The sequence below is a fragment of the Tympanuchus pallidicinctus genome, unplaced genomic scaffold (assembly GCF_026119805.1).
Source record: "Tympanuchus pallidicinctus isolate F22 unplaced genomic scaffold, pur_lepc_1.0 scaffold4, whole genome shotgun sequence".
NCBI lineage: Eukaryota > Metazoa > Chordata > Aves > Galliformes > Phasianidae > Tympanuchus > Tympanuchus pallidicinctus.
The window spans coordinates 20,584,906-20,729,084 of NW_026294758.1; the positions used below are offsets into that span (position 1 = coordinate 20,584,906).

Sequence of the window (144,179 nt, forward strand, 5' to 3'; positions counted from 1 at the left end):
GAGAAAGTACCTAAAATAATTGGTAAAGATTATTGATTAAATTAGTTTCAAGAATGAGCCAAGCAGAGGTTTGAATTAACAGTATATCCACTGAAATCAAAGAAGACAACCAAAACTAGTTGAGGATTTGGCTGATCATGTGGAGTTGTGGCATGGAAAAAAAAAGTGCCATAAATACGAAGAATTAGAACAAATTCAGTCTTTGAACAGACAGAAATAGAAAGCAGACAGTTGAGGAAGACCTTCATCTTCTCCAAGACCCAAACTGAAGATCATGATAAAAGTCTTCTACTGTTTTTATTGAAACGTTTCCAAATTAACAATAGCAATAACAAGCTCTTGAATAGGAAGGGTGTGCCGAACACAAATGCTGTGTTTAGTGGAATAAGATAGAGTGTTGGTATGTACTTCAGCAGTGTTCAATTTTCTGCAATGTGCATCCCTATACTCACAGGGAAAATGAATTGCAATTGACCCACACATACAACTGGGACTTCAGCAAAATCTGAGGAAGAAATAACTTCATTAGGAAATAAACTGTAAGCTGGAGTAGTTCAAAAGTAGGAGATAAAATGTATTGTTTCCTTTCTGTACCTTGAGAAGCATGCAAGATGGGAAATATTCTATGCCTGAAATGCTTCCATGGGAAATGAAAATACCTACTGGGCTTGCTTCAAAAAATGAAACTTGGGCTAAATTTGTAATGTATCAATAAAAATGTCATCAAACTGCATATCCTAGACAGATTATTCAGTGCTACCAAGCACTTCCCTACAAAGCAAGAGATGGCCTTGCTCAATTTTATAGTGGGTCTACAAAAATTAGATATTGGAGATACTGTCTAGGAAGTGGAACTCTAATCTATTGCAAGCTGTATATTACATGGGTTGAATAGGACATATGGAATAAAAATTATTTGACTGGCACTTGAGAGATGAAGTTTTAAATACATTGAAGTGTTAGAAAGAAAAATCAAGAGATGCTAGAATTGTGTTTAGATCTTAAAATACATATATATAATGAAAAGAAGGAAAAAGAAAATCTGACATTTTTCAAGCATATGCAAGTAGGAATAGCTTTGTACTGAATTGCATACACCTAATACATGTAGGGAGCGCATTGGAAAATGACCAGTAAACATACCCAGAGACCATTTATACCAGATGGGCAAATTCAAAACTATTGCACAAATTTTTCAGTCTCTATCTCTTCTGAAGACAAAAACTGTATCTTTCGTGAAGTCTTGTCACCAGACAGCACAATATAATGTTGGGATATAATGTAGCTATAGTAAGCACCAGGCAGTTGTCATCCAGAAGATCAAATGTGGTAAAGTGACTGCAGTTTCAATCTCATTGACTCCCTCTAAAATCATGCAGAAGTTGAATGAAATCCAGCTGTGTCTCTGGAAGGGCCAAATTTCATAGAATTTGATCTGCATTTATAGCAAAAAATATTTTGCTTCTAAAGATTCTAAAAGTGCCAAGTGACTTTATTTCACCTTCATGCTCATTTTATTTTATATTTTAGTAAGTAAGAAATAAAACAGGTCAGAATACACCTTCAGTGTCTTAGGAAAGTTTTATCACTGCAATTATGTGAAATTTTTTTTACCTCAGATCAGTGTGTTGCCTATTGTCTGGTGGTATCCAGAACAAGATTCTGATTGACTTCTTTTTATTCTTCTTCTTCTGCTAGATCAAGTTGATCATTTCAAAGAGAATACACACCACCAAAATTCTAAACATCTGGGGCCATTTGTGATTCATGTTTCAGTTGCTAAGGATGTGCTTTGTTTGGTTCCAAATCTTAATACTTTTTTTTTTTTTTTTTTTTTTGCTAACTCCAATGGGAATTTGACTGGGCTCTAAAAACAAGGATTTCTGCTGCCTGCACTCTAGGCATGTTCTGAGACTGGAGAAGCAATGTTCTGTAGTACTCAACAGATTCACCTGGATGTTTGCTGTAGCTATCCAGCACCATATGCCCATTTCTCTTGGCTCGTACCTAATCAAAAGGTTTTCAAGCAAGAGTGGTTCTCTTTGTAAAGCATCTTATTGGCACTTTGTCCTGGTGTAGTTATTAAAAGAAGTTGACAGTAGACACAAAAAATGTCCATAAATTTGCACCTGACAACTGAATATTCTGCCATTGCAGTTTACACATCTGTTAGATAATAAAGTTCCAAAACCCAATGAAACAAGTTCTCACCAGCACACTTCTCTGAACTTTCCTGCCAACAAAAGGTCTATCTTTCTACAGGTCTGCAGTGTACAGTTTTCTGAGTTGGGCTTGCAGATAACAAAGTGATCTTATAGTGGGCAGCTTGCTCTTGGAGATTTCAGTCTGAAATCTGACAAAAATAAAATGCTTCACATTTTATTAGTAGGCTGAAAGTTTTAGGTTTTAATATAAGAGTCTTCTGATGGGTTCAAGGTAGCTTGGTATTGGATTATTTGCCTGTAAACCCTCTCAAATGCACTGTCCTCTAAAAGACTGCTGGCTAAAAGAAAATTCACTGAGTAGATATCTCTTGTCTTTCATAGATCGGAGTAGGATTTCTCTGCTTTCAACCAAGCCATTTCTCCTTGAAGTTCTTCACAATAAGGAAACCTTTAGAGGTTAAAAGAAGTAAGTGAGTTGCCAAGCTAAAGGTCAGAATGGCACATTTCTAATCTTCTTAGATAGGAGAGAAAAATTCCCTCAATAGCTGCAGAACATAATATTCTAGAGAGTGATATTCAGTTCTCCAGTGAGTTGATACAATGCTCACTTCTTACATAAGGACTGCCTTGGTCTGGTAGCGTAAAATAGCCATGAAGAAGTGAAGAATAAATAGGAAGTTCACTCAAACTCGTTGCAGGAAAAGGAAGAAAATCTTCCAAATCTGGGGAGAAAGAAAACAGCCACTTTCAGTTCTGTGAGAGGACACGAACAACAGTGCCTCACTGTTGATTATGTATAAAGAAGTGTCCTTTCAGAGTCTTATTTTCCACATTGCTTTCCCAATGTCTCCTGCTCACTGAGACTGTGTTCACTGTCCATGCTAAATGTACCACCTCCCCACTCTGAGGAACTAATTAGAGCCTATGGATAAATGCGCTTTGCAAAAAAAAGATAAAAATTTTTAAAAATAAATAAATAAAAAGGAAAGCAGAAAGGCATCATCTAGAGGTCTGCTTGCCACTGTGCCAGCAGCCTTCCTTTTGCAGGGCAGCCCCCATAGGCTTCCATAGCTGCGGAACTGAGATGAGGGTGTCAGCCAACCTGAACCGTTGGAGGGATCTGGCCTGGGGATGAAGCACTTGGACCCAGGTCGGTCAGATTTCCTGGGTAGGCATGTGAAGTCCGAGAAGCTGGAAACCGCTTCCTCCCCTCCTTTCCCTGACCACACGGTGGAACACCATCTACAACCCCAGGTCGGGGGAGGACAGAGGGACTTCATTGCTTTGTACTACTGTTGTTTCCCAGAACATGTCTTCCTGAGTCCTCAGCCAAAACGGCCCTGGGACATCAAGGCGGGCAGAGGCCAACATCCTCTCTCGCCCCCCCTCCACTCTTCCCCCCCTCCCCCCCCCCCCCCCCCCCTCCCCACCCCGCCACGAGCTCCGTCCCGGCTTTCCCACCGTTTCCCGCAGCGGGAGCCACCGCCGCCTTTGTCCTCACCCCGATGTCCCCGGCCCCGCACATCGGCACCGGCAGAGAGGCGAACCGTCCGCGCGCCCCCGAGCGGGACTTCTGGCTCGCAAAGGTCATCAGGGCACCGGGGCGAGCCGGGGATCTGCCCCGCAGCACAACCCCCGTCCGGCGAGGGTCCCGCGCCCCCGTACGTGCCCTCCCCACCGCTCCAAGACCCGGCGGTCAGTAGCCCACAAAACCCAAAAGTCCGTGGGCGCGGAGGGCTTTCCCCGCTCTTTCCTTTTTAATTTGGTGGGCTTTCCCAGCCTAAGCGTGTCCACCTCGGGCAGCGCTCGGAGAACGGGGAGGGGGGAGGCTGAAAGTCGGCGGGAGGAAGTTATGGACCAGCAGACCCCTGGGGAGGAGCCCCCCGCCCCCTTCTCCCCGCCGCTGCCCTCCTGCGCCGGGGTTCCTCGGGCCGCTGTGGCCTCCTCCCCAGCTCTCTCCCGCGTGGGTGGCCCCGAGTGGGCGCCCCGGCACCCGTGCTGCCCGCCGGGCACGGAGCTCCCCGCGGGACCGGCGCAGCGGGGGACCGGCCGCCGCCAAAGGACGGGGGGAGAGCTCAGGGTATCGTTTGCAAGCTGCCTCCGCGAAGATACATTTATTTACTCGTTTATTGTTTACTTATCTTATTTTTATTCTTTGTTTTATCTCATTTCATTTAACTCTCTTCTGTTTTACAGTTCTTTTTTTTTTTTTTTTTTTCTTTCTTTCTTTTCTTTTTTTAAAATCTTTTATTTATTTATTTATTTATTTATTTTTCTCCCCAAGGTTTGATACCCACTGTTCCCAAAGAATCCTCATTTTGGAATGAGATTGTTGTTTCCTGTGGTGGCTGGTCAGAAGTCAGGTGTTTTGGGGTTTGTGGTTGTGGGGTTGTTCTATTTCCTTTTTTTCTTTTTTTTTTCTTTTTTTTTTTTTTTTTTCTTTTTAATTTAAAACGTAATGCTGAGAGACAAAGGTAAATTATCTGCCTCGGCGTTGATGGTACGTCAAAGATTGCAAAGCCCAGGCGCTTTCTTCCTGCGAAGACGATGATTTATAGAAAATTGCAGGCAGAACACATGCACATTCTGGCAGCCGTAAAGACAGTCCCTCCCTTTTCCTTAATGTTCTTTTATCAGCTTCTTAGGAGGTGTCCGCTTCATTTGTCTGCATGAAACCAGTAGTCTTACTAGGAATCTCCAGTTCTGATGGTTTTTTTTTTTCCCCTTTTCCTTAAGAAGGATTCTCTAAATCCAACAGTGCTCCTTCTGCCCAGATATTATCCTTCCTCCAATTTCTCACAGCACTTGTTTGGGGCGAGGGGGGAGCGGGGGGGGAGCGAAAGAGGAGAGGAGGAGGGAGAAGATCTTTCTCGTGTTTAGTGATTAACTTGCACGGCTCAAAGAAAGAGAAGGTTTAATGGGAGAGATCCTGCTTGTGTGCTTTGTGCTCACAGCGGTCTTGTGGATGGAAAGAACGGAGAGAGCATGAGTTTAATGTTTGACTAGTACCTGGGCGACCGATTTTTGTTATTTTATTTTATTGCTATCGTTAGCTTTTCTGCATTTGGTCTTCAGCTGAGCTGGGAGAGTTCAGACAATGAAGTTCTAACATGCCTGACCTCTCCCAGAGCCAGTAAAATCTGGACTCCTTTAAGAAGATCATCTCGGCTTCACCACTCTCATAAAACTTCCTCGGAGCAGGGGAGGGATCTCCCCCTCCATCTGAACCGGAGCTCTGTGGTTCTAGTCTCTCTTCCACCCATGCAAATTGCAGTGCTTGAGGGCTCGAGAAATCCCAGTGATGTTCCAATACCAGCCATGCCCTTGCACTCAAATTGATTTTGCCTCACTCCCGTGCATTGATTTTCTGAGTCTGCACATAACTCCTAATCCCCCCCACCCCTCTACCCCCCTCCATGGTAGGCATAACCCTAGAAAGAATCTGACCTGGTGTGGTGGAGCTTGGAGGGCTGGGGGGGGGGGGGGGAGGGGGGTCGCGCAAAAGAAGGAGTTAAGCACAATGCTTAATAGAACCAGGCTAAATATAAATGCAGACTACAGCAGCTTTGTCTTTGCTGGCTTGCCTTCATCACCAAGATACCTTCCTTTGTGAGCCTTGATCGTTTCTTTCCTCCGCTTTAAATAATCTGTCACAAAAGAGCAGACGACTAGGTGTTGGAAGGAACAAAACTTATTTTAAGTGGGATTATTTATTTTATTTTGCACGTCTCACCAATGTAGGAAGTGATTTGGTGCTCGGTAGTACAAGCTCTCTTTTCTCCTAGATGCTTGTGAGAAATAAAAAACCTGGAGATGACTGTCTTTATTTCCGGGAGTAGACTTCAAAATACGTGCCAGAAATGGACAATTCGAGTCTCCTTTCTCCACATCAAATGCGAGCTGGAAGGGGGATTAAAAACCAACCACGTGGTAGATCTGGTTTTATACTTTGCAACCTCCAGCTCCATTTATGTTCTTTACCCTGCTCAGGGAAGATTAGTCTCTAGATGGATGTGTCTGAGGGATCACCTCAGGGGCAGATCTGCATGCAGAAACCGGTTTTTGCCATGGCTGGAAGAAAGCTATGACCCAGCAGAGCGCTCCATCCCAGCGGCTCCCCCAGCATCGCAGGAGCTGCTGAGCGCTCCTGGGCAGGAAGCTTTGTGAAGGCAACAGCTTGGAAGGGGAAGCTCTTCAGATCTTTCCCCCTCCTTCTCCTCCTCCCTGGCCCGTGAGTGATTCAGTGTCCCAAACCTTAACTTTTTGTTACCACCTTCCTCCTCTTAATCTCCTTCATCTTCAACACCGCCTCCTCTATCACTACCATCTTCTCCTCCATCTGTCTGCCTCCTGGATCTCTCTTGTTTGCTCGCTCTCCCCCCTCCTCTTCCACCTCCCTCCTTCTCTTTCTTCTTGCCTTTTCCTCCTCTCTTTTCTTCTCGTTTCTTTCTCCTTTTCCTCCTCTTCCCCTACACGTTGTTGTTGTTGTTAGAAAGGATTCTTGCACCCCCTGGTGCTCTTGCGTTTTGTGTGGTAGGAGAGGAGATTGTCTTCTTTCTCTCTCTCCCTCTGGTTGCTCATTATTCAGAGAGAGACACAGAGGGTGAGTGAGAGAGAGAGAGAGAGACGGATATCTCAGGTCATCTGCAGCTGCAGCAAACCAGTGAAGGAGAGAGAGAGAGGGAGAGAGAGGGGGGGAAAGCAGGGAAAGATGGCGATCCTCCATTGCTGAGACCTGGCAAGGAGCACATGAGACTCACAAAACAACTTCCACAACAATAACAAGAAGAAGAGCTAGGCAGAGAGGAAGAGGAGAGGAGACAGCAGCAAGAGCAGCAGTGCCGGGACGCTCCTGTAAGTTCTCGCAATTAAAACCCATCTCCGGTTTGGCATTGGAGAGATGATCTCTCATGTGTGTATCTATATACCTCTTTTTGTTTGGTCTTCTCTCTCTTTCTTTCTCTCCACCACCTTCCTCTGAAACCCATTCATTCGGCCAACGGAGGAAGGAGGAGGAAAGAAAGGAAGAAAAAAAAAGAGGAGAGGGAGCGAGAGAGCGGGGTGTTTTGTTTGAGAGAAGTCTCTTGCATGGAGGAGGAGAAGAGGAGGAGGTGCTGGTGGTGGTGGTGGTGGTGGTGGTGGTGGGAGGAGGAGGAAGGCGGTTAATTAATTTTTTGTTGTTGCATTAAAGGGGGGGTATGGGGAGATAAGTGAGATATCAACCGAGCTTTCGGGGCGGGGGGTGCCCGTGTGGCTATGTGTGTGTGTGCGAGGTCTGGATGGTGCTGTGCGTGTGGACTTGGATCAGAGACGGGAGAGACACGGAGGAGAGAAAAGCTCCGTGCTGGCACGACCCAGGCAATCGGGTGACCTCTTTCTTCCTTTCTTTCTTTCTCTCCCTCTCTCCCCCTCTCCCCCTCTCCCTCTCCCCGTCCCCTCGCTGCCCCCATCTCGCCGCTGGTCCCTCACCGGCGGTGCTGCCCCCGTCGCCGCGCTCCTGGAGTTGGGATGCGGGGGTCCCCGGCGGCGCGGGGCTGGGGGGCTGCTGTGCCCGCAGGAGGCTGCTCGCAGGAGGACAGCGTTCGGCTGGAGAGCAGGAGCCATTACACACGCTTCTGCTCTCCTTTGAGAGAAAGAGAGCGAGAAGGGAAGAAAGGAATGGGAAGGAGCCCACTTCTTCTCGCTCACTTCTCCGACGTCCCTACCTTTTATCCAGGCAAGGGAGAAGGAGCTTTCTCCCCTGTCCCTTTCTCCACCACCCGGAGCAGCTTTCTCCCTATCTCTCCCCCTCTTTCCCTTTCTTTATCTCCCTGTCCTCCATTTGCAAGCTGTCTGCTTTGGTTCCAGTCCAGGCTCCACAACACAAAGCTTCTCCTCGCTCTCGCTCACATGCAGACACACAGTCCACAGGGCTCTTTATGTCTTCTGGAGTAACCTTCTTCTTACCCCCCCCCCCCTCCTCAGCCCCCCTCCTGTCCTCCTGGCTTTGTGGTTTCTATTCTCCACATAGAGAGATCCTCCTGGAGCTTCATGTGGTTGCGATCTGATAGGATTCCTCCCCCCCTCACATCCCTCTTTTGGGGGAGAAACGGGAAAAGTTTCATTCGTTTTTCTGGTGTTTGGAAGGAGAAAGACCTTCAAGTTTGAGAGCTTTCTGCAGCTGCTTTTGTGTGTGTGTCTGTGGGGGTCTGTTTGTCTCATGAAGCTGCTTGCATGTCTAAGAGGAAGTGACTAGTTTGGCAGAGAGCTGTGATCTGAGTCAGGTAAGCCATGTCATGTTCTCTAGCTCCACCAGAAAATGGAGGAGAGAGAGAGTAGACAAAGCTGAGATGGGAACTGCTCCTAACATCGTGGATGCCTCTCCATGTTTTGAAGCTTTGCTGGCAGAAGCTGGCTTAATCATGATTTTTTCCCCTAGGGTTTCTTCAGTTTTTTCAATGTACAACATTGTGATGGGTCTTCTCTCTGACTTCATGCTATCAGGAAATGAGGATTGGAGGAAATTGTTCAGATTCTCCTTCACACAGAGAAACACATCCTTAGGCTTTTTTGCTCTTATGCTTTCATGTGGAGGTCACCTTTCTAGACATTTTTCTTTGGTTAAAGACCACAGAATTTAGGAGGTTGATCGGTTGACCAAAGAAATCGTGTATATGTGCATGTATTTATAGATTTCTGAAAGCATTTGGAGGTAAGTGCACGCAGCTTGAGGCTGCTCAGGTTCTTCCAGAGAATGTCATGAAATGTCATTTTTTTTTTTCTAGGTGATGCTGTTGATGCCTGATTTATGGGATTTTTAACTTCTGATTTTCAAGAGAATTCCTTCTTTTAGGTGTATTTTAAGTTAAGATGGAATATTTCTCCCCACTCACTAGGTTGCATTAAAATGATATTGGCAAGATTTTAGTAGGTTCCTCAGAGCATCATAAAATACATAATTTCTCTTGGAAAATATGAAACAGTTTTCACAGCTGTCTTTTTTGGTGTCTTAAAATCTTTTTTTTTCTTTTTTTCTTTTTTTCTTTTATTTTATTTTATTTTATTTTATTTTCTCCTGAAAAGTTATGGCAGCATTTTTTTTACAGTTTTAATGTAATTATGGAAACCTAAGATCTTTAAAGAGTGATAGCAATTGAAAATGAATTTGTCTGATTTTCTTAAGCCACCTATTTAACTGAAATCATTTTGGGTAGTCTCAGACCAGGCCTCGCTCTTTTTCCACCAGCCTCGATTTGCACAACAGTTGCATAGTAGATGCAGCTGCATATAAAATTCAAGCTACAATACTGAAATGCATGAAGGGGATACCAGGATGAAGCGTGCCCAGTTTGAAGGCACAGCTCCATAGAAAGGTAACATTCGTATATAGAGTGTCCTGATGCATTTATGAAGGAATGTGCAACATATAGGAGGTACAAGTGACAGAACAGGAAATTGGTGAATCTGAATCAATGCACACCCCAACATGGGCACCAAGAACAGAAAGATTTGATAATTGTTATGACTAGAGTTGGAGTTGGGATGCGCCTCCCACAAGGTTAAAATCAATAATTTTTTATTATTTGTTTTCCCCCCTGTGGAATAAATGCCTCAGTACATAACTTAATACATCTGGAAAGTATACTGCCTGATCAGCTGCGCATTATGTTACTTCTGGTAGCTTATAGGTCACCCAAGGTACTGAGACATCTTTCTGAAACAGTTTCAGAAGTGGCCTGTGAAACATATTTCAGGTCTGCTTCACCTTACACTTCAACAAAGTAAGGAGTTGGGTCAAGTACTTAATTTTCTTTCTCTCTTTGAGATGATGTCCATTGATGCATTTCACAGTTTTTGCGCAGGTCTAATTCAGCAGCAACAGAAGATGATGAGAAAGTCCTCACTGACCTCTGGTGGTCTGGTCAGATCCTAAGTATCCACCTCCTCTACTAGAGATACAGTCTCATTATTGTGCTACATAGTTCAAAACGAATTCCCTGTAACTTGAGGGAGGTCCTCTCATCGTCTGCCTGCAGACGCCTTGCTCTTGAATGTGGCAATACAAGAGCAAGTTTGAGTAAGTTAAATTGGGCATCTTCATGGGAAGGCATCTGGGCTCTCTCCTGCAGTGGCAGGCACCCTGCAGGTAGGGAAACGTCACTGCAGCAGTTTATGTTGGAGTGCGGCATTACTCCTGTGGGAGTTTTCTTTAGAATGAGTCTGAATTGTTGTTAGAGTATAATATCTTAATGATGGTCCTTGCTGCAGTCTTCCCAGAGTGAAATCCACCTTGCTTTTAGAAGACTAGCTGAGTGACTTCTATTTTTCAAACCCAAATAAATATACAAGTAAGAATTAGATCTAGAAAAATAATTTCAATTCATGAACTAGTGATGACTAGCATGTATCATGTCATAAGGCACAAATTTTCTTCATTCAGTTAGTGGCATTCAGTTGCTTTTGATTTATGAGAAACGAGCACCAAGCGCTTGTCTACGGTGCAGGCTCTAACAGAAACTGCATTCTTAGGTTGTTCTTAAGTATGCAGACTTGCTTTTCTTAATTGCTTTTCTTAACCCCATTAGACATAACCTATGGACTACTGCTTTAAAAATATTTAAACAATGAATCAATTTCCTTTTACATTTTTATTAGGTTGATAATGAACTACGTTCAGGAGAAACTTAAAATATCGTATTTCTTTCTTTCTTTTTTCTTTTGAAATTTTAATTCCAGAAAGTACTCCAAACATGAATGTGTTAAAACACACTTTTGGTTTACTTGTATGTGCTCAGGCAGTGAAGATATGAATACATAGCTGGACAGTGGAAATGGAAAGTAGAGCAACAGCAAGCATAAGTAAGGGGAAAAAAAAGATGGCCAATTCAATCTAGCAAATTTATAACCATTTTTGGAGTGCTGTGATTGACTTTTATGAAGATGTGAATAATTGAAAAGATAGTTGATAAGTATTGAAGGAGAACTATGTTCAACATAGATGTCTGGACATCTGGCAGATGTTACTCTGGGCCCCAAGGAATGGACAAGTTTAATTTTAGTCTTAGAAAGGAAATGGGAAGAACCAAAGCCTTATAATAGTACGAGTTACAGTGTAAGGAAGGTTACTTCAAAAAAAAGCTCAAAGACGTCTCTTGAAATTTGGAGCTCCCAGAAACAAATGTGAATGATTTTGTTCTGTGAATTTTCTGATAATTCCAAACAACATGTGGAGGGACAGTATAAACTGAGATTGCTCCAGTTTGCTCTAACACTTTCTCTGTGTGTTGTTGTGGATAATTACTTAAATTGAGCAGAAGAACATTGCTTTGTAGTAGGAAATTGCAGAAAAGGAACTTCTATCCATGAAATTAGTGAAAAGATATATAGTATTCATTAATTAACATCGCCCTGTTACGAAGCTATCACTAACCAAACATAGTGACAAAAGTCATAGAAGGATAATTATCCAAAAACACCCAGTGAGATGCTGAACTGAGTGACTGGAAGAAGCATGCTGGTAGAGAAAAGAGATGCTCTTCTGACAGACAGGAAAGATGGTCCATGGAGACCCATCTTTGACTCTTTTCAGGTATTATACTTCTCTGTATTTTGCTGAATTTTCTGTGCATTGTAGTAGAAAACCATATATATGTGTGTGTGTGTGTATACACGTACATATTTGTGGATATTTCTCTATTTTGAATTGAAATGATGTTTCTGGTGAACTTGTTTCAGTTGAAAAAGGTCATCATCTACTATGATATCCTTAAAGGATATGATCAAGCATGAATTTCTAATTGGCAAAATGTCTTAACTTCATCAACATAAATGCTTGCTGTCTTTTCAAACAGTTGTTCACTTCTAGAGTAGTAACTAATCGAGCAGTCCATCTGAAAGAGTTTGTTTAAAGGAAATCCTTCAGGTAGGAGTAAAATATAACATGAACCAATAGGATGTAATCAGCAGTCACTGAAATAGGAATTGAGGAGGACTGCCAACCTTACTCTACTAGGAGTAGAAAATTTGAGGGGAGAGAGGAGAACAGTAAGAATTAACGTGGCTTAAATATCTGCTAAACTGTGGATACTTAAGTTCCTCAGTGAGAGCAACTCAAAATTTTTAGTGAAAGAAGTGCTGGATTAGTTGGTGTTGGTGCAAGTCTTCAGCTGCTGGCAGAGACACAGTTAACATTGTAAACGGTTGAACTTCAGCATGGCACTTCTCCAAATGATTTGACTGTTGAAAATAAAATGTTCCAGAAGAACTGGGAGAACAGGAAAGAAGTTAAAATAGCATGGCTTGTATGCCAGTGCTGAAAGAAGAAAAGAGGGGAGGAAGGGAGATAGCTCAACTTATGATAATTATCTTGTTGGCTGTAGTGAAAAGGCTGTAGCAGAAGATTCCAAATGAGGGGACCAGATTTAATACAATCTGAATTATTGTGCTGAGTTTTGGAAATATTCTTCTACTTTCAAATTGTGTTTGGGAAGTTGAAAATATGGGTAAATAAAAAGTCACATGAGATTGTTTTGAGTTCTGTTCCATTTTTGTTGGGTTTTTTTGTGTTGGTTTTTTTTTTTTTGTTTTTTTTTTTTTTTTTTTTTTTTGTTGTTGTTGTTGGTTTGTTTTGTTTTTTTGCTTTTTGTTTTTTTTTCTTCCCCGCTTCTGGAAGAATACAAAGATGTAAAGTGTGCCACTTATCTCTTGAGCTTCATGAAGCTGTGCCATATGTTGCAGTCCAAACGCAACCCCGGAAGGGTTTGAAAGAGGGGTTTTGTGATGGGGTAAGAGGAATCTTTATTTCTGGTTTGTCTAATAGTTGAAATACGTGGGCTTATGTACAAACATCTACTCTTTCTCCCGAGTTCTCTTCTGCTGTTCAACAGTTGCATGGAGTTGTACAGTTGCTTTGTTCAGCTTGAGTCAGTCTCTGTTACTGCTCTCATCTTAAAATATCCTTGGTTAATCACTGCTTGAAGGAGCTTCCCTCCACCATTGGTTATGCTTGCTCTGTAGTATTTTCTGAGACATACTCGTTATTAGAACATCAGTCCTAGACTGAACAGTGATGCTGTGCCTTTTATTTCTCCTTCATCTTCACTTCTTTGTTTCTGGCTTAGTCTTTCTGATGCCGTTATGGACCTTCATAGCTGCTGTCTACAGTGTTTTTTTGTCTGTGGCTTGAAACAGTTTACTGGTTAGAAGATGGTAAAGATCCCTCAAGAAAAACAATGCTTGTTTGATAATTTAAAGAAGATGGAAATGAGACATTTCAGGATGTGCTGTCATTGTTCTTGAGTGGAGTCAAATACAGTCTCTTTAAGAATACATGTTTAATAATGTCAGCATAGAGCTGTAGGCACAGCGTCAATGTCATGAGTGATTAGGAAGGACTTACTGAGAGCTTATCAGGGCAGCAATCATTGCAAGGCCACTGTGTTGAGGACAAATAATTCTGAGAAAGCCCTGGATTCACTGGACTACTGTTAGTTTTCAGTGGTTAAATTCAAGAATGCAGTTGAAGTGAGTAGCTTGTTTTTTCATGGTGGAAGATAAAACAGTCTAATTGGGAATGTGCAGGAAATTGAGGAGTTATTTTACATCTAGCTTCTTCTCTCCCTAGGATGCCTATGTTTTATGCTTGTGTTTTGCCTTCTTCCAATGCCAGGGAAATGTAATTAACAACTTGCTGTTCAGTTAAATAATGGGTAGTCAGCAGAACTGAACAGTGTATTTGTGGCACCCTTTTTTTTTTTTTTTTTTTTTTTTTACAGGTACAGCCTCTATGCTGACCTGAAGATTAAGAAGTAGGGTGTTCAGCACTGGCATTGTTGCTATTAAAAAGCTCTGGGAAGGGGCCTGAGAACCCCAGCTGCTGCTGTGGTAGAGGAAGTTAGGCCTTCAAAGGATACAAGGATTAGAGTGTCAGGAAAAGTAAGTGGTAGCATCAGCACTAGTAGAAAATAGGCATAGCTATTCAGCAAACAGAAAAGTAGGCTAAGGCATGCCATAATTATGTGTAGTGGAAATTTGCTGCTAATAGAGAAATTGCGTGGGGTAGAGAGGCAGGAGAATGATTTTTCAAGACAAAACAAAGCAGACATTGCAGAGAATGATATAGGAAGACTGAGGATTCAGTGTGCTCGTGATAATGTGAAAGAGAAGACTTTGTTTTGAAAGATGCTAAAAATGGAATCTTCTGATGTACATGTGGTCACTGTTTCCGTGGCCTTATAGGACAATAGGGGCTTTGCACTGCCTGAGTGAGCAAACTCTTCCTTCTCACTTTCAGCTCTTAAGGTTCAAACAGTGCTGCTTCAGGGTGGTACCATTAGTTATGGAAAGAAGGCATCACAGGATATTCCTTTTGGGAAGAAGATGGGTCATACTGGATTGGTTTGTTGTCATGCAAATATTTCAAAATAAGATAGCTACTTATCACAAGAATCAGGCAAACACATACCTCCCACACATTGTCCCTAGATCTCTCATTGCTGGCAAGGAAGAGAGAATACTGGGCGAATGTGACACTCAGAACCTGTGCTCCAACAGCCCATATTTGGAGTTTTCTCCTGCCTTACAAATAAACAGAGTAGATAAAGACTACATGTGCAGGAAAATTAGGATTCAACATGAGTTTGATATGCAGGGCAGTGCATTTACCTTCTTAACAAACTTGACAGTTGGTTGACTTGCTGAAGACTTCAGTGTCTCTCTGGAAAAGTGATCATTACTAAAATATTCCCTGTAGTCCAAAAGCCAGAATTCAGATATTTTATGATCCTAAAAAGTATTTTTTTTTTTTTTTTTGCTCTCTATTTTCCTTTGCTTGATATTAAAGTGACAGTTCAGATAAGTCCACAATTCTTAGCTCAGGTTGGGAGCAGGATTGGTGGAGGCATCTTGCTTGCATCATTGGTAGTTACCCAACAACTCCCTTTTCCTCCCTCTTTTCCTCCCCCTTTTCCTCCTCCTTTCATCCCCCTTTCGTCCCCTCTTGGATTTAGCAGTGATATTTGAAATTAAGACCTTGGTGATGGATTCTGGTGATATGTTGAAACAAAACCATGTGTAGATAAGAAAATTCTCCTTTTGGGAGCGGTTCTGGTGTGAGACTGGAGCAGATCTGCAAACACATGGAGAAGGCAACTGGAGATACCTTCCATTTTGCTATTGTGTCACTGCTCTCATTCTGACCGATCATTTTTTCTTAGGTATGTTGCTGCTTATGGTGAGTATGGAAGAAGGAATTAATTATATATATAATTACATATATAATATTTATATATTATTATATAGTATCTGCTTAGTTAAGTTGCTAATGCACTAAAGTCTGAGAAGGAAATGGACATAAGAAGTCATCACAGTTTCTTCTGTGTTGTGTGACAAACAGTGTTGTCAGAAACATAAATAAATGTCAACATGAACAAATTGGAAATGATTTATCTTTTTATTTGATTGGAAGCTCTGATCATACATTTCAGTTTTTCCCTTTCTTGTATGCACCTGGGTAGCTTTGGCTGCAGGAAACAGGACTTTGCAGCACCCGTAGGCCCTGAAGCTGTGCTTCTATCATGCCCAGCTAAGTAACTTGACAAGTGTAAAAATGTTAACAAATGGCTGATGGAAAACTGGAGCTGCCAGACAGCTCTCAGCCCTGTTAATTAGCTTCCTGACTGCTGAATTGTCTCTGCCCTCTCATATGGCCATAGCTTACAGCTTTACAAGAAAGGGTTTGGGGTCCTGGCCAGGAGCGCATCCTTAAAGCTGAATTCATGTAACTTGAAGTCAGTCCGGACTGGTACTTTTTGGTCTAAATGACCTTTTATCTTCAATGGGGGAGGGAAGTAGAGAGAAAGCGTATCAGCTTTCAACTATGTCAGGTCGTATAGAGGTCAAGTTCTCTTGTCTGTGATCGAGCATATGGTGTAAAACTGCCCTGTGCACAAGAGCACCAAGACTTGGGGAGAGGAGGAACTTATCAGGCCTTCAGCAGTAAATACGACTGAAGGCTACTGTGTGAATCAGCATATATGATGGCTCTCTATTTTAGGATTGCAGGATTCACATTTGAAACTTTGGTGGTGCTGGCCAATGGTGCATTTCCACCGTTAGGCTGAGGAGAAGCAATTGTTTCTCAAGAGCATGCAGGTTTCTCCTGCCAGGTTATCCACACCCTATAAGACTGTATGAAATCCTTGGCTCCAAGGGCATAACTGTGTTACTCACTGGAGCTGCTGAAAAAGTGAGTCAATGTATTTGGGTCTCCCAGCTGTGTGAACGTATGAGTAAACCTGAGTTATATTTAAATGATCAGATTACAAAGATGATAACATACTACAATGAATTTTCCATTCCACATCCACTCTGCAAATACACTGCTCTCTTTTTGTGGTGGAGGAGGTTAGAATACAAGAACTTCTGCGTGTTACGCTCGTGAAGAGCCACATTTAAAAAATGCTGAAGTCACACTCAGAAAATGTCTTTGAGATCAAAAGCCTTGAGTCAGAAGTTGGTTGGCAGGGTGACAGGCAGGTTGACCAAAGGTTGAATGTGGTGTTCTCTTGCAAAACGAGCATGAAACGCTTGTTGCCCCCCATGGTTCTTGAGTGCTTCCACAGGTCCACCCATGTTACTTCAGCGGTTCACAGGAACATAATTTGCTTACTGGTGTTATGTCCATATCTCTGAAGATATTTATTTTAAGAATTTATGTCTACATACGTTTGTTAATACTGTACTGTAATATCAGATGGGCTGCTGAGACCTCAAGGGGGTGAGCAATCTATTTTTAGTGTGTTTGAAGGGTAGATGATGTTTCAGGTTGTGGAATGACTTTCTGGGGGGCCTGTTACCATACACTGAAGTTTTGTATGTCATGGCAGTGGAGAGCAGTCATATGATGATGAGGTAGTAACTTAAATGGGATATTAAAGAAATCCTCTCTTTGGGGAAATTTTAAAGATAGATGGAGCTAAAATGCTGCATATACACTTGTTTCCTTGATATACTGAAGACATCTAATCCTCTTTACAGGTGAAATGAGCAGTCTGCTTATGAGCTGAAGGCAGTGCTTGCTGATCTGTTGACATCCAGATTGGAGAGTTATTCATGTCTAAATAAGAATTTCAGTATTAAATGACCAAAATACTGTTTAGTTGCCCAAGTGGTATGAAAGAAGACGGTTTGTCATCTCCTTCCTTCCACATCAGAAGTTAGTGAAATGTAGGAAGTTTGATAGTAGTAGTGCTGCCCTATTTAAATGTATTTGAGATCCCAGCCCTACAGAGACTGGAGCTTTGGGTTGAGAGGACTGCCTCTTGCTCACAGCAACCTGAGCTATGACTCCAGCCTTGCTTTGGAAGAACTGCACTGTAGTGGTAGCCCTGGAGAACCATTTGTAATGATTTATTATGGTTAGATTTTATGTGAATTGGCTTCCTATTTTCTTTGGAAGGCAGTAAAACTGTAGCTTCTACAAGATTCTTCTTACATTCCTGGAATTTTGTTTTGTGTGCAAGCATGTGCATTTTATTAATTAATTTATTTATTTAATAATGCCTATCATTATTAGGAATGTTAACAAAAGCTTTATTAATAGGTCAGACTTCATCTAGCATTGCATTCTCTTGTTAATGCACTAAATTTGGCAGATAAGAGAAGATGGGGGCTAAAGCCCTTTTCCTGTAATAGCCTATTCATTAGAATAGTGCCTGTGATCTGATTTTGAATTTCACTGCGGTTACTCCTATGAATAAACATCCGAAGATTAAATCTTCAGCAACATAGACTAATTCTTTAGGAGTTCTGAGGAAAGCACTTGGAAATCGCATCTTGCACAGGAGATGCCCTCAGCTTTCAACAACTACCTCCTACTTAGACAAGATGTTCATTTATTGTTGTTCGTGATGGCATGGTTGTAGCTGATTTGCAAGCATTAATGGGAGCTAATTCAGTAGGTAATTATTTAACTTTCATTTATTTGCTCCTTTTCTTTCATTCTCAATTTTTAATATATTGACAAGGAGAAAATTTGCCATAAAAACTTAAGTTTGACTTCAGCTAACGCTGGCATGTCCCTGAAGAATGGTTACATATGAAGTTCAGGGTTCTTTACTGAGAACAGTTGGGTTGCTGTGCTGCCTCTAGATGATTCTCAAGCATTTTGGATCCTCATCACTAACTCCGGTGTTTTTGGAAGCCATGACCTTCCACATATTTTTGCCATTAAGGGAAGCTTTTTAATAAATACTAATATGGTAATTACTTGTTCAAGACAGAGGTGCTTTGGATCAGGGAAAATGTAACCTAGACCCTTTTACTATGACAGGAGTGGGTACATTTGCATATGTGTATATAATGCAAGTTGCTATCTACTACGGTACCTTGGTACTTTATCTGGCAGATCATTTAAATATTTACTCCAAAAGGTCTTGTTCTCTGTTGGTTTGAAGCAGCGCTTCCAGTTATTTTTAGGTCATTTTCATCTTAGCAACCCTGCTGGAGATAAACCAGACACAAGTGCAATAAACTGTTCCTGCATTTTGGTAGAAATTAATAAAATAAAGTTTAATGGTTTGGTCCCAAGGGAGGAACAGACCATCTGGTTAGCAGAAGGTTCAGCCAAGTAATACAGTGCTGAGAATGCCACAAACCAATCTAGAATATCTAGTAATGTGTCCAGTTGCTGCATGTATTAAGCATTGAAATGGTGCTTTCAGATCTGCAGAGCCAGCAGTTCTGTTACCACTGCTGTGACGCAGGAGATAATTCTGTTGGGCAAGCATCAGCATGGGGGTGGATCTACAGTACAGGATGTGTAATGTCAACATGAAGCATGGGAGCTGGCAGTAAGAAGGAAAGCAGCCATTTCATGCCAGTGCAGGAAGCCTAAATAGATTTTTTCCCCGTGCATCTTGTCTCTTTATGCTGTTTTCATACTTGGTGCTAAATGATTATCTTCTACTTTGTCATCTGAAAACTCCAGCCCAGTAGGGTTTCATTTCATTCTCTTTTTGAAGCTATTTGTTGTTTGTTTGTTTGTTTTAGACAGGCAAAGTGCTCTCCAAAAGCATGTCTGATGGATTTTAAAAGGGGTTGGGGAGGAGCTGAAGGGCTGAGCAGATCTGGAGGAAGAGTTCAGTCATGTGAAAGTCCCAAGCTTCAGATGAAGTTTCATTGTAGATCCTTTAGGCTCTAGGCAGACAAAGTGTGTTCAAAAGCTGTAAGCATTTCAGAACACTGTACTGCAGCTGAGAAACACACAAAGGTATGAAATACTGCAAGTGACAAAGCATAGTCTTCGAAACTGCAATGACCATGAAATGATTAGAAATCTATTATAATTGTTTCTGCTTTCTTTTTTAGCAGGAATATCTTTCTAGAATTTCTTTTTCCCCATTTGGTTAAAACTAGTGATAAATTACTATGACACCATTTTTAAGTGCCAAACAGTTAAATTACTGTCCAGGAAGAGAATTTACACATATGTTTGCCAGGCATTCTATGGACTTTTGAATCTTAAACATCTAGTGATTTGTCTTCGGTCAGCTCAGTCACAGACTGATGGTTTTTTTCCTTGTTTCTTTTTGGTGGTGGTGGTTGTTGTTATTTTTGTGCCCCCCCACCCAAATGTTTGTAGACATCTTCCTGTAACCTGGCAATATCTAGAAGACCAGAGCTTGTTTCCTGACAGGCATGGGAGAGCTGTACTTTGTAATCAGAGCTCTCATGATTTCTATTGCGTGTTCAGCAGGGTTTTCAAAGAATAATATTACAGTGTCCCTTGAATGAATCCTTGTCTTAGATGCTGTTCTGTGGTAGCCCTGCAAAGGTATGATTTTCTTCATATGTTCTTAAGAACTGGAGTGGTAGTCTGGGAGTAGTCAGCCCACAGGTATGTTTTCCCAGTTGCAAATTGGTGATGGGAGGAGGGGATGGATATAAAACAAGTCTTGTGTGTGAAGACTGTTCTGTTATACAGTAACTTCACCCTTGAGTGGTATTCCTTGCTCCGTTGGCCCCATTCAGCACATTTTTTGATTGAAGCTATGCAGGTCTAGTGCTTCTCCATGGTGTTCTTGCAAGAAAATGCAACTGAAGAATTATGTAAAAGTTGAGCATCATTTCTTAGGCAGAAATTTTTTTTGATTGCATAGAAAACTCCATGTTGTAGTAGCTCTTTAAGCATCAGAAATATTAAGGATGCAGTTAAAGTAATAAAATTCTTCAAAGACGTAGTTACTCTGCATGTGTAAATTCTCTTACAGGTTTCATTTTATGGACGCTGAAAATTATTTGGCTTCTCCAGTGATGATGAACAATTTCTAGAGCATGTTGGAGAATGCTCATTAGAAGTGTTTTTGCACAGACAAAAGAAAATACTGCTAAATTTTGTCTACACCTTTTCTCACTACAACTAGAACATCTCTATAGTGTAAAGAAAATACAGTGTCCTTGACTTTTTCATACCCCAAAAGGTGCTACTTGCTGAAGATAGTTTATTATAAATAACTACTAAGATGATAATCTCACCACAGCATGCTTGGCAGTCGTCCACTGAGTTAGCCTGTTTCAGCAAGGAGCTGTCGCCGAAGATACAAAGCAATCTGCAGGGACATATGATCACACACACTGACTGTTTTCTCTGTCATCATGGATGCCTCATCATTTCCTGTGTCTTATAACTAGGAAATGGAATTATTGCCTGATTCTAGCAAGCTCTAGCACCAGAAAGATGGATTTGAGGTCCTCTCTCATAAATATCATGTAACAGAGAAGTTATCAATTTTGGAGACACTGGTAGGATAATATTTGTTGAACTTGGCTGTGGTGTTGTTTTTGTTTGTTTGTTTGTTTGTTTGTTTCTGTAGTTTTAGTTTGGTTTTTTTTTTTTTTTTTTGTTGGTGTCACAGGGATGGACAAAAGCTTCTGGAGAAACTCTAGATTTACGTGTACGTGATGTATGTAAGATGTACGTGACACATCTTCCCGTTACAAGAGGTGGAGAAACATGCCTACAACAGCCAATGAAAATGGGTAGAGATGGGGTGGTTTTTTGGGGCTTTGACTAACTGCCTTCAAAATCTGGTGTTTTTTTAATTTTTTTTTTAAACCTCACGGACTATGGAGAAAGACGTAAGTCAACCATATGTATTTATTATTTCTGAGAGTATCAGAAGATTAATATTAATACCCTGAGACAGCAGTCATAAGCTTGATGGTAACTGATTTTGAGTTTAAAGAGTCGATAGTGCTTTGCGGTTATGTGAGTGTGGACTTACAGCAAGAGTTGTTCAATGAGTATCACTGACTGTTCTAAGCAAAAATCTTTTCAAGTAGAGTGCTGGCAATTTCTGTGTTTTATTTGTTTAGAAATAATTTGATCAGACCATCTCTTCTGCTTTATCAATATAAAAATAAGAATCAGAACTTCATCTAACCTCCATGTTGAGGTTAGTCTGTTGTTGATACCTCATGCTGTTCAGGGGCATTGTAACTTATATCTCAGACCTATACCTTTTTGGTTCTTCAAAGATGTAGAAATTGGTCTTTAAAAAAAAACTGGTAAGACTGAGAACAAATGAAGATACAATTATGGTAATTTTTTTCTCCTTGATTTGGCAGATGATGTTAAATACTATGTGTATCTCATCAAGAACAAGGGAAAAACAGAACATGAAGAACTTAGTTAGATGTTGAGTTGCAAGCCTTAGTAATAGTCCTTTTTTGCAAAACTAATATGTGTTTGGATTTAACTCTCATGTGGAAAGTAATTTGCTCTCCTCAGCTGAGAAAACATGGAAGAGGTGGACAGATGTTACCATTCTTTACCTTACGATGATATTGTACCCCATAAACCCTACAAAGGCAAATTCCTGCATTCTTACTTGACACTGTGGGAGATGGGTTCTGCTCGCTCATAAGACGAAGAAAGCACTGGAACTGATGTCCAGTGATTATGGAGTGTTCTTCATCTCTGAACATCTGACATAGATAGCTGCCTTTATACTTAGAGATGTGTGCTCTGAATAGGCCATGTCTAGGAACTGCCTAACCTGGATGACCTTGTGACTTTAAAGAAAATCCTGTGGAACTGTTAGTTGCAACCTTATTGAAGGACACATTCTGAAGAGCTAGTTCATTAAGCAAGCTTTGAAGGGTGTGCTCTGCAGAGTAGCTTCCTGTTATTTGGTTAATGGTTGACCTAGTTCTACTGCCATATGCTTCCTGGAACGCATTCTAATATAAAATATGTGCTAAAGCAAGACTGGGATAATAAAAGGAATGTCAAAGCCTTTATGAAACAAATAATATAGTGCTGTTGGATTTTGGGTTATTGTACTTACTAAAAATGGCAGTTGCAATGATACTGATGAATCAGTATTGAATCTGATCGCAAATGCAGCACTGTTAATCAGACCTGTTTAGGTATTTTTTCAGATTTGTAAAGAAGGCTTATATCAGTAATTCTCTTTGCTTTGTGTGTGAAGCTGAAGTCGGGGAGTGAAGGGAGTGAAGCACTTGGAGTGGTATTATAGTTGTGAGAAAAGATTAGATGAGATTTAGTTAAAGGCAGGAGGACTGCTTCATCCCTCCCCCCTCTTTTAATTGCAAACCATGGAACCATGGAACAACTTTTTTTTTTTTTTTTGCCCTGCTTAAATCCTAGCTAGGACAGAAACAGAGATTCAACCTTTTACCTCGCGTATCGTACACCATATAGCATCCATAGTTGCACCTATGCATAAAAACGAGATTTGGAAGTATTAGGCAAAAGTTGAGTCTGCAACCTGACAAACTGACATCCTGAAAAATCCACAGGCGAAACCTACTGATCTTATGCCCTACGGGGAAAAAAAAAGAAAAAAAAGTGCGGTAACGATTTTATATGTAGTGTACATAATGGTAACAGAGGGGGAAGGGAAAATAAAAGCCGTGCTTTGTAACCTTTTGACAGTTCATGACTGTATGAATAGATGTGGTGATTAATTATTCTTTGTCAATCTGGGAATCTGAACTGCTTACCAGACGTGTTGCTCTGTTTATTCATACAACCTGACAGTGGCAAACCTGTGTCTTCAGTTGCAGATGGCTTGCGAGCAGTTCAGGTGCGAATGTCAGGCAAAGGTATGTCATAGCAGTAGTGGGAATTGCTGTGGCCAGCCTAGAAAGTCAATGTAGGAAGAATTAAGGCATCGGAACCTGTAAAGGCTGCTGTTGCTTATCAGCATGGGAAACAACAAACCTGCAGAGAAGTGGTGGGATGTCTTGGAATACATAATTGTCTTCTATGTCATTTTTAAGGATATGAATATTTTGGCTTATTTGATTTGTATACATGGAGTGACAATGTTGCATAGTCTCCCTTCCTTAGTGTATAAGGCTGAATGGTATTTCTGTAGAACCTACTGCATCTAGACAAAAACAAACCACAACATTTTTAGATGGACACAATGTGATGTGTGAGATGTAATCATACTGGTCATGAAAAAAATATCTGCTCCAGGGACTGACACAAGCGCAGCTTTTTATGCAACCTGACCAGAACAAAGGATAATGCTTCTGAAAGATCAGATGGATCTGATGCTTCAGCAGGCTGAGCAAATGAATGGAGGGAGGTCTTCTCTTATCCATTGTCTCAAAGATGTGGGCTGGTAGCAAAGAGAGGGAGGTTGAATAGAGCTTCTGAAGGGATATGCTGCTTTGTGTTCTGTGGGAAGAGAGCAAGCAGGAGTTCTGGAAGTTCTCTGCATTGGCAGGCTGACAAGCTTGAAATAGAAAAATGTGGCAATGGACTATTGGTATTTTCTCTTTGGTAGCCTACTTATAACATTTTCATTATTAGGAAGCTGAGGAAATGTATCAGGGTTCAAATATGGGAACAAATCTAATGTAAAAGAGTTATGTAAAAGACTACTTAAATCCTGGCCTGCTAGTGAAAAATGATAAAAGATATTTTCTGTATATGAAGGAATTCAGAGTTTTCTGTCATTCCTCTTCCCCTTTTTCTCTTTTCCTTTTCTCTCTTTCCATGAACAACTCATCTACATGTTCTGGAATACCTCAGTTGTGTTCCTGATAGGATTTTTATATAGGGAGAGCTTGGCTGATCAAATTAATGGGACAGTCAGAATCATCTTATGCTTGGAAGAATCCTTCTGCTTCTCTTGCTCCAGCTGTCAAGCTGTCATAGCCAAATTAACCCAAGTCGGATTTTAGTACCAAGCTCCCATTTTAAAGGCATAATGAGGCCAAGGAAATGTGAGAAGAGAGGGAACAGAACAGGAATTTTTGATAAGTGAGTAGAATTGAGGGTTACGTCATGTTCCAGTGCTATAATATTTGACTTCCAGCGTCAAGGGGGGATTTCAGTTGAGAAATGAATCCTTTAAAGGGAGGAGAGTAGGAATTACATCAGTGTTATGGTTAGATCTGTGCATGTTACCTTTCTGTTTGGTCACTGGAACTAGGAATTACTAGTAGTTATGTTTCTGGTTATTTGGAGATTTCATATGTAATCAGGTTGTGTTTGTTTTTTTTTTAAACTAGGCATTTCTTTAAACAGGGGCCCATAGCACTGTATTTTTTAGCAAGCATGCCATTTTTTCTTTAAGTTCATGGACCTGAGACTTGTATGTGTAGTAACAGTATCTGTCTTGGTGATTCATGATGTGTCTTCCATCCTTTGTTCTTCAACATACTGTCTAGAAGGTTATATGAATTCTGAAGAGTTGTATACAGTCCATCACTACTAAGCACTGGAGGTGAAGATGATGCTTTACAAGCCCACTTAGAAAAGCACATCAGAAAGTCATCTGACTCCTTGAGAGGAAGCCTGTGTTGATATTTTTAAATATGTGGTATCTAGGCCACAATGATCACCTAGTATGGAATCCAAAAGCAATTGTGAAAGTTCTCTTATTCTAAGGAAGGACTTAAATGCAGTCCCAATGGATGAGCCATGATGGATTTGACCCAACATGCCATTCAGTATGGGTTTCCAGCTGCTTTAACACAGAGGAATTTCTACTGAAGAGAGGAAGCGATGACACTGGTTGCACAGTGGCTGAGCTTATATGCCTCTGTTATTGAGGCACTGCTACACCACAACTAAACTAAAGTGATATTGGGCACGGTGACCAAGAATGCACACAGCATGTTGGCAAAGAGTTAAATGAAGTTTCAGATAATATCTGGATGTGAGAACAAGACAAAAAATTTCCTGGGTGGACACAACTCTCAACAAATAAATCAAGGAGTATTCTCCCAAATGAGTCTGAAAGTCAGCACTTTCTGAACAGCATCAGCTTGGTGTTTAGCAAGGACAAAAAGCCATCTTATCAGTGAAGGCTGCAAAAGAATTTCTTATTATCTTCTTACCTCTTCCAGATCTCTTTTTTTTTTACTGTTTTCTTAACAATAGAATTCCTTAAGATACAAGACAGTTGGATCATCAACGGTTCCTAGAAAGTAAGGACACTATTCTAGTCATAATAATGATAACGTTTTCACAAAATATAATCTACATTATGACTTAGATAACAGAGGAGATATGAAGGGTTGGATTGTATGGGACTTTGAACTGTGCAATAGCAAGAACAATGTGTCATCCATTACTTTAAGGAAGGCAAACTTATTACGTTACCATTGCCAATGGTGATTTTTGGAATGTATTTATTATTTTTAAAAGACCACAGGAATTTCTGGGGGGCTTCCTCAAATATTGAAACAGGATCAAGCTGAAGAGGGGAAATTATCAGAACATTTATTTGAACAATCATTACATTCTCAGTCTAATATCTTTTGTGTCCCTTCAAGTAAGAGGGATAGAGAACTGAGTAACGTCCTCGGGGTTATCTAGACAGAAGAATCTGCTTTTGCATCTCTAGAAGAAGGAGACACCAGGATAAGAAAACCCCATGCAGATAGCATGAAGAAATCATAGGTCTCATTGACCATTGGCTTTATAGTGTATTTAAAAAAGATTTCGGAGGCTTTTCATGAACAAAGTGAATACCAAACTTGCTTTAATAGGTCAAACAGATAAAACCAGCATCATGCCTTTGCAGAGCTCTTGATCACAGAGAGAAAAGAAAGGGTCTCCTTTTTTTTTTTTTTTTTTCTCTTAGAACTATTCCACTGCAAACAAAAGCATCCCATAGGGGAGACAAGAAGAGTATCTGACAGGATTTAAACAGACTTTTCATATTTCCTTCTGTTCTCAACACTGTTAATAGGCTGGATATCAAGAAAGGATTATTCATGGAGAGGGTGGTCAGGCAGCAGAATAGCCTCCCCAGGGAAACCAGCCATGGCACTGAGATTGCCAAGTTCAAGCACTGTCATCTGGACAATGCTCTCAGATACATGATCTGACTTTTGGGTGATCCTGTGTGAAGGCAGGAGTTGGACATCATGATCATTATGGGTCTCTTCCAACTTGGGATATTCTAGAATTCTAATTTATATTTAACAATAAAACACCTAAAATCTCCTAATTCAGTTTATATCTGTAATATAGTAGTATATATAGTATGTATATGTTAGTAGTATATTACTACAGTAGCAATATAGAAGTCAGTGTGGGCTTCAAGAGTCTTGTCTTTTTCTTGAATTGTAACACAGCAATCCTGTAAAGTAAGAGGTGCCATTCATAATGGTTAGAACAGTTAACCAGACCATAGCAGCACTCAGATGCACACATAGGATATACTGTTATCCTGCTACTGCTCTGTGCAAGTACTACTCTTGGAATACTAAATTCACTCCTGAAGTTGGCCTGTGTTTAAAAATAAGGGTGGAAATGCTGAGGATAGCAGTGACCGGAAGTCTGGAAAATTGTTCTTTACAGCAAAAATTTTCAGATAGTCTATTCTCGCCTTTCAGAGGTTTTCAGAAGTGACATTTACAGGGCTAAAAGCAGCTAATTTGCCAGGCTATGCCCGTTATTATAGGAATCTGGACTCTGTACCAAACTGTAACAAGATGCAGAGGATGGAATCTAAGACTAGAAAATGTTTGCTATATAAATAGTTCTTTATTTCTAATTTAATAGTGGAAAAAGATTAGGTGCTATTGGAATAACTAATGGACTCAGTAGAAAGTCCTAAAGTGTCAAGACTGTGGTCTCTCCAGATGCTGTGCTGAGAGACAAGCTTTAGACTGTTAACCACTGAGTTGGACAGGAACGACTGTCTAGTTGTACAAGGTGAACTCTGAAGATGACTGCCCTTATCTCATGCCAAGGCAGGGGTAAGTTGTCTTAAAGAACAGCTGGTGAGAATTCTGGAACTTTGCAATGTAGTTTATCTCAAAGTGTTTTGAGATTTTCTAGAACACACAATGAGAATCTTTCACCCAGCATAGCAGAGAAGCAAATATCCAAGTCAAGTGGATAATAAAGCAGACTGCAGGTCTGTAGTGTGAACTGATGCTTGGTTACCTGCCTCCCAGTTTTTTCCTCCATTTCCCTGCTTTAGGCTTAAAAATACAAGAGTGATTTGTGCTTAGTTCTCAAAGTGGAATCTGTGCACAAGGCTGAGGGAAGCTGCCTTACTCTCATGAATTTTCCTGTTGTCTTGATAGAGGAAAAGAAGAAACAAAACAGGTTTTTGTAGTCCTTGGCAGACTTTGTACGTCTGTTGTCCTGCTACAGACTTGCACATTGTGATTTCCAAAGGACAGTAAATCTCCCACACCAGAAGACCTCTAGTTTCCTCTGGACACTACAACCCAACACTTTGGTCACCCAGAATTTTAGTCCTGGTTTTACAGACAGGAACTAGATACTTCAGCCTTGCAGTTACCACAGAAGCGGTTGTGGCATAAGAAACAGAATTTGTGAGCATGTCCATTTCCTAGAGCAACCTAACTTTGTGTTAAAAATATATCACAATTATATTATGATTCCACAATAACCAGTTTTTGTATTAATAATAATTTCACAATAACTAATTCGCTATAGCTTTCAGTAGTAATCTATCAGACATTTGTTAGACAACTCTCAAAATCATAGACTTCCATTAAAGGTGATACATCTAGAAAACTTAAGAGATTAACTCTTCTGTCCTTGTGCTAATCGAAAGGTTTTAACAATGAGCACTGTCATTATTTCTTCTGAGTTTCTTGGTAACTAATACACAAACAAGTCAATATTTGGGAAAAAAAATGGTACATTAGCTTGGCTTTGAAGGTCACGTTACACAAAAGGCCTCCCTGTAAAGGCTTTTCCTTCTAACATTTATAAATGATATACTTTAAGGGGATGAAGGAGTTTTGATTCTCTAATAGACAAAATATTTTCAGTCCTTAATTTGTACTTTCAATTTTGGAAGACTGCTTTCAAGATTCATTGTATTGCAGCAATCTAATTTGAGGAGTTAGAAGACAGTGGCAGAACAAAGGAGCTCAGGAATGAAGAAAGGGGAAGAGGTCTGAACAGTTCTTTCTGCATTACTTTGTTCTGGGATGGGTGATTGTTTTGACTTGCCAGTAACAGCTATCTTCCATCATGAAATGCAAGAGAAATTCATATAGAAGGTGACTTCCTTTCTTCTAACTGCTCCCACTCTATTTCTCTCCCATATTCTTTGTCAAATCTTTATTTCTAGCCTGGAAAGGAGTCTTCTCGTCTTCATACTGAACATTTCCTTTTTTCTACTAATGAAGTCTACAGATATAGACCCTGTGTGCTCAGCTAAAAAGGAAACCACTTTTTTTTTTTTTTTTTTTTAGACAGTGAAGCTTCACTGCCAAAATGATCTTGTACTGCAGGTGGCTAGAGGTATATGATACAAGTTAGACTGTCAGCTTTGGAACATATCTGAAGGGCAAGCTCTTCAGGAAGGGTGAACTGTAGCACCAATCCTGTAATTAGCAAGTCTAGTTCTGCCTCCTTCAGCTTCTGAGATCTTGAAGATCCACTGCATGCTCTGCTTTCAGGTAAGGAGAAACATATTCCTATTTTGACCTCTTCTTCATAATGAAAGGTAGCAGTAAGTTCTGATCCACATAAAGATCTGGTTCTCAGCTGGGGAACACTGGCAGAACTCCAGCAAATTTCTAGAAATAAAAAATTGGTGAAATTTCTGAAAGCCCAGTAGGTACTGGGACTGGCATAATTTTCTGTAGGTTGTAAGAATATGAGAATTGGAAATTGGAATAATGCCTTAATCTTTCCATGATCTCTCTCTCTTTTTTTTTTTTTTTTTGGTCAGAGGGAAAGAAAATCTTTGGGAAGAACTCTGCTCCTTTGCTATTGGTGGTATTGGCTTGCATGGCTTTGTTTTTCTTTGAAAACTGATATCAGAGGAGTATCCAACCTTCAGGAGTGGAGCCATTATATGTGGCGCTGCGGAACAGGAGCCAAAGTATAAAAATAAAATACCAGGCTGCCTTTCTCAGGATCCAGACATAGCATGCACACACACACACATACGCAATATCTTGACTGACCATAGTTGTATAAGTTACTGAGTTCAGAACAACGGACAACGAGAACCAAAAAATGAGTCCTGTTCCTTAAAAAGAAAGAGGAAGAAATGTCAGACTTCTGCAGTCTCAGATACCAAACTGTGGAGTGCATGAGAGGCCCCTTATCACAAACAGGTTTGAGACAGTAAAACCAGATGAGTCTTGGTCACTCCTGGTGGTGTTTGCTGCAGCCCCCTCCCCACTCTCATTCGTCTGTCTCATTTTCTTTGCCTCACAGAGTAATGGTTCAGAGCAAACCAGTCTTCTTTTGAAAACACATTCCTTTCTTAAAACAAGAAAGCAGTGTCTTTTGTTTCATCCTGTGTGCTGAAGGATCTGCACACAGTTTTATTCAGAAGAAATCAAAGACCAACTCTTCTAAATTCAGGAGTACCCTGAAGTTGTATGTCACCACTACTAGGCTGTGGAAATAGCAGTGGTAGATACCTTGTTTGCCTTTTGGAAAGACCTGAAGTGGCCTAAAGAGAAGGCAGTAAGTAGGTCAGAAAAAATTATGTGTGAAAAGCAGAAATTCAAGATCTAATGTCCAGATTGCAGATAGGAAGCTGGACACATTATGTTAAATGGAATGATCTTTAGGAAAAGATGACACTACTCAGAAAGAAAAGAAAGCTGGCAGGGGTAATTCTTGATCTTGTATGAAGCTAGGCAAAAAAAGATTTAGCTTTTTTTTGTCTGCTTTGTTGAAATGCTGATGTCATCTCTACTTCTGGACTTTTCCTGATGAAAGTGAACTGAATTGATAGAGTTGGGAAGCTGGGGCTCTTCCAGTGCTTGATGAGAAGTGCAGAACCCCTGCTACATCACTGCTGATGATCAGAGGGATGGAACATCTCTACTATGAGAACAGGCTGAGAGATCTGGGACAGTTCAGGATCAGGAACAGAAGGCTTCAGGGGGACCTTATAGTGGCCTTCCAGTACTTGGAGGGTACAGGAAAGCTGGGGAGGAACTTTTTAAGGATGTAGTGACAGGACAAGGGGAAATGGCCTTAAACTAGAAGAGGGTAGATTTGGACTAGATATTAGGAAGACACTGGTGAGACATTGGAACAGGTTGCCCAGAGAAGTTGTGAATGCTGCCTCCCTGGAAGCATTCAAGGCCAGACTGGATGGGGCTTGGTTTAGTGTGAAGTTTCTCTACCTATGGCAGAGGGGTTGGAACTAGGTGATCTTAAAGGTCCCTTCCAACCCAAACCATTCTATATTTCTATGAACCAACATTACAGAAGAAGTGTACAAAGTTCACATGCCTGTATGCTGCCCAAAGCTTGGGTACCTACTTTTTTGACTGCGTGGATAGGGCAGGTGAAGCTTCTAGAAAAATCCCTGTTTCTGAGATGCCCCCTAGCCAAGAATTACACTGGATTTTTAGTTAGGCTTTTTTCCAGCTGCAGTAAGCATGTTTGTATGTCTTGGTTGACAACTATAGGAGAAAAAAAAAACAACAAAGAAGAGGTGTTAGCACTATCTATCTCTGCCTGGGCTAAGTATGTCACAGCTGCCCATGACACAGTTGGCTTTTTGCAGAGCTCAGGCTGTTTGTGCTCTACAGAAGTAGGAGGAGGTATACTCAGCATGCTTCCTTCAGTAGGAATACCAGCAGTATCTTGGATTACTACAGGGAATGTTCTGCATCTTTAAGCCCCTTGTGCAGAATTTAGGCACTTGCTGAACGGAAACAGGAGTTGTTGGTAGTTTGTAGATGTGCCATATATAGGCTAATTGCCATTTTTGGAAATACGTTATAGCTTAGATATCCAGACCTACAAAGTTAATAAAAGATAATTATTTTATTGAAGTTTTCCAGGAAGAATGTATTAATGGAGTATACAGTGAAGGAGATGCTGTAGACTAAAGATTTGAATAACTTGATAACTTGATTGTCTTATGACCTGAACTTAAAAAAAAAAAAAATCATAACATATTGTGGGGTTTTTTTTTGGGGGGGGGAAAGGGGGGTGTAGTGATATCCTAACAGTGAAGGGTAGGTGTAACTGTCAGTATGTGAAAACTAATTGCTTGGGTTGTTCTCATAAATTTTATTAGCCAGAGTGGAGTGGTGGAAGTGTGCACGAGTTTTGTGGCTCCAACTAGCATGTGTCTGATTAAATCATACTTCCTCTTCTTTGGTCATGAATATCTCCTGCTCACAGAAGACATAGAGGAAGACCTAGAGTGTTCCTCTTAGAGTATTTTTATCAAGGTGCTATAAAGAATATTCCCTCTGTTGACTTTTACTAGGTTGGTTTTTGTTGTTGTTGTTGTTGTACTTTCTCTGCTGCATTTGCTAGAACAGAAGAATTATGAATATGTTGTCCTATATTTAGAAGAGTCTGGGAAGAGAGCAGAAGGATTTGGTGGTTTGGGTAAATTCATGTCAAGAGAAATGCCTCACAGATGCTACAAGAATTTGACTTTTTTCAGCTGTCAGACCTTAGGAACCAGTCTCCTTTCCTACCCTCTGTGAAGTTCACTTGTTGAACTGCTCCCTTTTTTCTGTCTCCTTTCTTGAAATAAGTAATTTCAAATCTCAAGTAATATAAGGGCTAGACCATGACCACCATCCCTAATCTCTGCCTTCTGTGGCATTCTGTTCCTCATCTCACATGGCATTTTGCTGAGTAGGCCTAAATACTTCAGCAAAAGACTTGGACTCTGTACAGAGAGCTAGAAATGGCAACTCAGTGATAAAAAGTAAATACAAAATGATTAATAAAGGGAGCCAGATATATCCTTGTGTGTGGTATTTGATTTACCTCTGCTACCAAAATTTTTCATTTCCAATGTTCTGGCGAACTTTCTAGTTATTGTGGAAAGTTAGCACTGGTATTCCAAAGCCAGTGGCACAGAAAGGCAGCATGGTGTAGCAGGAAGGAGCTGGAATCTGGCAACCCACTTTCTTTCAGATCAACTGTGCAATTTGGAGCCAGGCCACTTCACCTTCCTGTGTTTCACCACCCTAAGGTTAAAATGGAAGGCTCTTTATTTTGAAGACTTACTCATCCTGCTCTTCACAGAGGCAGAACCTACCACAGTGTGGCCTGAAATTGAACAACTCAAATAAATACACAGCAACTGTGTGTGGATCACAGTATGGGTACCACTGCTACTTGATAATTTCATTCCACCTTTTTGTCCCTTACATATTACTTTCAAACTGTGAATCTTCAGCAAGTGTCTACTAATTTGCAACTGCTTGAAAACCAAAGAACTACGTCAGCCTTTAGTATCTTTGAGGGAAAGTCTTATATTTAACATATATTTTAATAATATTATATTGTCTTCTGTCACTTTGGTGTTTCAAAAACAGATGAAGAAAAAATGAAAGTTCTGCAGGGATGACTATACTTCTGGCATGGATTCTTTTGTCAATGAAGTCCTAAATGAATGCAAAACTTTCACTCTGCATACATTCTTGCAAACAAGAGCCCACGCTTGAATGAATGCTTGCTGCAAGAAACAAATAAACACGTACAAGTGGCTTTTATTTAAATAAGTTTTAAAAAAAAAAAAAAAAAGAAGCCTGGAATGGACTTCAAAATACATCACTTTCTTTTCTTTCCCGTAGTATTAAAGGATGTCGGCTAACATAAATTAAGTTCCTCAAAGTATTCATTATATTTTAATGTCACATCATTTGCGTGCATTGGATCATATAGCTCTGTTTATATTTCATTAGTTTGAAAATTCTGTTGGATACTTATATATCATCTTATGGCCTGGATCTTCTGGGTTCTTTTAGGTATTTCTTTATAATACTTTTGCCATTTTTGTTAACTTAAAATGTATTTTGACTATCTTTTCCATTTTGCATGCAGAATAAATGACACTGTTCATATATACATGGAGTTATTTTGACGGAATGAATGCAGTTTTGATTAACTCTTAAGTCCAAAAGTGTGTTCTCAAAGGCATGGTTTGCCATAATACATCAATGAGAGAAGTGCTGTGCAGACTGTTTTTCTAGAGCAATGGGTGAATGGCCTTCTAACTGTAGCCAAAAGCAGAGTACCCGTCCTGTACAACCATCATCCCATGTAATTTCAGTAGTGTATCTGAAAATTTGCATCGAAGTAAGAAAGATTTTATGAGGATAGAGTTTAGAAGACCTGAGAAGGCCATTTCTTGGCTGATAGACTAGCACTTCTCTCCAGAGTTCTCTTTGTTGCTTCTTAGTACTTATGTGCAAAACCTAAATCCTGGTGAAATCTTGGGTTCTCCACTGTTGAGGTCTTTGCATTTTCTTGAATTTATCTAAATATCTTGTGAGAGCTTTTTTTTTTTTTTTTTTTTTTTTGATCAGGGTGTGTTTTCCTCTTCAATTATGCATTCATGAGAGCTGTCCAAAAAGTCCTTCTTCCTTAAAATTGAACCAGCATTCTCTTTTTCTCTTAAAACAGGGAAACTGAAAATCCCTTCCATCCCTTATCTCGCCTTAGACATTGTTCTCTAATGACCTTTACAAAGTTTTCTACATTCTTCCTTACAAAAAATTAATAATTTGAATTCAGATTACAAGTTACACAGATTTTCAAAGGTTATGGAATCTAAACGATCTCAAGCTTTCTCTGAATTTGATTGTTCTATGTCTCTCTTTTCAGTGATGAAAACATACTATCCTCTGACAGAACGTTTGAATAAAGCATGATGGCAAGTTTCAAATTGGTGGAGGCCTGAAGTAGATAAAATCATTAATGATCTATTTGTAAATTATGAGAAGCTATTGCTTTAATTCATTGCATTCAATGGAAAGAGTGAGTGACTGGAAAATATAAGAACAGGGTGTTCATGGTCTAATTTCATTTCAAAGGGATACTTTTTATGTGCATAAACTAGCCTTATCTGAACTCGCAGAGTGGTCCCACTTTTTCCACAAAGAAGGTACTATTATGACAATGGAAGCTAATATTTTTTTGTTGCTCTAAAACAAGATTTTGTTACCATACTATTTAAAATGCTTGAGATTTTGCCAGCTTTAAATTCCTCAAGGTAATGTTTACAACAGTAGAAAGAAACAATATGTGTACTGGACTTACAGAAGAGAAAAAAGCCACAGAAGTTCTGTAATGTCTACATACTTGCAAGGATTGTAGCTTTTGAAGGATGCAGTTGGTTATAATCTCAGCTCCCCTTTGCTGTGGGCCATATTACAGAGTCTTAATTAATTCTTTGTGGTCCATTTCCTGTTTGGGTTTTTCTTAGGATAAAGAAAAATTAAACAGATTTTAGTAGTTGAGCATGAAACAACCTATTTAAAGAAAAAGAGAACAGACTAGAATAGAAAAATTTCATTAGAAGTTTCAACATCTTATGCTTTCAATGCAACTTAGCTTTAATAATAGTTTTCTTCTTGATTTGAACATGTTCAGAATAGCTAGTACAAAGGACTGCTTATTATTGGAAAGATGAAAAATAGGGCTATCTCTCTTCTTTCTGTGAGAGATTGTTCTTAATTATTACCTGTGTAACAAAGTATGCATCTTTTGCAGACAAGGAATAACAACTTTTTTTCTTCAGTATTTTTTCATACCTGTTTGATCCAAATACCATCAGGCTGGGCAGGTTCCATTAACCTTGGTTAATTCATAGATATTGTGAACCAGAATTCTGGGATTGCTCAGAATAATGCTTTTTCCCCTTGAAATAAATTGTAGATATTCCTACTTTGTTCCTTCCAGACACCGATATCCACAGATAACTTATTTAAAATACTTTGTACTTCATATTCTGGCTGTATGTATTACATGACCTGCAAAAACTTGTTTCCTGGAAGGACCAAGTGGGTGGAGGTGGAAGTTGAAGAGGCAGTAAAAGCAAAGTTCTCATTTGGAATTAGGATATTGCATTCCAGTGTGTATATACTGCATCTCAACATGTAATCCAGTGGAATATGTATATGGTTGAGAGGGTAAAGCATTCTGGACAGTATATAAACATTAACTGCATCTTACTCCTTTTTTTCAGTGGTATCACTTTTCAGCAAATTCAGTGATGGGACCAGCATCTTGCTGCTACCATCCTAAGCAGAGGATCTTCACTTGCACAGGTAGAAAAGATTTCCTAAGAAGGATGGCAGGGACAAGGGTGGCAGACTAGTAACCAGTAGTCTTAGATCTATCAAATACTGGAGAAGTGTATATTCTACCTGTGGCAAAGATGCTGGCTGCCATACTGCGAGTGAGTCAGTGGGCAAATAAAACTATGAATTCTGTCTGGCATTATGAATGGGTCACTGATGGATTTGTATTACCTAAGGAAATGAACTGGCTGACAGAGGTTTCTGATGGCTGCCCAGCAAATGTCAGATATAGCAGGAAACTTAGGAGGAGGAAATGGATAGCTGGAGACTCAGGCAGTGCTAAAGTAGCTACAATGCTGTTGGAGCTCCTCAAATGAGCACATTTCTGAGGAGTACAGTGGGAATGCAAAGCAATATTTCAGCTCTGCTAAATAGTGTTTTCTTGTCCTCCAGTAGAATTTCAGCCATGGACACTACTTTATAATTACAGAGTAATTCTTGAGATAGGTTTGGGTCCGCGTGAGGTGATGTGCTGTTATTCTCAGCTTTGTTTGCTGGTAAACATCAAGACATCTGGTGCTTTGGTTTTGTAAAAAACATTCTTCTGACTGCCCTTTTTCATCCTGTCCACACACTGCCTGCACAAGGTTAACCCTTTGAAGGAGGGCTGGTAAGATGCAGTAACAACAGAGCTTGTAATATCTTGGGACAGCTGAAGAGAATGAGCTGCATCATCCCCAAGGTCCTTGCTAAGATGAACCCATTTTAGTGATGAAAGCAGGCACTGGCTTCCTTTCCCTGTCTTAGATCTGATCCATGCAGCTTTTCCTTGGTTCCCAACTGCTCTGTGAAATTTTCTTAGAGAGTCTTGTATTTCTACCAATTTGGGTGCTGGATTTTGGAAATGAACCAGTGGCAGCAAGGTTACTCTTCCCATCAATCCAATTTGGTCTCAGTCACCACTGCTATCACAGAGGACCAGTTTGCCCTCTAAGCAAAGCAGCTTTTCATATCTGTCTTTTACGATGATGTCTCCTCATTTCAGTTTCTTGAAAGCAGTTTTCTGTAGCAGTCCCACAACAGAGATATACTCACTTTAGTGGTACTTTCTGAGTGCTTGTGGCTTGGTGTCCACTTCTGCGACTTTGCTGAGAATTCCCCACTTGTGTTTTAAACCAACTGTATTGGCTGGTCTAATTTCAGAGCTCTAGGATTAAAATTCTGTGACCCCTAAAATAATCTAGCAGTTAATGTTTTCACATGGTTTAGCTCTGTCACCAGCTTTTAAGCTGTATTTAGCCTTCGTAAAAACACTGTGCTCCTTGCAAACTAAGATCAGTCCTCTCTAGAGCACGTTTATAACTCACCAGCCATAGCACTGTAAGTCATCAGGCCATGCAGTGGAGTATGTATTTTGGGTGAATGGTAAGACTGCTTTTAAAGGCACAAAAGGATTGGAAATCTGAGGGTTCAGTTAAGGGCAAATGGCCATCAGGTAATGATCTTTCTGTATTCAGCCACAGCTATGCTTTTTCCCTCTTCAATCACTTTGTAGCAGGGTATGTGGTTGAATTTATCACTCACTATTGTCAGGATCCCATTTCTAACAGGTTTGACTTTCCTTGGCAAGAAAGAGAACTTTGCTGGAGTTATGCCAAGCTGAGTAGTCTGCTCCTCCCCTTGCTCCCACCAGGATGAGGATAGTAATGCACCCTTTGTGTGAAGGGCTGCAAGATGTTATTTCCAATGCATTAGAAGGAATTGGATTGTCTTTAGAGTACCCAGGCAGTGCGCTGCTGTGTTCTTCAGCACCACCTACTGACATCTTCCTCTCCCAAGTCCATGCACTCTGGGGAATGCACTTATCTTCAGTCACAGGAACTGGATTTCTTGAGATAATTGACTGTACACTCTTAGCTGAAAATTAGTAACCCCAGATCCAGTGCCTTCAGTTGCATTATGCAGTATGAGGACCAATAAGAAATGGCACAAAAGCAAAGTTGCTTTATTTTGACATCTTGTTTTCCTAGTGGACCAGTCCAGTTTCCTCTTGAACATACATCTGTATAGAAGAGTGTTGAGAGTTTGGGTTGTGTCACTGAGGTGAGTATCTTTACTTATTTCCTGTGATCACTCAGTAAGGAAACCAAGTGGCAGATATAATTTCTACTTTGCTCTGCTGTTCATATTCCCTTCTTTATCTTATCAGGTTAACTTCAGAATTTAAACATATAGTCTCTTCAAAGGTTTTAACTGGAAAAAATGGCTTAATGCCTTTTTGTGTATGCATGTAGTCTTTCATTTTCTTCTTCTATTCCTAAAAAAGGAAACGTAAAAAAGGAAGCGAAGTTTATCTGTGGAAAAGAAGGATCCTATCTGATCAGAATTACCCACCTTCCCTAGTACAGTTGCTGCATCTTCTTATAACACACAGCCAAAGCAGTGCTCTGTTTATTGAGTCTGGTGGTCTAAAGGAAAAGCTGACAAAACTGTGTATTTGCACCTCCACAACTACTTTCACACATTAAATGAAGCAGCATACTTAATAAGAAAAAGGTCCTACTCTTGACTGTTTAGCTGTTCGATCTCTAAAGAGCCTTGATTTCTACAAAAATTAATTATTTGCCATAAAGATAATTTAGAAAACAAGAAAAAACACATCCTAGTTTTGTTTACTGCAAAAGCACTTGATATTTGATAACCTTCTCACAGGCCTGAAGTTCTTGCTACAACTCAATTGCTCATGCTGACTGATAACCTTCACAAAGGGAACATACACAATCGTAAGATGCTATCTTCATTTGCCTTTCAATTAAGTAGTACCATCACATTTGAATCTTTTTTTTTTTTTTTTTTAAGTTTGAAAGTATCCTTCAGGAATTTAAATTTCACTTTTTCAAGAACAAATAGGTATTTATAGTCTAAGATACTGAAAACCAACAAACAAAAATCAAAACAAACAAATTCTTTGTGAGAACTGAAAATTAAGCCACAAGTATTTAGGTACCTTGCAACAATAATGCTCCTCCCTACCTCATGGATCTTTGTATTTAAGTTACTTATATAATAGTTCAAATTTACTTTAAATAACACTCGAGTTTAAGTATTCCATCTTTGACCTTCTTTCTAGGAAAGTTTTCTTTTTTGCAGTGGGATAATCTTCACTTGCTATGTCTTCTTGAGGTTAGGGACTACAGTCTTTTTCCTCTAGATATTGCTTAAAATGATATAGTGTTCCTGTATTTGATTTTATTTTTCTAAAACCATAGGCTCAAGGAATCAGTAAAACTGGTAGTGATGTTATTTATCATTTAAACCTGTTTCTGGTTGTTTTATGTATTTATTAATATCTCAAAGAAAAAATAACCAGAGGTTCTGTAATTTATTTATTTATTTATTTATTTTTCCCTGGAACTGAAAAAGCCATCTATGTTTCTGGGCAGCTACCAGCACTTTTTAGCTGCCTTCTACAAGCTGAAAGACTAATGTGTTTATATTCTGTTCAGTGCAGATCGTTTTGAAAGCTATGCTGTAGCTTTGCAATGACCCAACCCCTAGTATGGTATCAGATATGTGAATACATGCACTGAAGTATGGAGATGTAACAAAATGAAATTATGACTGAAATACAGAGGGATGAAGGAAGTTGATCATCAGGGTTTTCTGTGACAGCAAGATTTCTGACAAGTATTATGTATGAAGAAAGTATAGCAGGAAGATTTCTTCTTGTGTGGAATCCAACCTGGAGCTCACTTGAGCTTCAGCATTCTGGGTATATATTTTGGGGAAAGTAAATAAATAATATTTAGATCAGTTTATGTAATTGTTTTCATCACTCAGTTGTAATGTATCTCTAAAAGAAGTTTATTTCCTGAAGTGTCAATACCTTGTGTTCTAATATGCTATGAATGACATTGTAGGTCAACAGAAATGAGAATGCACTGGTAAAATATTTACTGGAAGAAAGGGGCAGCAGCTTAAAAACCACATATCTCAGCTAACATATTACTTTCATAGGCATAAATGTTGATAATAACCATAAATGGCCCTAAACTGGACATAAGAATGGAAATTTTGACAGCAAAACCTATACCCAATGATAACATCTTACTGTAAATACTTACATGAAAATAAGAAAATTTACCATATATATGAGTGAACAGTTGCAACCAACCCATGGGGTCTCATCAGTGTTAAGTTCTGTCAGATTCCTTCCTCCTCTTCCCCGTCTGCCCCGGTAAAAAAAAGGGTGGAAAAGAAACAGTATTAAAGTTCAGCGTATATGAGTTTGAACAAGTGACTCCAAAGTCAACCATCAGAGGACCAGGAATCTTCAAAACTTGACGGGTGCAGAGTCATAGAGTTATTCTTATAAATTAAAGATGAAGCTGTCTTCCTGCTGTTGGAATAGCCTTCAGGTTTCCAATTCCTCAAAGTCTGCACTGTTCCTATGTTTTGCCTATTTCCTCCATTGCTATCTTGTGTTATGAAAAGAGTCTCACCTTAAATAAATAAATGAGGCAAAAGCAAATTAGTGAGACCATCAGACTAGCAGCCCCTCGATACATGAGTTGAACCAGGCACTGAGAGAAGCGCGGGTGGTACTGCTGGCAGAGGCCATCACTGCTGTAGTCAGAGGCGCCTCCTGAAACCCATGCTTCTGCAGGAGGAGGAATGCCTGTTCTGCGGCGTTGCCCGTGGGATTTCTCAAAAGCTTTTGTCTCTGGTGAGCTGCTGGTAAGCTGCCTGTGAGTCACTTTTCTGTAGTGTTTTGGTAGTTTCTTTCTGGTGGCTTAGTTTCCAACAACAAAAAGAAAAGTAAAATAAAAAAAAAAGATAAGACCAGCAGTGAAGTTTCCAGTGAGTTCAGTGTGATCTGTGACTCCAATCTCGATGAGTACACTTTGTTCAGACACTGATAGATGAGGGGCAAATGGGACTCTCCCAAGACACAGCACAGGGCCCAGGCACTGGGGCATCTCCTTGGGGACAGGGCTGTGGGTAGCTGTAGACCAGACCCACAGCCCCTGGACATGACTGAGGACCTAACAGTCAATCCTGTGCCTTGGGCAGGACGATAAAGGCCTCAGTGGGGCTGGAATGGGTCTCTAGTACATGGGAGAGCTTAGCAGAGGCACAGATCGCTGGGCAGCAAAGCTAGTGAGTGCCTTCAGGGCCCTGACACATGCTGTGTCTCCCTGGGAGCCCTGTCAGGTGAAAGCAGGCTTGGCGATGTTCCTGCTTCCGTAGCCATGTGAGTAGTGCCAGGATCTCAGCGTTTTTTTTTCAGCTCCTCCTCAGCAGTACGTTAAAAACTGTGCAATGTGCCTGTATGAGGTAGGGATGAAGAGGTGTCTGATCATCTGCCTGTAGGAAGGCTTGGAATTCTGGTGATTATTTTAAATGTAGCGTTACCAATACTGAGCTGGATTCACACAGCGTGTGTGGTCTGAGTGACCTTTTCAGTTGTGGTTGTGCATGTGCATATTCTTAACTTCTAGAAGCACTGCTGACTCCTTCTCAAAATACAACGGGTGGGTAGTCAACCACAGAAGCTCAATTTTGAGGTCAGCGCCTTAGGCGTCACAATTAATTTTGTATTTTGAAGCTTTAAAACCAAACTTAAACATAATGATTTGTACTACTTTGGCTGCTGCCAAATTCTGTAATGACTGTTGTTCAACAAGCACAATTATCTTTTGTTTTGGATTTTCAAAAACCTAGAAATCTAATGCAACTGTCTCTCTGATGTTCTCCTCGCATGTTTAGGAGCCTAGAGAAGGATGTCGAAAACAACTTGACACCTCGACTTTGGGTTTTAAAACTACATGGCTTTCAGAATCTCTAGCACTCAATGTTTTGGGAGCTTTTTGCTCCTGAGGGAAATGAGTATACCTCTTCTCCACATTAAACATTAAAGCCATACATTTTATCAAGAGGTTCTAAATGCAAATTAAGTCAGACAATGGCATTTTAATAATCTGGTGAGGTTAGCATCACGTTAGTAAGAGTATTTTAGAAATCACATTATCTTTGGGCAATGTGGTTCTCAAGAGATTGTCTGTGAATGTGTTAGAGGGATTGTAGGATTTATGGATTCATTTCATGGTGGTTGTGTTTGTTTGTTGTTGTTTAGTCTGTCTGTTTTCTTTCCAGGCTTCCTCTTCTGCTTTTGAGCTAATGGTTTTGATAACTCCCTTCTCACCTATGCCTTCATTCCCCCTCTTTTTTTTTTTTTTTTTAAAGTGTTATGTGAAAATTTAAGGGATTATGGAATGTGTTTTTTATTAAGCAAACTAAAAATAGAAGGTAGTGTTGCTTGATGTATGGAAAGTATTGTTTTAGCTGGTAATGACTGAAAAACAGGCAAATCTTGCTTTATCTCCTTTGCTTGGGTTGTACATCTTCCCAGTGTATTAACATCTGCACTGACAATGCTCTTCCCTGGTGGGTAGGTGGATCTTTCTGTTCCGTGTTCCATGCAGACAGTGAAGAAGAAAGGCACACATTGTGTTTCAGTTTCTTTTGATATATGAGCTCAGACTGCCAGTTTCTGATTTTCCTCATCTTTGTAAAATGCTCAAATTTTAAAGAAAAAATGTGGGAACGGTAGGGCAGAATTCCTCGCCACATTGGTTCATCTTGCTTTCAGCACGATACCCAGCAAAAAACATAAAATAGAAATCCATGGAGCTTTGCCTGATGTTTGTTCCTCGTAACAGCATAAGATTAACCTTGTCTATGACTTGGTGCTACCTTTGTGAGATAGCTCCTGCTGACATTACAAGCTAGAACCCATTAGAAAGTCCTCATTAGATTTTAATCAGCAGCAATTAGTGATTTCTCAACTGCTCCTTCTGATTTGTAGCAGAAAGGTAGTGTTATTGCTCTAAGATTGTCCAGACGAAAGCCAGCATCGAGGATGCCTTCTCCAAGCATCAGCGTATGAAAGAATTGTGGCTGCTGCAGGTGGGATGGTGATGTTTTTTTATCTCTTGAAGCTCCCAGCATTCTATTTTCAGAACTTCAGGTTTGCTCTCCTGGTTTTCCATTTTGTAAGCTGTCCTGAAGCTTCTAAAAGAGACACTGAGCTGAAAGCACTTTGTGATGGTGTTTCTAAAGGGTCTGAAGTTTTTCGGGGGCTGGAGACGGGGGGGAAGAGAGATTTGTGTGTGTGTGTTGTTTTTCTTCTCTTCCACACAATGGAGCTTTCAGAGAACCTCTCTTAAAAGGCATAGCTACAGCCTTTGTGTTGAAGGGTGTGTCTGCTGGCAGGGTTTGCTGATGCAGACGGGCTGGCTGGTGATTAACAAAGGTCATTAGACTTTGGAATCTGACAGGGGAGCGGGGTGGTGTGTCTTCTGCGCCGGGCTGGAGGGCTCCCTAGGGACTGGAGGCCCCCCGGCCATCTCAACCCCCCCACCCCCCGCCCCGAGCCCTCCTCCTGCTGGGAGGCTCGGCTCTGCCTTGCCTTTGCCTGTAGGACAGCTTGGACCAGAGTCTTGATGCTGTAATGCCGTGTTTTTTTTGATTGAACTGTCACATTTGTCATCCATGGGACAGGGAACCAACCGTGGGAGATACTTGCTAGCGGTCTGCTCAGGGAGAGAAGGTGCTGCTTGGGCAGAGCAGGGGGACGGCAGCGACATGGTTTGGGGTGCAAGGCGTGCAGGAGAAGTGCAGCTGTGTCTTGGGGATGCTGATTTTTCAAGCATCACTCAAGGAAGAGGAGGAAAAAAGGGGAAAAAAAGAAGAAAAACAGACGTGGTGTGCTTGAGATGAAGCTGAGATAAGTGAGGCCATGTTGTGCACGGGCGAGAAGCTATGAGCCTCTCAGTGCTGGAGTTGTCTGAGCTAAAATGGCTGCTTCCAAAGCTCAGAGGACTAGGGCAGCTTAGTGAGTCTTAAAGCTTCAGTGACGCAGGGGCTCATATCTCTTGAAAGTGTGATAAACACATTCAGCAGAGCTGTGGCTTGTTTGGCTGAGATGAAAGGACTAAGCTTGGGGGGATGGGTAGTGAAAACTGGATGATCTGCTTTTCTGTGAAGTGCTCTAAATGCAGGAGTCGTCTGCTCCATGGAAAAATTTGTTTTCAGGTCTAATGGACTGTGCTAAAGGAGACGTGGGGTGGGGCTTCACTCACTGCTGTAATTTGATCCAGAGCAGATAGCAACCTCTTCCACACAATTTGGTCTGGTGCTTGCACATAAAGGCTCGAGTATCTCGATTATTGTAACTTTGTTATCCGAATAGAAGCTGGTACAGCGTTCATTTTCTATATTGGTGGTGGGAGGGAGGGTAGTGGGGAGGGAGGAACACAGTGCAGCCTGCAAAGAACCGTAGGTAAATATGTGGAGAGCCTGTGTGCTCAGACTCTCCAGAATTTGACTTACTAGAAGTTTACTTTAGCAGGCTATCAGAAGAAACATTCTTTCATATAAAATCCTGATGCAATATCCTCTCTTATTTCAGTGCATTAATGTTTTGGAGCCTTCTCACTGTAGAAGTAGCTCTGTACTCTGTACATGAAATAGACATGAAATTTTTAGAGTTTTGGGCTACTCTTGTACCTTGGACCTCTGGAATGACCGGATTATCCCCAGCCCAGCAGAGCATGTGGAAACTGAAGAAGTAATTATTTTGTTAACATAGAGTATTTAGACACCCATTGCTCTGGTGCTTAAGTATTGTGTGAAGTAGGAGAGTCTAAGGCTTTTGTGTTGCTTGTGCTTTGTGTTTCCTCACCCTTATGGCAGTGCTTAGATATACAACTCTTGACACAGGATTAACTGTTTTACAAACTGAACCTCTGTACTTCGTGTTGCCATGGCTTATGTTACTTGGTACTTCAAGGTACCCATGGCATATGGATAAATCAAGAAAGCCATAGTCTTTCTGGGATAAGTCTTTGTTACATGTTTCCATTGTATTTCAGCAATATCCCTATTCCTATTGCCTTCCCTTATCTTCCTACAGTCCTCACCTTCTCCCAAATATCTCACAAAGGTGATGTCTCCAGAATATGCTCAAATGAAGCAGTATACATTTTACCAAAGAACAGAGATCACAGAATGGTAGGGATTGGAAAGGACCTCTGGAGATCATCAAGTCAAACCCTTTCCTAAAGCATGTTCCCTACAACAGTAAGTTACACAGGAAAGTGTCCAGATGGATCTTGAGTGTCTACAAGGAAGGAGACTCCACAGTTCCTCTGGCAGTTTGTTTCAGTGCTCTGTCACCTACACAGCAGAAGTTTTTGTTCACTTTCAGATTGGGATCTCCCATGATCCAGTTCCTACCTATTGCCTCTTGCCCCATCGCTGAACGCCACTGAAAAGAGCCTGGCTTTGTCCACTTGACTTTCACTCATTAGACATCTATATACATTTATGAAATTCCCTGTCATCTCTCACAAAGCCTCGGTGGAGTTGAGGCAGAACAAACCATTCTACCTTGAGTTCACAGAGTAGCTGTATCTCACCTTGCATTTGTGTCTAGATTTTCCACCAACATCAGTACTATCAGAGTGTTGAGCAGAAACGCAGTTTTCTTTCTCTGGAGGCTTTTAATCTTTTGAAAGTAAAGCAGACGGTGCTTTTTCATCTTCCAAGATGTGTTAGAGTGGGACATAGATGCAGAAGCCATTGTTTTCTGAATGTAATTTTGAATGTGTGATTGCTTAGAAGTAATTTGCTTTTTCTGTAGTGTACAAGTTCTGGTCTTTGAACAAAACAGACTTCTGTCTAGTGTAATGGAAAAGCCAAGGGAACAAAGTCCATTGAATCAACAGTTATTTGTCAGAAACTTGACTGTAGTGTTTAGTCAGCAACTTGTGAGCTACTTAGGTAGGACTTCATGTGAATCCTAACTGATTCCTTTTCTCGTAGTAAGTACTGATTGAGTTTTACACTGAAGTAGTTATGGAATCTCTGGAAACTACTGTCTTTACAAACATGACCTTACCTATTCTTAGAACTCCTTTAAATGGCACTATTGTAAAACATTTCTTCTTCACATCTTCTCTCTCCTGTAGAATTTTCTCATGTAAAAGATCATTCTTGAATCATGGAGGTGCTGCAGTGTGATGGCTGTGATTTTCGAGCTCCATCTTATGAAGACCTAAAAGCTCACATCCAGGATGTTCACACTGCTTTTCTGCAGCCAACTGATGTCTCTGAGGAAAGTCCTAGCCAGCCAAGGTCTGGTTCCATGAATGCTAGCAACCAGACTGAAGTTGAATTTTCTTCTGTAAAGGATGAATTTACAATTGCAGATGAAATAGCAGGTAAATCTCAATTCTAACCTCCTATTTCACATGTGGCTTACTTCAGTGTATATTTAGCTAATACTTTTAATTTGACTGTAAAAAGTACATTATCCTTCCTGCTGTGGCAACAAAACAGGTATTTAGCTTCAGGCATGTTGGTTCTGACCACAGCTTTTTCTGCAAGTACAAATATGGAGGATAGTTTTATTTCTTAGCTGATCTTCATCTGTTGCTTCAAAATGCTTTTGTTCATCAGTTTTTCATTGCTCTTCATCACCATGAAGCTCCTTAGAGTTTTCAATTTTATTAGTATACTAGATTTTTTTTTTCCCCCATAGAAGGTGATTTTGGAAATGGCCTATCCCAGCCTGCGCACAGTATCATATGTGTGTACATTTTCTGCACAGTCATCATTTTTCTGAACATTGCCAGATACATAGATCTCACCATAAATCAATGAGAGAATCCTGGTGTGATTATTACCTGTACAGGGTGCAGTTGTATTCTTAACCATACAGGGTGGGTGGAGAAAAAGCCTCTGTTTTTTTTTTATAATTTATTTATATATTCACCTTGATTCTCATTTTAGGGCAAAATGCAACAAGTCAGATGGGAACTGGAAGTTACTATAGCCAGAGCCAGACTTTCTATGGTCAGCATATGGCTCCAAATCCTAAACCAACCAACAAATTTTTCCAGTGCAAGTTCTGTGTGCGTTACTTCCGTTCCAAAAACCTCCTTATAGAGCATACACGCAAGGTTCATGGAGCACAGGCTGGGGGGAGCTCAGTGGGGCCACCCTCCGCTAGTTCCTTAAATTACAACATCATGATGCATGAAGGGTTTGGCAAAGTTTTCAGTTGCCAGTTCTGCACCTACAAGTCACCCAGGCGTGCAAGGATTATTAAGCACCAGAAAATGTATCACAAAAACAACCTGAAAGAGAGTTCAACTCCCCCTGCAGCTTCCACTGCTATATCTGAATCGACATCTGCTTCTGTGCCAGTGCAGGAACCCTGCAAGGAGCTGCCTGCAGAGGTGGTGGAGCGGAGCATTTTGGAGTCCATGGTCAAGCCCCTGACAAAGTCTAGGGGCAACTTTTGCTGTGAATGGTGCAGCTACCAGACACCTCGAAGGGAGCGCTGGTGTGACCACATGATGAAGAAGCACCGCAGCATGGTGAAAATACTGTCAAGCCTGAGGCAGCAACAAGAAGGAACCAGTGCACCTGATGTACAGAATAAGAGTGCCCAGAATGCCTCCCCAAACTCTAATTATATTTCCATGAACACAACGGGACGTGAGATGTCTAATGCTAATGTCTCAAACTTCAGGAGCTCTATGGGCAATTCCCTTATCAGGCCCAACTCTTCTACATCTTCCAAGTTTTCTTCTGTGTCTTACCCTCAAATGAAGCCTAAGTCACCTCACAACTCGAGCATAGTTAATTTGTCTGACAGATCCCGCTATGGAATTGCTGATATGACAAATTCTTCTGCTGACCTGGAAACAAACAGTATGCTAAATGACTCCAGCTCAGATGAAGAGCTAAATGAAATGGACAGCGAGAATGGCTTGAACTCCATGGATCACCAGACCACAGGAATGTCCGCAGAGCAGCTGATGGGATCCGATGGCAACAAACTATTGGAGACAAAGGGAATTCCCTTTAGAAGGTATATGAACAGGTTCCAGTGCCCTTTTTGCCCTTTCCTGACGATGCACCGCAGAAGCATTTCCCGTCACATTGAGAACATCCACCTGTCAGGGAAGACGGCTGTATACAAGTGTGATGAATGCCCTTTTACTTGTAAGAGTTCATTAAAACTTGGTGCCCACAAGCAATGCCATACAGGTGCAACATCAGACTGGGACACTGTGAATTCTCAGGCTGAAAGCATTGCCTCTTCTTTGAATGACAGCACAGTGTCATACGAGAGTGGAAATGTAAATGGTAGGAAGTCTGCTGGGATGATGGAACCAGTGCAGCAGCAGCAACAGCAACAACAGCAATCACCCCAGCCCCACTCACAGCATCCATACAAGTGTACAATGTGCAACTATTCCACCACAACTTTAAAAGGCCTGAGAGTTCATCAGCAGCACAAGCACTCATTCTGTGACAACTTGCCAAAATACGATGGACCACCATCCAACGCACCGCAAGAGAGTGAGGCAGATGCTCACACATCTGCCAGCACAGTGAAAAAGAGCCAGACCTCAATCCTTGGGCTCTCATCTAAAAATAATTTTGTTGCAAAGGCCCCTCGGAAGGTGTCAAACGATTTCCCTTTAGATCTCTCGCCAGTGAAAAAGAGAACTAGAATTGATGAAATAGCGAGTAATCTGCAGAGCAAAATCAGCCAAAATAAACAGCAAGAAGATGCTGTGATTAATGTAGAGGATGATGAGGAAGAGGAGGAAGACAATGAGGTGGAGATAGAAGTGGAGTTAGACAGAGAAGAAGAGCAAACAGAACCAATGATAGAAGTTTCCAGTTCTTATGCTCCACAGCAAATGTGGGGAAGAGAGGCTAATGATTCCCAGAAGGAGACAAACTTCAGAAGCTTGCAGCATGATTACAATTCTGCTAATGGAGCAGAGATTGAGCTCACTCTATCAGAAGATGAGGAGGATTATTATTCTTCCGTCAGCATGAAGGAACATCAGAGTCCTAATGCCTCTGTTCTGGGGGGCCAGTCAAACATGTATGGTACTGATCAGAACAACGAGAATGCAGAGTTCAATGACTCTGGCAGGCTTTACTATTGTAAACACTGTGATTTCAGCAACAAATCTGCCCGGAGTGTTAGCACCCACTACCAGCGAATGCATCCTTATATTAAATTCAGCTTTAGGTATATTTTGGATCCCAATGATCATAGTGCAGTATACCGATGTCTTGAGTGCTATATTGACTACACAAACTTTGAAGACTTGCAGCAGCATTATGGAGAGCATCACCCTGAAGCTATGAATGTACTGAACTTTGATCATTCTGATTTGATCTATCGCTGTCGCTTCTGCTCTTACACAAGCCCAAATGTTAGAAGCCTGATGCCACATTACCAAAGAATGCATCCCACAGTGAAAATTAACAATGCAATGATATTTTCAAGTTATGTTGTTGAGCAGCAAGAAGGACTAAATACAGAGTCTCAAACACTAAGAGAGATCTTGAATTCTGCTCCAAAAACTATGGCAACTTCTACCCCTGTGGCTCGCGGGGCTGGTGTGCCAGCTGGCTTTAACAAAAGTGCTGCCAAGAGTTTTAGCCCTGAATGTGAAAATCAAAAGGAACCTTCAGTCAATAGTGTGGTTGTTTATGACTGCGATGTGTGTTCATTTGCAAGCCCTAATATGCATTCAGTTTTGGTTCATTACCAGAAGAAGCACCCCGAAGAAAAAGCATCGTATTTCAGAATTCAGAAGACAATGCGTGTAGTCTCTGTTGATAGGGGCTCTGCTCTGGCCCAGATGTCTTTTGAGATGGGAACACCCGTCTCCCCAAAATTGTCCAACTTGGCTTCTCCACCTCCCCCACCACCACCCCCAGACCTTGCTACTGAACTTTACTATTGCAAACACTGTTCATACAGCAACCGCTCAGTTGTGGGAGTGCTTGTCCACTACCAGAAAAGGCACCCGGAGATAAAGGTCACTGCCAAATATATCAGACAGGCACCTCCCACTGCAGCAATGATGAGGGCTGGTGAGCTGCCACCTGGTATACAGAGGCCACCAGTGTCAATGCAACAGTTGAGCCGAGGTGGTTCTGAAACCTCTGTGAATCCTCCCGAGAATGAAATGTTTTTCTGCCAACACTGTGATTATGGAAACCGAACCGTGAAAGGAGTGCTTATTCATTATCAAAAGAAGCATCGTGACTTCAAAGCTAATGCAGATGTGATTAGACAGCATACAGCCACCATTAGAAGCCTTTGTGATCGCAGCCAGAAGAAATCATCTGGCGGCGTGTCTGCTCATACCTCTAGCACTGAACGGGACAAGTCCAAGCTGAGAGCCCTCAAGTGCAGGCAGTGCAGCTATACATCACCTTACTTCTATGCATTGAGGAAGCATATTAAGAAAGATCACCCAAATCTGAAGGCCACGGTTACATCTATTCTGAGATGGGCATTTTTGGATGGCTTGATAGAGGCTGGTTATCACTGTGAGTGGTGCATTTATTCACACACAGAGCCAAGTGGTTTGCTTGTGCATTACCAAAGGAGACATCCTGAGCATTATGTTGACTATACTTACATGGCCACTAAACTCTGGGCAGGTCCCGATCCCTCCCCTCCTGCCCTAGTGTTGCCAGCAGAAGCAAAGACCTATAAATGCAGAGACTGCATTTTTGAAGCATCTTCCATTTGGGATATTACTAATCACTACCAAGCTTTTCACCCTTGGGCTATGAATGGGGATGAATCTGTGCTGCTAGATATCATCAAGGAGAAAGATGCTGCTGAGAAATCTGGCACGCAGTCTGATGAAGCTGGGGTCAGGATGGATTCTGAAGACCAGATAACAACCTCACAGATGGACCAGGAAGCAGAGTGTGCAGAGGATCCCAGCCTTTCCCAGGAAAAAACTGTGCAGCTGGCTTCTGCAAACCCCGCCATCTCCTCTACTCCTTATCAGTGTACAGTTTGCCAGTCTGAATACAACAACTTGCATGGACTTCTTACACATTATGGCAAAAAACATCCTGGCATGAAAGTGAAAGCTGCAGACTTTGCTCAGGATATAGACATTAACCCAGGGGCCGTGTACAAGTGTAGACACTGCCCATACATCAACACACGCATTCATGGCGTTCTCACACACTACCAGAAGCGGCACCCGTCAATAAAGGTCACTGCTGAAGATTTTGTGCATGATGTGGAGCAGTCAACTGATATTACTCAGAATGATGTGGAAGAGACGAGTAGGATTTTTAAGCAAGGCTATGGTGCTTATCGATGCAAACTGTGCCCTTACACTCATGGAACACTGGAGAAGCTCAAAATTCACTATGAGAAATATCACAATCAGCCTGAATTTGATGTTTTTGCCCAGTCACCACCAAAAGTATCTGCTTCCCTGGAGCCAGACATGGTGACTGAAATCAAGGCCTCTCCAGAAATTGCTGCTGAGGATGTTGGAGAAATCTCTGTTGCAGCGCCTCATTTCTCCAGTTCTCATTTAGTGTCTCACACAGTTTTCCGGTGTCAGCTCTGCAAATATTTTTGCTCTACCCGGAAGGGGATAGCCAGGCACTACCGCATCAAACATAACAATGTCCGGGCACAGCCAGAGGGCAAGAACAACCTCTTCAAATGTGCTTTGTGTTCCTACACCAACCCTATTCGCAAAGGGCTTGCGGCACACTACCAGAAAAGACATGACATTGATGCTTACTACACTCATTGCTTAGCAGCCTCCAGGACAGTAAGCGACAAACCCAATAAAGTGATCATTCCATCTCCTCCCAAAGATGACACTCCTCAGTTAAGTGAGGAACTGAGGAGAGCTGTAGAGAAGAAGAAATGCTCGCTTTGTTCCTTCCAGTCCTTCAGCAAAAAGGGCATTGTGTCCCACTACATGAAGCGTCACCCTGGTGTTTTCCCGAAGAAGCAGCATGCAAGCAAGCTTGGGGGTTACTTCACTGCCGTGTATGCTGATGAGCATGAAAAGCTGACTCCAGCTGAAGAGAGGAATGAGTTTGAGAAGCCTGAAGTGGAGAGTGAGACTCAGGAAATTGAGTGGCTTCCCTTCAGGTGCATAAAATGTTTCAAGCTGTCCTTCAGCACAGCGGAGCTGCTGTGCATGCATTACACTGACCACCACAGCAAGGATTTGAAGAGAGACTTTACCATACTGGGAAGTGGCACCCGCTCTCAGAATGCTGTCTACCAGTGCAAGCACTGCGATATGAAATTGCATAGCACAGCAGAGCTGACTGCACACTTGAATGGTCACAATGAGGAGTTCCAGAAACGTGCCAAACGTCAGGAGAGGAGGAAGCAGCTTCTAAGCAAGCAAAAATACGCAGATGGTGCTTTTGCAGATTTCAAACAAGAGAGGGTAAGGATCTGTGTCTGGTCTCTTTCCCTGTTCTCCCTTCCCTGCTGAGAGAGAAAAACAAAAACACTACCCTTCTGCACCCCAAGAGGCTGCCTGTTACTAATGCCCACTTGCATGTTCTGTTTGACAGCCAAATGACCACAGGCTAATGAATGACTCAGCTTGCCAGTTGAGCTCCATAAGTCAATTACACATTCTGCTTTAATTTTCTCATCCTTTCCTTCGTTTTCCACCCCTCCCTAGGTTCCGTGGGAGGCCCTGAGCTTTCTAACTGCTTCCTTCAATATTCTCCTTATCTTACTTTCCTCCTACCCTTCTGGAAGGCCATCTGGATCTCACAGTTCCTTGTTCTTTTGTTGCAAGGCAGCCATGTATTAGATTTTTTATAAAATGTCCCATTCCCATTTTAAGTGTATCACTGGATAACACTTTAGTTTACTTCACAATCATGTTTATTATAGTAACTTTCTTTTATAAATGACTAAATGCTAGTAGGACAGAAATCTGTCTGATTACTGAAGCTTTGGACAAGTGTCCCATAATCAGAAAAACAAATTGTGCTCTTTTATCCTGCTCACACACTCCATTCTTTCTGCTTTATTGAGGAATACAGTTGCTGCAGAAAATATCTTCGCAGCTGCTGGGGAAGTAGAGGTGTCATGAAAGAGCACAATTTCAGGTCAAATTGCATTGTCTTCTGGAGTACTACTGTTATGCTGAAACTGAAAGTTTCAGTTGCGCAGATGTCCAGCCCTGTTATTATGGAGGCATTAATAGACATCAGCAAAAATTGACCTTGCTGTTTCTCAAGACTTGATTTGTACATTAAGCATAATTTCTCTCTAGCTGTAAAATCTAGTCTGTATTCGTAAAAATGAGATAGCAAAGCACTTCAGTGTATGAATTGATCTGTGCTTGTGTACTCATAGGCTTTTGGACACCTGGAAGATGTTTCAAAACTTAAAGAGCGGAAAGTGGTTGGTTACAAGTGTAAATTTTGTGTGGAAGTCCATCCAACACTTCGAGCCATTTGTAATCACCTCCGCAAACATGTCCAGTATGGGAATGTCTCTTCTGTGTCAGCTACGGTAAAGGTGAGAATTTTAAAACTGTGACAGCAACTTTTTGTATTGTTTAAAATTAAGGACTCATTGAAAAGTTGTGGAGGCCTCTCGAGTAGTTGACTGTTATTCCAATTCATTGCAGTTATTCCAGTTCAGAATGATTTTTTAATCTAATTCTTGCAGTGCATGCTGTTTATTTTAAGATGTTTTAACTTTTTTCCACTCTTGATCTAGGGGCACGAAGACTATTTAATTCTCATTTCTTCTCAGCCGCAAAGGAGTTGATGTCGCTGATGACCGAAAGACTTGGTTTATGAGCAGGAGGCTTTCTCTCAGCTATTGTGGGCTACTTTGCTACTTAGTTAAACAGTAAAGGAGCTGTTTTTTTTTTTGTTTTTTTTTTTTTAAAGAAGAGTAAGTGTGCACATTCAGACGGATGAAGTTACTTATGGTATGCCTTTCTACAGGAAATTTCCTTGCTGGCTCCAAACAAAACGTTCAGCTGGCCAGCTGACCCAGTGGTACCATTCAGGCTATTAGCTGTAAGAATGTCATTCCTTTCTCCCTGTGAAAAAAAGTTGTCTTCTGGAACATCTCCAAGGATATGCTTTGCATCACAGCCTGATTTCTATATATCAGCAGAGACAGAGCAAGTACAATAAGGCTGTAGGAAATAGCTGTGTATTCCTTCTCCTTGTGCTGCAGTTTGGTAAAGATTCCTGCTGCAAGTCTCAATGACTTAGGATGCTTTTTTCATGACACCAGCTATGATTTGTAAGGAAGCAGAATCCTTCAAGGCCTAGCTTATGCTTCCACGAGAGAGCTTTCTTTGCCCTACAGCTGCCCTTCCTTTACTTTACCTGACAGTATTGACAGACTGGGAGGCTTCTCTCCTTTCAGACAATTTCCTCTCTTCCCTGCTTCTCATATGAATTTGATGTGGGATCAATGACATCTTTTGAATGAAAAGATACTATGCAGCTGGGAACAAAATCTGAAATTCAAGGCTAAAAGAACATAATACATACTCTTACAGGTTTTTTAAAGTTGCTGTAAAAGTATGTGCTTTGTTCAGAGGAATGAAAGGACAGAAGAGTTAAGAAAGTGAATAAGAAAATACTTAGGTTTATTTTTTTAAGAAGATTTCTAGAATCTTAGAGCACTTTCTTGTGAATTTGACTCTAATGGGCAACTACGTAGTAAAGCAGAGTAGACTTAGTTTGTAGAGTAGCTATACTGTAAAGTTATGTGAAAATGAGCTGAAGTGAACTTACTCTATATATCTTAGCAAGTTTTCACTGATCAGGTCTAGAAGATTCATGTAGAGATTATTGAAAGTTGATTCAGTTTCTTGTCTTTTTGCTTCATTTGACTATCAGGAGACTTTTATTTTCCCTCCAAGAGTAGGCCCATATTTCAGGAAGCCATTAATAGGGATATATTTAGAGAAATAGCGTAGTGGGAAAGCTAGGTATTAAAATGAGCACATGGGAAAGCCTGAGGGGCAGAAGGGAGAGAGAATTGATGGCTTTGGGGTGGTATGTGTTTTTTAGCAGGAAGCTGAAGATTCTTCAAACACAACTTTGGAGGGTTTTGAGGGAGCCAAAGACCCTGGCATTCTGGAATTTGCAGAAGCTGAATCTGGAGCATTCTTGGAAGATGAAACCAGACCTGGGGGCTACTACTGCAGCCAGTGTGACCGGGTTTTGATGTCTATGCAGGGTCTGCGATCTCACGAGAGGAGTCACTTGGCTTTGGCCATGTTTACCCGGGAAGACAAGTACAGCTGCCAGTATTGCTCCTTTGTCTCTGCTTTCAGGCACAAGTAAGTTGTGGCTTTTTGTTTTGTTTTCAAAAGAAGCACTGACTAGAACTACTGTTTCATAGGTTGACACTGAAAAGCACCCTCAAGCTGATTTTGAGCAACACTTGTCTCAGCATTTGGGTGTCTTCTGCACTATCTTTGTGTGCATTTGCTTATAAAAGGACACATCTATATAGCCTGATTTTTTTTTTTTAAGCCCCTTTCTGCTGCATGCAAGCAAATAACACAGCTGCTTTCAGCAGGTAAACTGTGAATCCCACCACTTATGAAACCCTGCCAAATGCATGCGACTTGGCAAGTGAATAAGAGTAAAGTATATTTCTTTTTAATCCTTAATATATAATGAACTTCCGATGTGCACAACTATATTGTTCACAATGACTACAACTTTCTGACAATTGAGTTATCATTTCTCATGTTAAATAGCTATCATAAACTTTCCTTTAAAAATTGATATTTTTCTTCCTTAAGCATGATGTGCAGTTTTCACTCTACAAACATTTCAGTTTCATACCAGCATGGCATATGTGACTTCATCAGCCTGTTTCCTTGTCTCATTTTGCATAATGAAAATATGAAGTCATAATAAATAGGCAGGTTCCTTCTGATTTTCTTCCTAGCAATTGACTTTGCCATCAGCTTTATAATTGTATATAAATATAATATATATATATTATGTATAATTATAAAGCTCATATATATATATATATATAAACACTCATATATATATATATATATATATATATATATATATATGAGAATTCAAAAAAATACACGTATATGCCAAAAAGGAGGTAAAAGGGTCTTTTCTGAAGACATTTAGAACTGACAATGTTTCCTCTGTGACACATCATACATGTGACAAACATTCTCTAGATTCTGGGAAGAGAGCTGCTTCCTTACTATCTTAACAGAAGTACTCCACGTGGTCATTCGCTATAGGCATTCATAACACCATCAGATACATTCTAAAATTTGGTGAATACTGCAATTAAATGCATGTGGAAGGGAAAGCACAGTAAAATGCATTTTTATACACCTTACATTAAAAACCGAGATTTCTTTTGGTATGCCATGGCAAGCTGATGACACAGGTCGAAAAGATCCATGGGATTGAGCAGTCAAGAGTGACAAAGGGGATGGGGGGGGAAGGGAGAAAGAGTGGATACTACTGAGCATATTTCACCTTGCTTAGCCCAGGCTGACACTGAGAACGACCTCAGTAGGCCTACTATTTGCCTAATCAGCTGGTTTGCTTTCAAAAATCAGACTTGTTTTTAGAGTTTTTAGGAATGAATACCTACCTTAGGAATGAATAAACTATTGTCCTATGAGTAGAAGTGTTGGTAAGCCAGGAAATGGTTGTCATCTTCATTTGATAATAAGTGTTGCTGCTGTTGTATAGGTGGTCTTCATCTTTTATTTCTGATGCAATTACTCTCTTGGGAAATAAAGTTTATGAAAGAAACCAAATCAGTATTTAATTAATTAATTAATCAGTATTTAATTAATCTACTGTTCTTCTAAATCTTACCAAATCTTAACCTGCCTTTGGAAGAATGGTGCTGGCAATGTGTGTGATCATGAATACAGTTTTAAGTATTACTATGTAAAACTCTTGAACGTATGTATTACAGAATAGTTTGAATATATATTGTACACATCTTTGTCAGATTGTTTAACTGTTCAGTAAGATCATTGGCTACTTAAAACATGCTTTTGATTTAATCAATAGCAGGTAATAAAGAAAAACTGGCTTACCCCTTCCAACAACCAGTACCAGCTCAAGAGGAGCGTAGTTTTCATCCAAAGAGATACTGCGAGGCTCCACCCCTTCTGGTCACTCATGTGCACTACTTGCACCTGAGCACCCTGGATTAGCCACACCTTCCCACCTGTTGCTCAACCATTGGTTCAGTCTGTGACCTGGAAATTCTGCAACTTCAGCTGTTCAAGTGTCTTAGTGTCTGGGACATTTATTTCCCCATTTGCCTAGAAAAGCTGTACATTTTGTCTTCCCACAAACTTCATCCTCAATTTTTTTAAAAAACTTATATTTGTATAAACTGGCCCTGAAAGGAGACACAAATTTATTTCTTTTTTTTTTTTTTTACTGCCATCAAATTTTTGAATATAGAGACTTTAGCGCTCTCGTAAACAGGGATTTTCTGTCTCAAGTGCTACAGTGTGGTACTAAAGATCCAATGACAATCTGTAGTGAGAGTAGGCTGGAACAGCCTACACTTGACTTGCATGTTGATCCTCCATAAAAACATGATGATCGAAGTAAAGCAGAAGGAAATAAGCCTGAAGTGTGTCTAGAATTAAATTGGTAAATGGGGGGATAGTTTTTTCAAATGATCAGTTCTCCAATCTGCACTACCTTTTCATTCCATCACCACACGTAAGGAGACTGAAATTAACCATAATAACAAAACAGTAGTGTTTTCAAGGAAGAGGCTTTACTAGAAAAGTTTACAAAACAAGCTGAGGCTAGCTGCCTACCACCTTGAGATTGTGAACTGAGGACTATGATCCAAAATGTGGGAGCTGAAGAGCTCTGCAGGACTTACAATGAATTTGCTCTTTTTTTACAAACTATGGAAAGTGCCCTTTTTCCTTTCAAAATTTCTCTAAGCTGTTACAAGAAGCTGTGGAGAGACTAAGTTGCGATCATACCCCTATATTCAGGCTGTCGATTTCTGTGAAGAAAGTTGAGGCTGCTCATAGTCACCCCTTCTTCTCTTGTTGAGCTTTGTTCAGGATCTCCCTCACTGTTATTCCTGAAACTCTGTTGCCTTTTAATCCCGGAACTCATCAACTGCAGCCTGCTGGCATCCTCCCCAGAGTAGGATCGCTAATCTGCTTTTGCTGTAACCAAAAGAAGACTTCCTCATTAAAGCTGGTCAAAAATATCTTTTTTTTTTTTTAATCTATATACCATCAAGAGGACAGAAAAGAGGTGTATTTTCACAAAAATGTCTGCCAGGACAATAAATCTCTGTAGTGATAATTCTACTGTTCTTGTACATTTCTTGTTTCTATCAGCTGGTCTCTCAAGTCTGGATCAGGTATAATTTAATTTATACTAATCTTGTCCTAGAAGTTTATTTAAGTGGCTTGCTCTCTGCATAACAGAATTGGTGTTAGCTCTGCTTCTTTTCTTCAGATTAGATTCTGCTTTATTCTGTAGGCAGACCTTTGAGTTTAAAGAGATTGCAGAAGAGCTTCATATTCCTCTTATTTAACTTATTATTGCTAAGTTTTACTTTGCATTTAGAGGAATAGCTTGAATGTTTTGCTCTTTTATGATTCCCTTTTCTGTCTTTCTCTTTTTCAAGTCTGGATCGTCATATGCAGACCCATCATGGACACCATAAACCGTTCCGTTGCAAATTGTGCCCATTCAAGTCCTCTTACAATAGCCGCCTGAAAACCCATATACTCAAGGCTCATGCTGGTAAGTTTTCTCTCTTAGTTTAGCAGTCCAGCAACAGAAATGGCCAGTGTATTCTTGTTGCTCATCAGAGATGCTGGTTTGAATCCCGTGTTTTGTCACCAAATTTGGGTAAGATTTTTATGGCAAATCAGGATTGGCCAACCTATGCACTTACTGGAATTGGTGAAAGTTTGAATGTTTTTGGAAAGACAAGAATTTTAAACAAGACGAATAGTTCATAAATGGCCCATTCTATTTTCATTGTTGTAAATGATAAATGAACTTATTCAGTCTGCTTACTCTAGTGTCTTAACTTTGCTCTTTTATATTTATGTTTGTGCTTTACTTGGGAAAAGGCTTGTGAACTGAATGTTTTTTGGGGAGACTCTCGCTTGGCTTTCATAGTAAAGCCAAAGACTGCAGACGTCAGGTCTATATACAGCAGAACATCATCATTCTTTTAACACACATGGTAGTTCTCTGTATTGTGTTGTAGAATACATGAATGCAAACATGGTGCTGATTAACCAGAATCGGGAAGGGGATGTGTCATGCAGGATAGATCATCACAGAGTATTGCACCTTTGATTATTAAAAAGCTTGAGACTCAAAATTTCCTGGTAGATGTCTTGTCTCCTGTCCTTGGCCCTACACTCTTGACATCATCATACATCATGTGCTGAAGGCTTATTAGAACATTGGAGTCAAGAACTGCTGTCTGTGTTCCCTATTGTTGCATCTTTCTGGTTAAAAAAGATGAAAAAACATTTCCCAAACTGCAGTCCAAACATGCACTTCAATACAAATAATAGGATACTGACTGATCTAAAAAGAACACGAACTAGACCAGTTGTCTCCGGTTACTCAGACATAGAAACTACTGGAACAGATGACACATGAGTAGAAGTATGTTCCTTGTCTTATTATTTGTCACACTATACTCTATACTCACTATAGTTGGAGTGGAGGAGGAAGGTGTGAAAAGGGGTAGAAAAGGCAGGAAGAGTTCATAACTGTCTACTGATTATTTCTTTTTAAAGAAAACTATCACCCCCTGATTCAAGGCATTTTTTGTTGACAAAATGTAGTGGAGATTGATGATCTTGGTTGCACTCAATTTCTGATACTGGTTTCAAATGTCGCAGAGTTAGTGCCAGGACCCTTTTCTGTACTTCAATGGGTGTTGCTGATTAGCTAGTCTGTTACCAGCCTCATTATGTATGGGACTGCGGCGTTCTGTACTTTCTAGGTAGTCCAACGATATGCAGCAGTTCTTGTTTATAAAATCCCACATCCTGTATGAAGATGACACAGATCTTCATCTTCACCAAACAGAATGTTTCCTTTATGCTGTTGTAAAGTTGGACTCTTTGCGTTACCTTGTTTGAACCTGCCTGAATTTTGGAGCCAAAGTTTGCGCGCAACTGGTACTTATTTCATACTCCTCTTCATATATTGTTTTATTTATTATGAATTCATGCTATTGAACTTGACTAGTGGACAGTCCTTGAAGGACCATATTTTGTATCATATGAGAACACAATTTCATGGTTGCTTGGATAGTGTTTTGCACAATGACTTGTGTAATAGGGTTTTCAAAGACTTATGATCTGTTTCTGCCTCAGTCCATTTCTACCAAACAAATATTCGCATCACAGAAAATTACTTGGATGTTTTTCACTCAGTTTTGCTTTGTTGTGTTTTGAGAGTTAGTCCTTCAGAAATACATACTACTGAATAACACACAATGAAGAATATTCTTCAGATTCCCCAGTTTTTCAGTGATGCAGGGGTTTTCAAAACCTCTTTTGTTGCCATTTTTTCTCTTGTCAATCATCTTACTATCAGTTTATTTAGAAATAGAAATTTCTATATCCCTTCATTTATTTGTCTAGAGTCTCCTGGAGATCTTTAAAGTTCTTTAACTTTTTTAAAGTTTTTTAAAGAAAAATACTAAAGGCCAGAGTATTGTGGCTCTGCTCACATTCTGTGAAATCTGGAACATAATACTCCAAATATATATCAGGTGTTGATACTGTTCTCTCCCCTCAAATTTCTACATGCATTTATTTGTGTGTATATTATTATGATTATTTTTTAAGTGCAAAACTAGCAGTTGAAAATGCACTCTAATGAGCAAAACTATAGTCTTGCCTCTAGAATAAAATACATCCTTTCATGCTGATATTCTGCTGAGCTGTTTTTGATAAGTAGTGGATACATGTATTAATTGTGTCCAGACTTCTTAATATATAATCATCCTGTATTCCTTTTGATGTCTTCTGATGCTTTTAAGCTAATGGTTGGTGCTCACTGTTGTCCCACAGTTTCTTATTCTGACAAACTGTATTTCACTAACCATATATACTTTGGGAATTTTTTGTGGCCTTGTATTATGCTGTTCCATTAAGTAAGTTTTTATATGTGGTATGTAAAATGTGTTGTTTTTTTTTTCCTGTTTGTATAAAACTGATACGTAACTCTGATGTGATATGCAGATGAGGAATACCATTTGAACACACACAAGACAATTTCTCATTTCGTCAGTTTGGACTCTTTCAGATGTATGGAAAGAGGCTTTCTGAGAGTTTGTGTTTTATCCCAAAAATTAGGTTAGTTTTTCTGGAAGAGAGATCTGAGTGCTATGTTTTTTGTATAATGGTTGCTGATCTTTTCAGGTGTGCTTACTCCAACTTGCTTCAATAAGCATGTTTACATGTTCCCTTTTGGTTCAGGTATTTGTGGTTGTCAGAAATGATGCTGTTTGAGAATCATGTTTGCTAAATTTATTGAGAGATGGAAAACATATTCTGCCTCATTCATTACCAGAGCTCTTGTTCTTCTGTTACTGTTCATGAATATTTCACTCCAATATTAGTTTTGGCTCTTTGTGTACAACTCATATGTGGTCAGTGTTACTCTTGTACATGGAAGTGGCACTTCCAAAACAATAGCTTGGCACCTGTATAAAATCACATTGTTTCTGTTGGGACAGTTTCACTTTGTCTTCCAATTGCCTCCATGCTTAATGCAAAACAAATCTTATCTAAGGATTTGTTTCCCTTTGTTTGCTGTCTCTGTAGCTTGGAATGTGTTCAAAATTAAATTCACTACCGTTCATTACTTCTGTTCCTTCACTTCTTTTGGTGCTTTTTCATAACATGCTTTCACATAGCCTTGCAGATATGCACTTTTCTTGGTATTGCCATGTTTGCTTCTTGTTGTGAACCGACCTTGACTTGGTTACCAGTTTTGTGCAGATTATTCCTGCGTAGTGGCAAGTTTTTTGTAAGGAAAATGTGTCCTTTCTCAAATGTAAATGCCTTTTTCTTTTTTCTTTTGCACTTTTTTTTTTTTTTTTTTTTTTTTTTTGAGGGACCTCTGTTAGCACTTTCTAGTCCATCTTGCTTCTTTAAGCTGCATGCAGAAACAAATGACTTCACCTTCTATAGTTGCTGTGCTCCCCAAAACGTTTGGAAAGGCTGTAGTTCAGTGATTCCATTTTCATCTCAGTCTGTTTTCTTCTCATACCATGCAACGCAGGCATGCTACTACTTTGGTCTCTATTTTTTGGCATCGACCACTTTACAAGGATCTACAGCTGTCCAAGAAATGGAGCAAACTCCAGATTGTTCCTGCAAGGAAATGCACATAGCTTGTTCAGTCAGGGATCAGTCTGATGCTGAAGGAGTCCATGTGAACTTTACTGCCAAGTTCAGTAGAAGTATGGGGGCCCCATTTTGTTTCTTTTGTGAGCTGATGACTTGCCTGTATTTCGCTCACCCAGGTGAACATGCCTACAAATGTTCCTCCTGCTCATTTTCCACCATGACAATCAGCCAGCTGAAAGAGCATTCCTTGAAAGTGCATGGGAAAGCACTGACACTACCAAGACCCCGCATTGTCAACCTTGCAGCCTCACACGCCCACCACACCTCCAAGAACCACACTCCTGCTGAAGAAGTGGAGGACTCTAATGGTAAGAGGTGCCTCAGAGCAAGAATTTAATTTCCTAAGGTGCCACTTAATATATTGATTGAAAACAACCAAAAAACTCCCCCCCCAAAAAAACAACATAGAGCAGGCAGCTTGTCCTCAAAGCAGCTTCATTTGATTGTTAATAAAAATCAGAAGTTGCATCAAAAACAGAAGTATGCATGGTATTTTAGGATGATTTTTAGATCCTCATTCGTGCATACCCCATTAACTTGTCCTGTCACCAGTTGAGTTTAGAATATCTCAGTGCTGGCTTTACTTCTTAACAAGATTTAAATTGCAGAAAATTTTCAAATGCAGAGCTTGTACTGATAGCCAGTGGGAAAAGGATCATCTAACTCCATCCACACTCCTGAAAAACAGCCCTTTGTCTTGTTAGAGAACTTCAGTGAAATCGTAAGATTAAGATTAAAATGTGAACATGTAATGATAATTAAAGTAATTATTCCTCTTGCTCTCAATACAGAGGACAAAAAAAGTACATCTAGATACTAAGCTGCATCTGCAAGAAGGAGAATTTGAGAACTGTTTTCTTTTGTATATTTTCCTTGAAAGCTGTTAACACTTAGTGCTAGATGAATACCCAGAAGATACTTAGAAAGCAGCAAAGGGTGCTGTTAACAGGCAAATTGCAAACTCATAGAAGAGATTTTGCATGGTACCCTATGAAGTGTATAGACTTTTTAAGTGGTAGGTAATGAGGTATGCTTTGGATATCAGCTCCTGCCTAACAAGAAGAGAGCAGGTCTTTAGGCAAAGAAAGTACTGATTCCATACATGGAACTGTCAGACAATTGCAAAGACAATCAGAGAGCTGGAGCACCCTTCCTACGAAGACAGGCTGAGGGAGCTGGACTTGTGCAGCCTGGAGAATGCTCCAGTAGGACCTCACTGTAGCCTTCTAGTATTTAAAGGGAGCTTATAAATAGGGGAGGGATTGTATTTTTACATGGCCTGATAGTGACAGGACAAGGGGGAACTGTTTTAAACTAAAAGAGAGGATATTTAATTTATATATTAGGAGAAAATCCTTTATTCAGAGGGTGGTGAGGCCCTGGCACAGCTGCCCAGAGAAGCTGTGTTGCCCCATCCCTGGAGGTGTTCAAGGCCAGCTTGGATGGGGCCCTGGGCAGCTGAGCTGGTGGGTACAGCCCTGCTGATGGCACGGACTGGGGCTGGTGGGCTTGGAGATCCCTTTGAACATAAGCCATGCTAGGATTCTGTGATTCATGGATGAGTTGCACACAGGTGGAAAATGTAGATGAAGCTGAAAAAGCTTAGACCTTTCTATGTTTGGGGAACTGCAATGTGTTAGAAATGGGGAAAAAACAATTCTTCCAGAAGTTTGACACTTCCAGAAGTGTGACAGAAGTTTTTGGTGGATTTTTTGTTCATTTTGTTTCTTATTAAAAACTATTTTTGTTTGTTTGTTTCTGGCAAAGTGAGGGAGTGTTTTAAATATTGTCAATAATTTTTTAGGCATTTTTGGACTCCCTTCTTCCCTGTTTTGCCCAAAAAATAAGTGTAAAATGAGAAAGAGGGGAAGATAAGAAGTAAATTTTGCATAAAATGGTGGAAAGGAATTTGAAGAAAAAACTAATCAGCATAGAAATACTTACTTGAAGAGAGAAATGAATAATATTTTTGTGGTTATGCAAGTCATTTCTGGAGTCAGAATCAGAATCTTATCAAAAGATTTTGACCAGCTGTTCTCAGATGCCTTTTGTGAAGAGGTTGTGTGGAACGGTACAGTGAAGACTTACTAACTGAGCTTTTATTTTTGCTAATGATAGCTTAAACTAATCCAACAAGCAGGGTACATCTTGTGATTGTATTCTGGTTTTTAATGCTTAAAAAAAAAAAAGTTACGCTGCTGACTTTCAATAAGTGGAGAATAATTTTTAGTGGCTGTTCTTTCCTATATGTTAGTGATCTCTGAATAGTAATAGTGGTGTTGAGACATAAAGAAGTACAATATTTGAATTTGGTAACAATAGTACACTTTCTTCTTTTCTTGCTTATCCCAGGAGCTCAAAGGCATGATTAGTGAAGTTAAAAATTCAAGCGCGGATCTCTGTAGAGGATAATTTTATGGTCCTCAATGTAAATTATAGAGAGAAAAAAAAATATCTGTTAACAAAAACACCTTAGGAGATTGACTCAGTTACCTAGATATGTATTGGAGCCAGAAATGAAGGCAGAGTCTGTCCCAGGTAGCTTGGTCATCCTTAAACAGTTACTGGTTAAGACACTGACAGTAATTGAAGCAACCCGTTGTGGAGCTAGTCAGATGAGGTGTTGTAATAACAGTGTTAGTGTTTTCAACCTTGTTTGAGGAAGGCATAAACTGTTTCAAGTATATATTCTTCATGAGGAAGTTGGCTTCGGTTTGTGGTAATGGTGGAAGCTCTTAGGTCATAATTTATTTTGAATAAATCAAACTAGAAAAAAGACTTGTCTCAGCAATAGGAAATGCTCATCTGTTTGAGCAGCTCTCACATACAGTTGGAGATTACTGGAAATGAGACTTAGAGTAGTGTAGTTGGATTTTGGTTTTGTTGCTGTGTATAAGTAAACTGTACATTATAAATTAATTCACTTGGGATGTGGACTTGAGTTAGGGATGGGATGAGTGGCAGACAAAAGGATGCCCTGCATTGTTATGGGCCTGTTTGTTGGTAGGTATGAAGCTGCTAGTATAATTGAAATGGCTGTAGAAAAGATTTGGTTCTGTTTGTGGATGAATACTGTAGTTGAAGTAAGAAACGGAGCAGGATGGCTTGGAGAGATTTGAAGAGAAAGCAGAACTCGTCGTTTAATGAGATAAAAAAGGGAAGGGGAATCAAATTGTAAAAGCGGAGTCCATGTCTGAATGGAGCTGTTCTGGGATAAGATAAAAAATTTGTTTGCCCAAGTGCCTTTCTCAGGACAATCCTTTTTTTTTTTTTTTTTTTTTTTTTTTTTTTAAATTTAATTTTAGATTTTGTCAAATTGATTCATTTATTAGAAGGTGCAAATATATTTCAATTTCTTTACCTTAGTTCTCTGTTGGTATCAGTAAGCGTATTTGAAGTGCTTATATCCTAGATGTTTTGGACAACACTGTCATTAGAAACTGTAACAGTCACTCATATGCTTTTCTCAAGGCAGTAGTATAAAAAGGTGTCTGTGTCTATCTCCAGTTGTATCACCTGTGAAGGCTTTCCTAACGGGGCACTGTTGGAAGATACTGCTTTTTGTATCCCATCTGGTGTTCCGCATGTTGTGTAGTTATTTCTTTATATGTAAGATACCCTGTTTACATTGTGTCCTAATCTAGGTAGATGTAAAACAGTCAATTTTTTTTTTCTTTTTTTCTTTTTTTTAAATAAATGCCATGGAAGATCAGCAAATGCAGCAAATGTTGACCACTAGTGTAAGTTCTGTCTGTTCTTGAATAGTGTAGTGGCACTGAATGGTCTGTGGTATCCAGTCATTGTTGAAACTGTTGCTGTTGGGGTAAATTTTTCTTCTGCTCCCCTAATAATTCATAGGTATTTTTCCTCTTTAGGAAAAAAAAAAGAAAAGAGAGAGAGAGAGAGGAAAAAAAAGGTTAGCTATGATCTGACTACTTGCAGTTGTATGGTTGGCTTTTTTGTTTGGATTTACATGTTTGCTCTTTACAGTGACATGTGGCTTTACAGTTTTGCAATCTAAGGGAGTAAAAATTAGATATAAATTGAAAAACTGCAAACTGTTGGGAGAGAGATTGAGTAAATCACCTAATAAGGCCTATTTGTCTGTTCTTTCATGGTCTTTTTGAGAACGAGATTATATTCATGTTACTCTCTGCCCAGAAGAGCTATATAGAATTATTAATGGTACTGTCATGTTGTGGGACAGTGTATCTCACAGATAAGGGTTTCCAGTACTGTGCTGTGCAGAGTCAGCTCTGTTCTGTTGACTTGAGTGCAAGGCAGTGTAGTTTCAGTGTCTGCACTGACAAATCATATTAAGAGACTACTATCAGTTTCAGTAAGGAAGAAGTGAAAGCAAAGCAAACACAAAAATTTTTTAAGAAAGCAGAGTAGCAAATGTTATCTGCAATGTAATCGTCCCTAAGGACAATGCACATATGGGCACAGTTTATGTGAATACTGAGGTTATGCATGTCAAGAGCTACGGAGATGGTGGACTGCCTGCCTACCTTCTAAAAACCAGAGAAATCCATGAGTGTAGCCAGTTCTCCTGAAGCAGAATGACTCTACAGATTGATAAATTGTTTCATGTTGTCACTTCATGCCTAGGAGTAGCTTTTGGGAATATGTAGAAGATTTGCCCTAAACTGACCTTGCAAATACTATTGCTTTTTTAAGTATATCTTTATTTTTATAAAAGAAACAACAAAACTCTTTGGCCTAGCTACTTTGTAGAGCACAGAACTTCTCTATGTTCATGTGGCTAGCAGATTTGAAGCCTTGTAAATTTGTTTGCATTATGACTGTGTGCAGTAGATCAAAATAATAGGTTTTTAGTTTTACTGATGAAGAATACTGAGTTGCAGAAATGGCATGCAAAAGATGTGGATGTGGCTTCTGGTATCTTCTCAGTCATGCTGCCTTTGTATCAAACCATTCCTTTTCAGTAGTAACCAGCTTTTGAAATGTAGAAAGCAGCACACTTTATGTGTATCCTTGAAATTCAGTAGTCACTTTTCACAGTAATGCAAACCAAACAGTATCTATCACTGATACCAGCATACATGCAAGGTCTGAGCTAGAAGATGTTTTTAGTTTCCTGGTGCATGCTATGTCAGTAGTTTCATCAAATTGAATTACTTGAAGGATCAAATGCTTTGAAAATTGCTAAGTGGAACACCTATTGCACTGTTAAAGCTTCTTCTGAACTTTAGGCTTTGCCATTGGAAAAAACTGCTTCACTTAGAGACTGGAATAGAAATCTATCTGGTAACTTTGATGGAGCTAAGTAGGGTACAAAACTGCCTGACTAAGTAGTGTCTCTGGGACTGTTGTATAAGAACTATAAATCCCTTCCTATTCTTGTACACTTTTCCAAAATAGGTAATGGATAATCAGGATGTGTGTTTCCTGTGCTGTTTGTCAGGTGAAATCCTGAGGGGTGCTGAGCACCTTGAATAGGTTTCCTGGAACAATTTAATGTACTACTGGAATGAGAGGAGATATGTGAGGAAGCAAGGAGGCTTTTCAAGAAAATTCTCTCAGCTGGTACCAATGATAGAGAATTATTACAGTGATCCACTGAGCCTAGAACCACTCAGCTTCCCCTTCCATCTCAAAGAAGAAGCAAACTTTACTTATCCTTACACGTGCTACCCCTTATGTGTGTATGTGTGCATATATTAATAAATATATAATTTTTTTTTAATCCATACCTTAGTTTATACGGCCTTGCAGTTATATATTCATGTGCAATGTTTCATTTCATAAGGGTTGTTTTTCTAGCCTCCTAACCAGGGCAGAAAGTCTCTCTTCAGCTTTGTTGCTGTTTCTGTCTTGTTGCTATTGTGTCTTATTGTTTTATGGCTACCACTGTTAGAGGAAATTACAGCATGTTAGAATCCTTACATCCTGGAAGCGTTATCTTAGTTCAGAATGGCCTTCCCTTTGTATGTAGGCTGAGATTTGTGGAATTTTGTTTTGAAATTAGGGAGGTTGTATTCTACTCCTTTGACATTTGAGATCCTTCTACTTGCCTGTTGTTTGGGGAGGTGGCCAGCCTGCAGTAACTTCAGTGACTTCACACAAAACTTTAGTGCCTAAACTATTTAATTGCAAGAAAAGTTGGAAGAATAGCATCCATGTTAAATATGCAAAATGGTGGTCTGCATACTGCTGAAAAGATGCCTGTATTTGTGTAGTTATGGTCAAGGTTGCAGGGATGTTTCCCTGTTCTGCCTTTTTCCCTGGTTTTGTGCAATGTGTTAGTAGCACTGCATGCCCATCTTCTCTCTTAATTATCAGATTAATGTTTCTTTCCTGCAGCCTTGTTCTTTTTCCAGCCATGTTCTTTCTTCATCTGACCAAGAGCTGGTTTATTCTCTCTCTCATAGTCACTCTTTTAGGGGTATTCTCAGTGGCCACAATGCTTCCCAATGCTTGTTAAAACTTTCAAGCACTTCTTCTTTTGTCTTTTTTCTTGTGATCAGCATTAAACTAATTATCAAATGTGGAATCACACAGGAGCTTTTCTCCTGCATCAGACTGACAAGGACTGCTGGAATAAGTAAAGGGCTTGTTCACATCCAAGTTTACCAAACAAAGTCCCCCCTATTTCAAGGACTTAGGATAATGGTTACGCCCTTGTTCTAAGCAGCTTTCTTCCACTAGTGTATAGTTTTTTTGGCTGCATAGTTTTCATGCAGCATATTGAGAAGTTCTGTAGCAGATGCTTGTGCTGTCATCAACTGTGTTTAGTGGGGAGTGTCAACTTGCTGTTTGTTGTGCTAAGTTCTAGCCCTTACCTTTTTGTATAAAGGCTGTATTTAGATTTAATGGATGGAAACAAGAACCAGACAGCTGGGTGAAGAAGGTTGCTGCCCGTCTTTGAATGGATTTGGCCAGTCCACTGTGATAGAATTGATGTGATACTGAAAGACTTACCTAGGATGGAGAGAAGATGGAGTAAGTTGTTTGAATGGATTTGAGTAATTAATGAAGGAATAAGCATCTCTTAGATTTATTCATGTTAGCCATAGAAATAGACCCCTTTGTACATACAGGAAAAAGCAAGATACATATGTAGATCCTTGTATTTGTTTCCCGAGGTTTTTCTTTTTTTCTTCATTCTGATTCTTGTGCTTAGCATAGAGGATGAAGTGGTAGGTGACACTCTTGTGTCCTGTCCCTGCAGAATAAATAGGATGCTATTGCTCTGAAGGGATATGTGGTATGACTTGACCACCGCTGTGCAAAAGAGCATTTCTTCAAGCTATCATTCCTACATGTTGGTAGCCTTAATGCGTAAGCAAACTGATATTCTGTCATTCTACTGAGACTCCAGTTGTTTTCTGTTGATCTAAAGCCTGCTTGAGGGATTTGATACTTGACAGAGAGGCAGAATTTCTTTGTTCATTTTAGCTGTTTTGAAATGGGCATATGTTTTGGCATCAACATAGTTGGCAGCAGAAGGTTTGACATTCAAATTGCTGCTTTTATTTTTTCTTTAAGGAACATCATTACTATGTTTCAGCAGGAATGTTTGAAAATGCTGCCTGCAGTGATCTGAGATCACTCAGATATGGGATAGAGATGAGGTCTTATGTTGGCAGCAGTAGTAATGCTAATTTGTATTAGTCTCCAGAACATTCTAGAACTTGCCAAGCTCTGTGATTTTAATATGATCTCTCCAGAATATTTATTTTATAAAAATATATGAGATACATATATTATGTAAAGTTGGAGCTTGAGTTTAGCAGCAATTTGTCAAAGAAGTTAAACATTCAAGTCTTGAATGGATCATCAGCACCTATGTATCTTCACTGTAATAATAGGATCAGTTTTGAAGCAGAGTGCAAAAATGTAGCACTTGATGGGACTGAACTTTTTCCCCTCTTCATTTTAAGCTACAGGAAAGCATTTAGATGATAGCAATTTCTTGTATTAATACTTACATTGAATGCAACACATGTTTGTGATGGGAAAAGTAGGCCTTATAAATTTGGTATCTTTTATGACAAGGTTACTCCCCTAGTTGCAGTAAATGGTATAACAGCCAGTTGCTAGCATGTTCCTGTGGGCAGATTTAAGGCCTGTTTTTATGAGCGACTTGGGCAAAAAGATGAGTGGACATTGAGTATGTTTACAGGTAATGCTAAATTAGGGGGTGCTGTTGACTCTCTTGAGGGTAAGAATGCCTGCAGAAAGATATTGATAAATTACTGTGCTAGGCAATTTAAAAAGTGCAAGTGCTAAATTGTGCACTTGGGATGGGGCAATCTTCTATTATAAATACATTGCAGGACAAATGGTTGGAGTGCAGCCCTGCAGAGAGTGGTGTGTGATGTTCTGTTGATAGCAAGCTCAGTACGAGTTAATGCCTATGGCAGCCAGCCAAAAGGGCCAACCATATTTTGGGGTGCATTAAGCATGGTATAGCTATCTGGTCAAAAGAGATTGTCCCACTCTACTCTGTGCTTGTGTGGCTTGACCTTGAGTACTGTGTTCAGTTTTTGGTGTCACAATTTAAGGACACCTTAACTACTAAAGGGTGTCCAAAGGAGAGCTATGAAGATGGTGAGGAGGGCAAGATGTATGAGAAGCGACTGGGGTTGCTTGGTTTGTTCAGCCCATAGAATACAAGGCTGAGGGGAGGACCCATGGTGACTGAAGTTCCGCACGGGGAATGGAAGGTAGCACTAAGCTCTGCTCGCTCTGTCAGTGACTGGGCCTGAGGGAACATCACGGAGCTGTGTCAGGGGAGAGCTGAGTTGGGTATTAGACTGTAAGCAGGCAGTGGAACAGGGTCCCCAGCAAAGTTGTCATGAGCACAACTCTATTGCTATTAAAGAAGTTTGCAGTGGTTTAATGTGGGTTGCAATGTGTGGAGTTGGGTATTGGACTTGATCTGTACTCCTTTCTTCTCTTAGAGCACTTCTATTTATGAGATGTAATTTATCTCAACAGTGTTAGGAACAGCTAGAAAACTTCAGTTTATTTCTTTTTGGAAATTGGTAAACACATGAAGATCCCATTGTTTGATGGGTAGACAGAAGTCTTGGTCTTAAGTGCCACCTTATACTTAGATTATGGTATTTTATTTTTTTAATAATGCTTGATAAGAATCTAGAGTTGAAAAGTGGCAAGTAACTTGAACTTTTTGGATGGCAACAGTCTCAGCCTGCAGTATTCTTACTTAAAACAGATGGCAGTAGATAAACAGACATGGAAGAACATGAACGCCCACAGCAGGAAAACAATGCACGGAACACATAGATCATCTCTATACTGTAATGGAAAGCAATGGGTGGGTTTGTACACTATAGTTACTTGGCACTGTTGTTTAGGACATTTAAAATTGGTTGATCAGCCACCAAAGCAACACAGGCTTTAAGAAGATTTTGTTTATGACTATTAAGTGACCAAATCACCTGAAGAGCTGCAGAAAAACTTGAGATGAAGCCAGCAAATAAATCCTACTGGTAGTGGTGGAAAAAAAGGGATAAATATAAATTAAATAGCTGTATGATGGAGGGTTTCTTGACACCTAGAATGGATCTTTCCAAATCAAAGCACTGATTGAATATAGTAAGAATTCAGGCAGTGTTTGTGGCCATGATGTGCCTTTCCCGTTATCCTTGAGGATGTTAGTAGGAACTGGTAGTGTTGGAAATTCAAAATCAGAATGACACAGACTGATTGAGATTGAAAGGGACCTCTGGAGGCCATCTGGTCCAACGCCCCTGCTCAAGCAAGGCCAACTAGAGCAGGTGGCCCAGGGTCTTGTCCAGATGGCTTTTGAATATCTCCAAGGAGGAAGACTACAACTTCTCTGGGCAACCTGTGCCATTGCTCAGTCACCCGCACAGTAAAGATGTGCTTCCTGATGTTCAGACAAAACCTCCTGTGTTTCAGCTTGTGCCTATTGCCTCTCATCCTGTCACTGGACATCACTGAAAAGAGCCCAGCTCCAACTTCCTTGCACCTTCCCTTCAGGTATTTATATACATTAATGTGGATATTAATTACTTCTCTAAAGAATCAAGTGTTAAGTAATGTTTTTGATTATGTATGACGTGAAGCTCTTGAACTAGTCCCTTGTTTGAAGGAAGGAATATGGTATAGCTTATTTAATTGATTGCATTCTTTCTTCATAAATTGTATATAATTCCTACCTTTTTTTCTTTGCGTCTTATTACACAGAGTATTATAATCACTTTCTTCTTGATCTCAGCTGTGAAACTTCAAGGTTCTTCAATAGACTCCATAAGAGTCTGCCTATGTGAAGGAGTTCCTAAAATAAAATTCTTTATTTTCTTCTTCTTAGGTCAAACTCTTGTCCCTTCTAAATAATTCTGACAGTAGCACAAGAAGCTGCATAGTGTTTATATATATATATATATATATATGTATATATGTAGAGTGTGTATATATATATAGAAAGAGTATACAGGATATATATATAAGCTATATATATATATATATATATCCTTTCTCGGTCCCATTCAAATATAGGTGTGTGCATAAAGGAGAATGCAAAATTAAAGAAGCATGGTTATAGTTTCTTGTCTTTTCTGAGTGAGAAAGACTAAGTAGTCCATATATCTTTTCTTAAGCATGGACATATACTTATTTTTCTCTTAAATGCAAAAGATAGTCCATAGTGACCCAAAAGAGGCTTTTACATGTAGTACTGAAATAAATTCCTCTGACAAGGCATTTGTAAAATTTTAAATGCTTAAAATACATATCTAGAATATTAAGTGGGTTCTTCTCTTTCCCTTGTGATTAGTGTTTGCTTCCATGTATGTGAATAAGGTTACAAATTTTGTTTCCTCTCAATCTCATTCATAACATCCCAGCAGTGCAAAGGTTTTTTGGTAAAAATCAGAATTAGGTTCATACTCTGTTTGTAAACGAACAACAAATTAATCTAGGTACAAGACTTCCTTAGCAGTAGATTGCCAAAGCCTCCTCATGAATATTTTTATGCATCCCTCTGAATCTTATTCTGTCTTCCTCTCCCCTCAGTTAATGTATTGCCAGAACATTTCACCCTCCCACATATTCTTCCTTCCAGGTCAGTGCTGTATGGCATAAAGTGAACAAATGTGTGTAGTCTTGACAATCTTTGTATGACACTTTACTTTGTCACCTTCCCACTTTTCAAGCTGTTGCCATTCATGACTATATTCTTTCCTACCATTCCTGGAGTCAGTAATTCTGAGTAGCATTATGTTTCAGAAGGAACTTTGTTCTTAAATCTTATGAGCTTGACTCTTAGCCTTCATAATGTCTTGGGTTGGAAGAGACCTTAATCTAGTTCCAATCCTTCTGCCATGGACAGGAACACCTCCCGCTAGACCAGGTTGCTGAAAGCTACATCCAACCCAACCTCAAACACTTCCAGAGTTGGATCCACAACTTCTCTGGGCAACCTGTTTCAGTGCCTCACCACTCTCATAGTGAAGAATTTCTTCCTCGTATCTAATCTAAATATGTCCTCTTTCAGTTTAAAGCCATTACCCCATTGTCCTATCACTACACTCGTGAGTCATTCCCCAGCTTTCCTGTCAGCCCTGCTTTGGTATGGGAAGGTTATTATGATGTCTACCCAGAGACCTCTCTTTTCTAGACTGAACCTACTAGCCATAATTTAATCCTATTAAAATGATTTTGACTAATAGTTTGATATTACTTGCTTTTAAACATATGTTTTGTGGTTTTGCTGATTTTTTTTTTTTTTGTAGTTTTGCATCTTGATGTGGTTTTTCACAAATATATTTCCATATGTCTACTGTTTTTCTTAATTCCTTGGAATTTCTCTGTCTTCCTTCATAGAAATCTTCCTTAGTGTGAATTAATAAATAAATAAAAGAATAAATTAAGTAACATTGCAAGTATATTCTTTTTGGTCTGCTGAGGACTTCACAGATCTATAATGTCTTAGGCCTATATTGTTATGCAACAATTTTTTTCCCCCATAGAGTTATCTTACTTAGTTACACATTCTATTTCAGACATTACTTTCTGCAGTTTCATTTATCTCTCAGAAGCTGATCTCTTTTGTCTTTGATTTTTCCATGTGAGTTTACTAGGAAAACAAGATGTCCTCATTTTTATCTGCCTCTATCTTGAACTAAACATGCTTTCCAGTGTAGTTGAACAGTTGCTTCTCTTAGAACAGTGCTTCTCCCTTCATCCCTCTCCCTGGTACACAAGCATATAAGTAGTTGTATCTAGCTGCATCTAATTTTGTTCACTATGAAAGAACGAAGCAATGGTTGGATTTCTTTTCTTAAATAGGCAATTTTTCTTTCATTTCTCAACAGTTGGTCATTGTCTGTTGCATAGACTTATTCTAAGTTGTGTTCTTATTTGGTTTTTTTTGTTTGTTTGTTTGCTGCAGTTGTCTTGTTTTTGTCCATTTTACTTTGTGTTCATGGTTTCTGATAATTCTGAAAATACTTACAAATAACTAAAATACCATAAACCGTAAGTTTATGTAACTGGATCAGAACCTTTATTTTCCTTTCTGAAAAAACCTCAGTTTTCCTTTTTTAGGTATCTGAAACACATTAGATGCTGCAGAGGATCCATGAAAATTGGGTTTTCATTTTGTTTTTGTGGTAGGTTTTCACTGTATGTATTTCCCCCTTGTTTCAGAGTATGCCGTATCTATCAAGCTGAGCTTTCACCACTGCACTGCATTGTGATGTGGACTGCAAATGCCATTTAGGACAAGGCAGTGACTTTCAGTAGAGTTGACAAACCCTTTGTGTCTGCACTTTGAGTGAAGTTTTCAGAATGGCAAAATCACTTACCTGCCAATGAAGCATTGTAGGCACTTCTAGAAATGCTGTCTTTCTTCCCCCCTTGCAGAGACAAGGAAACTCTTACACATTATAACTAGCACATGGCAGTAATTTAGATGTGGCTGTGTTGATGGGACACCATGCAGACAGTCATTTCTCCTGCTTTTCTTTCAAGTAGTCATTTTCCCATTTGGATATGAGAATGCCATTCTATACAAACAGTGGATTTTATGGTCTTTTGGATCCACAGGTGCTGGTGTGAAGTCAAGTACTTGCTAACCTTGTTACTGTTCCTGTGCAGGTAATCTGTAGGTAGATGTGTTCAAAATTCTAGTCATGAGACTTGCAACATTGCCACTGTTCAGTTACTGTTAATTTTTTCCTCTTGACGTGACTATACATGTCCTTTCATTTACTTCTGAACATCCCATGCTGTTAGCTTGCTTTCGGAGTTGCACAGCAAGGTCCTTCCATTCACTTTAGACAAAATTATTTTTAAATGCGTTCAACATGTGTATGTCCTTTTTCTTTTAAGTTATCAGGGCTATGTATTGTCATTTACTTTCTTGTTGTACTTTGAGGCTGTTGCAGAAAAGAGAAAACATCATTCTTTTCGTTAACATGTAATCAGTACTTCCTGCCGTTTCATTTTTCTTCATTTTCTCTCCTTCTATGTGTTCTTTTTGGCTCATATTTTACATTACTTAGTTAGTACTTTACATTACTCTTCCCTTTGTTTATTTTAATGTCTTTCTTCTGTTTTCTGACTTTGATGTAGTCTTATAAAGCCATTTTACTTTTTTCACACATGGATGCATAGGCCCAATTTCTGCTTCCAACCAAGCTTGTTAATGATTTCGTGGAGTGCTTCCAATGCTACATACAGGAAAAAGGCTGAGGTGGGACAAATGTGTACATATAGTCATGCTTTGGTTATTGGGTATTCTGAGAGAAAAACTCTCTTCCTCTTTTGTTCTCCAGTCTTAACACCCAGACATCGTGTTGTTGCAGCAACACTGTCAGGTGTCCATCAGGTTGGCACGCCAGCTCAAGGCCTGAGTAGATGCAAAAATGCTTATAGGACTTGATTAACATCTAAGACAGCTTTGCACCAAAGTACACACAGAGCACTTTGGAGTACCAGCCTACACTTCCAGCAGAAATAGAGTAGGTGCACACATAGAAGTGCTTTGCCAGTTTTAGGCAATACTGCTGTGTTCTTTGTTAAAAATCACTGTACTGTTGCTTCTTGGCTGTTTTTGTTTTGTTTTTTTCTTTTTTTATTTGCCTCCCTAGCACTTTCTTCAGTTGCTGCTTTTGAAAATAAAAAATAAATATCGCAAGGCCTACACTGCCTGGTCTGTTAATTGCTCACTGTCCATTCTGTTGCTGTGTGCTAAAAGGCATGGTTGTAAAAAACTAAAGGAAGTGTTTCTCTCCCATACCTTCACTCATTTTGGAGTGAGCATGTGCAGTGTGGTTCAGTGCTTGGTGAAGTTAGTGGGAAATCTGCCATGCCTTTAGTCAGCTTTGAAATTTGAATTAAGTCTTCCTGATGAAGCCGAGTTGCACATCCATGCTAAGAGAGCTGTCTAACAGGCTGCTTCTGAGAAACCAACAGAAGGTCTATATATCTGTTAATACTGGTGTTAATCTTCAGGAAATGCTAAATCTTCCACATCAGAAGTATTGCAAAATAATGAATGCTTTTGCAAGGCAAAAGGGAAAGAATATACAGGCAGAGCCAGGGACCTGTGTCCCACCATCGTTTAAGACTCTCTGTAAAAGCTCTTCAGTTGACTTTCTTCTGTAAATTTCATAACTACCTTTGTAAAAGAGCAATCCACTAAACACTGTAATGTGTAGCAATTTTGAACCCACATTGAAGTAGAGTTAAGAATTCTTGCACACTAGAGGTAGAATTTGCTTTTCGCTATTCTGGATGACAAGGAGAGCTACCTTGTACTTGTGAATAGTCATATATTCCTTCAGTTTTCACATACCGGATTCCATAGAAGTATGTAAACCATAGAATCATAGAATGGCCTGGGTTGAAAATGATCATCTAATTTCAACCCCCTTGCTATGTGCAGGGTCGCCAACCAGCAGAGCAGGCTGCCCAGAGCCACATCCAGCCTGGCCTTGAATGCCTCCAGGGATGGGGCATCCACAGCCTCCTTGGGCAACCTGTTCCAGTGTGTCACCACCCTCTGTGGGAAAAACTTCCTCCCAATATCTAACCTAAACCTCCCCTGTCTCAGTTTAAAATCATTCCCCCTTGTCCTATCTCTGCAGTCTCTGCAGACTCTGCAGACTCTGCAGTCTCGTAAATAGCCATTCCCCCTCCTGTTTATAAGCTCTCTTCAAGTACTGGAAGGCCACAATGAGGTCTCCCGGCAGCCTTCTCTTCTCCAAGCTGAACAATCCCAGTTCCCTCAACCTTTCTTCATGGGAGAGGTGCTCCAGCCTTCTGATCATCTCAGTGCCCTCCTCTGACCCGCTCCAAGAGCTCTACATCCTCCCTGTATTGGGGGCTCCAGGCCTGGACGCAGTGCTGCAGATGGGGCCTCACAGGAGCCGAGTAGAGGGGGACAATCACCTCCCTCTCCCTGCTGACCTCCCCTTTTTTAATGCAGCCCAGAACACAGTTGGCTTTCTGGGCTGCAAGCACACACTGTTGGCTCATGTCCAGCTTCTCATCCGCCAGGACCCCCTTCTCTGCAGGGCTGCTCTCAAGGAGATCTTCCCCCAGTTTGTGTAAATGCTTATTTGCAAGCTGAAAGCTGGAATAATAGACACCAGACATCTTTTTTTAAACCTGCAGTTTTCTTTGGAGTAGACATCGCTGAGGCCTTGGGTGGGAACACTGATGATGTGGTGGAAGTTTTTGATGCCTTTGTGGAGCAGAATGTAAATTACTAACTAGATCTTAATCTCGTGGGGAGCCTGCTTCAAACAAAGGGGAAAAGAAAAGCTTGATATTTGAGTGGGTGGAGCTCACTGTGAGCCCTCCATGGTGGGGAAACCTGCTGTAGAAGTGGTGAAAACAAAACATGATAAAAGTTGTATTGTAATCCAGCCTCTGTTCATGAGGCTTGGATAGGAAAGACAAAAAGGTATTTCATTTAAAAGAATCTTTCATGTTTGCTTTTGTTTTTGTTGTTCACCTGGAGATGAAGCTCAGGGAGCTTGGAGACATTCATTTCTAGCTTGTGCTTTGTTGGTGTGTTTGGATTTTCTGTTGCTGCTGGTTTGTTATTTGTTTCTCAGGCATGTATGAACTAAACTCTGTTTTGTGATAATTAATAAAAACAGTGAGCATTTTGCTCATCTGAAGACAAATGGAGGAGTCCCCACGCTGAGTGCTGTATAGGACTGTTTGCCTTTTGTTTCTTCTTACTAATTGGTTATAATGGATGGTGTGTGTATATATATAGATACACATATGAGAATTCCTACATATCTAGCCTCAGGGAATTAAGCTTTGGAAAATGAGGTACCCATCAAAGCAGGAGTTGGCTCATACAGTTTGTTTCCCAACTTCTTTTCTTTTTCTCTCTTCTTTTCTTCCTTCCTCCAAAAAGCTTAAGAAAAGTCTTTTGTGTTCTTTTCAGGAAAGTTACACTGAAATTCATCTGCTTTCATTTGTGCCATTCATGGGCAGCTGTGGGTTATATAGGACAAAGGAAATGAATTCCTAACCTCTACATTCAAGCACTGTATTGAGAAAGGTTCAGCACACACCCTGTCCTTTTTTGTAGGGTCCAACTGCAGTATTACAACTTCTAGTTTCAGTACTGAGTTATCTCTGGGCTGTATTTTTTCCACATGCCATTGAAACGGTATGATAGAGTTTACTTGGTTTTAGAAGGGATGTGTCTGTACAGATGTATCCATAGGAAGAGGTCTTTTTCTTAGTTTAGCAAAAGTTAGTAACTTTTGTGGAAATGTGGCTTAGAAGTTCTCTTTACTGGAATCTGTGATTAAATATGTTTTAATTTTTTAATGATGACTTGATTTCAAACATCCTGAACTGACAGTACTTGAATTTACTTTTTGTGAAGATGTCTTAAAATGTGACAAAGTAAAATTTTATCATTTTGTGAGTTAACTTTTAATGTCTCTTAAATAATTCCATGAATGAGTAGGGATGAGTATCAATTTATTTTTTTAATATTTTTTTTCCGTTTTGGGTAGGATACTCAAATGTACCCTATGCCAGATCTTCATCTAGTATTAACTGGCATAAAATATTCAAGTGGATCCAGACAGATAGATGCGTGAAATGCCTAAACACTCAGCCGTACAATTAGTATGGTTTACTTCCACAAATGAAAAAGTCTTAAAGGAAGACTTCTTTTTAGACTACTTTTAAGTTAAAGCTGTCATTTCTTCTCCCTCCTTCTCCAATCAGATCTGAAAAACATAATTTATACTGATCACCTTTCATACAGTAGAATTCACATTAGATTAGGAGAAGTGCTACACCTCTGCTTCTTAACCACTTTAGAAAGTTGTCAGTGGATTTCAGTATGTTGGTCAAACACTTGTAAAAGTCAGTTGGTACTGAGAAGACCTTTTCAAATTTGCTGATCCACAACTTTTCTCTGTTTCTCTGCAGACTCTTCATACTCGGAGCCTCCTGATGTTCAACAGCAGTTGAACCACTACCAGTCTGCAGCATTAGCCAGGAACAACAACGTCAGCCCAATCCCACTTTCAGGGAGTGCTGCAGGAATGGAAAAAACGGAAGCCATCCTTAACTGTGAATTTTGTGAATTCTCCTCGGGTTACATACAGAGCATTCGGCGTCACTACCGTGACAAGCATGGAGGGAAAAAACTTTTCAAGTGCAAAGATTGTTCCTTTTATACAGGCTTTAAGTAAGTACTGTGGAAAACAGATAAACTGAACTCACAAGGGTGTTTTAGCTCTTGAAAAGACTTCTGAGATTTTTGAGAGCTGGCTGTAGCAGCAGAACATGGCCACTGCTGACCAGAGAGAGGAACATAGGAAATGCCAGGCCAGATCACAGCAGCATCCATGTAATCCATTTTCCTCTCTCCTACAACAGCCAGTACCATCTGCTGCAGATGAAAGCATTGCAGCAGCTTTTCCTTGCTGGAAGAGATGGAACAGGTAGTGCTTTTCTAACATAAGCAGTTAGAGGTTTTTCCTTATCCTCAAGTATGAAAGTATATTCTACAAAAATAAAGTCATTTCCTGGATGCATAGGATAAGTAAGGGAGATAGGGAGATGGAAGAAATTACATAACCTTTCTCCCTTCTGAAGAAACTTCTCTCATGTGATTTTATTTCTTCTACTAGAGTGCTAGAATGCACTCTCCAGAGTTACTGATAACATAGAAAGGCACTTCAGCAAGTTCAATTAGATGTTGCAGAATTTAAAATCTCAGCTGTCTTTGTGTGTGTGTGTGAGCTACTGTTCTCTAAGGAAAAACGTCTTATGCACCTATGCTCTTCACCATTTCCTCTGATGTGCTGGACCCTTGTGCTTATATCTCCAAGTTAGAATTTGAGGTCTCAGATATATCAACTTCTTAAGAGACTAGTGACAATATATAGCATGATTGGATACAGGAATAAAATGTTGAACAAAATGTTGAGCACAAACCTTCTCTCAGCAAGTGAATCCACACAAGAGCAACTTCTAGCTAATGCATCTGTAGCCTTTGTTGCTTCAGACCCTACCTGCCTCAGTGATACTGTTTGCTGCTTATGCTTTATGTACTGATTGCTATCTATCTTTGAGATTGCCAATGATCAACTCAATTCCGTATGCTCACATCTTGTGCATTTTCCCAAGATGAAATAAAATTCTCTTAAATCAAGTGCCAATTAAATACTCTCATACTTACAAAAAAGTTGTATTCTTTCATGTGGTGTCTCAAACATGGCAAGGATTATGTCTTCTTTTGAAAGTGTACCGTGTTTTCTCTCTTAAAAACAAGGGCAGAAAAGCCCTTACAAAGCCCCTCTTCAAATCACTGTGGAAACCTGAATGCACTGAGGTTAGCAGGAGTACACCTGTACAATTCAGACATCACTGGATTGTGCCTGGAGCTGCTTGTGTTAGTAAATTATTTCATGCTCAAACTGACAAGCAGAACTTCAGTGTGGCAAACTCTCCACTCTCTCTTTACCCCTATTCTAAGCAAAAAAAACTGACCACTTTCCCCAAGTTCACAGACATCTCTCATTTCAGTAGTTGAGCTAGCAGTCAGGTAAGTGTATATTATTTTCCTTTGTATGGAGGAGGAGTTACATGCCTCTTCCAACTTTTAAGTATGCAGCTAAGGTAATGTCAGCATGAGATTTTTTGTTCAGAAGTGCTGTATTCATTCATTCTTCTGCCTTAATAAGTGGAGTATTCTTAGTCTTGGATTTTCAAGTCCTCATGTCTGATGCTTTAAAACAGATCACCCGAGCTCATGTGTGTTTCATTTCCCGAGTCCAAACATGTTAGCTGTTTTGGGAGTTATCTTACAAAGATAGAGGTGACTAAGGATAAAAATCTGTATTCACTTCTGTAAGTTCAGAACTGTTAATAGATTTTATTCAAGTTACTAAAAGTTGAATGCACAGAATATTTCCACTTGAAGATAAATAATGAGCATGAAAGATGGGGATTCTTTTGTTATCTTAACTACAGCAATGTGAGCTATAGAGCAACCCAAGCAAATGAACGTCTTGTCAGAATGTGTGTCAGTTATTTGAGGATACAAGCCTGCAAATACTCATGTGTTACTCATGTGAGTAGCCCTGCTGAAATGCCAAGTGGCACTATGAAGACAAGGCAGAGAGATATCTGTACTGTTTTACACAACACTTCCCTTATAGAGCTGTGACACCTCATCGTTCACGGCACAACTCTTCTGACTTCTCCCATCTCTCTCTCGTATTTCACAGATCTGCTTTTACTATGCACGTGGAAGCTGGGCATTCTGCAGTTCCTGAGGAAGGACCCAAAGACCTTCGCTGTCCTCTTTGCCTATATCACACCAAATACAAACGCAACATGATTGACCATATAGTTCTGCACAGAGGTAATGTGTGTCCTTTATGTGCCTGCCTGATGAGAGAAATGCTGAACAATGCCCTTGTTTTTCAGATTGGTTTCATTAAATTTTCTCCTCTCTACATATGCACAAGTATGTTAAATCAGCCATCAGCCATTCCATATCTTTTGTTCATTTCTGAGTGTACATCTTACTAGTTTCCTGTAGAGTTCAAAGTCAAGTGGTGCTGAAACAGGGCAGATTTAACCTCTCTAGAGAAAGAACTTAAAAACAATTTTAACAGTCTTCAAGCACCCACTTACTGAGAGTAGCAGTAATATGCAGCTTTGATCTAAGCCAAAATTGTTTCCTGCTTTTGTCTTTGTTATTGTATAGTCCTTGCTATCATAAACTGTGGAGAACACTGTATCAACTAGCTATCAAGTCTGCAGAATATCTCCTGATTGCTTGTTTGAATTTTTTCTCTTCATGATGTGTTTTATTGTTCTTAGGATCAAACCAAGAATTATCTTATTTTCATTTTTCTTTAAGACTTCAGTTCCTTCTTCTCTTCTCCCTTCTTCTTTCAACCTAGCTAAAAGTGGGATTTCTATACTATATTAACTACAGGCTTCCTAACTCAAAAGAGACAGCTATTTGGGCTCTGTGGACTGGGATTCCTGCCCATAGCTATCACATTTGATGCTTGTAGATGGTCTATTGGCTGCCAAAATCCTAATCCATGTGGTGGGATGGCATTCTGCCTGCTTGCAGGTTGGGCAGAGTTTCACAGTCGGATACTGGTGGTGTACAAACACAAGTTTTGCATGCCATCTTTTGCTGGAGGAGATCCTGGTGTGACAAGTGCTAATGTAATTCCTTGTAACATACAATTTCCCAGTATTGGTTACTTAAAGTCCTTCTTGTACCAAAAGAGTGATGTTGGCAGACTTGATGCAAATTTCTGTCTGTTAGCAGGGCCCTTGTGAGGAAATATCTGGGAAAAAGTGACCTGCCAGTGATTCAAAATGCACATTACAAAGTTGCTTTGTTTGGTTGTAAAAGTTTGTCAGATGCATTTACTTCCTGTCTTTGAAGGTGTTGTAGTGTCAGATTTTGCCCAGCTTCAGGACATACTCCAGAATTAACTCACTTCAGAAGAGAAGAGGGTTTAGTTAATCCCTGTGCAGTGTGCACTGCGGTTTCAAGTGATGTCAAGGTGTGTCTGGTTTGTTACTTGCCAGAGCACCAGTGAGCGCTGCTTTTTAAAATATAGATAGAGTGAAAAGCTGATGGACTTAGGAGAGTTCCCATCAAACGTAGACTTTACACTGGGAGTTTCTTGTTGCACAAGTAGAAGAGCACTTCATGAGCTTAAGAAGCTGTGCTGCCCTTACAGAGGTGTTTCTGATCACTTGCAGGAAGTTGTTTACCTCCTGAGTGACACCAGATCTGTTCTTTTGTTTAGCTTCTGCTTCATTTGCACAAACCAGCCTTGAGTCCTTGTGCTGCTGAAACAACTGGTAGCAAATGACATGATTATACACCAACTAGTGCACTGGAAGAGGTAAATCAATAAAATAACTTTTAATAAAAATGGGAGTTTAGCTGGTAGAGAATCTATTGAAGGAAGCACAAGGATCTTATTAGGCATCAAGAGTTATGGTAGTAAAGTAAGTATGGTCATCCTTTAAAGTTCTTTTCAGTGCACGTATCCAGATTAAAAACAAAACAAAAAATAACCTTTTAGTTGTGTTTGTTGCTTGGAATGTGAAGCAGATGATTTTGACAAGATTTAACATGCACTGTTAAATCCCCCTCATTAGAGAGAGGCTGAGAGATGTTGAATGCAGCATGAGATACCTTTCCTCTTTTATTGGTTTTATATTTATAAAACAAGTATAGTCCTGAGCTGTGGTCATAAAGAGTTGATTTTTTAGGTAGATGGAGTAGTGCAGCGTGTAAAATCAAGAGTGGAAGATTCAGTCCATTTCATATTTAATTTTTGTCCAGTGTAAAAAGGCACATTTACAGAGCTGTAACTCTTACATTCTTTCCAAATTGTTGCATCTAAAGTCCTTGATGAAGTAATGTGTGTTTAAAATTGAAAGTATATGTATCTCTTAATTAGTAGCTGTGGAATTTGGCTTGTATAGGGCTAAAGAATTATAAGCTGTAAGGCTGAATGGTGTGTAAGAATTACACAAGGAATTTGCTTCTTGTTAAGGATGTGGGGAAACAGAATACGTCCAGAAGTCTTTCTGCAGGTGTAACCTATTCTGTTCAATCTGTTCTTTATCAATGTAAATGCTGTTCAATGTCCTCTCTATAGGCATATGTGGAGCACAGGCTCCTTACCTTTTGGCAGGCTGTATCAAGGGATTGATACAGCTGGAAGGCTTGGTCCTCTGCTGTGCAGTCATGTGAAGAGATAGAGTATGGTTAGGCAAGCACAGGGACCTTCTATGGAGAAGAAAGTGAAATCTTGCTCCACAGCCAGCAGAGCAGCTTAGCTTTGACTGAGTCTGGACATACAGTTCAGTTTCATTATCCCTTTTGGTACCATTCTCATCACACATTTTGAAACACACTAATACTTCTTCAGGTCTGATGCAACTTACCGAGATCACTATTATGTCTACTTTAAAGTCCTTGGGGTTTTCTATTTTCTTCTTTTTGAGATCATTTTACTCTCTTGCTGGTACAAATAGGGATTTTTTTTTCCTTCCATTTAAACGAAATCTCATCCATTTCTATTGACTAGTAAATTCAAGACAAAAAATGTGAAATTTTCAAATTACTCTACCTCCCCCAAGGCTTTGTTGCTAAATATCCTGTTTCCATACACATGGTTGTTTCTGCTATTATACCTTGTGTACACATCTTCACTCATACATACCCCAGTGCTCTGCTTGGTTTTGGCTTATGGAACACAAAATGCTATATGTTAAGTGACTGTAACTTTGATTTACATTGATTATGGGCAAAAATATCTATGGACAAACACCTGACATAACCAAATAATTTGTAGGACTGTTTGTACTTGGTCTATGTTTAAGGAAAGGAATTGAGTAGTGTATGGTATGGTGTGTTGTTGAGTAAAGATTTTTCCTTATAACAAAGGACTGATAAAGCCATTGTCTTTCTCAATGTCTTTGCGGAAAAAAATATGTGTATTCTCTGATCTGCTCTGGAATTAACCTGAATATTTCTGTCTAAGATTGAGTTTCTTAAACTGAGATTATGCTGTTCAGATGTTTATTTTCTTATTTTTATTCTTTTTTCCTTGTACTTATTGCTACAGTTCCACAATCATGGCATCTTTTTTTAATGAGGCATAGTGGACTGGAGTCCCTTTTTAGACATTGTTGAAGTCTGAAGAAGTTGACATCTGTAAAACAAACAAAAAAAACCCTAGATCTTTCAATTTGTGTAAGAACCTTTATGGTGTGTTGGAATTTTGCCAGTTGTTCACATATGATAAATGCATTCTGAATGAGTAATTAAATACAAACAACTTTATAAAGGCAAACCAGGCCTTATAAAATGTGAAATTCTGGGTCGAAATGAGTCTGTAAGTTCCAAGTCATTTCTTGGAGGAAACTTACTACGAAACTTACTTTACTCATGTAAAACTTGTAAATTATCCCCTAAAATCCTTCAGGCTATAATTGATGTTTACTTTTATCTTGTTTTTTTTTTTCTTTTATGTTACTGTGCTCCCTTTCATTTGATGAGCGTATGTGTGATTGTCTGTGAGATAATAGGTTTCCCTGATGTGAGTTAGGAGATCCTGCATTGCTCCACAGTGGTAGATAAAATGTTTTTGTTTAAATCTGTGCCATATGCTAGAGGAAAGGAGAATTTTCAGAAATTTTAGGGTTTTTTTCTTTCATTGGAATACTTAACTTGGCTTTTTCACTTTCGAAACTGCATGCTTTGCATCCGTGAGGAAGTCCAAAAGCATACAGTGGCAAGAGCCTTCTAAAAAAAATTTGTGACCACAGAATCACAACTTTAAATTCTGTCGTCTTTTAGGCTATTTTCCCTTCCCTGCTTACCACACTGAAAGGGCACAATTCAGCATCTGTGTAGCTAGAGATGTTAGTGTAGAACCACAAGTCTTCAGCATTTTTCAAAGACATAGCTTTGGGAAGAGCTTTACTTTTTGAAGTGGCCAAAGAGGAGGCCATGAGGTAGGAAATCTTCAGTGTTCAGGGAGAAACTGAGGAAGATGGAGTATTTTGAGAGCTGTGGAACAGGTCTTGTAGCGGTGGTTGTGTGCGGACTGGCTAAAGATGAGAGAATAGCAGAGCTTCTGCGCCCTTCCTGAAAAGCCATAAAGCAATCTGTGTTTCTTTAGTTGTCTTTGGAAGTGATGTTACCTACCTTATTAAAGGGAATGGATCGTTGGCTCAGATCTGTACAAGGATTGCTCCTTACCCTTCACATTAACTGAGTTTCTGGCCTATGTTTTTTTGCTCATTTGTTTGAATCTGTTGTTCAGCATGACCTGTATGAGAAGGATCCTCCTGTAATCTGCAGTCCGTAAGGTATAGCAGCACTAAAGTTCAATGTTAATTAAAAAGGCCAGTTGAGTAACAGAAGCCCATAATTGGTCCTTAAAGGATTTTCTGGCGACCTATTGCTGAAAGGTTAAGTTTGGGATTTCCTTTCTGCACACAGCTTGAGAAACACAGTGGAAGGGTGTTATACACATCCGATTCTTACTCTGTAAAAAGATTGAAATTAATTACTGCTTTGTTAAATGTCTGTATTTTATCTGAGAGGCAAAGAGTTTAGAAACTCAGTGAGAGCATTTGCAGTACATGCCTATGTCCTCGACCTGAACTGTGGGATGCGTGACATGACGTATGTCTAGATTTTGAGCCTAAGCTTTCTGAAAGTTATGGGTGTTTTGGGAGATTCTGCTGCTGGCTGGACTGCATGGCCTCTTCTGGGAGAAGGTACTGCCTTACTTGCCTCCTCAGTCACCAGTGAGCAGCTTTGAATATGACATTGAGAATACCAGCTCTGATTTTTACAGCACTCTGCGCCTTCCATTTCTATTAGATTTCTAGCAGCCACTTCTGGCTGTGGTCACGTGCTGAACCAAAATGGTCTGTTGATTTGGCTGATTTATATCTGCTTTTGAATTCCCAAGCTCTGCATCTTGGCTCACAGATGGAGTCTCATTCACCCCCAGATCTCCAATCCTATCATTGTTAACCCAAAGAGCAGTTGCATTTGTAGCATTGAAGGATTAGCTCTGTTGTTGCAGAGAGGTTATTTTGTTTTTTTTCTGTGCCTGGTAGTCCAGTTTGGTTCTCACTCCTATGCAGGCAGACTTGCATATCCATAAAGGAGGTTCTGGTCCTTGTGTGGGTGGTAGTTTCCACGCTGTTGACACATGCTGATACTTTGTAAAATTTGTTAAGTGAACCTTATCCTGTTCCTACAGAAGAGCGGGTCGTTCCCATTGAAGTCTGCCGCTCCAAACTATCAAAGTACTTGCAGGGAGTTGTTTTCCGCTGTGATAAGTGTACCTTTACCTGCTCCAGTGATGAGAGCTTGCAGCAGCACATAGAGAAGCACAATGAACTGAAACCTTACAAATGCCAACTCTGCTACTTTGAGACCAAACACACAGAGGAACTGGATGCTCACCTTCGAGATGAGCACAAGGTAAGGTTCAAGTAGTTTCATTTTGTAACAATCTCCATGTAAATGCTGCATTTATGGTACTTGCAAGTACCCTAAATTACTCTGTATGCTCTGATTAGCCAACCTGCTTTCCTTCCATCCATCTGAAAACTAATTTCACATAGAACTTAAACTCCTGTTTTCTACTATTCCTTTTTTTTTTTTTTTTCCCCCTCAGAAATTCAAAATTGAGGGTTTCTGAAATGTTTAGGATGATCAGAATTGGCAGACTATTTTATGCAGAACGTGATCATCTGGAAAAGGCACTTGTTAATGTTATTTTATTTAAAGTGAAAACAAACAAACAAACAAAAACCATTATGAAACAATATTAAGGCTGTAATTCAGCCTGTCTAAAAGGCAGGAGATTCCAAATAAAAGATTGCTCTAGCAACTTCAGCAGCATGTCATGCCATGCACATTTTAATAACAAAAAGGGCAATGCATCTCTATTTATATTTAACAAGGGAAAGATAAATAAATATAACCAGGTCCTAGCTTAAGACTGCTTTGGTGTTTTTGCGGAGCTCAGTCTCTGGGAATCGGTTACAAGGCCTTCCGGAGACTCCTGTTAGCTTTGAATTTCTGTATCTGTAGCTGAGATACTTCAGTTCTAGAACTGAGATGTGTTTTGGAGTACTTATCAGAGTATTTTCTTATCACAGGTCCAGAGAGGCAACTGTTTGCCTCTATCTGTTAGAGGCAGTCTCCTAAAATTCCCACCCAAGTCTTCAGTAAAGCTCACTCCGACTTCTTTGACTGAACAACACTTTTCTGATCACCAAACATATTTATGCTGACAGTATTAGCAGATAAGAAGTCCCAACAAAACTCTACACACTGAAAAAAAGAAAAAAGAAAAAAAAAAAAAAAGAAATATTGTAGAAGCAAACTCTGTAAACTTAGGTTAGCCCGCTAATGTAGTTGCCCACTTCTTCGTTATTCTTTGAGAATCTTCTGCAATTCACATGGTATGTGAGATGCTCTGAATCTTCTAATCTTGCTGTATGCAGGAGGCATTAATCCTCATGCTTTTGTCAGTGGTCAGCCTGGGAAGATTATTCCCATACCTAGTTTTCTCCTCCAGTTTGGACCTACAGTAATACTCCCAGTAGTGTAGGATATTTTTTTACCATCTCTCTTTGTAATTTATATCTTACTAAATTGTGTCTATGCTCAGTGCTTAGATACACAACTGATATATTGTGCCTTAAAGAGTTCCTGTGCATGAGGGAGTTGAATTAAGCGTCCTGCATATGGTCTTGTCTGTTTAAGAGTGCATGGGTAACAAGTCAAGTCAGAGAGCCTCATCCTGGCTGTATGAAGTGGCTAAGAACCTATTACCTGTACTCTGCTGCATTTAGGATGGTTGCTATTTGGAGATACACTACAGTTTAATTCACATGCTCCTTTGGTTCTTTCACATTTCGTTTTCTGTAGAAACATTTAAGTTAGCCAGTGGGGGTTGATATTTCATTCAGTATCTTGCAGGGTGTGCTGTACTGCACTCATTCCTCTCTCTCTATCCTCTCTGCCTCTGTGGCTCAGTGCCTGTGCTGCTGGAGGGCTGTGTTTTTGCATGAAAGATGAATCCAAATTCCCAGCAGTGATCAACGAGCTCAGAGGGCGCTTGTCATCCAACAAGTATTAGCTGTGGTATCCTGGTCGTGCTCCCACAGTCTGCCTTCACTGTAAATCTGGACTGTTCCTCTGCTTTTTCTGGTGTATGTGCAGGAGTTCCTGACTTCTGTGCCCTAAGCTGTTGCTTTCATGCTGCTGCCCTGATCTGTTTAGTAGCTGCTGCATTTCACCCTTGGCTTAGCTGAGTTTGACTGCTGGATTAAGTGCTCCCATTATAGCCTATATATCAGTTTGCAAAGCACTTTGCAGCCGTTTGTAATGAGAATTAATCTGTTATTAATGAGTGAAAGTGTATGTGGCATGAAGCAGCCATGTGCTTAGTAAAGGACCCGTTCTTTCATGCGTGAAGCTGAATGAATCATTTTTCTTCAGTGCGGATGTGCAGTGGCAGTATTTGATACAGTAGTTGAATGGTCCAGTTAGAATACAACTTAAAGGGTTTTGCATTTCCTGGACTTTTTTTTTACCTTGAGTACCTTAAAACCAGGAAGAAATTAGGAGAATTTACTGAATTCCATTAATTTTTGAATATCAAAATGGGAAATACTGATTAAATGGTGAAAAAGCGATCACAGAAAATAAATGTCTGTTAGATTGATGGAGTCTGCATGTCACCTCTGGCTCAGCAGGCTTTGGGGTGTGCTGCATTTCATTTTGACATATGTGTATTTTTTTCTGAGTAGCTTATGGTTATGCTAATGGCTGACAAAAGTGTTTCTGTCAAAGGTGAGTCGTAATTTTGAGCTGGTTGGACGGGTTAACTTGGATCAGTTGGAACAAATGAAGGGGAAAACAGAGAGCTCCAGCAGTGATGATGAAGAAAAAGAAGAAGAGTTAAGCCCCAAGACTGAGGAGAGAGGTCAGTACAGTTTTTTTCTTTTTTTTCTTTCTTTTTTTTTTTTTCTGTTTCTTCACAGTGACATGCTGCAGAAGTCCCACCAAGCAAGGTCAGCTGTTCACTCTACTCTACATTCTTTTAGACTCATGCAGGCATGCCAGCAGGAGCAGAATGCAGCTTTTGTGAAAAGACACCACCAATCCTGGGGAAATCTTATGTTTCTAATCCTTATCACACAGTTTTCTGACTGTTAAGAAAATACATTTCTTAATGACTGTTAAGAAAACACAAATAGGATCTTTGCCTTATCTGCCCATGCAGATAACAGGTGAATGTCTTGATGCTATTCAACCTAATATTTTAGTCGTCTGTCAGATTTTCTGTGTTGGTAAGCAGTTTTTAGCTTCACCCTTGTCACTGTTCAAGCAGGGGACAAAGAGGTCATGCCCAAACTTTTTAGTTGGCTATTATTAACTCTCAGTCCAGCATTCCTTCCTTGTCAGAGAGTCATTCTTGTTGTAGGTGTTGCAGTTGGTGGCTCTAGAACTATGGTAGAACCATGCCCAAACTATTCCATTGTGTTTCTTAAGTATGAGCCTAAGTTTGTGTCAGTAATTAATTTCACAGACTTCAGCAAGGCTGGGTCATGTTCTTATTAATGAACAAATTTTGATCAAAGTTATGAAAAAGAAAGTCCTCCTGTAAATCAAACTATGTTGTCTTTCTCCTCTCCAATGTGAAAACTAGCTTACTGCAAGAATTTGGTCTAAATCGTTGTCTAGTCTGCTCTGATATTCAGTTTATCAGTTAAATGCAGTAAAAAAAAATGTTTACAACTCTTAAATGAGCCCTGTCATGCCTGAGTGTTGGGTTCCTGGGATGCCTTACCCTACTGGTGCTGATAACTGTAGTTAGGCAAGTATCTACATACTTCATTAAAAATATCCCAAGATGTTTGCCTTTTTCCTCCAGAATTTTCAGCTATCAGTAGAAGATTCATTTTTAATTCAGGACTAATTCACAAAAGAACAGATGTCTCCCCAAGTCCTCTGTACCTTGAAGACTAAAGTTTATAAATTTAAAGGATGATTTCAGAACAAGAGGGGCTTAGATCATTTCACGTTTTTAATAGCCAGACCCCAGTGCCTTGGCTTTTGTTTAGTGTGCCTACAAAATCAGTTCAGTCTGTGCTTATCACTGGCACTTCACTTCAAGTTTAGTTAATGATAGCTTTTATTTAAATGAGAAAAGAAGGTAGTTGGATAGGAAACCGTTTAAATTTTAATGTAGAGTATCCTTTACAAAAGTCTTAGATAGCAACAGTAGAGGAATCAAGCGATCTGCTAAAGAGATAGGCATTTCAAAGTTCTTGGATATTAAGTTGTTAGGAAACACACTAGGTCTCTTCAGATAGTGTTTAAATCCTCTGAGCTTCCTGGCTGGAATGCTGCCTGAATAATGCCTTGACTGCAGGACCACCCCCCTTCCTCTGAGTTGCAGTTGTAGTGTGCTGATTAATGTTTTGTATAGACCCACAGCTAGCAAGGGATGAAGAGTCGTGCTGTCCTTGTGAGAATTACTTTAGCATTACGTCCAAGCGCAGGTGCTGAGTGACCTTGGAAACTGGAGTATTCAGAGCAAAGGAAAGAAGGTGCTGTCTGACAAGCCTTGCACATCCATGTAAATGGGAGGGAGGGAGACAGCCCAAGGTGAAGTTCCTTGTTAAAATTATCTCTGTGATACTTGATTTTGTGACATTTGTTGTGCAAAACATAAAAATATTACCTTGTACACTGGAGCTGTACATTCACAGGGAAAAGAGATGAGTTATCTCTGTGTTTCGTGTGAACAATAGTTAAGCAAGTGTCTTTAACAATTCTATTTTCATTTATTTTTTCACATTTTGGTGTATTTCTTGACAGTGACTTGTATGTGATCATTTATTTAAAAAAAAAAAAAAAAAAAAGCGTATTTTCTGGCTTGTTGCACAGGTGTTCTTTTCTGACCAGACCATAGAAGCAATGTTTAATACGTGTTAATTTGCCTCCCTTGAATCCATACCACTTGCATTGCAACATACTACAGTAGATAGAAAATGCAGGAAACATTTATGCCAACTGCAAGAAGTTGTATTTGCTTCTCAAGATGAGGATTATCACTTTAAGGTTCAAGATACAAAGTACACTTTTAAAAATGTCCTGGTGAGATAGGTGAAGGTGTGGTTGGATGCAGAGTTGTATGCTGACGTCTTCTCCCAGTGGATTTACAGAAGTTACTTCTACCCTAGAAAATTTTGCTTTGTTAGCAGAAGACCAGACCTGGGCTTTTAAATATTGCCTGTCACCATGGCTAATGGTGTCACAGCTTTCAAACCATATCAAACTATGTAATCTCATATTCCACTTGGGTGCTTTTGACAATCGTAATCTTTGTGGAGTTAGCAGGAAGTGTGATTTGCTGAGAGTGTCAATTTGTGTCCCTGAGAATCTGGAAAGAAATGCTGTCTGAACCCTCTGAAGCCTGTGACTTTGGCAGAACTAGGATTTCTTTCCATAAGTCAAAAGAGCAGCCTAGCTTCTCCACTTCAACTTCAGGCTGGTATGCGAAGCTCTGAAGGTGCAAGGAAGAGAGTGTTGCTTTCGGGCAGTGGACCAAAGAAGGACTACTGCCCACGTGATCCTGCAGAGATGGGTATGTCCTGTCAGCAGCAGATGAACAGCTGTGTAGATGGGAAGGGAAAAGAGTATTTGGCTGCTGGTGAAGGACAGCAAAAAATACAGTGAGCTGGGGTGAAGCTCCCCAGCTTCACTGTCCCGCGGCAGAGGTGGGAAAAGAGGGTTTCTGGTGTACAACCCAGAACAAAAAGCTGCCCTGGCTACAAACTGTGCCTCGGATGTCCTCTATCTCAACCTTAATTTCCTGTTCTTAACAGAAACCAGAATCCGCTTCCACAATAGAGGAAAAAAAGGTGGTCCAGAAGTGCTTGTACCTGTTGTTACCTGCAAAAAAAAAAAAAAAAAAAAAAAAAAAAAAAGAGGTCAGGTTGTTATCTGTCATCTGTAGGCCCCAGAGAACAGGTTCTGATACACCTCTGGATTTGCAGATCTGCAGCTCTAGGACTGAAAACTATTGGGGAGTGAACAATAGAGTGTATTCTAAAGATCTGGTGGATTTACTGGAGTAACACTTGCTGCTCTTAATGGAATTGCAGATACAAATCCTCCCTATTTATTTCAGCAAAATATCCTCTGTGGTGTGTATTTCCTTTCTTTAGATAGAGGCCCAGAATAGAGTTCCTATTGTGTACTATCTGGTAAGCAACTTCTTGCAGAGAACAGCTTTTTTTTTTTTTTTGCAGAAAAAACATCTACCCTCCACAAATAATTGTTCTGTACCATACTTGTCTGTGTGTTGCAGTGCAGTGATGAATTTGTGCCACGTGCTTGGGCAGTAAAATTCAGGAGGCACTCAAGGCCAGGTTGGATGGGGCCCTAGGCAGCTGAGCTGGTGGGGGGCAGCCCTGCCCACGGTATAGGTTGGGCTTCAAGGGCCCTTCCAACCCAAACCATTCTGTGGTTCCACCTATGATTCTTTGTAAACTGAACTAATGGTATTGACTCCCTTTCTGGTGTTCTAGTGACGCTGCATCTGGTTTTGTGATACATAACCACATCATAAATCACTGACAAGAAGTGATACGAAGTGACAGTTTTTCTTGCAGGGGGAAGAGACAAAAAGTGATATTAAGGACAATTCCATATAGAACTTTAGGAAAGAATAACTAGTGACAAATGTGTTACAAAAAAACTTTACAGAACTTTACATGCAGATAATAGTGAATGTGTGGATAATTTTGAAATCCTGGGCTGGTCTCGAACACAGCAAGTCCAACAGTGAAGAAATCAAGTGAGCAGAGATCAGAACCAGAATGAAGCAAAACCCTTTTTATTATGTAGTGTGGAAGGAGTCAGAAAGACGTTCTGTTGATTTCTTGCTTAAGATAATCCCTGCTAAGGAATTAATGCTCTGAGCAGATGGTACTGTCTCATATCCAGCAAAAGAATGAAGTGAGATAGTCCATGCAATTATTTTTAATGGCTTGTGAGGTGATCTTCTTAATTTGTGAGAACAAGTTTCGTCTTTTGTTAAAGCTGGCTGTGTTCATGTGGGTGTGGGTTTTCAGAAATACCACTCCAAGCTGCCAGTGGCTTCACTTGTATTATTGGGTGCTTGACACTCCCGCAAATGAGGCCCCAAGCAGTTTGTGTGAAAGATTAGAATGGGATGAAAAACGTGTGCAGTTAAAATACTGGACTTTTTAGAGATACTCTATCTTGTAAGACTTCACAGTGAAGAGTCTCATGAGGGTCACATGTTAACTGTACATGTTTGCTTTCTAGAGCTTGTACAACCAATGCAAAAGTTGCAGATTGGCTTTAATGCTTTAATTCATATTGCTTTCAAGACATTTTTTACCATTAGCTTATCTCAACGCTGGTTTTAAATCAAAACTCGATGGTCCCTTCAGTTATTAAAACACAAGGACATGAAGTAAGTAACAGCTTTGTTACACTTGTTTGCAGATACACTTTAAGATTTAGGATGTGATTTGTTACTTGCAGTGTCGTTTTGATGTGAAGCAATTGTATTTCCACAAGCTTAGTAGTTGATGGATAAGTCTTTTTGCTTCCTAAGGATACATCTTCCAATTTTGTGCAGTGGGATGAATTGGAGCAGCATGAAAGTGGTCCCTTCTTGCCCTGACACTTAAAAATTCACAGGCTGTGCTTGCCTTTTCCAGATTCAATGATGTTTCCTGACAATGGTCCTCCAGAGAAACGCTTCCCATGTGAGTTCTGTGGCCGATCATTTACAGAAGGCTCTGAGTGGGAGAGACATGTGCTGAGACATGGCATGTAAGTTGGTTTATTCTCCTTTGCCAAAAAGCCAAAGGTGACAGTAGATCTTGTGATGATCCCATCGTGCTCATCACCTCCCTAAAAGGCCTGTGTTGAAGGCAAACACTACTACGTGAAGGAAGAATTCTATCATAAGCATGGCTACAGTTATTGGATATCTCTATGAGTTCACTCGTTGTAACCCTGCAGCCCATGGTGGCTGTAGACAGAGAATTAGGTGCAGATAAATACCAAGATTTTAAAGAGAAATAAAATGGACCATTTTGAACTCCTCCTAAAATGTACTTAGTGAAGTTCACTGCAGAGATCTTTGTCTTTTTGTAACAGTTTGAATGCTGTGCAGTGATAAGCATCACAGACAAGATAGCTGTCTTTGGAATGCTTATTTTCCTTTCTTGATGAAGATCATGTCCGTAGCAGAGATGTCTCCGCTGACAGGAGTTTCTTCAAAGAGCAGATCTCATTCAAGACTGCTGTCCTGCAGAAGGCCTTTGAATACAGTATTGTGGCTTAATTGTTGCAGGATGAAAAATACTACTTATGCTTAATCTTATCTATCTGGATGAATGCATTTGAAGTATTGGGAGCTCTAAAATATTTTATTGGATCATTACTCTTTGGGAAAGGTACTCTTCTGCCTTTGTTTGGTGCCTAGTCGGTATCATTTACAAGGGAAAGGGGAGGGGGAATAAACTTTTAAAAAGTTGCAAGTGAGGTTCTTCCTTCTTGTGCCATATGTGCCCCAGCTGAGAGGGAGCAAAGGCTTTATTTCAAAGCAGGAATTTCGTGGATCCCACTGGTGGCTTCATTCCGCTGACAGCACCAGGTAGCAGTGGTGTGGCTGCTTGTAGCTACTTTTTCAGGAAGTAGTCTGGTTTTCTCCTGTGTGTGATAAACATGGATTGGCTTTGTTGTTCTCTGTACTGATGGTGCTTCTGCATTCCGCTCTTGGCTTTCCAGGGCACTGAATGAAAGCAAGCACGGGACAAGTGAGGACAGCCAGCCGAAGGAGGACATGGAGGACACTGTTAGCACACTGCCAGAAGAAAAAGAAGGCATTGAGAAAATGGTGCTGGACTATTCTCACAACAGTGAAACCGTAGTCAGTGTGGTAACTCCTGACAAACCTCTCCAAGAGATCTCGGAGGCCAAAAATGAATAAGCATTTGGTGTGATTTTAATCAACGTACTTGAACAGTGATGAATGGGATAGGGTGGGCGGGCGGGGCGGGCAGAAGGAAGAAATAAAGCTGCTTTTAGGACTGAATGATCTATTTTCAAAGCACTGGTACCTGTGTGAGTGTGTGTATATTAAAGTTAAATATTTAAGTGATGGAATAAGTGGCTCCATTACATTGCTGCATCCTTTCTTCTGGATCTTGACAATGGGAAGTTACGTTCATCTTGGACTAATGAAGAAACTCCCCATGTTCCAACATTACACAACGTGCTTTGCAATGGAGATTTGGATTGTTTATGAATGGAAGCATCGTGAGCGTGGAAAAAGTTAAGGGGGATAACTTTTCAACGCACAAATTTTGGTGCGTTTTTCTAGTTTTAATACATATTGCTTTTCCAGACTGAATGCAACTGCTTTAGAAAAGAAAAAAAAAAAAAGAAAAAAAAAAAAAAAAACAAAAACAAAAACAGAAACTGCTTTGCTTAAAACAGTCACCTGTTTCCTAGTACCTCAGAATTAACCAAGGGAGATCTCTGCATTTGTCAGTACTACCTGTTGTCATTGTGGTTAAATGTAGAGAGACTGCTGGGCAAGGTGGTGAATGGAGGAAGAAAAAAGTTTTAAAGAAAGAAAAACAAATTGTGCTTAAAATCCCAGTGTGGGTTTTATTTCTTAAAATACTGTGATTTTTTTAATTATTTTAGTAAAAAAAAAAACAAAAAAAAGAGAGAGAGACTTTAATTCCTAGATAACTGTTTGTGAATTGTCATCCTTTATTCCAGGTAAGCTGTTTGTTAGTATTCAGTTATAATTTTAGGATTTGATAGATTTCATGTGACTGATTGTGCGGTTTTGTTGGCCGCGTTTATTTTCTGTCAGCCTGAGGTGTTACAAATACAGCACAATTAAGTTTCTCATGTAAAATGAATTATTTCTTTTCAAGGGGGGACAGGGAAAGGAGACTAGATCTTGTGAATAGAACTTTTTGTTGCTGTTGTTGTTGTTGTTGCTATTAATTTTAAACATACGGAAATAACAAAGACGTTTTAACTTTTTTTAAGAAACTAAAGAACCAAACTTACAGCACAGCTATGCAGCTTGCGGGCCAAACATGTAGGTCCTCATAACCGTTCTGTTGCTTGTCATATTAACATCTATCAGTCTCACACCAGTAACTTTCTGTTAAGATTGGCTGCCTTTTTTCTTCTGTCCGTGGTGTGCGTGCTTTCTTTTTTGTTTTGGTGTAGTGGGAGGGAGGGGTGTTTGTTAACACATCTTTTTGCAAGCAGAGGTGAAATAGTTACTTACGATATTGAGCCTGGAGAAATACTTTTACTTGATTCAAGGTGGAGTTGCTGAATTTTTTTCCCTCCTCCTTAGCTTTTAGCGTGAGGGGAGCAGTGTAGAATGAATAGGAACCTGTGTACCTAAGTGGCTGATCCTGCACTTTTCCTTGGGTGGAAAGCCTACCCAGCTCAAGGGGAATTTTGCCTGAGCAAGGAATACGGGATCTGGTGCCCATGGTATGTTCTGATTGTGAACAAAGAGTTTCTTTCCAAAAAGTAGAAAGTACTTGACTGAAACCTAGTTTTAGAAATGCATGTGTCTTTGTTTGTTTTTTCGTTTGTTTTGGGGGGGATCTATGGGAGGGGGAGGGGGGACAAGAGGAAGCTGCTGGGGAAATGATGTCCCAGAGAGCTTCATATGAAATTGATGGCAAAAATGTTGCATTTGTGGAATAAGTGCTACTTGAGAAGCATGGTGTTTTGCTTTTGGGGATTCATCAGTTGTGGGGTTGGGGGATTCCTTTGATTATTTTTTTTTATTATTATTGTTTTGTGGTTTTTTTGCCTTTTTTTTTTTTTTTTGGCCTTTTTCTTTTTTTTTGCCTTTTTTTTTTTTTTTTTTTTTTTGAGGTAGGGAGGGGATGTCATGTGAAAAACACATTGGAGGGACAAGTATAAATACACATTTTGTGTCTGTATTTGTTTTTTAATTGGCCTCATTTCAAATGTATTTAAACAGTTCCATACCTGGATTGGGTGTTTGTAATGGCTACCAAAAATGAAAAAGAAAAAAAAAAAAAGAAAGAAATGATTGTGACATGCTTTTATCACTACTTTATTTTTCAAATAACATGTAAATATTGTAATCCATTGGATTTTGTTTTGCTAACCTGTTAATAAAACATATGGGACCATTATCCTTTTAACAAGCCTAGAATGTCATATTGTTTTCCTTTTCTTTTTCTTTTCCCAAAAAATGTATACCTGATATATTGTGGACACACATGTTAGATGCATTATTATGATTCTGTTGACTGTAATGACATAGAATTGAAAATAACATTTTTTTCATTGTTTAATTTATACAGAGGACTTTTTCAGAGTTTGACAGAAGGAATTAAATAGCAAAATGCTAACCCATTGGCTTCAGCACTCGGTATTTCCTGATTTTAAAATTACTGCTTACTGATGGGGGATAGGAAGGGGATACTGAACTGTTGCACTGACGGGTTTGTTTTTTTTAAAAAAAGAAAAAAAAACCAACAATGAAATTAATAAAAACTTTTTAAGAGCGTTTTGCCTTTGTGTGTTGCATTCTGTATTGGCTACTCTGATGACAGGCTCTAGAAGTGTCTCTGTGACTGATTCTCCATTTAGCGTCTCTAGGAGGGAGTGAAGCATCATTTTCCTCTCTGTACCCTTTCTTCTTGTACTTCACAGAGATGAAATTTGGGATTTAAAGATCAGGTAGAGCAGCCTCTAGCTCACACAGGTCTAGAACCTACCACAGTATCCCTTGGATATCCCAGCCCAGCATCCATCAGAGCCCGAGGGCTTACTGCCAAAGTTGACTGGCAAAGTTGCACCCAAACATAGAAATGAAGGAATTCTGCAGTATTGAAGTATCAAAATAGATAGAGACAGGCTGAGTATCTGGACTATCAACTCAGTCCTCATAAGGTTGTATGCTCTGTGTTTCAGTATCAGATGACCTACAGGGTCCAGTACTGAAACTGTGCTTAACTGGTGTTGAATGCACACCTAGTAACCTGAGGCAGGGGGTGTTATATTTTTCCTTTTTATCCACTAAAAACTTAAAAAGATGCTTTAGTGTTGCCTTGGAATCTTTTTTTTTCTTTTTTCCTAAAAACAGTTTTTTCTAAAGAACATTTAAAAGATGTCAGACATTTTTTTTCTGGATGTATCTTAATTAGATCCTGTTTTCAGTTCAAGCTGCTATTTGATTTTACTAGCACCGAGTGTACAGAATCTTAAACAGTTTGAAAACTAATCCCCTGATAGCTTTACAAGCCTCCACCTTTCTTTTCAGCCTCCCCATCAGCCAAAATAGTTTGTTAAAAGAATTACTTACTTATCCTCTGTTTTTAAAAAAATGGGGAAAACAACGTGTTTTAGTTAGCTAGACATTACTTTTTTTTTTTTTTAGTGGCTTCTGGAAATAGTTGTTCAGAAAGAAGACTTGCAAATAGTTTGCAGGCCCAGAGCTGACCTGCACTTCCAATATGTTCAAAAAGAGGAAGAGTGGCTCAGTGATCAGCCACAAGAATTATATTATTGTTGGAGTCACACAATTACAGAAATCAGTAATTTTGAAAAAGACTCTACAACTGCCTACCTAGTCCAACCACCAGCCTGTCCCCACCATGTCCACCCATCATGTCCCTCAGTGCTACATCCACACGGCTATTGAACACCTCCAAGGATGGTGAACCCACCACCTCCCTGGGCAGGTCATTCTGAAGTATCATCGTGCTTTCTGAAAACAAGTTTACCTTAATACCCAACCTGAACCTTCCCTGGCACAATTTGTGGCCATTTGCTCTCATCCTATTGCTGTTGCCTGGGAGGAGAGGCTAACCCCCACCTCACCACAACTTCCTTTCAGGCAGTTGTAGAGAGTGAAAGTCCCAGCTCCGTTGGCTGCTCCCCATAAGACTTGTGCTCCAGATCCTTCACAGCTTGGTTGCCCTTCTCTGGACGCAAACCAGGGACTCAGTGTCTTTGTAGTAGTGAGTAGCCCCGCACTGAACACAGTACTCAAGATGAGGCCTCACCAAAGCTGAGTTTGGGCATGGTCATCTCCCTGCTCCATCTAGCTACACTAATTCTGATACAAGCCAGGATTCTGTTGGCCTTGGCCTTCTGGGCAAACCTTGTGATGATTTATAGAGTGTTATATTTCTGTTATTCTTCCCCAGTGAAAAGATAAATTGTAACAAAACCTCCCATCTTCCCAGCTTAAGATTTCTGGCTCAACATGCCCATCTCACCTGTCTTGGGATTCCTGATCTGTATTAAAATACAACTTAAGGATTTGGGAAGTAGAAGAGGCAAAGGAATTAGTTCCATCATGAGACATTACTCTAATTATCTTCCTTGCCAAACAATTCCCTTTCTTGTAACTGGGAGTCCTGGGCTTCATGCCATTGGACAACTGGTGCTCAGCACACGGTGCTCTCTGGCTCATTGCTTTTCCTTTTCTTAGGAAGTCTGGGTAAATGCTGCCTTACTGCTAATTGACTGCTGGCGTTTCTTTTGTCCTTGAGCATAGCGCTGGAGTTCTCTCCATGCAACAATCTTTCTTCCATATTCACTCCGATGAAAAGGTTTTGCTGGAGTTGCAACGGCGAGGGAGACCACGGTGTCCTGACAGCACTATTGAGCAACCTAGGCTGCAGATTACCTGGAGCCTTAGGTTGAGGGATTGGCAAGGTCACAGTAAGGATTTTAAATCCAGAATTGTAGGGTTTCCAGTGGAAACTGTACCCTCTGCAAAGTGAAAGGGACTATGTGAAATACTTGCGGCACAGTTATCTTGGAAACTGGTAGTACAGAAGACTTTATGTGCACTTGAACAGCAAAACTCATCCTCCTGACCTTATGAAAATGTCTCAGTACAATTGCAGGTATTCAGTACATTTCAATGAAAACTGCCACAAGTTTCTCCACTCCTCCCTTCTCGTAAGGGATTTTTGTTCAGTATTTTTTTTGACAACACACAACTTTTCTACCTTGAGAGCCAAACAGTCTGGCTTCAAAGCAGCCAGATTACTGTGTAGGAAGTGAGTCTGGGTAAGAACATTTTGGAAAAATGGAATATGTAATCCAAGATAGGCTTAAGATATTGCAGAAATCTCTATTTTTGGAGTGGTTAATTCCATTCTTCCCATACCAAACTGCACTGGAAATGAGGATTTCAGTTTGAGCAGTCAGCAGTACAAACTCCGGTATTGAAGACTACAGTCCTTCCAAGATGCAAAGAAATTAACCTTCTGATATAATTTTATCTGTCACTTAGCAAACTGCCTTCAGATAAACAGATGAACAGAGAAACCATATGAACCAAACGTGGGGTTGGGTGGTGTAAGTAATACTAGCCAAGTCTTGGTAAAGAAGGCTGCTGCCTGCTTGGATCAACAGATACTTGGAGAACCAAGCTGAAGGCACTGCCTTTCTTGCTGTGTTTGCTGATACTTAACAGTGTGTGGATATACAGTACATATCTTGCAAGGATGGAAGGAGAGAAGGAAGCCTGGTTTATCAGTCATGCAGGTTGTATGTGCGTGGATATAAAGGGAGATTTGGACAGCATCACAGGGCAGCTTTCCTAATGACAGAGTGGAGCAGCACTGGAGTAGATCACCCATTGAGTACGTGCTATCTTCATACTTGCTGATTTTTCAGATGCATGCAAACCTATGACTGATGCACTCCAGTGTTGGCCATCAGAAGTCCCTCTCAGACTCATTTCTTATTTCAAGATAAACTTCCCACTGTTCTCTTCACCTTTGATTTCTCCAGCTTGTCCCCAGCTTTTTGCAAGTCCATTTTGGTGTGAACTACTTTAAGGATTTGTTCAAAGGACTCCTCAACTCTTCTCTAGTTTCAGTTTTCCTATCTGACTTATGCACCCTTATTTTTTACCAGAAGATGTGCCTTTCAAATGAATATATGTTTAGTAACATGTAATGATCCCAAGGCAATGATCTTCTGGCAAGGGTCAAAGTCAACTTTTAACAGACTTTTTGTATGGGTTTATATGTTTCATTACTAATGGGCAGCACAGAACAGCTCTTAGATGCAGAAAACAGCTATCTATCAAGTACGAGAAGATATCTATCTGCTTCTGAGTTTCATCTTGCCCAAACTATTTAATTAGTTCTGACTTGAAACTTACAGTTCTTTCTCCAGCAATCCCACAATATGATACAAATCAAGAGAAATGCTCCAAAAAACAGCATTTTGTATTTGCTTTTGCTTTGTTGGTTTTTTTTAGGTTTTTTTTTTTTACTGGTGATTTAGCCAGTATTTTAACCTGTTATAAGTGAAGGAAACCTGTCCAAAGTTCTGTATACATTAAAAAAAAAGAAAAAGAAAAAGAAAAATAGAGGAAAGCAGCAAGAAAAATAAGCAAGAGAAAAAAAAACTTATCCATTCTGTAGCAACAAATGGACTCTGCAGCTAATGGTGAGGTAGCACTACTGGCCTTTTAATTTCTTTACTGCATGTGAGATCTATTGTGTCCCAGCAACATGCAGGCACTGATCAGTTCATGTCTTTGTCTAATTCCCCTAAACCGCCTCCTAAAGTGGGTTTCCTGTAATAGGTCACACAGGAAAGTGTCCAGGCAGGTTTTCATTATCACCAGAGAAGGAGATTCCACTACCTCTCTGGGCAGCTTGTTTTAGTGTTTGGTCATCTTTGCAGTAAAGAACTACTTCCTCATGTTCATACAGAACTCTGTTGTTCAGTTCATGCCCCTTGTTCTGCTGCTGGGCACCACTGACAAGAGCCTAGCCCCATATTATTCTTCTGTTGCTAATGGAATATTAGCAACTAGTTAAGAATTCCACTTGATTAATTTCAGCTGGGATGTTTAGAAAAAATGAAGTCAACTGCAGGAATGAGAAGACACGCTTCTTTTCTCAAATAATTTGAATAGTCTGGTATAAAAGCAGACACAGTTCAGCTTGGTTCTTTAATTATCTATTAAGTTTATACTTCCACTAATGAAGAGCTTAGCTTAGTTTAGCCAACTGCATATGCATGACCTCCAGGTCTGTGCAAAATGTGTTTCTCTGCAGGTCTTTTGCTGTGCTCTCAGTAGTGTCTAAAGAGAGAAATATGTTTACCAGGTATATCTTAAATGAATTTAGCTTCTGTTGAAAATGGATTGAAATGTTAACTTTTCTCTCCAACTGAAATCATATTAAGTTACTGGGCCAAATAATGCTTTGAGTCTTTGTGAAGTCATTTAGGTTGGAGTCACCGAAGACTTCTATCAGAGATGTTGCAGTAAGAGAAGTGGTAGTTTTTGTCTGTATGAAACAGCGGACAATTAGACAGCAGGATCTGTAAAGCTATGAATGTTCTATGTTATTTCCAGAGAATGTTTTTCTCTGCTTAGACTCTTCAGGACCTCAGGCATGTGATTACTGAAAACACATGATTTAAGTAATAATAATAATAATTCAGAAGCAGAAAGGAGTTGGCTTCCCATAGGTAAATAAATATATGTCATTAAAAGGATGTTGCTTGCAGAAAAAACATTTATGATGTCTTTGAGGCACTTTGCTGCAGGTACAAGGTATTTCTTGCTGTTGCTGTAGGAGTCTCCTACTGGAAAACAGGCAGAAAATGAGGTTTGCTTTCCCCTTGTTGCAGCCGCTCCTGCAATCACCTGTCCCACTTTCCTTTGCAGGATTACTCCTAGCGACCGGATGGTAAACTCTCGCCACACTGGAGCTTGCATAAGTTGTGCAATTGTCTTTAGGAGAGTGAAAACACAATTACACTTGCTGCAGGAAGCCCAGGTTAGTGCATGGGCACAGCAGACTGTACAGACCCCATCCCTGCCTGAAGGGTGGAGGGTGTATCAAGGGGAGAAAGCAGGGCTACCTCCTGGCCTTTGGCTGGGGCCAGACACAACACACACAACACATGTGGCAATCAGAAGAGTATCTTTGTAGCTGTTTCCATCGGTCCTTCCGATCTGTTCCAGAGGGAACATGCAGACAGGACAGTTGCTGTTTCAGCTCTCCCACAGAAAGAAAGATTTGAAGGAGTGAATGAATTTAAACATGCCTGACCCTGTTTTGAGGAACTGTTTGGTCTCCTGTCCCACCCACAAAAAGCAGGACAGCCAGTCAGCTTTCAGTGTCATATCCCATGTAATTGACTAACAGCAACAACAAAAGTGTAATTACATTTTTATTGTCACATTAAATGCATGTTAAGCTCAGCAATTAGGACCTCATTCATTTCCTCGTGAAGGCATTCATGCTGTAACTTAGATTTATTTCAATATAATGGAATTGGAAAGTTGGGAAGCAAATGCTCCTCACATCAAGTGAACACTGACCATGAGTGGATGGGTGGCTCACAGGGACACTGCGCACAGCTGGAGAGCCTATGGGTGTGATGAGAGGAGTAAGGGGAAAGGCTCTTCAAACAATGCACTAATTACACACATAATGGCAACAGGAAGAAAATGCATTACTCCCATGCCAGCCTCCGAGTCTTTCAAAAGCTGAAATGGCAGCATGGGGTTTTTTAAAGTTTCAGCGGGCCTGTGGGCACCTGTGTCATTTTGAAAAATAAGATGTGTGGTTTTGAAATTTAAAATGAGTGGTTTTGAAGCTAGAGGATGAACAGGGCATGCTGCTGTTCTCATCTCAGGTTGTTACAGGAAAGCTCTCTATTAGTAACAACATGGTGACTGGTTGGGGCTGACAGGCAGAGGCAAAAACTCAAACAGTGGGCCCACAAACTCTCTGGGCTGACACTTGCACCTATATGGATCTCCTAAGTTAAGAGAAGGCTGCCCAGACCTTTGGCCCTGAGAAGATCTGGAATCTAGAAATTACCCATGGAATTGAGGTAGCTGAGGGATGTCATGTGGGCAGATGTGCCCAATTTGATGATCTTCTTGAGAGTTGACCAGCCTGAGACAGTAGGTCACCAGGCTGAGATTGTTCAGCAGTCTGAGAGGGAAATTGATGCTTGGTGTCATGCAGTTGCTCTACAACAGCCCTGTCGTGGAGCCTAGCAAGGGGAGGGTGATAAGCAGGCTTCAAACCAGCGGATAAACATGAGCAGCATGAAGGGGCTGGAACCTCGACTCTGTTCAGGGCAAAAGGAAAAGCCTCCCCCTTGCCACTGAAGTCCCACTGGCTAATAGATTTCAAGCCCTGGTGTGGGTGAAAGAAAAGTTATGGACAGCAGCTTGGAACTGGAAAGGGGGTATGATATTAAGAAGGTCCAATGGAGGACCTGAATCAGAACCAGTGCCTCTAGAAAAAAAGCCAAAGGGTCTTAGTAATTGGAGACACTTGGCTGAGGATTACTGAGGAGTTGGCTGAGGGTTACACCCATCTGTCAATGAGACAATCAGGTTTGTTGCCTGCTGGGGGCCCACATTAGGGACATCAAGAAGATAATATCTGATATGAAAAAATCAGATGACTGCTATCCTCACCTCATCTGTCAAGCCAGATCACATGAGACCATGACCGGGAAATTAAAAAGGATTCTGTGTGCCTTGGGAAGGTGTTGAAGTGGTCAGGAGTGCTTGTGGTGTTCTCAGTCCTCCCAGCTGAAGACAGGGATCTGAGCAGAAGGAGGAGAATTAATCAGTTGAATGACTGGTTGTGTGAATGGCATCATGCCCAAGGCTATGGTTTCTATGCTTTATGTAGCACCTTTGAAAAAGGGGGAATGATGATATGAGACCCCAAGATGCAAGAATACACTAAGCAGCAAGCTGGCTGAGCTCATAGCAGGAACTTTAATGTAGAGATGCTGGGGGAAGGGGATGTACCAAAAGGTGAGAGTAAAGAGCCAGGGAATGCTGTCATTCTAGGAAGCAGTAGGGGATTTGTCAGATTTGTCCCAGGAGTATGTGGGAGGGCTCCTCTAGGATGGCAGTGCACCCAAAAACCCAGCTGAAGTGCTTCTATATCAGTGCACACAGCATTGGTCTACATAATAAGCAAGGGGAATTGGAAACTGGGGTAAACTTGGAAAACTTTGATCTTATTGCCATACAGAAACATTATGGGATGATTCACATAACTGAAACACCATCATTGAGGGCTATAAGCTTTCTTGAAAGGATAGGCAAGGTAGGAGGGGCAGAGTAGTTGCCTTTTTTGTTAAGGAGTGGAGAGATGGTGACAAACTCCCTTGAGAAATAGTCAGGAACAGGTGGAGAGCCTATGGGATAAAATTAGGGATAGGACCAATAAAGGACAGCTGGTGACCGGAGTCTACTACATTCCACTTGGCCAAGAGGAGTCTGTTGATGAGGATTTTGTTGTCAGCTACAAGAAGTTTCATGCTCACAGGTTCCTGTCCTGATGGGGGATTTCAACCACTCAGATATCTGCTGGCAAGACAACGTAGTGAGCTGTAAGAGATCCAGGAGAATCCAGAAGCCCATTGACAGTAACATTCTAGTTCAAGTGTTGGACAGACCAACCAGAGGTGAAGCCTTGCAGGACCTCATGCTCACCAGTGCACAGAAGATTGTTTAAGATATGAACAGAGGTGGCCTGGGCTGCAGCAATCATGTTCTGATTGAGTTTGTGATCTTGAGGAATGTGGGCCTAGCAAGGAGTGGAGTCAGGACCCTGAAGTTCAGGAGAGTAAAATTCAGGCTGTTTAAGAAATTGTTGAATGAGATATCCTCGGAAAAAGTCAGAGATGAAGGAGTGAAAGAAAACTGGCTTCTCTTTAAGGATGCCTCTCTTATTGTGAGAGCTTGAGAGCCCTCAAAATAAGAAAGCAAGAAGGGGAGGATGGAAAACAAAAAGGCTTGGCAAAGACCTGCTGGTCAAACTGTGGGAAAAGTTGGACAAGTGGAAGCAAGGACGTGTTACCTGGGAAGAATAAAGGAATGCTGTCTGGACTTGCAGAGGTGGGATTAGGAAAGCCAAGACACAGATGGAACTGAACTCGGCAAGGGATATCAAAAACAAGAAGGGATTCTACAGGTACACAGGTCAGAAGAGATGCCCCATCCCTGGGGGTGTTTAAGGCCAGGTTAGATGGGGCCCTACTCAACCTGGTCTAGCACATGACCCAGACATTGGCAGCCCTGCCTATGGCAGGGGATTTGGAACTTGATGATCCTTGGGGTCACTTGCAACCCAAGCCCTTCTGTGATTCTATGATTCAGTGATAACTTCCAAGAATTGTACTTTCCATTGCCAGAGATGTGAGTTCAGGAGTATATATGGGAGTTTTTATTATAGGTGTGCTGGAGAGTGATAGGACTTCCTGTTACTTCTTGCTAATTGCAGGCAGGAAGGAGTCTACTTTTCACATATGTCTCATTTCACATATGTCACCTGGAACAGGTCTTTTAGCCTAAGGAAAAGAAGATACTTCCTCCTCAGTGTAATACTTGAGAGCAAACTCTTTTATTTCATGCCCCATGTTCAGGCAGGATCAGGTAGAGATGGCCATCAGACAGTGATGGAAAGTGCTGTATATACAGGTGATCGTCTGGGATTTCATTCAAAAGTTGAACCTTGAAAAAGGTGGGCCTCCAAGGTTTCTGAGTTAAAATGATTGCATTTGGAGAACTCTTATCCTGCTAAGAACACTAGCAAAGGCTGTGAATGCCACAGCAAATATGCAGTACAAATGAGCTGTTCTCAAGCACTCATATTTTTCTGCCTTTATGAAAGTTTACTAGATGATTCTGTGTTTTAGTCACACTTTCTGCAAACAATAAGAGCATCATTTCATAGTCAGATATGCATTTGTAGATTGTTTGCCTTTTTATCATAGCTTAAGTATCTCAAGTCTGACCATTACGCTTATATTTTCCAAATATTTAATGTCAGCTGAAGGCTAAGGGTGGAAAAGAAAATATAAACCCAGAAAACCATGCTGTAAGCTTGCAACTTAATTTTTGCCTCTCTCTGTTGTTACTTATGACTGCCATCTACACTGACATAGTGCTTTTCCTTACTGAATCACACAGCAGTGGAGGAAGAGGTACAGGTGCTTCTTTTCAGCCCTGAGGCACCTGAACCCTTGGAGCTGAAGCTGGATATAAACTACCCAATCAGATCCAAATTCTGCATAAGCTTCTGGGGAGTCACAATCTGAATACTGTCCATCTCTATAACTGGTTAGACTGAAAACTCACAGCATGTCTGAATTCTGATTGAAGTTCTGTGGCTTGAATCCATCTCTAATCTGAACAACTAAACGGATGGCTTCTAAATAACCTGCCTGCACAGATGTTTTATTGTTGTTCTGCACTGTTCAGCACAGTGTTTTCCAGGCATCTTTAGCATTCTGTGAACAGTGAGAAAACTTGGTTGCCTCTTCAACAGGGTATTTCCAGCACAACTTTAGTTAGTCCATATTGTGTCTAATCTCAAACTAGGACTTCTGAAGGTAGTGACACTGCACTCTTGACTAACTTTCCTGTGTTGTGAATAACATTCACTAAATCTCTACTATTTAGATTTTGAGTCTTCTCAAAGCAGGAAGAGTTGTACAAACTTGCATTCTGAATTCCTAAACATTAATTCTTGTTTATACTCCAATGACAGACAATGGCTTAAAACTATTTTTAAATGTTTTATATCATCATTTCAAAGTCTGCTTTATGGAGAATCCTCAGCACCAGGAAGGTTTCTGCTGTTAATGAAGTGTTTCAATTATTTTAATTTTTATGTTTCTTTACAGCAACAGTAGTTGTAACTTCAGCAAAAGCCCGTATTTTTTGCTGGTATCCTTTGCCACCCGAGCACTTTCAAAGAGAGTAATTTATACTTAAAGGATGGATTAAAAGGACGAAATAAGACACTAGTCTTTCTGTACATGGCAACAGTGTACAGATATCATGCCACAGAAGTATTTCTCCAGTGCTTGCTGTAGAATGAAGTGAGCACAAACCCTTCATCCAAACTCTTACAGTCCAAGGGACAAACAAGCTGTGGTGTTTAAGAAGAAGCAGACTTTAGAAGTGGCATTTATTAGATGGAGAACTAGTATAGGAGGAAAGTCTATCTTAGCTGGGACATAAACTTTTTAAGTTGAGTACTTGCCTTGTTCTGTTAACTTTCCCCTTGTGTGTTTTTGTTTTTTTTTTTTTCCCCCAGAATAAGTATGTAAAAACAAAAGAGACCATCTGCATCATGAAACAAAGTCCTGCCAAACCGGGCAGCACCGTCAAGGTAATTCAATCCTGAAAGTGTACAGAACATCTATGGAGAGAAGGATAATAAACTCACCTCAGGGCCAGGCAACAAATGCTGGGTCAAGAATAAGCCCTCTGAATAAGGACTATAGACAATATTCATTGTGTTGCAGTGTAAAAAGAAACAGTTTACTCCGAGTACTTGCAAAACATGTTCAGCTATAGGGGAAGGAAGGAACATGCTGCTTCCTCAAACTCTGTTTTCTTTCAATGGCATTATGTTGACTGAACGCTTAATAAAAACCTATTTTTTTAATTTTGCAGGTTACATGATATCAGAACTAACTAGGCAAAACTAGGCAAAATTAGTGAGTCCTCCATTTTTTCTGAAGGGGAACAGATCTGCACACTTGCATGAGGTCTGCTAATGGCATTACTGCAGAAAGGGGTACTTTCCCATCTCATTCAGGTAAGAAGCCACCATGGATAGACACGTATGGCTGAGAGAAGACCTTCACCTCTGGGATTTTCAACTTGGTTGGACACTTTGATACCTGCTCTGCAGAAGTCAGGGAGTTGGCTGGAAGTCATGGTATCGTGCAAAGGCTTGGGAAGGAATATATAGATTAAAGCCTGTCTATTTTCACCTCAAAGCAGATCTGCCATGCACCTTATCAGGCTGCCCAGGGCCCTATCCAACCTGGCCCTCTCCAGGGATGGGGCATCCACAGCTTCCCTGGGCAGCCCATGCCAGAGTCTCACTCCCCTGTGAATGAAGAATTTCCATCTAACATCTAACTTAAATCTCCCCCTTTAGTTTAAAGCCATTCCTCCATTCTCTATCACTCTCAAGCCATGTAAGAAGTTGGTCTCCCTTTGGATACTGAAAGGCTGCATGAAGGTCTCCCTGCATCCTTCTCTTCTCCAGGCTGAATGAACCAGCTCCCTCAGTCTTTCTTCATAGGAGAGATGCTCCAGCTCTCTGAGCATTTTTGTGGCCTTCTTATGTCCTTGTCCTCCCATCTCCTTCTGCAAGCAGGGAAATGCAACAGCACACTTCCTGCTGCAATAATAACTTCCTGCTTCCTTCCATCCTGTTTACTAGTAGCTGTGCCTTCTTCTGTACTACCATTAGCAATCCCTCCTCTTTTCTGAAGCTCTGACACAAGTCCACAGTCCTCTGCAAATCCATTGGCTGCATACAATCATCTTCCACTCTTGTTCCTTTTCTATGAGTTTTCAGGAAAAAGCTGAGAGCCTCCATGAAGAAACCCATCTCTTGATTGCACTTGGCAGCTTAGAGCGCTGTTGCTGAAGTGTGGATATTATCTCGTTTGAAAAATGGAATTTATTCTTCTCAAACTCGCTGTGATGAGGATGGTAACATTGGTTGGGACAGCAGATGGCTTTTTCAGGAAGACATTCTGGGAACGCGTTCAGGTTTCTCCTTTCATGTGGTGTATGTGCATACTGGCAGCTGATTCAGACTAAACAAAGAGAAATCCTATGTTGTGGTTTCCTTCTGTCAACCTGTCATGCGATTGGTTGAAGTTCCCCAAAACATATATCAGTGATTATTTTCCTCTCTCTGGAATACCTATCAAACACTCATCTTGACATCAAGTCAAGTGTAAGGTGTTCCCATTTCCTGCCTCGTTAAACACCTGTTACAGTATCCAGTCACTTGCTCTCCTGGTGATGCTGGACAACTCTCTGATTTCAAACCCCTCTTCCTGTCTGCCAGTTCTACAAGCTTTGATATTTACCGCCAACCTTCTCTTCTCTGTGTGGACTTCTACTGCAGACTGATTCTGCTCTCTTTTCTCTTGTGTTTGTAGCTAATGATGAAGTTATCTGTATCAGGATTCATATTAATTTATATTTTACTATCTGTATTTTTAAACAAAGCTTTGAGAAGAAGCACAGGAACAGGTTGCCCAGAGAGGTGGTGGATGCTCTGTCCTGGAGTCATTCAAGGTCGGGCTGAATGAGACTGAGCACCTGATGTAGCTGTAGGTGTCCCTGTTCATTGCAGGGGAATTGGACTAGATGGCCTTTAAGGGTCCCTTTCAACTCAAATGACTCTATGATTCCATAAGCTGAAAGCTGAAGATCTTCCTCAGGAACATCTCTTCCTGTTTTCCCTTCTGGGTGCAGTGAAACTGGACCATACATCATTGCTTCTGACAGACCATGAGACACAGCTGACATAAAATTACTGAGTAGAGGATGAAAGAACCTAACTGCTAGTGTGACTTGAGCTCTGCTTGTTGGGGGGCTGTTTCCCATGGTTAATGAAGGGCTCAACAGTATTTTAGCGATAATTTGATACTTAACTTTTAGCCTGTTAAATAAGTGCTAATTAAATGTTTTAACATCCTGTACATGTTTTATGTATTAATAAGCAATAAGTATACAAGTTACACTTTTTATGTGATTTAAAATTAATTGCAGGGTGGTGAAATTTCCTCATTTATATACCTATTAAACCCACATAACTGCTGTTTTTACAGTTGATTGGTGTTCAGTTAACATACAGTAATTGCTCTTTAAAGGCTTTAGTAAGTGCATATTTGAGACAATTTACAGTGTTAGCAATTTCCTGGTGGTATTCCTCAGAGGTATGGGGAAGCTAATCACATTCAACGCTGGAATTCTCCTGGAGCCTGCCATGCGTTTCCCACTGCACTCTGTGCAAGCAGCATCCAGCCATGAGGGACTCCACGTTCAGAGATGATAAACACACAAGAAGAATCACTTTATTGGCTATAAAATGATTCTACTGCAGTGAAGCGAGCAACTGGGAGGCAGAGACACATTGTTAGCTAAACAAATCAAGAAGGGCATAGTGCTTTCTGCTTTATTCCGTGAAGCCACAGAGGAAAAAAACGAGCTGTCATCTTTTCTCTTGGTAGATCACACACTCCCTCTGTGTCTGTCTCCAGCTTAAAGGTATGGAAACTGTAAGCCTGGGCCCCTGCGTCTCCACACAATGGTGGTGTGACCTCAGGCAAATCACTGAGTGCCTCCATGCTTCACTTACCCCTCTGTGGACATAACACTCTGCCCACCTTTACTCGCAGGGAATGCTCTTCATCCCAGAACACATCTCCTCCAGCAGTAAAGAGATCAGATGCACAGCTAAGACAGATTTATAAACAGACAAACAGCACCACCCTTCTTCCCCATTAATTTGGAAATTTTGAGGGCAGCAGAAAACTAATTGCTGCTTCCTCGAAGACTGAGACAGCAAAGCACACAGAGTGCTGCCACTTAATTGACAGAACTATCTGAAATCCAATCTACTAGACACAGCAAAGAAAGAGTATTATTTGAAATCTGTATGCCAGTGAGAGAGTGCATAGAAAAGAAAGCAATTTTTGTTCCATATTGTTCTTTTTGCATAATGTTGTATTCTTTTGACAAGGCAGCATAATAAAGCTTAACTCCCTCTTTGCTCCCCACCCTCCAATCTCTGACTTAAAAGAAAACAGCAGAGCCCTATCTTTAGCGAACAATGGGCACTCTTCCAGCAAGAAGAAATGAGCTGCTTTTGAAAGAGTTGTGGAGGAAAGTGCAAAATGTTCTAACTTCCCATGAAATAAATATTTGAATGATAGTCGCTTGGCTCATCCTCTAAGATGTCAGTGTAGGATTTGCACTCCAGGTTTATATGAAATATTGGCAAGGGTAGTTAAGGGGGGCTTGAAATCTCTTACTGAAGATAAGAAAAGAGAGAGATACAATGAGATGAAAGATTTTCATGTTCAAGACACTTCAGAAACGGAAACTAATCAATATTTCCACCAAAAGATGGTATATTTTATCCCATTTTACTGATGAAGCATGGCCAAAACTTTTGAGGCAGCCTGGAGGATATTGAGACTGGATTTTAACAAGACTGATTTTAACAAGACTTGGGAAACTCGGTCCCCTAGGACTTCCTATTTTAGCTGAGGGTTGGGCCATTGACTCCAGCCTGCAGGAGGTTGCAGGAAGTTACTCAGCACCACATGGTGGGAGAAGTGTTTTTTCCCTACAGGTGCTGAAGTCCTCTCACAAGCTAGTGAACTGTCTAATTCCCTACATCACCTTGGCAGATTTAATGTATATGAAGTCACATCTTTCTCTAACCAACTTTGGATAGCTTGGAACAGACTCCACCAACTTTCCTCTCCTTCCAAAAAAAAAAGTCAGGAGTAAGATGCAACTTTCAGTACTTTCACCACAAAATTACTATAATGAAAACAGTTCTCAGTGGCCAATGCTGATTCTTGTATGTGTAAGACCACACATTTACATAGATGTGTATGATGTGAAGCCATAAAGCTGCCTTCAGCAACTGTCGTGCATCATCTCAGTTTCCTATATGTCTTTGGACTTGCAGCAGGCAACCAGAGAGGTAAAACAGTCTTAAAGTAGTCTTTGCCCCAGGCTTGGGGGTAAAGTTCGGACAAACTGTGTTTGCTCTTTCACACCACACATTATGTTATCATTAATTCAGTGGGACTTTGCAGTCTTACACAACTGGAATATGTTGAAAGTAAATCCCTTAACATCATGTAAGAGTTTCAAGTAGGCAAGGGGTGACTTTTGAAAATCAGGCTATTGTCAAGTGATCTGTGTAAACCTGATCAATGGTGTGGCTTGGTACTTCAGGTCATCCATGGAATGATAGAATTGTAGAACTGTTCAATTGCCTACGATCATCTAGTCCAACCTTCAGCACATCCCCACCATGCCCAGTAGCTGTGTCTCTCAGTGCCACATCCACATGGTTTCTTGAACACCTCCAAGGACAGTGACTCCACCATCTCCCTGGGCAGCTCATTCCAGCACCTTAGAAAAAATGCTTCTTAATATTTAACCTGAGCCTTTCCTGGTGCAGTTTAAGGCACCTCATCCTATCATTAGTTAGAGTGACATCTAAAAGAGCAGTGAAGTATGTGCTCAAAGTGAGATGATTTTACAAAACTGGAAACTATTTGAAATCCTGGCATTTTCACAAATTTTTTTATTTTATCTGGTCTGTCAGAGTAGAGTTTTCCACTGGAGTAATAGTTGAATGTAATCATCCTGGTTTCTTTCAGCATTTCTAGGATTACTTCTTGCAAGCAATTAGCTTTAACCAGACATCCCAATATGGTAAGAGTGAATAAGCAGGTTCAGGTTGATTTGGCAGAAGGCAACACTGCAAACACAACAATGCTCATTGCCCTTTGCAAGAACTGGAAGTGGAAAAAAGATTTTGCATAAGGGGTGTGGTGAAACAACTTGCTCCAGAATCCTCTGGGCTTCTCTTTCCCTCTGAACTGTGACTCAGTGCTGACGTGGCAGTGTAATTTGCCCCAAGCACTGTCTCCACAGCAGAGGTGGTGGGAAACTTTCCAAAGGCAAGGTTTTCCACTGGGAGGTGCCAATTCAAAGAATGCAAAACCTGCCATGCAAGATGGTTCCTCTGGCTGAAATCTCATGTGAATCAAAACAACAGGTTTCAATTGTTTGAAGTCCTGAAAGGGAAGGGCCTTATTGCGTTTTAGAGATAACATGTTGTTGGAAGTCTAAATTGAAAGAAAAGATTTTAATATGGGTCACAATATGCCACTTCCTTCCCTGCCTCAGGGGCGAAGGAAGCTCACACCTTCTGCCTGGTGCTGGCTACCTACGTCAGCAGCTATCTCCTGAGGAGCCAAAGCCTGAGGGGACAGAGGACAGAGTGAGGCCCCAGGCTCCCTGCCGTGCCTGCACACTGGCTGTGCAGGCTTGATCCCTTCTCAGCCACAGCTACCAGGGCTTTGGATGGGAAGAGTTTGCTCATCCAGCCTGCTGCGGGGCCTGTGCTGCATGGGATTTTGGCATGGGACTCCTGTTTCTCCTTCCCACTGCCTGCCCTGGGCCCATCTCTGGAGGCTTCTGGGCTTTGTTGTGGGGAGTTCTGGAAAGGCACTGCAGGCTGTTGGGGTCTGACCGTAAGTTTTGAACCACAGCCATGGCCCAAAATCCTACCTTCTCTCCTCAAAGCACCCCTCCAGGTGCCACTGCAAAGCATCCCTGCTTGAGCATCCCTGCTGGAGAAGCTATCGTCAGCTGAAGCAGGTACCCTCTCCATCTGTGTTTGGAAAAGATATCGTAACCTGTCCTGTACAAAGTAGCCTGTTTCATTCCTTCAGCATTCCTGTTTCACCAAGTCCCACACATCTACCTGCCTTGGTGCAGGGGACACCTGACACGCATTTACAAATGGAGTCTCAGCTAAAGTGAAACCGATACTCTGCAGCAGGATTCCATCTTCTCCAATTTCTATTAAAACTAATGTAGCAGTCAGGAGCAGAATGAACAGGATGGATTAATGCTGCATCCTCTCACATCCGTAGTCCTGGAACAGAGGGGGAGGAAGAAGGGAGCTTTATATCTTAGTGGCATCTCCACTGCAATGGCAGAGTAGGCAGGGAGCCATCAGCTTCGCACCAACTATTTTTCTGAGGCTTGGTAAAGTGTCAGGCAACTGAGATGACAAGCTTCAGTTACAATCTCTGGATCCAGGCTGGACACCAGAGAAAGGGATGAGGTCAGGATTACAGAAACAGCACTGGCTGAGGAAAGGCAGAGCGTGTCAAGCAGTGCTTCTCTGGTGTTTTTCCATGACTTCATTAGGCTCTGTTTCTCACCTTTTGGAGCCCAGGGAGAGCGTGAGGGAGTCAAACAATGGATCATGATGAAATGCATACACCTCACACTGTCCTGCTGAAAAATGCCAATGTGTCAGGGATAGAGCATGCCTGAAGATACTGAAACATCCTGCTGTAGTTGCTTACCCTTCCCCATGCCGCCTACTACCAGCTCCTACCTGAAAAGAGAAGTTGATTCCTCTCTCTGTGTGTTGTCAATGGCTATGCAGAACCATAAAATTTGTTGCAGTGAAGTATATATAACCAAAGGCAACAAACAAAATTTTAGCTGACAGTGGACCTGCTCTTCTGAATATTACATTTTCTTTCTTGTTGCACAGAGGATTCCTTAGTTCAGGAAAGGCTGAGAATCACACAGTGCTCAGGACTGTAACACTCCCTTACAGTGACACTTGGTCACCTCCATATCTATGCTGTTTCTTTCAGTGAAGAAACCTATAAGAAAAACAGAAGATTTGTCAGCATGTCCTTCCTCACCCACACTATTAAGTTCTTGCATCCCCTATTTATTCAGGGTGATGCAGAAAAGGATGAGTAATGGCAAACTATCTCCAGGAAGATGCAATAAGTACAGTAAGACAGTTGAAAGGGTTTTGCAAAGGAAGGTCACTTTCTGGATGATATTTCCTAAGTAATGCAGTGGAAGTGGAGCCACTGACCTCTGATGGCACCAAGTTTTTGTTCCACACAACACCCTGGTGCTTGAGGTATTATGATGGCAAGTGCTGTATGACAGGGATATGACATATAGGTAGTGCAGAATACAAGGTGAAAAAGGCTCATTGGGCAAGGGAAAACAGAGGATACATGGTGGTATGAAGCTGTAGAGAGTGAAGGCTTCCAGGGAAAATAATGTCCCAGAAAATGCAGATTTAGTAGGGAGTGTGAACATGGGCAGAGGGGGTTTGACAAAGCTCAGACCTAGAATGGGGATAGGAGAAGACCTAGTGGTTGAAAACTAAGGATGCAGTCCATTAGCAGCCTGGATAATACTATTCCCACATAGAGGCAACCTTGCTGTAAAGCACTGATGACAGCTTCACATGCACACACACACATATTTTGCAGTGTCTCTGCAAAAGAAATTTCCTGAAGAACTGGAATGTGTGACTAACGCACTTGTGAAGTTCCCCCAAGGGACGGGCTCTTCCACTGGCATAAATCAGCATCTCTCCATTGATGCTGATGGATTTACCTCCCTTTGCCCTCCCTAGAATCAGACCAGAGGCACATGTTACCCTTTGTTTCTCTATGGGTATGCAGGGGTGCAGATCTGCATGGTCAGGAACTTTGAAATTCCACCCCTTGGTTCCAGTGACAAAATGAGTCATCTCTGAGCTTTTCCAGTGGCTTGGAAAGTGCTCAGATGTCAGTCTATAAATAGCAAGCTAGATCAAGCTCTTTAATGTTTCTGGTGGTGATTGCAGTGGAGTGAACTGTGCCCCATAAATCTGTGGTGATCTGTGCATCGTTGCCTTTGGAGTGCAAAAACAGAGGATTTTTTTATTATTATTTATTTTTTTTTTTCTGTGAGTGAGATCCATATGTCATTTCAAAAGCAGAGACTGCTGCTGGGACTTCTGCTTAAGTTGAAGGGTCTCCTGTAGCATGCTGAATGCCTGTAACAAGAAATAGGATGAGTAGCATGGACTCAACTTTAAGAGCTGCCTTCTGAGGTTGAGTATTACTTGACACAAAGTATTCAAGCTTGGTAGGGCAACAATAGTGCTTACACCATGCTCTGCTTCTCTCCGGTGTGAAAACAAGGAATACCCACTTCTTCTCAAAGAGAAGTCCCTGACCAAGGCTCAGCCCTGTGCTGTTGAAGTACTGCTTGGCTCTTGAAAGAGCCTGGAGGAGTGCTCTGAGGAAGCTACATGCTTAGTTTGTGAGTGATCTCTCCATCCACCACATCTCCTTATTTCTCACCTGCTAGTCTTGCCTGCTTTATTTGAAGTGCTGAGACCACGTGGGATACGTTCATCCTCTTTTGCAAGCGACGGCAGCAAAAGGTCTGAGAGTAAAGGAGCTGCTTCTGATTCCAATTACATTCATCTTTACAGGCAACAGGAGGTTAAGAAAAACACTAGGGTTGATACCGAATCACAGATCAGACCTGATTTATGTTGTCCATGGGATGTCATTTCTGCGGTGCCTCGGAGAATAAAAAAATCTACTGAGTACTTAGTAGATTTACAGAACCATAGGATCAGAGAATGACTTGGGTTGGAAGGGACACCAAAGACCAGTCAGTTCTAGCCTCCTGCTGTGGGCAGGGCTGTCCCCCACCAGCTCAGACTGCCCAGAGCCCCATCCAACCTGGCCTTGAGTGCCTCCAGGGATGGGGCACCACAGCTCCTCTGGGCAACCTGAGACGCTGCCTCAGTGCCTCCTCAGTAAAAAACTTCTGTCTAACAAATCTAAGTCTCCCTTCTTTCAGTTTAAAACCATTCCCCCTTTTCCTGCCACAATTAGACTGTGCGAAAAGTCAGGCACCATCTTCTTTTATAAACTCCTTTACATAGAGGAAAGTGCAATGAGGTCTCCCTGGAGTCTCCTCCAGGATGAACAAGCCCAGCTACCTCAGCTTGTCTTCATAGGAGAGGTGCTCCAGCCCTCTGAGCATTCTTCTGTTCATCTCTGGACTTGGTCCCAATAGCTTCACATCTTTCTTCAGGTGGGGTTGCCAGACCTGGACACAGTACTGCAGATGGGGCTTCACGAGATAAAGCAGAGGGGAACAGTCCCCTCCTTCTCCATGCTGCCATGACAGGAGATACAACTGTCCTTTTGGGCTGCAAGCACACATGCTGGCTCTTGCCCAGCTTTTAGTTCACCAGGACCCCTAAGTCCTTCTTCACACAGCTGCTCTAAATGAGTTGTTCTCTCAGTCTGTACTCATACCTGGGATTACCCCAACACCTTGCACTTGGCCTTGTCAGATCTCTTTACCACAGAATCACAGAATTCTAGGGGTTAGGAGGGACACCTCCAGAGATCACTGAGTCCAAGCTCCCCACTTAAAGGAGGTTCCCTACAGCAGACTGCACAGGTAGGCATTCAGACAGATCTTGAATATCTCCAGAGAAGGAGATTCTACAACATTTCTAGACAGCCTGTTCCAGTGCTGCATCACTCTGTCAATAAATTCTGCCTTGTATTAGTATGGAACTGCCTGTGTTCCAGCTTCTGCATGTTCTGTTGTTGATTATGATGTTGATGTGGGCCCACTTTTCAACCCTGTTCAGGCCTCTTTTGATAACATCCCTTCTTTCTATCACATCAACTGCACCACAGCTTAGTGTCATTTGCAAACTTGCTGAGGGTGTACTCAATTCCACTACCTTAGGATGCTGATAAAGATGTTAAAGAGCATCAGTACCAATATAGACCCTTGGAGATCACCACTCGCCGCTGGTTATCTGGATGTAGAACCATTGATTACAAACCTCTGGCTGTGACCTTCCAACAATTCCTTATCCACTGAATAGTCTACCCATCAAACCCATCTCTCTCCAATTAAGAGATAAAGGCTTAATGTGGAACAGTGTCAAAGGCCTTACAGAAATCCAGGTAGATCACGACACTCAGAAAACCATTCATAAGTGCCTTTTATTTTGAATTCTCATATACAGGTGTATTGATGCCATGTTCTGACATTACCTATTGTCTGCATAACACCTCAAAATTCAGCCTTCTTTACCTATTCCTGGAAATAAAACCATTTTGCCTACCAATTACTATCAAAACATTTATCTGATCTCAAAACAACACTACTTTGCTTTAGTCTTTTTTGTTCAGACCATCAATGAAGTGACTGCTTAGCTGTTTAGCTGTGTCTGTGTTTTTTAATTAAGTACTTTTTCTCTTCAGCATCAGATACTAGACTGTTGAATTTTCTGGCTCACAGGTTGTTGAACATCTCATTCAGCCCACACTCCTGCTTAGGAGACTTTTAAACAAGCACTTTAACGCCTTCTCCCACGCCTTCCCATGCTGAATTGCCTACACTTCTCTCTCCTCTTATCCAAATTGTTTTTAAAGACATGGAATCCCCTAAACCTATCTCCATGGTCTCTGGGTTTCTGGCTTGCTGAGATCACAGATTAACCTACCTTGGACAATGGATCTGTTGTTTCTGTACTCTCCCCCAAATATATATGTGCTTTCTCATGTTGAGTATCCATGCCTTGTGCAGAGGAACTATTTGCAGCTTTTTTACAGTATACAGAATGGTGGGATCCAGGATCCTGGGCCAGGCTCCAGATGCCAAATACAACACAGTACATTTTCTAGAACTTAAGTCTTTTACCAAGACATCAGTATTATTGTCTGTGTTCTCTAGAAGTGGAAGCCATGTTGTATACAGAGGGAATGGTAAGTCAATTCTTCTAAGTCTATAAAAGTTCATTCTTTGTGCTCAAGGATTTGGGTTTCTGTCATCCCAAGCCCCCATTACTGTACTCCCACTCAAAACCTGGTGAGAAATACAATTTGGAGTTTTTCCTTCAAAATCATATAATGCTTATTTCTGATTATTTAAATTTTGTAAAAACAGATCTGCAGTTAAATGTGGCTTTGATATGCTCCCGTGATCATTTCTGTGGCTGGAGCTCTCAAGCCCCATATCTTTATCTCAGTGAGACAGCAAAGTAGTAGGTGACCTAAAGAATTTTCTTATCATAAAAATATGCCCAAAATCATACTGTGCATGTACAAAATTAAAATAAAAAATACAATAAAAAATAAAATGAATAAAGGAAAAAAACACCTCCCAGCCCACTGCATCTGAAACCATTTTTTCTCCACATTTTTCTGTTTTTAACCTAGATACCAGCAGTGGACTGATGGTATTGCTTTAGATCATATGGGATGGATGGCTCTCAGGCTGGCAGTGATCTTCTGGTTTGCATTTGCTCTATTGTGTTACACTTGGAAATAAGAAAAGCAAAAGATTTCTTCTGATTTTTCAAAGGTGCCAAATGATTTCACATGCTTTTGATTTATGGGAATTGGTAGCTTTCAAGAAAATCAGGTCAGGCTTTTTTTTTTTTTTTTTTTTTGGATTGATTGATTGATTGAAATGATTTTCTTACCAGAATTAATCTGTATGTAGGGCTTGCAACCATTTACATTTTGCTACTTTGTTATTGGGATTGCTGCAAAAGGTTTTGCTGTATGGCTTTGACTGATAAGTCAAAAGTTGTCTCCTCACAAAAAAAGTTTTGCAGCATTTCCAGAAGCGCTGCAAAACTTTTTGTGAGGAGACAGTTTTTGCTGCAAAGGAGAGAGCATCAAGTACTTCTCTTCAGAACACTTTTGTGTAATGGCTCGTGGCACTGAAATGAGTTCTCTGGAATTAGAGGGGATTTTGTCCACATCTGAGGACAGACAAGGTGTGAATTTAGGTCCATAGCTTCAAAGTCTGAGTATAATTGGACATAATTTGGCTAGTCCTGCAGCAGTTGCATTTACAAAGTGCTTGCAGTTCCCCTGGTTGTGTTAGCCTGGGTATAATACTGATAGAACTATTCTGATGCCAGAGCAAGATTATACGGCAGGTTCGAACAGCATAGAACTGCTCCCAGCAGCATGATTTGACAGCTCATTATCTCTCATAGAACTGGTTACAGTGCAACAGGCCAGCTAGCATCAAGAGGGACAAGAAGTTTGGCCCAGTAACAGGAATGGGCCTCTTCTTCCACACTTTTAGATCCTTAGACTTACACCAAGATACACCTGTTTGCCACAACTGATCATCAAAACGTTACAGGATATCCACTGCTGGAGATGCTCTGAGCATTGTTTCACTATGTTTTAATTGTACTGAACACAGAGCCATATCATCCTTCTACTATTTGGACTCAATTCTTGAATTTATGGAGTAGGAGCAATTTCAACCAACAGATACCAGACACTGTACCTGATATTTCAGTTGCTGGAGGCTGAGAGTCTGTTGTGGCACTGGCTGCTCAGAGCCTGATGGCAAACAGGTGGGAGATCCACCAACCTTTGTTCTTCCTCAGCAGAAAGGCAGAACAAGACTAATCCATATTAATCCGAAATCACCCCATTTTTTTCATAAATCAGGCTTATTACACCAAGGTCTAAAACTTCAGGTGGCCACCGTGCCAAACAAAACTTCCCTGCCCTTCTACATCTGAAGTGTGATAGGAGCTGCTCCTGGAGGCTTAAGATATTGATGGTAGTGCTGCAGAGAATGAGTTACCTGTTCTGGAGGAATATGATATTTAGATTGGATTTATTTATTTATTTATTTTAATCTGAGCAGATAGAACAGTATTAACACTAAGGACAAAGATGAAATTAACTGCTTGGAAATATCATATGTCAAGTTTTGGCAGGGAGTGAAAACAAGAGAAAAGGAGTGGAAAAATGAGACCTGTAATGGGGTTACAGTTAAAGTGAATAATTCCTTAGTTTCTTGCAGTACAGGAGAGAAAATAAGAAGGATACAAAGGTTTCTGATGATCATGCTGGTAAGGAACATGCTGGAGAAATATATCTGCTTGTCAGAATTTAAGATCCACAGATTTTGTGTATCCTTCTTTACCTACTGTGCATGTGGAGCCATCTCAGCTGAGAGTTTACAGCGGGACATTTGGCATACATGGGTACCTTTTGCATGATTGTGTAGGTGAGAATTGGATCTCCTGGTGCTGTGAGAAAATACAGCAGCATGTGAATAAACCATAGAGTTCTGGCAAGATGCTCTCCCTCCAAAGCACATTTCTGGAGGCACAGCCTTTGCTGTTACAAACCCTCAGGCAGCCTTATGTGTGTAGCTCAGGGTAACTGGTTGGTGTTAAGCGCTGAAAACTTTAGTGCAAACAGAGCCATCTAAAGATGGTTGCTCTTCTCCTTTCAGTTCTAAATGATTTGGGTAATAGATGAAGCTTTCTGGACGGATGAGTGTGACTCACGCAGTTTGATATACAGAAGGGAGAGGAAATGAAGTAAGGGGCCAAAAATAATCATAGAGACATTAGCTTAGGAGGAAGGACAAAACAGAACACAGCCTAGAAAATAAAAGACCTACAGTGATGTGACATTAAGACCATCTGGACAGTGTTTGGCAGCAGAGGAAAAGCAAACAAAGCCCTGAAAAGGCTGTCTAAAAGTGAGGAGAATGTAAATGACATCCTGCCCAGCAAGCATTTAAAAAGCATTGGGCTCTTCTCATGTATTTACCTTGGTGAATCCAGTTTTGAAAAGGGGCAACCCAAAGGCAAGAACAGTCTGTCTTGGGATATTTTGGGAGTGTGACAGTTTGAGGAAAGATTAAACCAAGTGTTGGTTTGTTTATACACAGAGAAGATCTCGGAGATTTGGCCAACACAAGGGTGTCTGGAAGGTGGTGGCACAATTACACTAACCAGCTATGCAAATAGGTTCCAACAGCAGAAGAAGAGTTCATGGGCTGACATGCAAAAAAGCATAAATGAACCTATATGTTAGTATAACATCTGCCAAAATGATTGAGGTTGCTAAGTGCTGTAAAGAAATCAAGTAATAATGGTAATATCATATGAAGTGTAAGAACTTTTTGGCTTTGAAATTCTTAAGAAGAAATACAGCTCTAGGTAGAGCCCTTGATCATCCCCATACTTATCAATTTGCTTGAAACATGACAACATTTGGCCAAGAGAAATGCTGTACCTGGAGGGAATGAAGGGGTTGTTGGGTGCTTCATTGAACTACAAAATGAGGTTTCCTACAAACTTTGTTTTGGATTTAAAATCAAAACAACAAAATCTACTGTGCTTTTGGGGCTAATATTTCATTGAGTTTTGTGTCTTTCCCTCCCCCATCCCATCCCACCCCTTCTTTATTTTTTTTATTAAAAAACAAAACAAATTCTACCACTTTTCAGGCAGTGAGACAGAAAAATAAGGAGAAAGAAGAGATGGTGGGAAAAAAACCTGCATGATGCCTCCTACCCTTTCCCCTGATAAGACTCATTTTGATCCAAGTGCCACAACAGCACTGTTGGGAATATTTCTCCTATCTCTAGTCCAAAATTAGAGTGAGGGAACTGTGCTGGCAGGCAGCTAAGCTTTGTGTTGGGAAAGCATATCTGTGCAGACGATCATGAGCTGCACAGCTTTTGGGCAGCAGCTGAGGATGTGGGCCCTTATCCACCCAGACTGATGGATGGAACAGAAGTTTTCCTATCCAACAATTGCCATAAACTGGGTCAAGCCCTTAAAAACACTACGACTACTGTTATTGATAGATATTTTTCCATTAACAGCAACAGCTTTGTGGCTTTGGATAGGGCGATTGCTTACCATCCTTCCCTACAATGTGTGCATCCTTCTCTCCTGTCCCTTAAGGAGTTGTTAAAGTGAGTATCAGCCTTGGGGCAAACCATACGTTTTGTGAGCTTCTGGCTGCTATTTTGATTGCATACTTGTGTGCGTCTTTCAGCAGGAAATTCCTCCTACTCTTTCCTTCTTCTGACTCTGTTCTCTTCCCCTCAGCACTAGTTTCTGGATTCTCTTATCTCACAGCCCTGCTGTAAAGTTCTTTCTTATCTAAATTAGCCTGTGCCATCTTGCATCTGAATGGCCAGCACAGAGGAAATGATCCATTGCAGGAGCACAATCCACAGGACTTCAAATTGTTGATTTCGCACTGATTTCCCTGGAGCTGGCAAGCAGCCCTATAATTTCTGGGATGGGCACTCCCAGATGCTAGATGTGTGAGAGCTGGGAGAAGAATTATTTGAGGAGAGGAACAAATGTTAATTAATTAAAGCATATTCTTCACCAAAACCAAGCAAGAATTTGAGTTCTGCTTCCATGTAGATCACCAGCACGGAAAGTTAGAGAGGTTTTTCTAAACACTACTGCCCCGCGGTTTTCACACTGTTCACAAGTTAATAGAGCTCAGAAGGTGACAAAAGGGTCTGTGGGTTTCTGGCACACGGTGCCACAGCTTGAGAAAGGACCTCACACCTGCTGAGCTGCAGTAGCTTGTTCTGACATAGAGGTGAGGCTGGCCAGCTCACAATAGATCTCTGGCTTTTGCCGTGGGTTGGGCTGACTCTGAGCAACCCATTAGGTAAAGTAATGTCATCCTGTGACTGATCTCAGAGACTCCATGATACTGCCACCTTATACATCTTGGGAGTCTCTCATGCTCTGAGGTCACCATCTCTACCTGTGGCAGTCTTCAACGAAGGAGCACTCTTGCAGTTTGCTCTTAGGTTGTCTGCAAAGTAAAATCCACAAATGAATCTGAGAAAAATGGAGGATATGAGTCAGTATTCATACAGAAAAGTAAGTGAAGAGTAACAATCTTTTGATGAAGGTGATTTATTTAAAAAGTGAATCTGTAAATAAGAAATGACCAAACATGGGTCTGGAAGAGGTTTCTCCTCTATCGCTGTGCCTCAAGGCTGGTTGCCCAAGATATTCAAGATGAATGCTTGTCTAATCTCTTCTTCTATCTCTCCAGAGATGGAGGTGTGATATGTGGTGGAGGGATTAGCTGTTACTGTTGTTTAAATGTTTATTTCCTGAGGCCTGATCTGCAGACTAATTCCTGCAATTTACAACATGATTTTGTGTTCCATCAGCAATGGAAATGGAAATGGAAAGTCATTATAGTAGGCTGGGACATAGGTGAGTATTACTCTCATGCCTGCCTTCATTTCTCTCTGAGCTGAGCAGCCATCTGGCATTTGTAGACTGCCTTTTTGGGTCAGGTTTTCCAGTCTTCCAGTCACACTGGCACTCTCTTCTGCATTTACTACAATAGATAAGTATTTTCCTTGAAATGTGATGACCAAAAATCCCCAAAAGAGTAAATACACATAAATCTGGTTCAGTGTAAAGAAGCAGAGGGATGACTGCAGACCACTGATATAGCATCTATATACTTGTGTCCAGATATATATTACCCATATCATTCTTATCCTACGTTTATTTTGTGACCAGCTACCACTCCTAGATCTGCTTATCCTGCTAAATTGTCTTCATTACTTTTAAGATAATTAAGTTACTTTTAAAATCCCTTCTCCAGGCTATTGCTCCCTGTGAGAAAAGATGATCAGTTCTCTTTTTCAGACAGTTTTTCAAAGCCCACGTGTCCTCTAGCTTACTGTCTACAAACTAGTGAATACAATTCCCTCAGCTGGGCTGTTAATAAAAATACTGAGCAGTAAAATATTGAACACTGTCTTTATCCAAGCACTACTGCAGACTGATTTTTTATTATGTCAAGTATCCCAGTTTGGGCTGGGATAGAATTTTCTTCTAAAGTAGCTGTAGTAGACAAGCATTCATGATGATGTGCTTTGGATTTGTGATACAAAGTGTGGATAGTACAGCAGCGTTTCAGCTGCTGTTGAGCAGTTCTTGCACAGAGCCAAGGACTTTTCTGCCTCTCATGCTGTCCTGCCAGTGAGAGCACTGGGTGTGTACAAGCAACAAGGATGGGAACAGAACCATGACAGCATTCCCAAACTGGCCAAAGGGATATTTCATACCACATGTCGTGTTACTCAGCAATTAAAATGGGGAACGGGGAAGGAGGAAGCAGAAGATGTTCAGAGTGATGGAGTTCATCTTCTCAAAACATTGCTATGCATGTTGAGTCCTGCTTTCCTGGAAGTGGCTAAACATCTTGCTGCTGATGGGAACACTACTTGGATACCTTCTTTTGCTTTGTTCGTTCATGCAGCTTTGGCTTTATCTGGTAAACTGACCATTTCTACCTTTCCAGTTTCTTCCCCATCACACTGAGGGACTAAGTGAGTGGCTGAGTGGTGCTGAGCTGCCTTCTGGGGTTAAATGGGTTAAATCACAGCATACGGCAACCTTGATTCTACTCAATAACACATCTCTAAGAGGACACAAAGAAAGATGCCTCACTTTTGCCCCATATAGTTTAGTGCTTATTTCAGACATGGATGGTAGGAACAGATATTTCTCTATGAAGATAGGAGGCAAAGTTTAGTTGAGAGATGATTTATATTTGAGTTTTCAAGTTGGCTTTGGGTCTCACCAAACTCAGTGAAGACAGCTGGAATCTCTTCCTCATGAAGCAATATAACCAGGAATGTAACATTCACAGTCTGCCAGTGTATGGTGAGTCACGGGGCATTGTAAAGGGACAAAGCTTTTAAAGTGTCATGTCTTCACTTTCTTTTACTACTTTGTCAGTGAACCAAATCTTCCAGCAATAATTACACAGTCTGCTCATGACTAGCTGTTACCATGAGAATTTCATATGCATAATACAGGGCTTTATGTTCCCCGCTGATCCTGTGAATTCTTTTGATTCTTGAATTCATTCTTATTGCAACAGCCAGAGGTGGAAGGGCTCACATAAAAAGAGAAAAGGTGATAATGAAAGTGTCTGCATGTTCTACCAGCCAGAGATATGGCCTAAGACACAAATTTATTACTGATTCTTTTAGCTGATGCTTTGTTATATAAGAAACCTCCAACTTTTTCAGGACTTGAAGTAGTTTGCTAGAGTTCATATCTTCTTTTAAGCAGAAATACCTGTATTTTCTCTCACTGCTGTAACAGAACACACCAATATGTAGAAAATGATCCTGTTTACCCAGTTAGTTTGAAGCTCTGCTGTTGATTTGACTGTGGAGTATATATTTCATTACAGAGAAGGTGGACTTTTTCCCAATTCAATATTAATTAAAGCTCAGTTTCCTATGGGTTACTGACTCATGTGTATCTTGCAAGTGTCCAGATGTTCTTCTAGAATCTTGATTCTTGACATATGTTGATTTTTTTTTCCCTCTGGTCTTATAATTAGGCATCTTTTGGAAACTTGTAGGCAAGATTTCTGTCCTTTAGATGGAAAACTGCATTGAAAATGGAACTGATGTTCTCCCTTTGGAAAACTATTTAGTGCCAGTACAGCTAATTGTATAACCTCCTTCCAGCTTACTCAGTGCAGTAGGAAGAGGCCTTTCAAAATATGCAAAGAATAAATAGGCCTCTGTCTAATCTTTTGTTTGCAGCAGTTCAGTTTTCTTTAGGCTCTGCTACAGATTGAGATAGCATGTGCTACTCTCAATGCAAAAATTGCAAGCAGTAGCTGAAGTACCCACTGGCAAAATGAAGTACTGTTCACACCTCTGGTTTCTCTCCTGACACTGAGTCCAGACGAGATTCATGTCAAAATCAGTGCAGTGTGAATGGAGCTTGTCTTTTTTGTTATGCTGACACAAACAAGTCCATTTTGACTTGAATGGAGGTCACCAGGCCCTCAACTCATTTGATCCACAGTGTGAACCTAAGCTATCGTGGTACCAGCTCATTTCCAAAGAACTTTTCTTCTGAGGAGAGAGCATTAAAGACGAAGGAACTTTTTTGAATCCAGTTAGTTTTTACCTATCACAATTTTTTTTTTTTCCAGATGTGAACTCATCTTGCTCATTGTGAACTCATCTTGCTCATTAATGCTATTGTTACTTTTCAGATGCTTATTTTTTGTGGGATTTGGAGTGTTGTTTGATTGGTTGTTCTTTTGCTAAAGTAGAAATGCTCCTACAGCATTAACGGTGTTACTCTGTTTCAGATAATCACTAATCCTAAGAGAAAAATACCAGCCTTAATTTTGACAGTGTTAGACTCAGTGGGAGGAAGTCTGGGAGGTCATTTGGTCTGGCACTTTTAACATCATGGCCAGCTTTTAGGGCTGTTTCTGCACAATATTAACTTCTGAGATGATTTAATTGTATCTGTTGTTCTTTCAGGGTGTATTCAGTCCTCAGGCACATTATCTCGGACTTCTTGGAGACTATACTGCCATCTTCCTGCATACCTCTTCACAGCCTCTATTACAGAAGAGTCTGTGCACAGAGACATATTTTGCCTTCTTTTATGTGGGTTGCTCTGAAAGTAATGCCTCCTATTTATGTCCATGGAAAAGACAACAGATACAAAGAGCACAATAACACTATTTCATAGAGCAAATTCTCCACAAAGGATTATTTCTCAACATGCTCACCACCATTAGCAGTGCATTTCCACCAGTAATGAACAAGAATCTGGTGCCAATCTGCACCAGCAGAGGTAACCCATTTCACTGTTGCCACTGCTGATACGCACCACCCATGGCATCACTGTGCTCACATCCACTGTTTGGTCTCCATAAATGTCTACTAAGTGCCAGTGAATGTCAGTGGGTGCCACTTTTTCCATGTGGAAGAATTCAGTGATGCACCTCTGCTTCATTCCCACTTCTGTGTTAGATGACATTCTGCCCCTCTGCTGCCATCTGTCATACAGAAACAAACGTAACAGATATTGGTGGGAAGGCCCAATTTCTACTGCCACACCACCAATATCTGCTTTTGACATTAGTGGCCAACATCATAAAATAGGAGGCACTCCTTTCAGAGTAGTCTTCATATAAATAAATACTTCATTACAAACCTAGATGAAATATATTCTAGCCTAGCTTTGGATGTCTAATAGTCTAGTGTAGTCATCTCTCTTCACTGCCAACAACAGTGCAGAACGCAACCAAATGAATCCAGCCCTTTATCAGGAGGGATGCTTGTAGCACAAAGGAGATGAATTGAGGTCTCTCAGAGAAGCAAAGAGGTTAATTCCCAGTCCTCCTCTCAGCTTTTTAGAGACAATTCTGGTCTGGACAGAGATGTAGAAGGCTTAGTGGGTCATCCACTAGCCAGTTTTTCTGAGAACATCTTTCAAGCCATCTCTGAAGACTTCTTGTGTGCTGTTAAATCACACTCTTGTCATCATGTGATGTGCTCTGTCTTCCTTTGCTACCTATTTGAGAGTGGCATCATCTGGCTGTACAAGGAGTTGTGGAAGTGAAAATGAGGCTGTGAAATCATATGATTAGGCAATTTTCTCCCAGTGATAAAAACGAAATTAAAAATAGATGTTAAACTGTTCAATTAATTAGAGTGCAATAATGTAGTCTGTTCCCATGCTCTAATTTGTGCCACGTTGAAAGTAGCTGCGTTCTTCCCCCTCTGCCTCCTTCTAAATAAATCATATGCTTTCTGGATCAACTCATCCAATTATATCTTAATTGTTTTTAGGAGCAAGCCTCAATACTACATTAACTGTCATACAAGCATTTGCTCACATAGGGCCAGATTCCCATTGGTGATATTTTAATTATTGTTACAGTGCAAACATGGAGTTCAACAACTCATTGACACTAGAGGGTGTAAAAAAGTTTTAACAGCAAACAAAAATCAAAAAGGGTGTATCCTGTGAGGATTTCGATAACCTCTTTGCATATTCCTTTATGATATTTCTGAAGAGCTTGGAAACCTGGATAAATCTTAGGAACCTGACGTGAATACCAATGATGCCTATGAGAAAGTATGTGACACCAGCAGCTCGAGAATGATGTTTGATATATGCTACGTAAATATGTAATGCAAGACATAATCTGTGTAGTGAAGAGGAGGGCTTAACTCCTCGCTTTTTTTACAAGTAAGCTTATAAACTATACGGGGCCACACAGAGCTTACAAATAACATTTAGTCAAGTAGGTATGGATTAAAATCAGGATTTCAAAGCACTGAAGAAGGCTATGACATTCTGACCTCACCATGACATTCAGTGAAGCTTATCCACCCACATCACTTTGGGACTGTTCAATCTCCGTTTTTTGCATGTATGTTTTAGCATATGTTAATGCTCTACGTGGGTAGATTTGAGAGAGGTCAAAAGATGATTAAATCCACAGGCCTTAGTTATATTACAGTTTGTTAAACCTGAAACTTTGTTAGGTCTTCACACTTACTTTGATTGTAATGGTTACGTGATAATTTTTAAAATACTACCTCCTGTTTGACTGTATCCTTTTATGGACAAAAAAATAAAAAGCTCATTTTGAGTCAAGCAAACTTTTAGGCTTGACACAGAACATTTCAGACTTCGGTTTTGAAAGCAAATAAATTAATAGGAAGAATTTTGCTAACAATTATCAATTAATAATGAGAAATCCAAACGTGATGTTTAGACAGTAGTGGTCAAAAAGTGTTTTGTTTCCCTTGATCTTCCCTTCCACCCCTTAAAATAAAACCCTTTCTGATAAGCTACATTTTAGGTTGCTCTGCACTATAGATAGAAGTTTCCTAAAACCTATGGTTTACTAGATTTTGCATTTTCACTGTTGGGGTGGTAGAAAAGAGCTCTATGCATTTGAAGTGTGTTGACTATTGACTAATAATAACTGCTGTGGTGAGAAATGAGCATTCGATTTACACCACATCCTTGCAGCTTGTCAAAACAACTCCCTTCATAGAGTCAGCAGCACCCATATGAGCTCCTTAGGCCTGAGCAGTTCTATCTCTCACCATGCCTCAAATAAGCACTTGTCCCAGGGCCTAGGGGGCTGCTGGGTCAGCCACTGCTCCTCAGTGTTTCCTCTCTGCTTCAGGCTCTTCCAGGGAACAAGAGTGCTCTGCACAGGACCCTATAGACTCTATACCCTAGCACAAGGACCAACACAGAGCTGCAAAGATGAAGAGACTAGATAATCTCTCCTATAAGGAAGGATTAAGAGAGCTGGGACTGTTCTGGCTAAAGAAGAGGATCACAGGGATCTTATTAATGTCTGTAGATACCTGCAAGCAGGATATAAAGAGGATAGGGGCAGGTTTTCTGTAGTGGTGCCCAATGCCAAGAGGCAATGGGAACAAACTGGCATATAAGAGGTTTCTTCTGAGTACTGTGTCCAGTTCTGGGCTCCCCAGTACAAAAAAGACAAGGATCTCTTGGAAAGAGTCCAGCGGAGGGCCATGAAGATGGTAAAGGGCCTGGAGCATCTCTCCTATGAGGAAAGGCTGAGTGAACTGGGTCTGTTCAGCCTTGAGAAAAGAAGACTGAGAGGGGACCTGATCCAGGTCTATAAATATCTGAGGTGTGGGGGGCAGAATGGCGATGCCAGACTGTTTTCAGTGGTGAGTGGAGACAGGACAAGGGGAAACGACCAGAAACTGCAGCATAGGAAGTTCCACACCAATATGAGAAGGAACTTCTTTACAGTGAGGTGACGGAGCACTGGAACAGGCTGCCCAGGGAGGTGGTGGAATTTCCTTCTCTGGAGATGTTCAAGACCTGCCTGGATGCCTACCTGTGCGATCTGCTATAGGGAACCTGCTTTGGCAGGGGGTTGGACTCGATGATCTCTGGAGGTCCCTTCCAACCCCTACAATTCTGTGATTCTGTGATTCTGTGATCAGGCTGCCCTTCTGTGCTGTCTAGGTTGCCCAGGTTGGCTGTGGGGTCTCCATCTCAGGAGATCTCCAAAGCCACCTGGACGTGGCTCAGATATCCTGTTCTGGGTGTCCCTATTGGAGATGGCGTTGGACCAGATAGACTCAGATGTCTTGCCAACCTCAGCCAGTCTGGGACTCTGTGATGCTGTCTGGCTCACTTTGCTTGTCTGGCAGCTCCCTGTCTAACAAAACTATGCATGTAATACGGTTCCCTCATCACCAGAGAGGTGATTATCTAAGATTACGGCTGAATATGCTGTCATTTTCTGTTCAGTAAATTGCCAGCAGATAATCAGAAAGCAGAAAAGCTGTGAGAAAAAGGAGAGATGTGCTCCACAACATGCTGCCCAACCAGGAGGAAGGCACAGGATGATACCGAGGGACATCCTGAGCATCCTCATGGCTGACCTGAGGAACCGTGGAGGGAGCATCCACCCTGTGCTCCCACTCCTTTGTGTCATAGGAGCATAGAACTGGGTCCAGAAAAGTGAAATCCATGCCATAGAGCAGCCTGATGTTGTAGAGCTTTCTGGAGCGGAGGTGGAGTGCTGCCAATTCTGTTAGCAGAACATTTCTGGGAGAAGAGTACAGCAAGAATTACAAATACTATATTAATCTCCAGGAGAAAAGATGAAAAAAAAAAAAAACAACAACCAAACCAATCCAAACAAAAACAAAAATCACCCAAAGAATGAGGAATTTGTAAAGCAAAGGAATTTGATTAGCAAACCATCTGAATTTATTCTCCTTTGGAAAACAAAACAAAACAAAACAAAACTAAGGACATAAGCTTCTATCCTTGTCTAGCTGCAAAGACAACCTGGACTGTATCAACTAGAAGTGTAGACAGAGTCTTTGCATTTGCAGAGGGATGGAATAAACCAGCAGTACTTGCCCCATTTCAGTGCTGACTCCCATGCCAAAGGAGATTCATCTCATGCATTTTATCCAGTGTGGACAGAGGAACTACCACCACAGCTCCACTCGCTTGGAAGGAAACTGTGTAGGACTGCACCAACAATTAAAGCACACAAGCAGCCATATATTTTGCAAAGTAGCCTTTGGTTTGAGAGCTGTGGGTGCCTGCCTAACTCCACTGCAAGGGAGATGCTGATATCTCTCTGGCTTTTGCACAGGTGTCTGCTGGGGAGCATAGGGGACCCAGTGGGTGGTGGCAAACCCAATGCCTCGGCTCAGCTCTCTACTTCATCAATATGTGTTTAAAGTGAGTCTGCTTAGTCGTTTGAAATAACTTCCCCATCCCTTCTCCACAGGAAAATGAAAAATGTGAAGTACTCAAGTCCTGCTGAAGAGGCACAGCAGTATTGTGCAGGTTGGGCTCATTACAGTTTCTTCAAGGCCTATTCATGCTGAAGTAGGACTCCCTGCAGCATCTCAATTAGTAAACTAATGGAGACAATCTGGGCCTATTTTTCTGTTATTCACTGGCTGCTTTTTGCTACTGAGGTAGCACAAAGGAGCCTTATTTCAGGCAAGGATCTGATTTTTAAGATCAATGCCAAAGATAAAACCTCTGATATTCAGAGATTCTGCAGCCAAACACATAACAGAAAAGACTCCAGAAACTCAGCCAGGGACTTTTGAGAAGAGAAGCTAGAGGAACAGCACTGATGAGACTCTCTGTTGGCACAAAGCCCTCTGCAACGCTGTCTGCAAAGCCCAGAGGACATGACTCCCCCACAACAGGCAGAGTGGGTAAACCAGTCACAGTCACCGCTGAAGACACCAACATCAAGCTTTTCTTTGGGACTGTGTGTGAGACAGTGCCATATGTAACTTGACCTTTAATTCCTGTTTTTAAACTAAACATAAGTCCATACTTCGTATTAGTGATAGGTAGAGGCTGTTGGCATATAGCCCAATTGCACAAATGGACTCCACTTAGGCTACACGTATACATATGTATGGCTATATTTACATTTTGGTTAGACTATCTTTTTCCATCTTCCTTTCATATTTTTCATCCCGCTTCCCCTTCCTGCTCCCTTGCTGATACAGTGCTCTTCTAATACTTGTATTTGTCAGTTACAAAACAGGGACTCTTGGTAGTAGGTCTAAACAGAAAATCTTAGGTGCTTCGCTGTCATTTTCAAAACTGTCTTAACCTCTTGGGAAGTGTCTGAAGAGCCACTGGAGAGGTGAATTAATGCACTTATCTTGGTCCTAATGAGAAACTCATGTGTTACTTCAATAAGAAGTGAGAATAAATAGTTGGAGGCTTTTTTTTTTTTTAATTGAGATCTCTTTGTTAATTTTTCCTACCTCCGTTATGAGGGTTTATGAAACGTCATCAAATCTTCCAGCTCTGCAACACTGTCCCACCACCACAGGTATGAATCAAAACATTACTGATCTTCTGCAGTTGTTAAGGCTTCATATTTCAAACTGTACGAAGTCCTGCTTCAAGAACAAGTGCTAATCGTGATGCAATTACACAAAAATTATTACAGGAGACTCAAAATTAATTGTAGTTATTGACTGGAAAGAAACTTTCTATTGTTTTGCACAGCTAACACTATTATTCACTCTAGTGGCAAAGACCACTAGACAGTAGCATAAAAAGATAATTATAGCATTGCTGTTCACAAGCAAAAGATCTTATGCTTGACTTCTAATTGCATCCATTCCTCACTTTTGTCTCTGTTCAGAATCTTTCATTTACACTGTTTTGCCTACCCAAGTAACTTATTTATATTTGATAGGATATTTTTACTGTTGCCACTAGAGGTCTATTCACCACTACAAATATCAAAGAAAGAGGCAAGGAATATGTTTTCTTTGGATTTTAGTTCCTTTAATTATTCAGAGTTGGTTACTGGAATAAGGAACTAGAGTAGCATGGCTGTGGAAGCCTCAGAGTAAAGGACAGAAAGCACTACTGTTTTTAAATGGCACATACAATTTTGTCTTACTAATGTCATCCTTTTCATTTGGTAAATGCCATTTTTTGTGTGTTTTTTACTTCATTCTTCCAGCAAAGAGCAGTTGTTTGCTATGCCTCTCACGCAGCTACCAGACAAGATAAGTGTGTAAATAAAATGTTATTCTGTGGAAAAGGAAAGACAATTGGTTCCATGTTCCCCAGATTTGCCCCCAGGAGGACTCAGTCAGTTACCTCTGATGTCAGCAGGATAAGTGTAAGCTCAGGTGGGAGCAGAATTCAGTCTTCCATTTCCAAAGCTCACTCCCTCCCTCCTTCATTCTCTCTTTCATTGCCAGAGTCCATGAGAATGATGCCCTCATCTGGCTTATTTGTTCATCCCTTGTGAAGTGCAGCCACTTCTTCCCATTCTATATGCCAGGGTTTATATGAGGTTTCTAACATTTTTCACCCTTTGTCTGACATGAAATGCAAGTTTTCTTGCTGATTATCTAAAGAGTGTCTCTGATCAGCTCAGGAGGGAAGGAATGATGTTCCTCTCTAAAGGTGGGGTTTGCTAAAAGGTTCAACCCTGACTTCAGGGCTAGCAAGCTTACTGCTGCTAATCAGTAGTAAACTTTCTGCTGACTTCATGAGATCACAGCCAGGCTGAAACCTACAGTAGTCTAAAATCCCCCCTTTATGTTCTTTGGATTCATTTTTCAAAAGGATCAGAATTAGAAGGCACTTACTGAACATTTTCTCAGGCCAGTTTAAAAGTTGTCCTGCTTGTGCTTCTCTGCAGGTCTGGCTCTCATACTGTCCCCAACACACTGCTCACCCCACGCAGGCTCCAGGCCTTCCTGCACACCCTGGATCTCCTCCAGCCATCCCAGCATGACCTTGGATACATAGATCATCCTGTCATGCAGGTCAAGGCTGTAGGAACCATGCCTTAGTGGAAATGGCCCAGCTCTCTGATCCTCTGCCTACAAATGGGACTAGGAGGAACGTCATCTGGGCCAAGGGCATGCTGCCCAGGATTGACAAAACAACAATGCAGGCCTGGATGGGAAACTTGGGGTACAGACACCAGGAATATCTGGTTTGCTTTGTTTTAATCTCTGTTGCCTTTGATTCACTTCTGTTTTCAGAATCCTTAGCATTTGTATAGCAATGGAGCAGTCACTCGAGTGCCTTGGCTGGAGGCTCAAAGCTCTCGTGTTAGGTCAGTCCTGTGCTGCCCAGGTGGCAGCTCCTGGTGCCAAACACCTGGATTTAGTGATATGCATTACCAGTCCTCAACCCTGGAGCCTTTTCAAGTCTGGAGAAGATGGTGGTTCAGCAGCAGCCTCAGCCCCATCCCTCTTATTGCACTCTGCTCAGCCTGCACCAAAACTACCCTCCACATAAACACATGCCTTTCTTGTCTCATGAGCTGTAAAATCTTGGGAAAACTCTGCTTGGCAAAGGAACTCACTTTAGCCAAGCTGTCTGCCAAGTACATAATCTCAGGACATTTAACCCTTTGGAGTACCCATGTGTCCTAATGATTCAACTGACTGAATGTCTGAAAGGATTGGTGGGAATTTTACAAATAAACGTCCAATTTTTCTCTTTCCTTGACAGTGATGACTAGCAGTGAAGCTGAGCAAAGGTAGATAAGTGATTGTCTCTTTTCGCAGTTCACCGAGGTGTACAAATGGCAGAATTTGCAGTAGGAAAGTATCAGAACCCTGAGATAAGAGATCCCAGTCATTAGGAACTTACTTTACACAGAAACCATTTTGGAATAGGGAGATGGAGCAGATGAATCATCCCTGACAACTGGTGATGTCCAAACTATAACTGAAAGGTATTAGGCAAAAACTTCTTCCCTGTCTCATTTCAGGATGGTGACCCACATTCATAGTTGGTTTTCTGGTGTCACAAGACTTTTTTTTTTTTCCTTTTCTTTTTTTCCCTGCATTCTTTTACTGTTTGAGCTCGAAAGAACTTGAAAGAAAATCATGTTATCCTTATGGCAGCATCACCTCAAGGTCCCAGACAGCACCATGTGATCACCAAAATGGGTCCCTTACACACTTCAACTAAGAAACATCTCCTGCCCTGACGTACTTTTGATCTAAAGCAGGGTTTATCAGTCCTATTAAGCTAGCCTGTCTTACCTTACAGCCACTTTTTGGTTTTAGAGCTTTCATCACAGCACAGATCTTCAAGGGTGAGCGGAAAGATATTTTTCATTATGCTCCCTGTTCCCAACGTACTGGAGAAATGCAAAACTACATAGGGCATGCAAATAGAGGTTAGGGCAATTCATAATTTCCAGAAGATGAAGAGAACATCATTTTTCTTTCTTAACTCTTCACAACCTCTGAACTCACAATATGATTCCCCAGAGCCTATGAGCTGCTGAGCATGTGTCTGTGGGGATCCCTTGTAAGCACGAGGCTAGCTATAGCTGACCCCTTGGCAGCTCTTTTTTTTTTTTCTTGATACATCTTTGAGCCTCATTGGCTTTGCTCTTGGCCAGAGCTGGCCTGCACATCAAGGTAGGTCTTGCATTCTGTCCAAGATCGACGAGAAAGGTGAAGGTCTGCACACGCACACAGGCAAGTGAAATGCCAAAACCACTCCACTCCCTTGTCCCCCTCTCCTCCCCCCTGCACTGCCTTGAGCTGTGCCATTAATCAGTGCCTTGAAGGCTTTCTGAGTTCTGGAGGGAAGGACAGGTGATTTTCCTTATCAAGAGCGATAAGCTTCTTTGAATTCATGTTACAAAGAAGCTCAGTAGGAATAAAACAGTGAAAGGGTCACATTGCCACTCCATGTGAATTGCAGTGGTGGGTGGTATCCGGGGGGGAGAAAGCAGGGTGATTTTGTTTTGCATCCAGAGGTTTAGAAAAATACTGCTGGCCTTGATGCTGAAGCTGTTTACTGTTTCTAGGCTTGACAGCATATTATTAACTACAGTAGCTGTGTACCACCATCTGTGTTGCTCTGAGCTACTCAGTCTGTGAGTTTCAGGCCTTCTTGTGTTGGCTTTTAATGTTCTTTTATTTTTGTAGGAAAAGTTTGTAAAACTCCTGGTTTGGTTAAAGATACAGAATTGTCATGCCAAAAGCAGAAACTGAAGCACAGATTTTCTTTCCTTTCTGTTAATAGCCTCTTAATATCCTATGTCCATTTTCTTTTGAGTGCTGACTGCTTTCAATAATGATTTCTGGGCAAAACAAATACAAGATGGAAAACATAAACAAGATGACAGAAACAGGTCCTGGGAGGATCTGAGGGCAGCTCATCAGCTAGCATGTACTAGTCTAGTAAGTACTACCAGTTGTTTCTCTTCATAATCATCTGAATTTATATTTTCAATCTCTTTCTCTGCAACTAATAGGACTAGAATTTTTGCTTTTATCTCTCCTTCTTTCTGGACAGACTGTTCTCTTTAGAGTGGCTGAAAGAGTGCTAGTAGAGAGATCAGTTATACTTTGAAGAGGCTCGAAATTAAGGTGGAAAAACTGGGAATATAATCACTATGCTCAAATCATTTGTCTGGTTCTTCATTCTAGGCCAGCGCAATCCTCACTTGCGCTGAGGATCTCTTTGGCCCAACGCCAGGACAAGAGGAGGCAGAAATCAGGTGCACTGGAGCTGACTTGCTGAATTCCAGGACAAAACTTACAGCAATTCATCTGCAGAATTCTCCCTTGTGGGTGTCAGCTCCCTACTGTCTCCATCAACACAGCAGAACAACATGTGCAGTTGTTCTGTGTGTTTCATGCTGTCTCAGCACAATCTCAGCCACCCATGTGTGATTGTGTTGCTTTTGCAAAAGGGAAGAGAAACTTCCATGACTGAATATATTTACTGGTTTACAAAATACAGACAAAAGAAGCACAGCACTGACTTTTACAATCCAGGCTTTTTGCTGTGGCTGTTGTGAAGAATTGCCCTTCTAGCCTCTGCATTACAAGGGATTTAACTCTGCACCTCCAAGGGCACTCCCAGCTCCAAATCCAGGGCAGGGATCTGGGGTTCTTCTGGGAAGGCATGTTGTTTGTACTATTTAATATGTAACAGCTCCCACTGGGAGCTGGGGCTGTTATGCATTTTTTTCTTAATATCACGAACAATGAAATACAATGAGCCAGCTGATACTGTCATTACAGCAGCCCTAGATAACTGTGGTGGACATAGGTGTTTTTACTTGGCAAAATTTTGGAGAAAAGAATTGTTTGTTAGAGTTCAAGAAACAAAACTGTAAAGCTCTTCATGGTTTGCACTGGTAAGAATAAGAATGAGAACTGAAAACTGACTTTATACAGAAATTTAGATATTTTGCTTCAAAACCAACATTTTGATAATTAAAACCACACTGCCTCTGGCAAAATGGAGTAACTTTTAAAAAATACTCTCTTGTTTATTAAACTGCTTTTCACAAAGAAAAGGAAATGATAACGGAGAAAATCTTTTATCTGTAGTTTTTCTGTTGCTGCTCTCCACTGGAAAGGAAGAATGCACCCGAGCCACTTCTGGGCGAATCCCAATTCACAGTGCGTTAGTGATGCCCTGTGCTGTGTGCTGAAGATAAACTGGGTCTGCTGGTTAGGGCAGCTCACGTTCTGCCTTGCTGGTTCTGGTCAGTAAGGGAGGTACAGCCCATCGCTGCCACACGATCAGAGGAAGCACATTCACCAGTGGCTCAGACACTGTGGCACTGTGAGTGGCAATGCCTCAGCGCCAGCCCTCAGCACCACTGCCCTGCAGGGAGATGGAGGCTGCGTGCCTCCTTGGGAGGAACCTCACAGCCTCACTTGAGGCATGGAAGAGCCTGCAGACAAGGCCATAGCGGCTCACAGCCTCCTGGGATTTGTCAGAGAGGTGAAACTGGGAGGGCTAGGCTGTTCCAGATGCTTCTCTTCACCAGGGAGAGATACTCAGGCATGTGCTGTTATTTTTGGCCTGGGCAGGCAGTTTCTGAAATGGCTTTTGAGAGCAAAGAAAGAGAGATATGGTCTCCGCGCTCCACAGCTGACTAGATGAAGTGTGATGTGCTGGAATGAGCAAGGAATGTGAGTAGGAAAGCAGAGCAACATCACAGGGCATTCTGCATTTAGGCACTGTGGTGCTATCCTTACCTTTTGGGGAGGAGTACTTTTTAATAAGGTATCAGAATGGATACAAATGTGGCTGCTGTTGCCTCCTCAAAAAGCTAGCAGAAGTGAAACCTGGAAATGTGTTTCAAGAATCACAGAGATACTGAGGAGACAACTCAGCGGTATTATCTCTATTTGATAAGCAGAGCATAGCAAACCAGGGAAACTGTGTGTTTTTCACAGCATAGTCTACAAGGAGACATCTGCTGCTCTAGACAGAGCTCAGATGTTTTAAACATTATTTTCAAAGCAACAGCGGTAAAAATATTTGTGCTGGTGGGTGATAGAAGCCACAGGCATTAATGCAGCTGCCATCACTGCTGTGCTGCTTGTGAGTCACCTTTAAATACCAGTGTAATTATATGTGAGAAACATGTTCTGCAGTCTCTGCAGTCTTGGTGCTTCAGAGATTGTTTCTGAATGGCAACGCCCAGCCCAGAGGAACTGATGTCATTTTGCATCCTGGGCTTAGGTGAGTGCAAAATGCTTCTCCAGCTCTTTATGTCCAGGCCACAGTGTTCATCTCCATCCTTGGAGGGAAGTACTAATTACCTCAAAATAAATAAATAAATAAATAAAATTTTGGAACAGGGAAACTATCACACATTTAAATCCAGCTCTCTTTTTGTCCTGCAGTCAGAGGAAGACTTCCTAGAAGGATTGATAACCAAGCCCTTGCCCCTTCTAGCACAGCATGAGAAAGCTCACCATTGCTCAGGATGGATTAAGAGACGAGGATCCATCCCCACACAAAACAAGTAGAGCAGCTCTGGGACTGCTATAAAAGCAGTGTGCTCTGTGGATGCAACACTATCCAGAGTGTGGGGTCGGTAGGGCAGAGAAGGGCTTGTTTTGCTTTAGCTGTCAAACTAAGCCTAGTGAATGGTTCTAAATAGAATAGCCCATTTATATATTTGCCCTCTATGTTTTCAGATCTTCAGGGTGCTTGCTGAAGTTTCTTATGAAATCCAACAACTCATGGATATAGTGACTTTCAAGCAAATACCAGATACCTCAGGTTTTGCAATTAAATTAAGTTAGAAAAAATGGACTCTGTGCTGTTGCACACATTGAAAGATCTCTTAAATATGTAGCATAAATTTTTCAGTGCACTAGCTTCACACTTCCCTCAGTCTAGACAAGCCTTCTCTTTGGTTTTCCCACCATATCATCAGAAATTCCACATCTCAAGAACAGCAATGCCACAGAAAACTCCTCAACAACTTGCAAAATGCACCTTCCATCTCATGGAAGAGAGACTTTCCCCTTTGTACATGATTTTTGGAGAAGTACACAGCTTCCTCAGCAAGCACTGAGCATTTTCCACAGGAACAGATACTACAGAAAGAATGAGACTTAGAAATGAGGGCCACTGGTGCATATCTGCTCAGTGATTTGATTTTGCTGTTGTTTTTTTCTTTTTCTTTTAAATAACCACTGACATAAAAATATGCATCACAAAGAAAACTGGGCAGAAGGGAGAGAAGGGAGAAGAAAGCCAGTTCTTTGCTACTCTTGAGGAACAAAAGGGATGTCAGCAGCTTCCTGCAGCAGAGCGCCAGCTTCATCTGCATGCTGCTGTGCTCCTCTGCTTTTGTTGCACGTATAGTTTGCCAACCTTTGTTGGTTTAAGTGATGGGAAAGGTATGTTCTTATTACATGCACTCAGACACTGTGGAAAATGTGAAAGCTCTCAGAATAGATCTCTGCCAGTGCAAAAAAAAAAAAAAAAAAAAGACAGCATAAGACCTATATTTTATTCTTGCTTTGACAAATATACCCTTTAAGCTCTTGCTGTCCACTTTGATGCTGGGCTGATGCTCCCTACTCAAAACCACTTCAAAGCTCCCACTCTGACAGCTTGTGCTAGCACAATGCATCCCTCCCTAATACAGCTGAAATGCCCTGGTGCAGTGTGCAAGCAGATGTGATACAAGCACCCCTTCCTTGGGTTGAGGACAGAAGATTTAGGCACAAAGATAAAAGCAAATGAAACCCAATCACAGCATTTCTGTAGCAGCAACATAGAATCATAGAATCCTTAGAGTGGAAAGGAAGCTTTAAAAGTCACTTACTCCATCTCCCCTGCAATGAACAGAGACATTCACAGATAGATCAGGTTGCCCAGTACCTAATCCAGCCTCACCTTGAAACTCTGCAGGGATGGGGCATCAACCACACCTCTGGGCAACCTGTTTCAGTACCTCATCACCCTCACTGTAAAAGACTTAACTTAAATAGACCCTCTTTAAGCTTGAAACTATTTCCCCTTGTTCTAACACCATAAACCCTGCTAAAGAGTCTGTTCCCTTCCTTCCTGTAGCTCTTCTTTAGATATTGAAAGGCCGCTAACAGATCACCTCGGAGCCTTCTCTTCTCCAGGCTGAACAGCCCCAGCTCCCTCAGCCCGTCTTAATAGGAGAGGTGTTCCATCCCTTGGATCATTTTTGTGGCCCTCCTCTGGATGCTCTCCAACAAGACCATGTCTCTCCTGTGCTGAGGACCACAGATTTGGATGAAGTACTCCAAGTGAGGCCTCACCAACATAGAGAAGACGGGCACGATCACCTCCCTTGCCTTCTGACCACGCTTCTTTTGATGCAGCCCAGTATGTGGTTGGCTTTCTGGGCTGTGAGGGCACATTGCTGGCTCATGTCCAGCTGCCACCCACCAGTACCTCCAGGTCTTTTTCAACAAGGCTGTGCTCAATCTTTCTCCCTCAGTTTCTGAAACCAAAAGTAGGCTCAGGGCTCCACGGTTCTAAGGCTCAGAGCATACATGATACAATGAAGTGCCACATTCTCTAGAGGCAAGAGGAAGGACAGCAGAAAGTAGCGGATGGGACCACTCCTGGGGCAGGTAATTTGGACGTGTCAAAGTTAAACAGCTGGCTTAGTTTTACACAGGAAAACAACAGAAAAAAAAAAAAAAGCAAACAAAAAACAACTAGGCAGAGTCAGAAGCTGAGCTGGGGTAGCTTTTTAAGTGTAAAATATTGTGCCTGCAATATCTGGATTGTCACCGTACAGTACTTAATAGCACAGAAATTACTGCTACTGTATTTCATCTGAGCATTCATTCAAAATTTTGTTTTATCACATTACTCATAATTTATCTCACAGAATCACAGAACCACAGAGGTTGGAAGGGACCTCTGGTGATCACAAAGCCCAATCCTCTGCAAAAGTAGGCTTCCAACAGTAGTTTGCACAGGAAAGCAAGAGCAAACATGCTGTTATGATATGAGTGCTTGGTATAAAAATCAAGCGTGACACAGAGATTGCCACCAATCTGTACCACAACCAAACAGAACAGGCAAGAAAGTGTCTCTGGGTTTCAGAAAATAAAAACGGTTCATGGAAGATTATTGTAGGGTTATTGTGAAGATAATAAACAGGTGCAATTTTTATTTTCCCAAATATATCACCATTACAAAGGAAAACCACTGAATGATGAAGGGTGATGGAGGCCCAGGGGGGGCCAAATACATGCAGCAATGGGTTGTGAAGTCACTGACCAAAGGAGTAGTAGCTGTCAGTGATAGAAGACTGTGATCTCACTGATCCTCATGTATATATTTGGGCACCAGCAAAGACAACGTGGACTCATAACTGGACTGCAATCGAGCATTGAAAAACACCTTCATTAGATTGTTCTATGTGGCTGCTGGTGGCAGTTCTTGATGCCCATCCCACAGCATCTCCAGGCTGGCTCTGCCTGGCTCAGGCAGCCGTGACTCCACAGGGTGCACCTGCAACAGAGGAACTGAGCAGTGTGGGAATACGGCCCTGGTACACCAATGGGGAGCAGAAGGTGGCAGGGTTTTCTGCTGAGGGACTGGACATTGCTGCTGTCTGCCCCAAGGACAGCAAGTGACC

At 40.7% G+C, this 144,179-nt stretch overlaps 1 protein-coding gene across 6 annotated transcripts; it reads left to right on the forward strand.

Annotated features, from left to right (window-relative positions):
- Positions 1 to 5,966: 5,966 nt before the first annotated feature.
- Positions 5,967 to 96,146, forward strand: ZNF462 (zinc finger protein 462). 6 transcript variants are annotated; one of them, XM_052700658.1, is made up of 14 exons: positions 5,968 to 7,019; positions 45,695 to 45,946; positions 46,518 to 52,000; positions 52,930 to 53,094; positions 54,786 to 54,889; positions 58,231 to 58,349; positions 62,116 to 62,307; positions 71,915 to 71,995; positions 79,436 to 79,697; positions 81,745 to 81,881; positions 87,295 to 87,518; positions 89,904 to 90,036; positions 94,817 to 94,931; positions 95,895 to 96,146. In XM_052700658.1, exons 2-14 carry the CDS (start codon positions 45,727 to 45,729, stop codon positions 96,094 to 96,096), a joined length of 7,437 nt encoding a protein of 2,478 aa, XP_052556618.1. In that variant the 5' UTR covers positions 5,968 to 7,019; positions 45,695 to 45,726; the 3' UTR covers positions 96,097 to 96,146. The 6 variants fall into 6 exon arrangements, with proteins under 6 accessions (XP_052556622.1, XP_052556618.1, XP_052556621.1 ...); XM_052700664.1 differs by having other exon boundaries at positions 5,970 to 7,019; positions 46,935 to 52,000; XM_052700660.1 differs by lacking the exon at positions 5,968 to 7,019 and adding an exon at positions 7,371 to 7,531.
- Positions 96,147 to 144,179: the final 48,033 nt, after the last annotated feature.

Excerpts from the sequence above, each read along its gene's own strand:
- ZNF462 (XM_052700658.1), top strand. The coding sequence starts at position 45,727 with ATGGAGGTGCTGCAGTGTGATGGCTGTGATTTTCGAGCTCCATCTTAT. Across the intron at positions 53,095-54,785 it reads CTGTGTCAGCTACGGTAAAG|GGTCTGCGATCTCACGAGAG; the intron begins GTGAGAATTTTA and ends ATGTCTATGCAG. Across the intron at positions 54,890-58,230 it reads GTCTCTGCTTTCAGGCACAA|TCTGGATCGTCATATGCAGA; the intron begins GTAAGTTGTGGC and ends CTCTTTTTCAAG.